Raw genomic sequence first — 116001 nt, 5'->3', positions numbered from 1 at the left:
GCAGGCCAACTCCCGGCGGACGTCCTCGCGCAAACTGCAGCGATAGTGGTCGATCAGGGCCTTTTCGCTCCATCCCGCGCAAGCGGCCAGGGTCCGAAAGTCCAATTCGAAAATGAAAAGTGGATCGACTAGAATCAGTGACGCCGACCACCGAACAAGGAGAGTAAACGACTTCGGTGGAAGCCGTGACAGGCCAGGTCGCAGTTGTAAATGAGAACTTGTCCTTAACTGGCCTACCTGGTTAAATAAATATAAAATAGTTGTTCTACTTGTGCTCTTTCCACAGATAGCGCTGTCTTGCTGATAACACCTGATCTGATGCGACCCCATATATGACTTGACTCCTGTATTACTGATTGTATTCAATAAAACGTTGTTAGGGTTGCGTAAATTCAAATCTGGTATCAGAACAAGTATGACACTGAGTCACCGATTGTATACTATGTACTTTTTATTAGCTAAGCAATAAGTGGTAAATGCAATTTTCTTATATACTGGTTCGCTGTAATACCACGCAGGGCAGAACAGAGAACTGACTTGTTCCTGACAAAGTTATTATAATATACTCTGACAGAAGTAGTTCCCGCTTCTGTGCTGGCCTGTCAGAGTAGAGACTGGGCGTGGTTTAAACTCACTCAGCCTATCGTTGATTGTTAGCGCACGAGCTGGTCCCAGCCCCTAGGCGCTTCAGCGGTCAGGAGTTGTTGCTGTGTAGAATATCTATGCGCTCATACTCTCGATACAGTTATCACACACCTGGCTCCTGTTATCTAACAAAAGACCGTTTGTTTTCTACACTACGTTCTGTATGTGTCCCCCCGCAACTCATTGCACAGTTCCTGTTTTTATGTTATTCTGTATTTTTCCACCACGAGAAAGGCCCATGGCCCTGAAACTGTTGACACCCTAGATTAGCTGCAATTCACACTATGCTACACAATGTCTCAAGTCAGCTGTTGCAAAACACATACACCCACACAAGCCAACAGCAGATAATATTCAATCACATATGATATGGTAACGGGCTATAGTGCATAACACAGAACCTCACAACGTCCAATGTCAAATATAAATAATTTGGGATTCTATACTTGATAGATGGTAGTTCCCAATCAGACAATTACTATAAAAAAAATGTTTTCCTCAGTGCAATGTTTGGTGAATGCAAGGTGTTTTTGGTCCTCAGTCCTCTTATGTGTACTATTTCAGCTTTAAATGACCATAATCGAGTCCATCCTCACCTCTTCCATCACTACAACGGATTGTCCAGTCTGCTGAGGGGGTCATTGACTGCCACCTGCCCTCCATCGAGGTCCTGTATGACTCCAGGGCAAAGAACCATGCAAGAAAGATCATCGACGACCCCTTCCACACTCTCTTCTAAAGATTCCCCTCTAGCAAACGGTTCAGGTTAATCACAACCAAAATCTCACACCTCCTGAACACTTTCTTCCCACATGACATGGCCCTCACCAACCGTCCACCTGGTCCTCTTATCCATGGACTTTGCACTCTACATTATTCATTTACAGACTATGCACCCTGCACTATCATCCCAAAACTGCACATTGCTCTTTGCACATCTCTTATATCCATAATTTAGCTTATTTGTTTACACTTGTCATTTAGCAGACGCTCTTACCCTAATGGCTCCTATAAGTCGCTCTGGATAAAGTGCCTTGCTCAAGTGCTCAACAGATTTTTCACATTTGGCTCGGTTACTGGTAGGGTTGCCAACTTTCTCACTACCAAATAAGGGACAAAAGGTTGCGTGCCAGTGCACGGTGCCACGGGGGTATGGTGTTGTGTGAAAGAATATACAATGTATATTCTTATTCAATTGGAAAAGCAAGACATTTGCATATTCCATTTAGCCTATAGCTTTACTAAAACTGTATCGCTATGTAAACGTATGTGAATAAACCTCTAAATAAATGATCAATAAATGAAGTCATTACATGACAAGTCACAGTTCCCAGATATTTGAAGTTCATTTTCGGTTTCTTGAGTCTGACCATTTAATGGTCATCAGGCATTTGAGTCTGGCACACTGAGGACAAATGAGACAATCCTGAACATGTTGATCAAGTTGGCTTTCCCTAGGTTTTGGAAAACTGCCACCTACTTCTCACTGGTGGATTTTGTGGTATCCTGTCTGGCTCTCTGTATTTCCTCCTGGCACAAAACTCTTTATATAGAGTTGGTCCATACTGACTGTCTCTGTCATTTTGAGGGCAACCAGCACCTGCTCCAGGTCAGTGAAGGAGAGCTCCTCATAGAGGCCGATCAGTTTCACCTTGACATTTTCTGGTGAGAAATCAAACCACTTGTCAATGTATGTAATGACAGTGTCATAGAACTTCAAAGTCCTGTTGCTAGTTGGACCTTTGTGCTGACAATTGTTTGCCCATCAGCTGCTGGGTCTGGTATCAGAAAAAAAACTGTCCTGTTTCAGCCGAAGCATCTTTAATGTTGAACTTTTGGACTTCCTCGTAAACATCTGTGATGCAGAGCGTTGTTTCCTCCAGCTTTTTTACCAGTTGGTCAAAAACACACCCACTTTGTGGAAAAAGCACAAACCTCAGCAGCTTCTGTTTTTTCTTCATACGGTTCAAAAATACTAGAGCTGACTGTCTGCTTTTCATTATTCTGGCTAACAAGTATTAAGCTAGAAAAGTAAATTCCACTCAACGCAAGGTATATATTAAGCTGCTGGGTTTCCTAAGTCGTTCGGCCCTTACTCTTCAACCCGGCTGGCTAACTAAACAAACGACTCCGCAGTGTATTGCAAACAGAAAGCTCATAATAGCCAATCACAACACTGTTTACAGGCCAATGGCAGGAATTTGTTAGTTCGTCCATCTCTACAATAAAAGTGACCAATCTTAGGTTTCTAGACACGCAACCGCTATCTGACTGAAATCCAAACCCAAAGGTTCTAAGACTTTGAGAGAGCAATTTAAGAAATTGAGATCGAAAACTTGACAAGTGACTATCGCTGGTGGACAATTGAATGTGTTAAAATGTTGTTTTTACACGTTTGAATCACATTTCTTTGCTTACAGTTCTATATGTACTATATAAGACATGTTTGATCTGTGACAATTACGTTCTGCTTGCTCAAAGTCACACATTTAATGTGCGCTCTTGACCGGCCTGTGCAATTGCGGGACTGGTCCTCTGCTCGCTCAACAACTTCCTCTCTCTTTCGACTCAGTGTTTGCTCACGCAATGAAGTTTCATCTTGCTCCCGCGTGCCATCTAGAGCTTGTTTGACTTTTGGATCGGATTTGAGACCCTATAAGCGAGCAGCAAGAAGAATTGCCCCTCCCTACCTTCAGGCAATGCTATAACCCAACCTGGGCAATCGGTTCTGCCACCTGTGGTCTCTTGGCCCTAATAAAACATTAAATATAAATCATTTTTATTTTATTATTTTATGAACGAACACTCGCACTTGACTTTTTTCCGCCTTATTAGCTCAGACTTTTCTGATAGTAAGTACATTTTTCCTCAATAAAGTAGCTATGACTGTGATATGTGGTTGTTTCACCCAGCTATCTTAAGATGAATGCATTAACTGTCGCTAAATGACCAAAATGTAAATAAGTGGACGCACTTGGCATTCTGCAACTTTGAGAAAAACAACTTAATTGTGCCTATTGTTCACACACATATCTGCCCTCTCATTGGCTAGAATGGTCCCACCTGATCGTGTCTCCTCCGGCCTGCCTTGAGGACATGCACAGTATTTTCATTGTTCGAGCGTCAATATAGTAGATCATCTTTGCTATCACTAGCTAACAACAGGGAAGAAATCCGAGGCAGAGAGAGAAAGCGAGATGGCCACAAAACATTTTTTGATCGGGGTAGGCCCACTCTGGTTTGCTTATTGCCCCCGCCCGAGGAGGGGGTGCCCCAGAGCAGGCCAGAAAACAAACTAAAACTAAACTTAATTTCAAACAAAAATCTAAAAACAAAAATAAATAAAAACGAATATAAAATTACAAAACTGTAACAACCTTGGTAGTATATTGTAGTATTTACTGTAGTGTTTTTGCAAACTTTACTGCAGGTATTTACTGTAATATACTATAGTGTTCGTTTCTGCGGACATGACTATTATACTTTAGTATTCACTGTAGGGTTTTTGCGGTATTTACTGTATTATACTATATTATTGAATGGCACAACCTGTTCTGGTTGAGATGTTCCCACTCATCTAACAGTAACTGGCATAGTCGGGTAGTTGTGTCATTTTAGCTAACCCTAGTCTGCAGGTGTAAAATATACAACAGTCATGGCCTCAAAAACACTACAGTAAATACTACAGTATACTAGTCATGTCCGTAAAAACACTACAGTAAATACTACAGTAAAGTCTGAAAAAACACAAGTGAATAATATAGTATACTACAATCTGCAAGAACACTTGAATCAAAGTGAATCCTACAGTGAATACCATAGTATATAAATATAGCAATACTACAGTATTTAAACCATAGTATACTATAGTATTTTTATCCCGTGTGGGTTAGCTGTAAATGAGTAACATGTTTAAACTAGGACCACAATGGAAATAAATAATTATTCTCAACAAATATTCTAAATGCATTATCCACGTGGATGTATTATTTTCAAATGGTCAAATAAAATCAATCAATCAAGGGATACTACAGTGTGATGTTAAGTATAGTATACTACAAAATTCTATAGTAAGCACTACACGATCGAGGGGGAACCTCTGAGGAAATCCCCAACATGAGCTCTCCAAGGACATTAAAATCAAAACAGCACTGACAAAGCTAGCAGTAAATCTAAAATTTCTAAAGTAAGCACTATGTGATCAAGGGATACTACAGTGTGTAGAATAGTATTCTCCAGTATACAACAAATTTCTAAAGTAAGCACTACATGATCGAGGGATACTATAGTGTATAGTATTCTACAGTATTCTGTAAAATTATAAAGCAAGTAGTACACATTTGAGGGATACTACAGTGTAGAGTATAGGATTTTAAAGTATTCTACAGTTCACTACAGAATTCTATAGTAAACTGTAGTGGTTTGTATGTGGGCTTTCTCGCATGGCCATGAAGTTCACTACTGTAATGGACAGAGTCTCTCCACAGCAGCGGTGACCTCACTATTATTGTTAAACACACACACACAAAATGTACTTAGGGTCAGGGGCTCTGAGAGTCACAGCATGATACCTCAGCCATGGGGAAGACCGTAGTCTCTTGGGAGTGTATGTTTTTGAGCCCCCAGCAGCCCCATCACGCAAGGGTGGGATTCTGCTCTTCTGATTTAGGAGTAACAATTGAGGCAAGACAGTCTAAAACAACCTTTTTACCATCACTGACTTGGTGCCAGACGGTTGTGGTATTTGTTCCAATACACCCCACAGAAACAAAAATCTTTTTATAATTCAAATGAAATTATGTAAAAAAAAAAAAACATTCATCTAATATTTAAGAATGCAAAAAAATGTCAACATCAAAATGTGTTTGAAAATATACTACACGACCAAAAGTATGTGGTCACCTGCTCGTCGAACATCTCATTCCAAATCATGGGCGTTAATATGGAGTTGGTCCCCGTTTTGCTGCTATAACAGCCTCCACTCTTCTGGGAAGGCTTTCCACTAGATGTTGGAACATTGCTGCAGGGACTGATGTTGGGCGATTAGGCCTGGCTCGGTGTCTGCATTCTAATTCATCCAAAAGATGTTTGATGGGGTTCAGGTCTGGGCTCTGTGCAGGCCAGTCAAGTTCTTCCACACCGATCTCGACAAACGATTTCTGTATGGAGAATCATCTAGAATGTCATTGAATGTCATTGCATGCTGCACCGTTAAGATTTACCTTCACTGAAATTAAGGGAACTAGCCCGAACCAGGAAAAACAGCCCCAGAACATTATTCCTCCTCCACCAAACTGTACAGTTGGCACTATACGTTGAGGCAGGTAGCTTTCTCAGATTCGTCTATCGGACTGCCAGATGGTGAAGTGTGATTCACCACTCCAGAAAACGCGTTTCCACTGCTCCAGAGTCCAATGGCGGCGAGCTTTACACCACTTGGCATTGCACATGGTGATCTTAGGCTCGTGTGCGGCTGCTCGGCCATGGAAACCAATTTCATGAAGCTCCAGACGAACAGTTCTTGTGCTGACATTGCTTCCAAAGGCAGTTTGGAACTTAGTAGTGAGTGTTGCAACCAAGGACAGATGATTTTTTACACGCTATGCGCTTCAGCACTCGGCGGTCCTGTCCTGTGAACTTACTCCTAGACGTTTCCACTTCACAATAACAGCACTTACAGTTAACCGGGGCATAGACATTTTACGAACTAACTTGTTGTAAAAGTCACTGAGCTCTTCAGTAAGGCCATTCTACTGCCAATGTTTGTCTATGGAGATTGCACGGCTGTGCTTTTCAACAACGGGTGTGCCTGAAATAGCCAAATCCACTCATTTGAAGGTGTGTCCACATACTTCTGTGTATATATAGTGTAGCTCAAGCACATTTTCCTATCATTGTAAAATTACATTCGATACAGTTGACCTCCTCCCTCTGGTCAAGCTATGTGGTTCCTTCTTGACTGTCGCTCCATCTGTTGAAGGCTTGAAACACATAGAACCTTCAACTCTTCAACTTAATCCAGAACAACTCTTATTGGCATTTCCATGATTACAGAGTGACACTGAGACTCCGATTTTTCACTTATATATATATATATATATATATATATATATATATATATCTCAAACAAAACAAATGATTATCAAGTTAAACAATCCATTATACTCTATGCACAAGGACTACTTTTCACAATTTCCACTGAAAATATTGCAAAACATGTTTACTTGAAAAACAGTGCAGATGCAAAGATTGGTAACAGAATGATGGTTTCTGCTGTTTGTGACGTTTTTCTGTTTCCAAACTTGGCATCTGCACAATTTTCAGTGGACATTTGTTAAAGGTATTCCTTGTGTGTAGAGTTGCATGGTTTGTTAAATTTTGCAGTCATTCTTTTTATTTTTACATAAATTTTTTACATACATCCTGAAGACAAACAATGTATATGAAATGCTTCAGTCTGGTTTTAGACCCCATCATAGCACTGACACTGCACTTGTGAAGGTGGTAAATGACCTTTTAATGGCATCAGACCAAGGCTCTGCATCTGTCCTCGTGCTCCTAGACCTTAGTGCTGCTTTTGATACCATCGATCACCACATTCTTTTGGAGAGATTGGAAACCAAAATTGGTCTACACGGACAAGTTCTGGCCTGGTTTAGATCTTATCTGTCCGAAATATATCAGTTTGTCTCTGTGAATGGTTTGTCCTCTGACAAATCATCTGTACATTTCAGTGTTCCTCAAGGTTCCGTTTTAGGACCACTATTGTTTTCACTATATATTTTACCTCTTGGGGATGTCATTCGAAAACATAATGTCAACTTGCACTGCTATGCGGAGGACACACGGCTGTACATTTCAATGAAACATAGTGAAGCCTCAAAATTGCCCTCGCTAGAAGCCTGTGTTTCAGACATAAGGAAGTGGATGGCTGTAAACGTAATACTTTTAAACTCGGACAAAACAGAGATGCTTGTTCTAGGTCCCGAGAAACAAAGAGATCTTCTGTTGAATCTGACAGTTAATCTTAATGGTTGTACAGTCGTCTCAAATAAAACTGAAGGACCTCGGCGTTACTCTGGACCCTGATCTCTCTTTTGACGAACATATCAAGAATGTTTCAAGGACAGCTTTTTTCCATCTACGTAACATTGCAAAAATCTGAAACTTTCTGTCCAAAAATGATGCAGAAACTTTCTGTCACAAAATTATGCTGAAAAATTAATCCATGCTTTTGTCACTTCTAGGTTAGACTACTGCAATGCTCTACTTTCCGGCTACCTGGATAAAGCACTAAATAAACTTCCGTTAGTGCTAAATACGGCTGCTAGAATCCTGACTAGAACCAAAAAATGTGATCATATTACTCCAGTGCTAGCCTCCCTACACTGGCTTCCTGTCAAGGCAAGGGCTGATTTCAAGGTTTTACTGCTAACCTACAAAGCATTACATGGGCTTGCTCCTACCTATCTCTCTGATTTGGTCCTGCCGTACATACCTACACGTACGCTACGGTCACAAGATGCAGGCCTCCTAATTGTCCCTAGAATTTCTAAGCAAACAGCTCGAGGCAGGGCTTTCTCCTATAGAGCTCAATTTTTATGGAATGGTCTGCCTACCCATGTCAGAGACGCAGACTTGGTCTCAACCTTTAAGTCTTTACTGAAGACTCATCTCTTCAGTGGGTCATATTATTGAGTGTAGTCTGGCCCAGGAGTGTGAAGGTGAACGTAAAGGCTCTGGAGCAACAAACCGCCCTTGCTGTCTCTGCCTGGCCGGTTCCCCTCTTTCCACTGGGATTCTCTGCCCCTCACCCTATTACAGGGGCTGAGTCACTGGCTTACTGGTGCTCTTTCATGCAGTCCCTAGGAGGGGTGCGTCACATGAGTGGGTTGAGTCACTGATGTGATCTTCCTGTCTGGGTTGGCGCCCCCCCTTGGGTTGTGCCGTGGCGGAGGTCTTTGTGGGCTATACTCAGCCTTGTCTCAGGATGGTTAGTTGGTGGTTGAAGATATCCCTCTAGTGGTGTGGGGGCTGTGCTTTTGCAAAGTGGGTGGGGTTATATCCTTCCTGTTTGGCCCTGTCTGGGGGTATCATCGGATGGGGCCACAGTGTCTCCTGACCCCTCCTGTCTCAGCCTCCAGTATTTATGCTGCAGTAGTTTATGTGTCGGGGGGCTAGGGTCAGTTTATTATATCTGGAGTACTTCTCCTGTCTTATCCGGTGTCCTGTGTGAATTTAAGTATGCTCTCTCTAATTCTCTCTTTCTTTCTCTCTCTCGGAGGACCGGAGCCCTAGGACCATGCCTCAGGACTACCTGGCATGGTGACTCCTTGCTGTCCCCAGTCCACCAGGCCGTGCTGCTCCAGTTTCAACTGTTCTGCCTGTGATTATTATTATTTGACCATGCTGGTCATTTATAAACATCTTGGCCATGTTCTGTTATAATCTCCACCCGGCACAGCCAGAAGAGGACTGGCCACCCCTCATAGCTTGGTTCCTCTCTAGGTTTCTTCCTAGGTTTTGGCCTTTCTAGGGAGTTTTTCCTAGCCACCGTGCTTCTACACCTGCATTGCTTGCCGTTTGGGGTTTTAGGCTGGGCTTCTGTACAGCACTTTGAGATATCAGCTGATGTACGAAGGGCTATATAAATACATTTGATTTGATTTAGAGAACAATGTGAGTCTGTCACTGTTATCATGGAGTTTTATTTGATTCTTGTTTGCTTTGCTTTTTCAAGTGCTTTTGAGATTATATTTGTAATGGAAAATGCAATAGAAGTTGAATAAATTATTAGTGTTATTATTTGGGTAAAAAAACTGCCTAATACTTTAGTGACTTTTGACTCTGGCCTTCTGTGTCTAAGGCAGTGAACCAGGCAAGCAGTAAGACACTGCCCTCTGCTGGACAGTTTAGGGATGAGCAACTGATGGGGGTGGGGGCCACAAAAAAAATCTGAATTTATGAGTGTCTCGCAGTTCTGCATGCCCAAAAGAGAGAGAAATAGTAATAGTGTCTTTTTTGTAGGCACTAACTCCACCATAGTTAGTTTTACAAAGCCTATGGGGAAATTAATGGAGTTGTAGGGTTTTTGGATAAATGCCAAAAATAAGGTCTGTGGTAAATACAGGCTTAGGAGATCTTATACGTTTTGTCTTCTGAGATAATGTTCATTAGCTAACATCACTTTGTGAATTTTGAAGCATTTGTGTCATTTAAAAAAAAGCACCTATCATTTAAATTCATAAAGGTGATGTTAACTGACTTGATATCATCTCACAGATCTCCTAAACCTGTGTCAACCTCAGACCTTATTTTTGGTGTTTATCCCAAAACCCTATTCTTTCCTCATTAATTTTCCCCATAGGAATAGCTGAACGAACCAGAGGTAGCGCATGTCCGGTTTTTAGGAATACAAGCTGGCGAGCTCTATAACCACACATATGCAGTCAGAGCCTGCCCTAGGCTTTTGGTGGACCTACGTGTTTCAGGGCTTTTTTCAGAATAAAAAAAATGAAGTTTTAGAGTTCATTTCATGCAATTCTATACATTTTGGCATGGGGCATAGAGAAAATGTTGCAGAGCTATGGAAATCCTGTTTGACTCTGTTCCATTAATTCCATTCCAGCCATTACAATGAGTCTGTCCTTCTATAGCTCCATCCACCAGCCTCCTCTGCTATACAGCCTTAACTATGGATTGTGTGCAATATGAGTGTCAATCAGTGTTGCCATGTTCGTAGTTTTTCCGCCAAATTGGGCTACTTTGAAAACGATGTTGCGTTTGAAAATGTATTGGTCACATTTCTCTTTAAAAAATGTTTTAATATATATGTTCACAGCTCTATCGCAAATTCTACACATTTAATGTCAGTTTCATTGTGGACTTTTCCCTGAAATTTGTTGTTGGCATGTTGGCCTATCAGGGTCTATGGGCTACCTGTATCTAGCTCAGCAAACCATGGCAAAGTGAAATTGCAATTTAAACCCAGATTTTAGTCAAGGAGCCTATGCCTACTGAAATAACAAGTCAATCTCGAAAATAGGCCATTTATAATGGTTTGTAGTCTTAACATCTGGCACATAATGGCACCATTGCCTGAAAATAGCTTAACGTTCATGTTTTGAAGTTCGTCCGTGTTTTTTGCACAGAGATTTCGAGATCCTCTGTCCAACTTTCATCACTCAAACTCTCCTGTCAGATGCATCTATAGTTATGCACATGCGCAAACGGGATTGATTTACAATTATAAACTGGGTGATTTGAGCCCTGAATGCTGATTGGTTGAAAGCAATGGTATATCAGACCTGTACCATGGGAGTGACAAAAAACATACTTTTTACTGTTCTAATTACTTTGGTAACCAGTTTATAATAGCAATAAGGCACCTCAGGTGTTTGTGGTATATGGCCAATATACCACAGCTAAGGGCTATGTCCTAAGAACAGCCCTTAGCCATGGTATATTGGCCACAGTGGCGACCCGTCATTCAGGGCACTGATCATGTCAATGTCATACTTTCAAAATCTTGACTAGCAGTCATTATCATGAATCAAGTCGACAATCTACTGCTAAATCCTTTTTAATCCTTGTCATATGAAATGAAAGATAGAAATGATAGATAAAACGTATTGGTGGTCATCGGCCATAAACATTTTAGAACAAGTTGGAAACCACAAATTCAACAATAAGTGGTTTGGGAGGAATTAGTGACGGTGGCTAACTACAAGCATTGCAAAAACAATCACTAGCCTGATATTCAGTGGAGTGGCTGTGTGGTCCCAAATCTGGGATTAAGTGTCTCTTTTCAAGTTTAAAATTCTAAAAACATTCAACATTGGCCATGCTGTCAATGAAGCATGATTTGTGCCGTGCTCAAAACAACTGTTAAAACTTGATTTCAGTGAGTTCAAGACAACTGGGAATTCTGGGGAAAAAAACTAGCTCCGACTAGGAAATACGTTTTGAACAGTCATCCAACTCGTAATTGTAAACCGGGAACTCGGGCCTCTTTCTAGAGCTACGACCAATGACGTCATCATGATTTGACCTTGCTTTTTTCAGAGTTCCCAGTAGTCTTGAAAGCACCATAAATCCAGAGAATGCCAGACTGATGACAAAATTTGCACACGGACTGCCGTGCCACCTTCCTGTTTGAGCACAGCACAACAAGGTGAGAGTCCAAAAATGTCTTGTATGCTGCTGCATAAATTATGTAATATGCTAGGGAGATATGTATACTGTAGCTAAGAAAGTAATACTAAGTATATGTTGTGTAGTAAGCTGTTAGTAGTCCATGTGCCTCACCCTAATCAGTTGGTTTATTTACCCCTCTTAATTTCGCCTACTGTTCTGACTTGGTGGTGCACATGTAGCCTATAACCTGTTTTAGAGAAATGTTTTATCTCAAAAAGGATAACCTTTTCAATGTCTTACCATTTATATTTTTATGAAATTCACTGAGGATGGTCCTCCCCTTCCTCCACTGATTTACTAGGCCCGTCCTAGCTCGCTCATTAATGTCTTAATCGAAATTACGGATTGCCTCTTATCCGCTCGTTGTCCCCTTATGCCATAGTTTGCACATATCAATTGTCAGTAGAAAACACATTATTTTAACTAAGTCAGCCATATCAGCAATGTTTTTTAAAAGGAAGGAAATGTGGCCGAATGAACTGTTTCACTGCCAGACAAGGCTTGGCTGATCAAATCAAATGTTGTTTGTCACATGCGCCGAATACAGCCTTATAGGGAAATGCTTACTTACAAGCCATTAAAAATAAGAGAGATAAGAATAATATAGAATTAAAGAGCAGCAGTAAATAACAACAGCGGGGCTATATACAGGAGGTACCGGTACAGAGTCAATGTGCGGGGGCCTGGAGTCATGGTAATTGAGGTACTATGTACATGTAGGTAGAGTTATAAAAGTGACTATGCATAGATAATAACAGAGTATCAGCAGCGTGCGGAGGTGGGGGGGGGAATGCAAATCATCTGTGTCGCGATTTGATTAGATGTTCAGGAGTCTTATGGCTTGGGGGTAGAAGCTGTAAAGAAGCTTCTTGGACCTAGACTTGGCTCTCCGGTACCGCTTGCCGTGCGGTAGCAGAGAGAACAGTCTGCGACATTGGGTGGCTAGAGTCTTTGACAATTTTGTAAGGCCTTCCTCTGACACCGCCTGGTATAGAGGTCTGTAGTGCCTTGCGGTCGGAGGGCGAGCAGTTGCCATACCAGGCAGTGATGCAACCCGTCAGGATGCTCTCGATGGTACAGCTGTAAAACCTTTTGAGGGTGTGAGGACCCATGCCAAATCTTTTCAGTCTCCTGAGGGGGAATAGGTCTTGTCATGTCCTCATCACGACTGTTTAGATGTGCTTGGACCATGTTGGTTTGTTGGGGATGTGGACGCCATGGAACTTGAAGCTCTCAACCTGCTCCATTACAGCCCCATCGATGAGAATGGGGGCGTGCTCAGTTCTCCTTTTCCTGTAGTCCACAATCATCTCCTTTGTCTTGATCATGTTGAGTGAGGTTGTTGTCCTTGCACCACACAGTCAGGTCTCTGACCTCCTCCTTATAGGCTGTCTCATCGTTGTCGATGATCAGGCCTACCACTGTTGTGTCGTCAGCAAACTTAATGATGGTGTTGGAGTTGTGCCTGGCCATGCAGTCATGAGTGAACAGGGAGTACAGGAGGGGACTGAGCAATCACCCCTGAGGGGCCCCCGTGTTGAGGATCAGCGTGGCGGATGGGTTTGTTACCAACCCTTACAACCTGGGGGCGGCCCGTCAAGAAGTCTAGGATCCAGTTGCAGAGGGAGGTGTTTAAGTCCCAGGGTCCTAAGCTTAGTGATCAGCTTTGAGGGCATTATGGTGTTGAACGCTGAGCTGTAGTCAATTAATAGCATTCTCACATAGGTGTTCCTTTTGTCCAGGTGTGAAAGGGCAGTGTGGAGTGCAATAGAGATTGCATCATCTGTGGATCTGTTGGGGCAGTATGGAAATTGGAGTGGGTCTAGGATTTCTGGGATAATGGTGTTGATGTGAGCCACGGGCGTTTCAAAGCATTTCATGAACACAGACGTGAGTGCTACGGGTCAGTAGTCATTTAGGGAGGTTACCTTAGTGTTCTTGTGCACAGGGACTATGGTGGTCTGCTTGAAACATGTTGGTATTACAAACTCGGACAGGGAGAGGTTGAAAATGTCAGTGAAGACACTTGCCAGTTGGTCAGCGCATACTCGGAGTACACGTCTTGGTAATCCGTCTGGCACTGCGGCCTTGTGAATGTTGACCTGTTTAAAGGTCTTACATCGGCTGCGGAGAGCGTGATCACACAGCTGGCATGTTTCAGTGTTATTTGCCTCGAAGCGAGCATAAAAGTTATTTAGCTCGTCTGGTAGGCTTGTGTCACTGGGCAGCTCTCGGCTTTGCTTCCCTTTTTAGTCTGTAATAGTTTGCAAGCCCTGACATATCCGACGAGCGTTGGAGCCGGTGTAGTACGATTCAATATTAGTCCTGTATTGACGTTTTGCCTGTTTGATGGTTCATCGGACGGCATAGTAGGATTTCTTATAAGCTTCCAGGTTAGAGTCTCACTCCTTGAAAGCGGCAGCTCTACCCTTTAGCTCAGTGCGAATGTTGCCTGTAATGCATGGCTTCTGGTTGAGGTATGTACGTACAGTCACTGTGTGGACAATGTCCTCGATGCACTTATTGATAAAGCCAATGACTAATGTGATGTACTCCTCAATGCCATCGGAAGAATCCCAGAACATATTCCAGTCTGTGCTAGCGAAAGAGTTCTATAGTTTAGCATCTGCTTCATCTGACCACTTTTACATAGAACATGTCACTGGTGCTTCCTGCTTTCATTTTTGCTTGTAAGCAGGAATCAGAAGGATAGAATTATGGTCAGATTTGCCAAATGGTGGGCGAGGGAGAGCTTTGAATGCATCTCTGCGTGTGAAGTAAAGGTGGTCTATAATTTTTTTCCCTCTGGTTGCACATTTAACATGGTGATAGAAATGAGGTAAAACTGATTTAAGTTTTGTTGCATTAAAGTCCCCAGCCACTAGGAGGGCCTCCTCTGGATGAGCATTTTCCTGTTTGCTTATGGCGGTATGTAGCTCATTGAGTGCGGTTTTAGTGCCAGCATCGGTCTGTGGTGGTATGTGAGACAGCTACGAAAAATACAGATCGAAACGCTCTAGGTGGATAGTGTGGTCTACAGCTTGTCATGAGATACTCTACCTCAGGCAAACAAAAACCGTGAGACTTCCTTAGATATCGTGCGTCAGCTGTTGTTTACATATATGCATAGGCCCCCACCCCATGTCTTACCAGAGGCTGGATATACAGTTGAAGTCGGAAGTTTACATACACCTAAGCTAAATACATTTAAACTCAGTTTTTCACAATTCCTGAAATGTATCAACACTTTATTTTAAGAATGTGAAATGTCAGAATAATAGTAGAGTGATTTATTTAATATTTTATTTATTTCATCACATTCCCAGTGGGTCAGAAGTTTACATACACTAATTAGTATACCGGGAGGTCTGAGGGGCGACGCACAATTGGCCTAGCGTTGTCCGGGTTAGGGAGGGTTTGGTCGGTAGGGAAATCTTTGTCTCATCGCGCACCAGCGACTCCTGTGGTGGGCCGGGCGCAGTGCGTGCTAACCAAGGTTGCCAGGTGCACGGTGTTTCCTCCGACACATTGGTGCGGCTGGCTTCCGGGTTGGATGCGCGCTGTGTTAAGAAGCAGTGCGGCTTGGTTGGGTTGTGTATCGGAGGACGCATGACTTTCAACCTTTGTCTCTCCCGAGCCCGTACAGGAGTTGTAGCGATGAGACAAGATAGTAGCTACTAACAATTGGATACCATGAAATTGGGGAGTAAAAAGGGGTAAAATTTAAATATATATTTTTAAAAACATATTTAAAAAGTACAATCTTTGTCCCCATGTGCAGTTACAAACTGTAGTCTGGCTTTTTTATGGCGGTTTTGGAGCAGTGACTTCTTCCTTATTGAGCGGCCTTTCAGGTTATGTCGATATAGGACTTGTTTTTACTGTGGATATAAATAATTTTGTACCTGTTTCCTCCAGCATCTTCACAAGGTCCTTTGCTGTTGTTCTGGGATTGATTTGTGCATATCCTTCCTGAGACGTATGACTGCTGTGTAGTCCCATGGTGTTTATACTTGCATACTGTTGTTTGTACAGATGAACGTGGTACCTTCAGGTGTTTGGAAATTTCTCCCAAGGATGAATCAGACTTGTGGAGGTCTACAAGGTTTTTTTCTGAGGTCTTGGCTGATTTCTTTTGATTTTCCCATGATGTTTCCAAAGACGCACTGAGTTTGAAGGTAGGCCTTGAAATAAATTCACAGGTTCACCTCAAATGATGTCAATTAGCCTATCAGAAGCTTCTAAAGCCATTACATCATTTTCTGGAATTGTCCAAGCTGTTTAAAGGCACAGTCAACTGAGTGTATGTAAACGTCCGACACCCTGGAATTGTGATAGTGAATTATAAGTGAAATATGTCTGTAAACAATTGTTGGAAAAATTACTTGTGTCATGCACAAAGTAGATGTCCTAAATGACTCGCCAAAACTATAGTTTGTTAACAAGAAATGTGTGGAGTGGTTGAAAAACGAGTTTTAATGACACCAACCTAAGTGTATGTAAACTTCCGACTTCAACTGTACGTGCTTACAGTTCGTCCCATTTATTTTCCAGCGATTGAACGCTAGCTAGCAGGACTGAAGGCAAAGGCAGATTTGCCACTCGTCGCCTGATCCTCACAAGGCACCCTGATCTTTTTCAGCGAAATCTCTGTTTCCTTCTCCAGCGAATGAAGGAGATCTGGCCTGGTCAGGTGTCTGTAGTATCTCGCCCCGTCTGACTCATTGAAGAAAAACTCTTCCTCTCATCTGAGGTGAGTAATCTCAGTTCTGATGTCTAGCTCTTTTCAGTCATAAGAAACGGTAGCGGCAACATTATGTGCAAAACAAGTTACAAACAACGCAAAAAAACTAACGAAATAGCATGATTGGTTAAGAGCCGATAAGTACCCAGGTGTAATAGTGGTAAGGATTCTACGAAAAAAAAAAAAAAAAAATTGATTGTAGCAGTAGCTTGTTAATATGGCCAAAAAAATATGAAAAAAACGAATTTGAAAAATGTCAGACAGCGGTCATTATTTAAAGTATATAATTGTAACTTGGTTTCAAAGAAGAGCTTTTATTTTGAAGGCACAAACCGGAAGTTATTTTTTTATTACTACCAGCAGCAGCAGGAGGAAGTAAACGTTTAGAAAAATTATAATTATTTAATCAAGAACAGTAGAGGGGCAAAGTCAACTCGCTGATCGCTGAGCTAGTAATTAGCTCTATGTTCATATCGAGACGGTAAGACATATTTATTATGTTGTGTTTTCTACATGTTTTAACAGTTTTAGAAGAGCAGTAACGTTAAGACAGGTCGTGCTATATTAAGAATATAGTCACAGGAAAATGGTGTCGGGCATCCATTTACCTGTGACTATATTCATCATATTACACGGTCGTATGTGTACTACTATGTAACGTTTACAAACTAGCTTAAAAATTACAATTGAAATTAACGAATATTATTTTTTGTATCTTTATTAATCTGCCCACCGGAGAGCGCGTTTGTTAGACCTAGACCTGTTAAAAAAAATATGTTGTTGCTATGCTACAGAAGTATGGGGTGTTTTCACTAGGAACCAAACGGGAGGGGCCTACCTGAATTCGTCCAATAGAAACTCTAGGTTTAGTTGCAAAACGTTTCCCGTTGCAAATTGTTTTGCTTCAGTTATGACTGCTGAATACACCCCCATGTTGCTGGCTGCTAGCAGTCTTTGCTTAATTTTCGTTTGTTTGAACCTTTTTCAATTGACATTTATTAGCATATCCTATCCTAGGACCTATGTGATGTGTAACTTCGCTTGGTTCAGTTGGACGTCAGTGCTCTGCCCAGCTACAAAATAGCTTGCAAATTCGCTAGTTTGTAGTTTTATTTGCTAGCTAGCTAGTTAGCTAACGTTTCCCTGTACTGAAGTTAGAACCCCCTGCCCAGTAAATGTGTCGCCTTTTACAGTATTTACCTGTCTTGTTAGCTAGATAGCTAGCCATCTAGCTAATTGTGGTAGTTGGCATAACTAAACTGCTTGTCATTTCTCTCATCAGATTTTAAAAGGGATGAAATGCCAGGCTCACTGTGTATACAGTGTCAGACACAAACCACTGTGTTTAGTAAGACCTGCAACAGTTGTTTCTTTAACCATCCAAAAGAGAAGATGTTACAAGCGTTGAAGAAGTATGATTACGAATGGGAACACAATGATTGCACCCATTATAATAATAGCTCTCAGATATTGACTTCCACTAAAGTATTGGTAAGTGTTCCCCCTCCTCATATAACAATGTTAAACATAACAATACTATTTTTCAAATTATAGGCTAGCTACTATTTTAAATCTGAATGTCTGATTCTGTATTTCAGCTCTACAAATTACATACTCTGGGATTTGTTCCCCTTCTCCTGCTTGGAAAAAGGAGAAATGGAACAAAACATATCGATATGGATTCCTTTTGCCCTCACCCACAAGTCATAAAAGAAACGGGCTCTATTGAAACACTGAGAAATATTTATTTAGGTCTTCTGAATGGTAAGTTTTTTTATTTTAGAAGGGTTTTCTTTTACAATGTTGTACTCAAACTCAGCTGCTAGACATAAAGTGGAATATTGCATCAAGGAAAGATTCACTCATTTTGAAAGTTATATCGTATTTGTCCATCTTTGAGCGATATTTTATCAATCCCCGGGGTCATTTCATGTATATCTGAGCTATTCGCCATTCCAGCATACAGCCAGTATGACACATTTTGCATTATATGATGCAATGTGACGATATAACGTTAGAAATCGGTGAATCTTTCCTTTAAGTGACATCAATATTACAGCTACAACAGCATTCGGTGGTCACAATCAGTCTCTATCCAGAAATGGGCCCTAAATCATAATTTGATTTATTAGGATCCTCCATTAGCCGATGCCAATGGCAACAGCTATCCTTACTGGGAGCCGACACAAAACGAAAAAGACATTACAGACAAAAGACTTAACTATTTACTTTTATTCTGTTGGAGGAATTAGCCTGTAAAAACTAATATTTTCCATGTTTATGGTGTTAATCATTTTTGATAGCTATCTGCGGAAGTAAGGGGGTCGGGTGGGGGACTTGCATTCTGTTAATCATTTTTGGGGGACAGCCACCATACCAAACATCAGAGCCTGTTGTTCCTCATAGGATGATTTTAAAACAGTCTCTGAGCCACTGAGCAAAGCAAGTTCTGGGTCAGATTCAATGGCCCTCTCATATACCTTTTTGAATAGCATAAAAAAATGTTCACACAAAAGTCATGAAACCTCTAAGGCTTAATATCTGTCACACCGTGGGGAGACCTGGGGGTAAATTCTATGTAGTTTGGTTTTGGAGTAATGAAGCCTATACATTACTTTGTATCGATTGATATCTGTCATTGGTGGAACATGAGTGAATTCTAGACAGGGTTTCTCCCCAGATATCATCTGAGATCTAAATATTTAACTCTTTAGCTACCCTAGGTCTCCTTGGGGTGACTAGTAGAGGCCTCCGTATAGTTGGAGAAAAAGGAGACAGACTGTGAGACAAGGTGTGTTGAGTTGGGAGGGCACTGTAGCGGGTAATAAAATATGTTGTACTGGGAGGATTTCAACATTTTGGATCTACCCTTTGACATAGTGTCTTACATGTAAATAGCATAACAAAAATGGGAATCGGAGCGTTCAAATGTGTTATTTTAACTGGTTGAATGATGCAAAGGAACCTGGGAAGAGAAACCATTTTTATGGCATTAATGTACCCATCACGGATAGTCACTATTCTCCAGCTCTCTGTTTTGTTTTAAGATTTGTAACCAGTTCACTGTAGTTAAGCTTGAAGATGAGCTTTGGGTTTCTAGGTAGTGTACCGCATGTTTCTTTATTTGACATCCACATTAAAGCTTCTGATGCTCATTGTAGAGATATTTGAATAACTATCATTCTTTATAATGCAGTCACACTCGGCACCGAGTCCCAATGCCAGTGCTCCCCAGTGTCTTCAGAGCCAGACGGGACCCCTGCACCAGCCGAGGTAGAGGGAGCCCCTACAACAATCGATCCCGTGGGAACCCCTGCACCAACAGAGCTACACAGAATACCCATATCCATCCGACTGAACATAATACCCACACCAACAGAGACGTGCAAACACAACACACTAATCAATCCAGCGGGAACCCTGGCACCAACCAAGCGAGACGGAATCCCCATATCTTTACGACGGAACCTAATCCCCACACCAACAGAGCCAGGCAAACCATCCACACCAACCAATCCAGTGGGAATCCCTACACCAACCAATCTAGTTGGAACTCCTACAGCAATTGATCCATCAGGAACCCCTGCACCAACTATGCTAGACAGAATCCCCACATCCATCAGCCTGAACAAAATCACCACACTAACAGAGCCAGGCAAACACTCCACATCAACCAATCCTGTGGGAACCCCTTCACCAATGAATTCAGTGGGGACCCCTGCACCAGCCGAGCTAGACGGACTCCCCACACCAACAGACCCAGGAAAACCCTCCACATCAACCAAGCTAGACGGAATCCCCACATACATCTGCCTGAATGGAATCCCCACATCCATCTGCATGAACGGAACCCCCACCCCAATACAGTCCAAAATCCCCAGACCAATACAACCCAAAATCCCCAGACCTATACAGCCAAAATTCCCCACACCAATACAGCCAGGCAAACACTCCACGCAAAATAATCCAGTGGGAACCCCTATACCAATTGATGAAACATCTGACTCTTCTGAGCACCAGGACCAAGAAATGCAAAGGTCAAAAAGAAAAATGTGGATAGGTAAGCATTAGGAGCCGGTTTCCCTGACACAGAGTAGTCTGGGCCTTTAAAAAAAAAAAAAAAAATATGAAATGTTGAAAAATAGAATAATCTGTGTCGCAACGTATTGTATATTGCAGTTTATTTGCAGTTCTCACGTGTTTGCCATTTTATCACACAGATGGAGATCTAATCGTTGCTGAAGACGGTGCAACCATTCAAGCACAAAAGAAAATCAAAACAACAGGTATAACTGATATTTCAATTCACTTATTTAGGCTTAAGGTTCTGTACAATCAATCTACATTTTTGTATTGTGCCACATTGTCACAATAATGCAAAATGCATCATATGTTGCAAACCACATCATGAGGATGTGGCACAATACACTTTGCATCTTGAAGTGCTATATCTTGAAAACTTGATTGCTGACATGTAAAACAATTTGGAACTGGATCAACAGTGCACTAATGAAGAAGAAAACAACAAAACATTTTTGAGTGGATTATTCCATTAATACTATAAATGGAGCTGAAAAACATGAAATAAGGATTGTATCAATAATTTGCTATCATATAGCATTGAGACAAAAATATTAAATCGTTTTACGATCCTGTGTTTTTAAGCTTTCAAATTATATTAAAGACAAACTTATTATCTTTATTAGTTGCAGGGCTATGGGTATTTCATTATAGTGGGGGGTCCAAAATGAGCCAGCTGAGCACCTCTATCCCCTGAATGGTTGGTCATTCAGGTCCCAAGATTCACATGCTCATCATTTCTACCATCGGCATGTATAGAAAGTTTGCATATTAAATGAGTCATCTTTTTTATTTAAATCAATAACCTCACGGCTACTTAATCACTTTCACTCTCAAAACTATCACCACAGACAAAATATACCAGATACATCATTGGTGATATAAATCTGAAGCATCCGTTTAGAAATTCCACTCACCAGCAAATATAGTGAGAATAATATGCAGTATGTTTAGCGCAGACCATTTTTTGCTCACACTACAGACTGCTATATCGATCTGCTAATACATGACTAGTAAAGGGCCAGTGCACACATTTTTTTAACCTTTTTATTTATTTTTTATTCCGATTTTTCAGGGGGTGCTGTATGACAGACTCCATGAAATTATGACCTCTTCCTAAATATTTGGTAAAATATAAAACATTTTGGTATGGTTTTCTAGAAGCAAGGGTGGCTCATACAATCCATTTGGCTCAACTTACCCCACTCTCCCCGCCACCAAATGTTGTAGACTTGACGCTTTGCCAAAGTTAAAAAAAAAAATGTGTTGTTTAGGAGTCCAAGGGTGAATTGAGTTCTTGCACACACAGACTATTTGCTCTGTTCGTAGAAGAGTGGCTGAACATGGATACGGATAGGCCCACGGTGTCAAGACATGCAGAGGTAGACAGTGAAGTATTAGATCAACTAGAAAAACACAAAGGTAATTGATTTAATAAGGAATTGCCTCATGGCTACCTCATAACTTTCACTATTAAAAGGTGATCATTGTGAATTATTTACATTCTGCAACTTTGTGAAGGCGTCCACATGCTTCCCAGCCAAAACAGTTCGGAAGAGTTCGTGCATGGTAACATTTTGTGACGTTTTGGACTTCGGTGAGGGTTTTTTCGGCTGTTCGGGTACACCATTTTTTTTCTTAAGGCAAGCTGAAGTTCGGAACTAAAGTCTACGCCCCTTCGGTGATTAGGATCCTTCAATAAAGTATATTATTTTTTTATTATTTTATTATTTTTTTTGTCATTCAACGAGAGATGACTCGTTTTGATGCAAATCTTTTCATTAAGAAATACTGCACCAAACATCTTAGTCTCGCAATTTTACATCTAACTAAGATCTCATCTACAAAAACGTCTAAATTAATAACAGATTTCTTGAGTTATTTAGATCCATTCTGACTGTTTTGAGGAAGCGTATACTGGCTACGGCGTATCAAAATGGACCAACAGTACTATTGCCATGTTCTCGTTTTCATTTGAAGGGAGTAGGCGAGCACATTCGTTCGGGTTCGCCTAGCCGCCAGCCGAACTGAAGCATGCTGACGCCTTAACAAAACATTGTCACAGTTATCCCAAGGATGAATTTGCAAACATAACATTTGATTCATTTGATCTGTTTGTAGAAGAGTCGCTGAACATGGATACGGATAGGCCCATGGTGTCAAGACATGCAGAGGTAGACACTGAAGTATTAGATCAATTAGAAAAGAGCAGCATTGTACAAGCAACCAACAAGCAAACTTTGTGGGCTATAAACTGCTTTAAGGACTGGCTGGCAGAGAAACAGATGATAGTGGATTTTTCAACCATTGAGAAATCTGAAATGAATGTCCTCTTGCGAGATTTTTACTGTTCTGTTCGAAGGGGTAAAGGTGGGGAGTATTGCATCCCAAGCTATATCGGAATCCGGGCTGGCGTGAACAGATTCATTAACCTCCCTCCCCTTAGCAGATCCTGGTGCTTGATGAAGGACAGTGAGTTTACCTCCTCTAATAATGTATTTCTTGGGGTACTAAAGAAACTCAGACGAGAGGGCAGGGACAAAACTACCCATCCTAAGGTGATTACAGCACAAGACCTTGAGATTCTTCAAAACTCTACTGTGCTAAGCCCCTACACACCCAGAGGACTAGTGAACAAAGTGTGGTTTGATATCCAGTTACACTTTGGCCCCAGAGGAAAAGAGGGCAATAGACGGCTAACGCCACAGTCGTTTGTAATAAGGTACGATGAAAACGGAGCAAAATATGCAACGCTGACTTCCAAAGAAGAAAGACCGAACCACAAAGATGCAGAAGAGCAGAACTGGCAGAATCGCTGTGGAATCATGTTTCAGAACCCTGATAGTCCACTCTGTCCAGTCGCCTCCTTGGAGAAGTATCTGAGCAAGATCCCGCCAGATGCCACCGCCCTCTACCTCCATCCTAAGAAGATGGTCATCACCAGTGACAGCATGTGGTATAGCCAGGAGCCAATGGGGTTCAACTACCTTTCATCAATGCTGCCCCGACTGTGCCAGGTTTGCTTTTTTTCAAGCAAATTTTGTAACATTTTAATATTCGCTAAATAGCTAAGTTGTACTCATAACTCAACCTGTTGTTGCTTCTTGGCTCACTCACTCTCTTTTTCTCTCTCTAGGAGGCTGGTACATTGGAAAAGTACACAAACAATTGTTTCCGAACTTTGCGCGAGGTCATGTCTGTCAGCAGACTGATAGTTCCTTGAAGAGTGTTGTAGCTGAATCAGAATTAGTTAGGTAACATAGATAAAAAATATGTTTTAATTATTTTATACTTGTCATTAGAATGTCTTCTTTTGGACTATACTGTTGGCAGTTGCATTTTCCTCTCTTCTCTAGGGAAAAGTAACTTGGGGCCCAGAGAGGTGAGAGGTCAGGCTTGTCTTTTACATGTTTGGTAATAGGCAGAATATCAGAAAGGGTAAAGTCAGGTTTAAACATTGTCTTTATAATGAATATATCTGTTAAACCATGTGAAGGGCCCCACCATGTCTGTACTCCAGTCACTCACTCCTTTTTCCATTGGGGGGAGGAGTATGGTAATGTCTAGAACCATTGTATGTCCCCTCTGATGTTGCCCTTATCTTGATTTAGTATATGAGTTTGTACAGGAGGGGTGTATTTGAGATGGGAGTATCTAGAATTGACAATTGATATATGCCATTGGATGAGGTAATGTTTTAGTAATATGAAGTACCAAGAACGAGATTAGAACCTCGTCTTAGAGAGCAAACTGAACAATAATTTATAGCTAATGCTATCTGGCTATGGGATACTCCTCTCTCTCAAGTAAAAGGCCTTTGTGCTGTTTTCCTATTATCTGTGGTTCGTCATGTAAGTGAGAGGGGTGGATCTTTGCTATAAAAGATCTGTTGCCATTACGTTGACACTCAGAATTCATTTATAGACACTGAATTGATCTGAGAGTCACAGGGCTATGGTGAAGCTCATATTATTAAAATATTAAGTTTAAAGTATAACTCTGACTTGTGTGTGTGGTTTGTAAACTCTCCTTTCACTTAGTAATACAGGAAATTACCACGACAAGAGTTATTGAAAACCATCAATGGACAACAGAAAGAGATGTCAAATAGGCACAATGTGAGTCAAGGCAGTGACATGCTTCAGTTTTACTTCCTACCAGCAACATTCTCTCGGTCTTATACACAAATAGAGAGCTTGACAAGATGCATACAGTCCTCACCATATGTATTTGAACACTGAAGCTAAGGTTGACAGTCCAGAATGCAACCTTTTAAATTAAGGTTATATATTAGGTCTAGGTTTTGCTTTGCGCTGTGACTTTACTATTCAGAATTGTAAGCCTTTTAAGCTTTCTTTTCACCAACAAGTTGTACACTACTGGAAACTGTTTAACCATAATCATCCATTTAGAAAATGTAAAGTTTAGGGGAAAAAAATCTCAGCACTACGAAGAATGGATGGATGGATAAGAGGATATAGTTGCTTCTGATGGATAATTGGGGGAATTCATTTTTGTATGAGAATTTCTCATGGAAATTGCTGGAAGCAATTTGAGGTTAAACTTCCTAGATCTGTTTTTAAACTGGTAAAAATAACATGTCTACACCACTTTGTATACCATCTCTTGTGGCAAATGGTCATACTTACAGCTGTTTAACAAATTAATTGTACCCTTCACATAGAAATGATATTTTCCTAATTTACAAGATCTATTGTTTAAAGGTTATGTACCAACTATCTAAAATTACCTGTACTCCCTTTAAATTCAAGATTTTGAACTATACATCTCTTTCTCAGAAAGAAATAGAACTAACAAAACAATTGTGCAAGCTATAAGAGTGCTTGGGAGTTAAGGTGGTTACAAGAAGCATGGAAAACCAGATGAGCCAAACATATGTTGCGGGAAGGAACAAAAGGCCCAAGAGAAGTTGTAAACCATCGGGAACCAGGAATAACAACGCATCGAGAGAACATATGGAGTGAAACAACCTCGTCTGAGGGCATTTGATGAAGAATATGAGTAACAACAAGTACATGTATTCTAAAGTGTGTAGGCATAGGGCACTTGATTACATTATAATTTTGGTCTACATGCATAATTGTAGCCTACTTTTCCTTCCCGGCACTAGGGCTGCTGAATCAAGTGCACCTACGCTTAACAGTGCGAAACAAATGTAAAAAAATAAATAAATAGGAAAGCAAGGCTTTATTAGTTTATAAATCATGTCTTTGGGTTTATTGTTTTTTACGGAAATGCTTGGAGATCACGATAGACCTGTTGGTAACCGCTGTTGTGGCCTTTTACTTACGAAGCACATCGGAGCATAAATTGAAATAACTTTCCCCACTACAGATTAACCGTTTATTAGTAAGGAAGGGCAAAGGCCTGCAAATGACTAAACCTGATATTTGCCCAAAGGTATACTGGTGAGAAGAATCTGTAGTAAAACTCAGACTCGAGAATAAACTGTCTAACAAAATGAATAATTAGACATTCGAAACCACCTGGAACCATTTACAAACGTATTGGAATGACCACACAAACTGAAATTGTCATTCATGGGCTGCGGGCAACCGTAATTTGAAAACCACAAATCAGAATGTATATATTGCAGTCGATGACCACCCTGCCACTTGCTACTGGGAGGAGAATATAACCATTATACAATATGGAACTGTGACTGCAATGATTGACCTAACATGTCAAAGTTGTTTGTAGAAAAGCGTTTTGTTTATGAGAATGAATGAAATACCTAGTGATGAGTTAGGCAGTCATAGGTATACTGAGCCCATAAAGCATGGATGAAAACTTTCATCACAGAAGAATAATTTGATAAAATGGCAGTATATTGCAAAGTAGACTACGATTATGCGTATAGGCCAACATTATAATGTAAAATCTGAATGGCTATGTCTATAGACTTTAGGATACTTGTTTTACTGATTACTATACAATACTGGTCCGTGCTTGCCAGCAATGGAGTGTCAGGAAATGTAGAAACTGAAATTCCAAATTCAAGTGTTGTAGTTATCCATCTGACTAGCTTTTAGCTTTTGCACTCAACATGGAAATATAATTGTTGTATTGAAGAATACAAGGCTTATCAAGAGACTACGCATGATTATTCATGTAACACACCGACTGTGTTATATTGCGATGAGCTATATTATAATCACTAGGCCTATGCATTGCATGCAGAATGTTAAAGAATGTGATGATGAGTTACTATGAATGTCATCAGATCGATATAAGCATTAATTAATTACATAAAGGATATATCTCTGTTCACTTCCTGCAAGAGAAAGTTTGACACTAGACAACATATTTTGTTTTATTTTGTATTATTATATAATTTACAAAAATAAACATTTGAATATTAAAACTTATCTCCTTGCAGAGAAACAGCTCAACATTTACATTACTTTCAGTCATGTAACAGACTCCCATCCATTGCGACCCACAGAAGCAACCAGCTTCAACATCCTGCTCAAGAGCATGTCGACAGCTCTCCCACAAGGTCAAAAACGGGGATCCGAACCAGCGACCTATCAGCCACCGCCCCAAGCTCCCAACTGCCAGGCCACCAGCCCTCCAAGATCCACAGTTCCCCAAGAGCTGCCCCTCAACCATCCAAGACCCTGCCCTCCCATATTTAAATGTGTGTGTGTATGTGCACGTGTGTGAGTTTGAATGCAAGTGTGTGTATATGCATGTGTACACATGTACAAAACGTGCGCGGCATCAGCCTCAGGCAAACGGCATTCGATGTAACAACGTTGCCCCTCAGTGTTATTCAAACTTAAACGTTTCTTAAAAAGTTTAGAAAAAAATGTATCTTTGACGATCATGCTGTCCCCCGCCCAGCAACTTTACTCCCATTTGTCTCCAATTCCACATTACAACCCTCAGCCTATCCCACCCATCTCTGCTGGCCACCCTCTTCTGATTTCTACGTGCCATATATCTTTCAAATATGCGGTGATGTTTAACATACCATTCGAATCTATCTCCTTTAATAGAATCCACAGATTGCGTGTTGAAGATGAATTCTTTACTAAGATTATTAGTAATTGACTGACCGGGTCTCTCCAGGTCTCCCAACTCCCAACAACATCTATTTCTATTAGAGGTTGACCGATTATGATTTTTCAACGCCGATACCGCTTATTGGAGGACCAAAAAAAGCCGATACCGATTAATCTGACCATTTTTTTTTAATTAAAAAAAAAAATGTATTTATTTATTTGTAATAATGACAATTACAACAATACTGAATGAACACTTATTTTAACTTAATATTATACATCAATAAAATCAATTTAGCCTCAAATAAATAATGAAACATGTTCAATTTGGTTTAAATAATGCAAAAACAAAAGTGTTGGAGAAGAAAGTAAAAGTGCAATATGTGCCATGTAAGAAAGCTAACGTTTAAGGTCCTTGCTGAGAACATGAGAACAGATGAAAGCTGGTGGTTCCTTTTAACATGATTCTTCAATATTCCCAGGTAAGAAGTTTTAGGTTGTAGTTATTATTGGAATTATAGGACTATTTCTCTCTATACCATTTGTATTTCATATACCTTTGACTATTGGATGTTCTTATAGGCACTTTAGTATTGCCAGTTTAACAGTATAGCTTCCATCCCTCTCCTCGCCGCTACCTGGGCTCGAACCAGGAACACATCGACAACAGCCACACTCGAAGCATCGTTACCCATCGCTCCACAAAAGCCGCGGCCCTTGCAGAGCAAGGGGAACAACTACTCCAAGTCTCAGAGCGAGTGACGTTTGAAACACTATTAGCGTGCACCCCGCTAACTAGCCAGCCATTTCACATCGGTTACACCAGCCTAATCTCGGGAGTTGATACGCTTGAAGTCATAAACAGCTCAATGCTTTAAGCACATCAAAGAGCTGCTGGCAAAACGCATGAAAGTGCTGTTTGAATGAATGCTTACGAGCCTGCTGGTGCTTACCGTCGCTCAGTCAGACTGCTCTATCAAATCATAGACCTAGTTATAACATAATAACACCGAAATACGAGCCTTAGGTCATTCATATGGTTGAATCCGGAAACTACCATTTTGAAAACAAAACGTTTATTCTTTTTGTGAAATAAGGAAACGTTCCGTATTTTATCTAATGGGTGGCATCCCTAAGTCTAAATATTGCTGTTACATTGTACAACCTTCAATGTTATGTCATAATTACGTAAAAATTCTGCCAAATTAGTTCGCAACGAGCCAGGCGGCCCAAACTGTTGCATATGCCCTGACTCTGTGTGCAATGAACACAAGTGAAGTGACACAATTTCACCTGGTTAATATTGCCTGCTAACCTGGATTTCTTTTAGCTAAATATGCAGGTTTAAAAATATATACTTCTGTGTATTGATTTTAAGAAAGGCATTGAGGTTTGTGGTTAGGTACACGTACCGCATCGATTATATGCAACGCAGGACACGCTAGGTAAACTAGTAATATCTTTAACCATGTGTAGTTATAACTAGTGATTATGATTGATTGATTGTGTTTAATAAGATAAGTTTAATGATAGCTAGCAACTTACCTTGGCTTCTTACTGCATTCGCGTAACAGGCAGGCTCCTCGTGAGGCAGGTGGTTAGAGTGTTGGACTAGTTAACCGTAAGGTTGCAAGATTGAATCCCTGAGCTGACAAGGTAAAAAATCTGTCGTTCTGCCCCTGAACAGGGCCGTCATTGAAAATAAGGATTTGTTCTTAACTGACTTGCCTAGTTAAATAAAGGTTAATAAATAAATTAATAAATAAATGTCTGTCTCTCTGTGCTTGCGTGTGTTTGTTGATTTGCGTGTGTGTGATCAGATTTGTCTGCTTCCACAGAAGTTTATTTTTGTGGCATTTACAGGTAGACTCTGCAAAATAACATCATAACCACAGCACTGATGTTGGGTGATTAGGCCTGGTTCACAGTCGGCATTCCAATTCCCAAAGGTGTTCGATGAGGTTGAGGTCATGGCTCTGGGCAGGCCAGTCAAGTTCTTCCACACCGATCTCGACAAACCATTTCTGTATGGTCCTCGCATTGAGCATGGGGGCATTGCCATGCTGAAACAGGAAATGGCCTTCCCCAAACTGTTGCTACAAAGTTGGTAGCACAGAATTGTCTAGATTGTCATTGTATGCTGTAGCATTAAGATTTCCCTTCACTGGAACTAAGGGGCCTAGTCCGAAACATGAAAAAGAGCCCCAGACCATTATTCTTCCTCCAACAGACTTTACAGTTGGCACTATGCATTCAGGCAGGTATTGTTCTCCTGGCATCTGCCAAACCAAGATTCATTGGTCGGACCGCCAGATGTTGAAGCGTGATTCATCACTCCAGAGAACGCGTTTCCACTGCTCCAGATACCAGTGGTGGCAAGCTTTACACCACTCCAGCCGACACTTGGCATTGCGCATGGTAATCTTAAGCTTGTGTGCAGCTGCTCGGCAATGGAAACCAATTTCATGAAGCTTCCAACGAACAGTTATTGTGCTGACGTTGCTTCCAGAGGCAGTTTGTAACTCGGTAGTGTGTTGCAACCAAGGACAGACGATTTTTATATATGGCTGTGTGCTCAATTCTATGCACCTGTCAGCAATTTTATGCACCTGTCAGTTGCCTAAATAGCCGAATCCACTAATTTGAAGGGGTGTCCACATACTTTTGTGTGTATATATAGTGTATACCCCCAGAACAAAACTGCTGGCTCTGAAGTTTTCTTTTTACACGGTCCTTTTCAGCACGGTTCCAGCAACTATGGTGGATATGTAACCAGGCAAACTTAGTAGAGATTGGTTTGGCTCGGCTTAGTTGGGCTCAGTAGTAGGAAAATCGCTATACACACATAAAGCTGACTCTAGCTCTTTCTCCCTTCTCCCCCCGATTTAAGCTGAGGAATAAGCTGAACCAGGACCAGAGTGCCAAGCTGCAACAGCAGCGTGAGAGCCTGAGCAAGCGCAACCTGGAGGTGGCCACCATGGACAAGCGAGTGGCCGAACTCCGCGAACGCCTGTGGAAGAAGAAGGCAGCGCTACAGCAGAAGGCGAACTTGCCCGTGAGTCAAGTCGATGTTCAAAAGCTTTATTGTTCCCTTAGGGCAGTGGACCACATCAGCCCCACATTTTTTGAAACGAAGCTTAGGAATGGGGCCAGGGAAATGTATCACCACTCCAATTCATAGACGGAGCTATGGATGCAAGACCTCACTGTCCATGAGATAAATGTGATGTGTGCAGGAGTAATATTTTACTACTGCATCCCTACATCAGGGATGGGCAACTTTGATGGGGGTGGGGGCCACAGAAAATCGGAACTAATCACGAGGGTCCACAGAGGCTCAAGGGTCTGAATACCCACATCCATACTTTGGGGGGCACGAAGTGACATTTTGTTGCAAGTAAAACATTTTAGCAGCCCCCTCTTGACAGCAGATAGTTGAGACCCCCATTGAGTTCCTAAAAACATTTATAATTCTATTTATTATAATTTTTTAATGGAAAGTGATCCGCGGGCCGCCAGTTGCCCATCCCTGGCCTACATAGGGTGACATAACATATAAGGCTCATAATAAGATTTTATAAAGGCTCATACATGCTAATAACAACTAATAAAGTGTCATACCTGCTAACTTTAGATAACGTGTTACCCAAACATTCTCTCCAGGTCCCCACAAAGAGCCAGGCCCTGCTGCCATGTGGCCCTTCCAGGGTGGCGGCCGTGGGTCCTTACATCCTGTCCTCCACTGCGGCCCCAGGGCCTCCGGTGCCCAGCCAACAGGAGCTGCTGATCAAGCCTGCCTACCCCGACGTCACCATCACCTTACCCATGCCAGACTCCTCCATGAAGGCCCCTCCTAGACCGCTTAAACCCTACCCAGGTAAGAATGTTGTTTTTCGTTATGGATGATTTTACTTTGTGTGTGTTCAATTGTGATTGTGCGCTTGTGGCTGTGTTAGTGTGCATGTGTGTAACTGTGTAGTAGTAGTAGATTGTGTATATCTGCCTTTGCAATTCAAGTGCTCTTTCCATGTGTTAACACTTCTCCCAGCTCCGACAGGTTTTCAGTCCAGCGGCAGTCATCATGGCATGTCCTCAACTCTGCCTCGCATGTCCAGCCTCTCCTCACAGGGCTCAGGTAACCATCTTCCCTCGACTTGGCTCGGAAACAAGGTTGGGGTCAGTTCCACTGCATGATGAACAAATACTAATAGAAATTTGTGCAATTTTGAATTAATGAAGGGAATTCTTGCTAAAGCCATATTTCATTAATTTAGAAATGAATGTCAGGTGTAGTATAGTGTTTTATTAAACTGATGCTGGGAATATATTCAAAATAAAGACTGCCTCCAGGTTACAGTGATTGTGACGTGTATATGGTGCTGACCATCTTGATTATGTTTGGTGGACGTTCTTATGTGGACGTCATATGGTTTGGATAATGTTATGTCATTTGGTTTTAATAATGTAAATGTCATATGGTTCAGATAATGTTCTGATGTGATTTCCTCTGTGGTTGCAGGAGACGCCGAGACCCTCAAGGACCAAAAGGGGCGTCACATTTCTATGTTTGACGCCCCGGCTCCCGTCCACTCACAGAACAATCCGAGCAGCGAGGACCTCTTGAGGGATACCCAGGTACTGCACTGATTTTCAGAAGCATTTTTAGGAACGTTCATACAGTATACTTAAAAGATGCTCCCTTGCTATGTTCCTCCCTACCCGACTTCCATCCTTCCTAGAAATGATCACAGACCCACAGAGAATGTGGTCAGAGATATAGATTATTCTGCTTTCCATTTGTATTTTTAGCTTTTCCATAAATGCCCGATTAGCCAATGAAGCAGCTTCAACGTATTTTTGATATACAGGGTTGTTTTTTGGTTGGAGCTTTGTACTTGCAACACCATTTGTAGGTTTGATTCCCTCATGGCCCACATACTGGATTTGTGTTTGAACAGTTGCATTGGATAAAACCATCTGTTAACTGACATTGTTGCAGTTATATTATTATGCATTTAATTTTCATCATACTATGTATGTTACGGTCTTCTTGACTTGATAGGCGGGTGGTAAGGCTCTCGGCAAGGTGCCACCTCCTATCCCTACCAAGCCCCGACCTTCGGCAAACCGCCCTTCAGCACGGGCACCTTCCCGGGCAAGGCAAAACCGTCCGCCTCCCTCCATCTGTGTGCACCTCCGCCCATCCACAGCCACACCCTGCCTCTGCCACCCAAGCAGGAGGCTCCTCCGTCGGCTACGGTGCGCCCCTTCACCCCGGATCCTCCAGAGTCCACAGCGGCAGTGCCTGTCCTCCAGAAGCTACAGACGGTGGCTGCCTCCTCCATCTACTCCATGTACACCCAACAGCCCAGGACAGGCGGGGGCACTCTGACACGCACGCAGCCCAGAGGTGAGAGAAGGAGCCATGGGCTACTGTCGTGTCTTGGCTACTCCTGTGACTCCTGGATCTTTACCATGTTACTAAACTGAGTAATTTGTTAAAATCATTCTGCATTTTCTGTTATTGTTTTGGAAAATACTCTTTTAAAATATGTTATTGTGTTAGCATGCTAGATTGACCATTCACTCTCTCTCTGATAATGTATGGAAAACCACTCATCTCAGGCAGTGGGGGGCAGCAGTCGCTCCTCCAGGACTCCACCTATTTGGGGGCCGGAGATTTCGAGGTGGACCAGGGGGGTCCCGGCCTGGCGTCTCTGGCACCTGAGAGCCAGTGGGGCCAGGAGACGGAGCGGGCCCCTCGTCCCTTCAGCCCCACCAAGCTCCTCCCCTTCATCTCGCACCCTCACCGGCACCCCAGCGACGCCGACCTGGAAGCCCTGCGCCGTCGGCTGCACCATGCCCCGCGACCCCTCAAGAAGCGCAGCTCCATCACAGAGCCTGAGGGCCCCGCGGGGCCCAACATCCAGAAGCTTCTCTACCAGAAGACCACACTGGCCGCCATGGAGACTGGTGTGGCGTCTCCCTACGAGGGTGAAGGTGGAGGAACATGGAAGGAGGGGGCCAGTGCCGGTGGAGCCCCAGACTGCACTGGTACGTCCCAAGTTTTCACCGCTGCAGCGTCCCTCGCTGAGACCGAGGAAGATGCACAGGTGCCCCCCCGCTCGCCCATCCCAGAGCCCTCTTCCTCCTCCAGCCACACCATGTTGCTGGAGGAAGAGGAGCCAGATCCCTGCCACCCGCCCCCCCCCATCAGCCAGAAGCCTACTTGGAGGAGTACCCACCCCCCTCCATACCCCAGCGCAGGGGAGCAGGACCTGGGGGAGGACACCCTCAACATGAAGGCTCCGGAGGTCACGGGACAGGTGACTCTGCCTCCGGTATGTAAGCCACACCAAATACCCCATACTAGCATACTATATAGTATGAGGTCATGTTTTAGCCAAACATACTAAAAGTTGTGCTGGTATGGATATTGGGGTACATGGATGGTGAGATATTTATTATTGGGAAACCATTTAGATTAATGTATTGTTTGTGTGACATACAGTCAGAAGTTTACATACACCTTAGCCAAATACATTTATACATTCAGTTTTTCACAATTCCTGACATTTAATCCTAGTAAAAATTCCCTGTCTTAGGTCAGTTAGGATCACCACTTTATTTTAAGAATGTGAAATGTCAGAATAATAGTAGAGTGATTTATTTCAGCTTTATTTCTTTCATCACATTCCCAGTGGTCAGAAGTTTACATACACTCAATTAGTATTTGGCAGCATTGCCTTTAAATTGTTTAACTTGGGTCAAATGTTTCGGGTAGCCTTCTACAAGCTTCCCACAATAAGTTGGATGACTTTTGGCCCATCCCTCCTGACAGAGCTGGTGTAACGGAGTCAGGTTTGTAGGCCTACTTGCTCACACATGCTTTTTCAGTTCTGCCCACACATTGTCTATTAGGATTGAGCTCAGGGCTTTGTGATGGCCACTCCAATACCTTGACTTTGTTGTCCTTCAGCCATTTTGTCACAACTTTGCTTGGGGTCATTGTCCATTTGGAAGACCCATTTGTGACCAAGCTTTAACTTCCTGACTGATGTCTTGAGATGTTGCTTCAATATAGCCACATAATTGTCTTTCCTCATGATGCCATCTATTTTGTGAAGTGCACCAGTCCCTCCTGCAGCAAAGCACTCCCACAACATGATGCTGCAACCCCTGTGCTTCACAATTGGGATGGTGTTCTTCGGCTTGCAAGCCTTTCCCTTTTTCCTCATAACATAACGATGGCCATTATGGCCAAACAGTTCTATTTTTGTTTCATCAGACCAGAGGACATTTCTCCAAAAAGTACGATCTTTGTCCCCATGTGCGGTTGCAAAATTGCTTTTTTATGGTGGTTTTGGAGCAGTGGCATCTTCCTTGCTGAGCGGCCTTTCAAGTTATGTCGATATAGGACTAGTTTTACTGTGGATATTGATACTTTTGTACCTGTTTCCTCCATTATCTTCACAAGATCCTTTGCTGTTGTTCTGGGATTGATTTGCACTTTTCACGCCAAAGTACGTTCATCTCTAGGAGACAGAACGCGTCTCCTTCCTGAGCGATATGACGGCTGCATGGTCCCATGGTGTTAATACTTGCGTACTATTGTTTGTACCGGATGAACGTGGTACCTTCAAGCATTTGGAAATTGCTCCCAAGTATGAACCAGACTTGTGGAGGTCTACAATTTTTTTCTGAGGTCTTGGCTGATTTCTTTAGATTGTCCCATGATGTCAAGCAAAGAGGCACTGAGTTTGAAGGCCTTGAAATACATCCACAGGTACACCTCCAATTTACTCAAATGATGTCAATTAGCCTATCAGAAGCTTGTAAATCGACTACATCATTTTCTGGAATTGTCCAAGCTGTTTAAAGGCACATTCAACTTAGTGTATGTACACTTCTGACCCACTGGAATTGTAATGCAGTAAATTATAAGTGAAATAATCTGTCTGTAAACAATTGTTGAAAAAATGACTTGTGTCATACACAAAGTAGATGTCCTAACCGACTTGCTGTAACGGCTTTCTTCTATCTCTTCCTCGGACGAGGAGGTGTAGCAAGGATCGGACCAAAATGCAGCGTGTAGATTTCGATCCATGTTTAATAACACAACGTAAACACGAATTAATACAAAAACTACAAAACAATAAACGTAACGAAAACCGAAACAGCCTAATTCTCGTGCTCAAAAACACGGAACACGGACATAAGGACACTAAGGACAATCACCCACAAAACACCCAAAGAATATGGCTGCCTAAATATGGTTCCCAATCAGAGACGACGATAAACACCTGCCTCTGATTGAGAACCACTTCAGACAGCCATAGACTTAACTAGATAACCCTACTAAGCCACAAACCCAATACCTAACAAAACCCCAGGACAAAACACACCACATACAAAAACCCATGCCACACCCTGGCCTGACCAAATAAATGAAGATAAACACAAAATACCTCGACCAGGGCGTGACAGAACCTCCCCCCTAAGGTGCGGACTCCCGGACGCACATCAAAACAATAGGGAGGGTCCGGGTGGGCATCTGTCCATGGTGGCGGCTCCGGCGCGGGACGTGGACCCCACTCTATCAATGTCTTAGTCCCTCCTCCTCGCGTCCCTGGATAGTCCACCCTCGCCGCCGACCATGGCCTAGTAGTCCTCACCCAGAACCCCACTGGACTGAGGGGCAGCTCGGGACTGAGGGGCAGCTCGGGACTGAGGGGTAGCTCGGGACTGAGAAGAAGCTCGGGACTGAGAAGAAGCTCAGCACTGAGAGGAAGCTCAGGCAGGTAGTTGGATCCGGCAGATCCTGGCTGGCTGGTGGTTCTGGCAGATCCTGGCTGACTGGCGGATCTGGAAGAGTCTGGTTGACTGGCAGATCTGGAAGAGTCTGGTTGACTGGCAGATCTGGAAGAGTCTGGTTGACTGGCAGATCTGGAAGAGTCTGGCTGACTGGCAGATCTGGAAGAGTCTGGCTGACTGGCAGATCTGGAAGAGTCTGGCTGACTGGCAGATCTGGAAGAGTCTGGCTGACTGGCAGATCTGGAAGAGTCTGGCAGATCTGGAAGAGTCTGGCAGATCTGGAAGAGTCTGGCTGACTGGCAGATCTGGAAGAGTCTGGCTGACTGGCAGATCTGGAAGAGTCTGGATGACTGGCAGATCTGGAAGAGTCTGGATGACTGGCAGATCTGGCTGCTCCATGCTGACTGGCTGCTCTGGCTGCTCCATGCTGACTGGCTGCTCCATGCTGACTGGCAGCTCTGGCTGCTCCATGCGGACTGGCTGCTCTGGCTGCTCCATGCGGACTGGCTGCTCTGGCTGCTCCATGCGGACTGGCTGCTCTGGCTGCTCCATGCGGACTGGCTGCTCTGGCTGCTCCATGCGGACTGGCTGCTCTGGATGCTCCATGCGGACTGGCTGCTCTGGATGCTCCATGCTGACTGGCTGCTCCATGCTGACTGGCGACACTGGCTGCTCCATGCTGACTGGCGGCTCTGGCTGCTCCATGCTGACTGGCGGCCCTGGCTGTTCCATGCTGACTGGCGGCCCTGGCGGCTCCTTGCAGACTGGCAGCTCTGGCGGCTCCTTGCAGACTGGCAGCTCTATGCAGACTGGCAGCTCCATGCAGACTGGCAGCTCCTTGCAGACTGGCAGCTCCATGCAGACTGGCAGCTCCTTGCAGACTGGCAGCTCCTTGCAGACTGGCAGCTCCTTGCAGACTGGCAGTTCTGAACAGGCGGGAGACTCCGGCAGCGCTGTAGAGGAGGAAGGCTCTGACAGCGCTAGATAGGCGGGAGACTCCGGCAGCGCTGAAGAGGAGGAAGGCTCTGGCAGCGCTGGACAGGCTACGCGCACTGTAGGCCTGATGCGTGGTGCTGGCACTGGTGGTACTGGGCTGAGGACACGCACAGGAAGCCTGGTGCGGGGAGCTGCTACCGGAGGGCTGGGGTGTGGAGGTGGTACTGGGTAGACCGGACCGTGCAGGCGCACTGGAGCTCTTGAGCACCGAGCCTGCCCAACCTTACCTGGTTGAATCCTCACGGTCGCCCTGCCAGTGCGGCGAGGTAGAATAGCCCGCACTGGGCTATGCAGGCGAACCGGAGACACCGAGCGCAAGGCTGGTGCCATGTAAGCCGGCCCAAGGAGACGCACTGGGGACCAGATGCGTAGAGCCGGCTTCATGGCACTTGGCTCGATGCTCACTCTAGCCCGGCCGATACGCGGAGCTGGAATGTACCGCACCGGGCTATGCACCCGCACTGGAGACACCGTGCGCACCACAGCATAACACGGTGCCTGCCCGGTCTCTCTAGCCCCCCGGTAAGCACAGGGAGTTTGCGCAGGTCTCCTACCTGGCGTAGCCATACTCCCTGTTAGCCCCCCCCCCCCCCCAAGACATTTTTGGGGCTGACTCTCGGGCTTCCGTCCGCGCCGCCGTGCTTGCTTTGCCAACTCCATTCTCCGATAACCTTCCGCGCACTGCTCCATCGAATCCCAGGCAGGCTCCGGCACTCTCCCTGGGTCGACCGCCCACCTGTCTATCTCCTCCCAAGAAGTATAGTCCATACTGTCCTCCTCTTTGGGCTGCTCCTGTTGCCTCTTCTCCTGCTGCACCTTTGGGCGGCTACACTCCCCTGGTTTAGCCCAGGGTCCTCTCCCGTCGAGGATTTCCTCCCATGTCCAGAAATCCTTATTGCGCATCTCCTCTTTGGGCTGCTCCTGCCTGTTGACACACTGCTTGGTCCTTTTGTGGTGGGTGATTCTGTAACGGCTTTGTTCTATCTCTTCCTCGGACGAGGAGGTGTAGCAAGGATCGGACCAAAATGCAGCGTGTAGATTTCGATCCATGTTTAATAACACAACGTAAACACGAATTAATACAAAAACTACAAAACAATAAACGTAACGAAAACCGAAACAGCCTAATTCTCGTGCTCAAAAACACGGACATAAGGACACTAAGGACAATCACCCACAAAACACCCAAAGAATATGGCTGCCTAAATATGGTTCCCAATCAGAGACAACGATAAACACCTGCCTCTGATTGAGAACCACTTCAGACAGCCATAGACTTAACTAGATAACCCTACTAAGCCACAAACCCAATACCTAACAAAACCCCAGGACAAAACACACCACATACAAAAACCCATGCCACACCCTGGCCTGACCAAATAAATGAAGATAAACACAAAATACCTCGACCAGGGCGTGACACTTGCCAAAACTATAGTTTGTTAATAATAAATTTGTGGAGTGGTTGAGAAACGAGTTTTAATGACTCCAACCTAAGTGTATGTACATTTCCGACTTCAACTGTATACAACATATACGCCCACCAGAGGATCTGTCTTTTTCAGTCATCTGTGTTTGAAGGGTGTAAAATCCACTTGCCAGTATGTATGGCTGTTGCGGTGACCATATAACCTCCACACCGGCAGTCATGAGTCATGACCGCAGTAAAATTCCATGTAACCGTTGAGTCAAGGTAATCTCCTTTTATGCACTCTGGACATGCGTTGGTTGTACCCAACTCGCCTGGTACTCAGCGCTCTATTGTCCCTCTAGTCTAACCACTCGGACATAAATGCAATTGAAAATCACATCAAACATTTATCAGAACAGTATCATGTTTTTCAAACTCACTGCACTGTGATTGATCAATTTGAAGAAAGAAGTTCAACAACAGCTTGAAACTCACTGGAAAACATGGTCATTGTGGATGTTGTTTCAAAGCCTAACGCAACAAAATGGACAGCGCTTTTTCTGAGGTGATGATTTTTTCAAAACCCCAATATGCAAATTAGAGCTTATGTGGGCCTGTATATGAAATGCGTGTTCTTATAAGCCCAGACTTTTCTATATGTAATCCAGTGTGAAAGCAGGGTTTTGATGGTTGCCACTGAAGAGGATACTGCTACTATATTTATTTTCAGCTGCTCATATTAAGCACATGCTCCACTATAAATCTGGAGTAGCCTACCAGTCCGCCATGGCAGGAAAGCGGCCTCCATTCACTATTCGAGAGCAGATGTTTTTTGCCCCTGTTCCTGGCCATTTGATAAGGGGCAAATCATTCTAAATCGATACTAATTTTACATAAAGTAAAATATATTTTGATTTGTTTAACACTTTTTTGGTTACTACATGATTCCATATGTGTTATTTGATAGTTTTGATGACTTTATTATTCTACAATGTAGAAAATAGTACAAATAAAGAAAAACCCTGGAATGAGTAGGTGTGTCCAAACGTTTGACTGGTACTGTATTAGTCAAGACTAAATTGATGGGTGAAAATATGATCGCTTGATGCGAGGACAGCATGTGCAGTCTGAGGCAAGGAACAGAGCGCAAGCTTTTATTTGCGACTTTAATCATCAATAGCCTACAGTCGCATCATGCACCCCATCATCACAACTAAAGTTATCAAATAACTCTAAATCTAGTGTATAGGACCTGTTTCAAATTGTCACTTTTACACTCAACAAAGCCACTCGCTCCGGAATAGGAAAAATATCCTTTGTTTTATTCAGCAACAGTGCATTCGGAACTATTCTGACCCCTTGACTTTTTCCACATTTTGTTACTTTACAGCCTTATTCTAAGATGGACTACATTTGTTTCCCCTTTCTCATCAATCTACATGCAATACCCCATAATGACATTGAAAAAATATTTACATAAGTATTCAGACACTTTACACTGTATTTTGTTAAAGCACCTTTGGCAGCGATTACAGCCTCGAGTCTTCTTGGGTATAAAAGCATGGCACACCTGTATTTGGGGATTTTCTCCTATTCATCTTTGCAGATCCTCTCAAGCTCTGTTAGGTTGAATGGTGAGCGTTGCTGCACAGCTATTTTTCAGATCTCTCCAGACATGTTCGATTGGGTTCAAGTCCGGGCTCTGGCTGGCTGGGCCACTCAAAGACATTCAGAGACTTGTCCAGAAGCCACTCCTGTGTTGTCTTGGCTGTGTGCTTAGGGTCGTTGACCTGTTGAAAGGTGAACCTTCGCCCCGGTCTGAGGTCCTGAGTGCACTGGAGCAGGTTTTCAACAAGGATCTCTCTGTATTTTGCTCCATTCATCTTTCCCTCGATCCTGGCTAGTCTCCTATTCCCTGGTCTGAATACTTATGTAAATGTGTTCATTTTTTTTCAAATAAATTGGCAACAATTTCTAAAAACACTTTTCGCTTTGTCATTATTGCATGTAGATTGCTGAGGGGAAAAATAATATTTTATCAATTTTAGAATAAGGCTGTAACATAAAAAAATTTGGAAATAGTCAAGGGGTCTGAATACTTTCCAAAGGCGCACTAAGTTAAATTCTATTCTTATTACTATAAAACCATGTAATACTGTATAAAATAATAGCACAGGAATTATAAACATATCTTGTTTGCTAAATGAACTAGCCTATGGCGTATAGCCAAATAATGTACCTAGGTCAAATCATTCTGTTCTTCTGAAATACATTTTCTTCATAATCATAATGTTTTAGACCTGCCTAAAATAAATAATGGATTTATTGTGATAGTGTATATTAAATAGATTTCTTAGACTTAACAAAAAGAAATGTAGATGTTCCAAAGGCGCACATCAGCGGGTTGTATGCTTGGAGGCCTGGAGATGCTCAACATGTTTGTTAAATTAACTGTCAGTTACCGTGAAACCGGTAGTCTTTTGAATGACAACTGGCTCACAACATTTCATGACCGCCACAGCCCTACTTGTCACTTAAATCTAGTTGGATTGATGGTTTTCATTTTACTCCTGCGTCTCTTTCATACTCTTGCTTGTGCCTGTAATTTTTTCCCGATAACATTACGACTGCGGAAATATTTGTATTGACCTGTCAAACATACCCCGGTATGGCTGAAATGGGCTCAATGGTCATCATTGGCTTTCTGTTGACTATAAGAACGCTAAAGCTTCGTCTGGGATTTAACAGTCTCGTCACTTACATCACAAGAAAGCGAATAAATATAACTTTATTTTGATGGGTGTTAATTTTTTTGTGGAATTGAAAAGTAATAATTTAATCCAGTTGAGGAAAAAAGATAACAAAATGTTAGCGAATTAGATTTCCCTGAAATAAAGCAACTTCCCGAAAACGAACACTCGGATTATAGTGATATTATGTCCGATTTCGCAATGTAAAGTATGTTTATATAGGTGTATTCTAAAGCGAAGCGTGTTTATTTTTTTATCCGAGGGTATCCTGCTATTGACACACTTGTTGAATTATGCAAGAGAATGTGACAACAGTAATTAATGAAGCAGTCCTGTTCCACCCCTTTATGTTAATGTGTCATATATGCAAGTACATCCAGTGTATTTCTGCATATGATGCACATATTTTTAACACACACCAAAAAAAATACCTGACACAATATTAAAATGTTTATATTGGACAAATTGAATACCTGCATTTCCACCAAAGTCCCTGAACTGCAGTCATTATTTGTCTGAGCCAGTAACATATTTTATGTGCTATAATGTAGTCGATATCTGATGGATAATACAATTTCTAAGTTTGGAGGATCTTTATCCATTGTCCAACTGTTGCACTTATTATAATTCATTTTAAAACCTTTTAACAATTTCGATGACCATAGCTAGCAGATGTCACTGCATTTATATTGTAATTGTGAAGCATCTACACCCCTCACGCCACTCCTGCAGGGCAAGAGGACCAACCTACGGAAGGTCGGCTCGGAGCGCATCGACCACGGCATGCGGGTCAAGTTTAGCCCCCTGGCCCTGCTGCTGGACTCATCTCTGGAGGGCGAGTATGATCTGGTGCAGAGGGTCATCTATGACGTGAGTAGTCCCACTCCTTTTAATTGAAGAGATAGTATAGCGTTGGGAAGAAAATGGGGGTGAGGAGTCAAAGGGCTGTTGGTCAGATTCTCAGTGATGTGAGTTTTACATCATTAGCCCTGCTAATTTCATCTGTTTCAATGTTAATACCACAGACTGGATAACCTCAGGCGGCTCTTCCACGCAGACATCCCATAAGCAAAGGCTTTGCAATGCCGCTGCAAGTAATGCTTAGGTAGTACTCTTAAGCAACAAGAAATGCTGGTCAATGGCCGTCAAAATGCTTAGCTTAGAAGTTGCCCTTAGGCACAGTTATAGGACCTGCTAAAACCTACCCAAATCCTAACCTCAACCATGTTGCCCTTAGGGGACAGATCTAAGACCAGCTAATCCCTCCCCAAATCCTAACATCCACCGTAAGGGGTAAAGATCGATAACTGACCTTTTCTAGGGAATGTCTTGAAGCCTATTAACTTTCCGCCTTATAGGTGGATGACCCCAGCCTGCCCAATGACGAGGGCATCACAGCCCTGCACAACGCCGTCTGCGCCGGCCACACCGAGATCGTCAAGTTCCTGGTGCAGTTTGGCGTTAACGCCAACGCTGCCGACAGCGATGGCTGGTGAGCCATTGTCACTTTACAGTGCCCATTGTCACTTTAGTTGCCGTTGTCCCTTTACAGTAACTTTATAGTGGTTGTTGTCAATTTACAGTAGCTTTATAAAAGCTGTTGTCACCCCCATCAACCAGTAGCACGTCACATCCAATGTTTTCATGTGGATGATGTTATCCAGTCGCCCACTATTATTAGTTAGTTTTTTTTTTATCTCTTCCCTCCTTCTCTCCCTCACCCCTCCTCTTGCTCTTATCTCCTCCAACTCTCCCACCTTGTTCCCTCTCTTATCTCCTTCTCCCTCTGCCCTCCTCTCTACCTCCTTCCCTTTCGTTCTTCCATTTCTACCTCACTCTACCTCTCCGTGTCTCTCTCTCTCTCCCAGGACTCCACTGCACTGTGCGGCCTCCTGTAACAATGTGCAGGTGTGTAAGTTCCTGGTGGAGTCCGGGGCTGCTGTGTTCGCCACCACCTACAGTGACATGCAGACAAGTGCGAGGAGATGGAGGAGGGCTATGCACAGTGCTCCCAGTTCCTCTACGGTGAGACCGCTAGTGTAATCTGACTGGAGACCAAGCACAAACATTATTTGCTCAAAACAATCCGTGTGTCTACTCTTTTTCCGTTTTGCACTCGACCCCTCCACTGGTTTCCAAAATGTAGCTACCCTCATCTACTCTAATGGCATGCTGTGCTATGAAGTGCTAATAATGTTGAATGCACAAGCTTCAACGGCATTGCTCAACATCACCTCCTCATTCCAAACCTTCATATCTTAAAGAGATGCTCAACGTTGTTCGTGGAAAGGTATCGTCCTGTAGGTTTTTGCGCCAACCATAATCTAGCCCATCCTATTTATAACAATTAGGTGGTTGATAAGCTGAATTGGGTCAGTTTACAACTGCGGTTGGAGCGAAAAACCTACAAGAGGGTAGCTCTCCAGGAACAGGGTTGGGCAGCCCTGCACATGGACCAGACAGAATATGACCAGCATTTTTTGGTTATACATAACTTTCATGATTAAGCCATTATAAATGCGTTTTAATCCTTTATAAATGATTTGAAATACCTCATTTCAATGTAAATGATGAAATAGTCATATGAATAGTATGTAGACCCTTAACTATTTATACATGTTTAGCCTATTCATGAAAGCCATTATAAAAGTGTAAACACATTTTATTAATGGCATTGAGTAATTAAAACCAGTGACATTTCAAAAACTTTGCTAAACTGCAAAATTCACATTAAGTGTTCTGTGAACAATCGGTGTTGACCATCAAGCCAAATAAGTTCAGCTTTTAAAAAGTCAAAAATATGCAAAAATATTTGTCTTTTGATGTTTCTATGGATGTCATGATAAAACATGTTTAATATTTACACAACCTTGATGCAATACATACACATACTGCAAACTTGCCACTTGTCTCAACCGAATAGAAGCTAATAATACCTGTAATATTTAATATATAATCTAAAAGAAAAGTGCTCTGCATGCTTTCTGTACTAAATTTGTATATTTCCTATGACAGTAAACATTTTAAGATACTGTAAAGATCAGCTGATACTTGAATAAACAGCATACATCTGTGGTCACCAAGACCTCAATATGCATCAACACCACGATAAATTGAATCCCGTGTTTCACTACTGCACACCTTAAAGCTCTCCCGGACTAGATTCGGTAACATCTGGCATGCACACAAACATGCAGAAGCTATTTCAAAAAAATACAAAGTGCAAAATCGACAACTCCCACTACAATTTTAGTGCTTCAATATGGTATTTAGAAGTTCAGGTACAGTACATTCAATGCTTTAGTTATAATTGCACACAACCCCGTGAAGGATAAGGGATAAAGTCAAGAGTTCAATAAATATTTGTAATTTAGGAGTCCATTTTGTCTGACAAGATTTTCACAAGTCCCTATTAAGCATGCAGACTCCACATGGGTATCTAGCTGCACAAAGCTCCCCTGTACACAGATGAGCCTGAAGCTATGACACAGTATAAATAGTTTAAACCTGTTTAGGTTACCCATTGCTAACTTGTAGCATTGGGTTCAATGGGTTAACATTATAACAGGGTTTCAAAAGCCGTGTCGCTACCATGAAAAAAAAGCTGTGTCGCTACATCACATCACTTAAAATACTTGCCCCTGCATTTCTTTCAGAACGGGTTTGCAATCCAACAGTCTCTTGACTACGCCAAGAGTCTTGACTCTGCTCATTGTCAACCCTCACACATTACTGCTGCCCTACAGACTTAGTTGAATTTGACATTTGGAAAATTAGCATGGCAGCATTTACGGTTGGTGCTAGTGCCACTTGCGCCACCAAAATGGGCGGCACGTAGTCTACTTTTCATTAATACTAACCAAGACGAATGAAGTGCAGAGTAAACCACATAATAAGGAAACTTTAATTCAAAAGCATGGTAAAAGAGCTCTTTCATTTGCAGACAGGACCACCACTGGTCAACTCCCCTGCTTTGCTCATGCTTTTGAAAGCAATGCTAACTGATACAACCTGTTTACACTAGCATTGCTACATGCTAGCCATTCTGGATGTTGGTAAATAACAAGCTAACAAACTTAAAAACGACAACGCCTTAGGTCAGGGTTTCCCAAACTCGGTCCTGGGGCCGCCCCTGGGCACACGCTTTGTTTTTTGCCCTAACACTACACAGCTGATTCAAATGATCAAAGCTTGAAGGTGAGTTGGTTAATTGTATTGCTAGGGCAAAAACCAAAACTTGCACCAAGGGGAGTGGGGCCCAGGACCGAGTTTGGGAAATCCTGCCTTAGGTAAGTCGACAATGACCTAATACTTTTAAAAAGCCAACTATACCTTTAAACCTCCAACGGATGGGTATGCTGAGTACGTTCCACATTGTCCAGTATAGTAAAACAGGGAGAGCAGGCATCTGACCTATTGTATCTGTTATGAAATGACCAAGAGAGGGACGGGAATGGTTCCTTCAAGCAATCCACAGCAGATTAGATGAAAGCTTAGCCTGCCTTCGACGAGGTCACCAGACTTTGATTTAAGACACCGACCTTTGCCTCTACCCACACTCATCAAAGCATTCGTTCCAGAATCCACCACTGAGAAATATCAAGTGTTTCAATAGGGCTTCACATCTCTACATGGCACGAAGGGCAGATGTGGAAAGTACAGTACAGACACACACAAATGGGGATTAAAATACCAGTGTGTGGTTCAATAACAATCTACTGGGATGACGTCCGGCGCCGGCAGTTCACACAAACTTACTCTGAGAGGGGGATACATGTTCAGGAGAGCTTATCATTTCCTCTCCTTCCCTCCTTTCTCCTCCTCTCTATTTCTCTATCTCCCTCTGGTTCTGGTCATGGATCTGGTTCTGGTCATGTGAGTCAGGCAGGAGGCTGGTGACGTGGCCGATGCCCTTGGTCACGCCCTCCCTGAAGAGCAGCTTGGCGCCCATGCGGAGGTACTCGGGGTGTTTAATGAAGCGAAAGCAGACCACAGCCCTCTCTCCTGTGCGCAGCTCCTCCTGGTGGTGAAAACAGGGAAGGGGACACAAAACGGTTTGTGTTGACGCATAAATCAGCAGGGCCACAATCAGTAGGCAGACGTTGTGGAACGTTGCAGATAGAAATGTCATGGATAGAGCTGACCTGATTCCTCTTTCTCTACATGACAGAGAGGCATGTTTGTTCTATATAATAACATTTCTATCTGATCATTGCACAAAGTTGTGTCCTACTGAACGCGGCCCATATTGAGGCAGTGTATACTTAAGCAATAAGGCCCTTGGGGGTGTGGTATATGGCCAGTAAATCATGGCTAAGGGCTGTTCTTGGGCACGACGCAACACAGTATCTCCTGACCCCTCCTGTCTCAGCATTTATGCTGCAGTAGTTTATGTGTCGGGGGTCTAGGGTCAGTTTGTTATATCTGGAGTACTTCTCCTGTCCTATCCGGTGTCCTGTGTGAATTTAAGTATGCTCTCTCTAATTCTCTCTTTCTTTCTCTCTCTCGGAGGACCTGAGCCCTAGGACCATGCCTCAGGACTACCTGGCATGATGACTCCTTGCTGTCCCCAGTCCACCTGGCCGTGCTGTTGCTCCAGTTTCAACTGTTCTGCCTGTGATTATTATTATTTGACCATGCTGGTCATTTATGAACATTTGAACATCTTGGCCATGTTCTGTTATAATCTCCACCCGGCACAGCCAGAAGAGGACTGGCCACCCCACATAGCCTGGTTCCTCTCTAGGTTTCTTCCTAGGTTTTGGCCTTTCTAGGGAGTTTTTCCTAGCCACCGTGCTTCTACACCTGCATTGCTTGCTGTTTGGGGTTTATGCTGGGTTTCTGTATCAGCTGATGTACGAAGGGCTATATAAATAAATGTGATTTGATTTGATACAGCCCTTAGCTTTGGTATATTGGCCATATACCACAAACCCCTGAGGTGCCTTACTGTTATTATGAATAGGTTACCGAGGTAATTAGAACAGTAAACAAGTAGTTTGGTCTGATATACCAGGGCTTTCAGTCAATCAGCATTCAGGACTCTAACTACCCAGTTTATAATTATTATTACTAACTTTTCCATGCAGGCACTCCACGGTAGCCGTCTGTCTTACGTTCCCCACGTGCACAGTCACTTGGAAGCCCCGACGGAATGTTTTGGCGTGGAAGAGAAGGACGATGGCCGCCTCAAACTGCCAGCAGATGGTGGGGTTCATCTTTGGGCTGACCATCACCATACCCTATTCAACACGCACGCAACAATAAGTACTTTGGGAGATGGGAAAGGAACAACCATTGTGGGACTGGTTTTATAACAACAGTAGAATACATTTTGACTGCATATGATTTGTGAGTTGTTTGTGCATGTACAGTTGAAGTCTGAAGTTTACATACACTTAATTTGGAGTCATTAATATTTGTTTTTTAACCACTCCACAAATTCTTGTTTACAAACTATAGTTTTGGCAAGTCGGTTAGGACATCTACTTTGTGCATGACACAAGTAATTTTTTCAACAATTGTTTACAGACAGATTATTTCACTTCTAATTCACTGTATCACAATTCCAGTGGGTCAGAAGTTTACATACAAGTTTACAAATCGACTGTGCCTTAAAACAGCTTGGAAAATTCCAGAAAATGATGTCATGGCTTTAGAAGCTTCTGATAGGCTAATTGACATCATTTGAGTCAATTGGAGGTGTACCTGTGGATGTATTTCAAGGCCTACCTACAAACTCAGTGCCTCTTTGCTTGACATCATGGGAAAATCTAAAGAAATCATCCAAAACCTCAAATTGGAGACCTCCACAAGTCTAGTTCATCCTTGGGAGCAATTTCCAAATGCCCGAAGGTACCACGTTCATCTGTACAAACAACAGTATGCAAGTATAAACACCATGGGACCACGCAGCTGTCATACCGCTCAGGAAGAAGATGCGTTCTGTCTCATAGAGATGAACGTACTTTGGTGCAAAAAGTGCAAATCTATCCCAGAACAGCAGCAAAGGACCTTGTGAAGATAATGGAGGAAACAGATACAAAAGTATCAATATCCACAGTAAAACGAGTCCTATATCAACATAACCTGAAAGGCCGCTCAGCAAGGAATAAGTTACTGCTTCAAAACCGTCATAAAAAAGCCACACTACGGTTTGCAACTGCACATGGGGACAAAGATCGTACTTTTTGGAGAAATTTTCTCTGGTCTGATGAAACAAAAATAGAACTGTTTGGCCAAAATTACCATCGTTATATTGGGAGGAAAATGGGTGAGGCTTGCAAGCCGGAGAACACCATCCCAACAGTGAAGCACAGGGGTGGCAGCATCATGTTGTGGGGGTGCTTTGCTGCAGGAGGGACTGGTTCACTTACATCATGAGTCGGGAAAATTATGTGAATATATTGAAGCAACATCTCAAGGCATCAGTCAGGAAGTTAAAGCTTGGTCTCAAATGGGTCTTCCAAATGGACAATGACCCCAAGCATACTTCCAAAGTTGTGGCAAAATAGCTTAAGGACAACAAAATCAAGGTATTAGAGTGGCCATCACAAAGCCCTGACCTCAATCCCATACAAAATTTGTGGGCAGAACTGAAAAAGCATGTGCGAGCAAAAGAGGCCTACAAACCTGAATCAGTTACACCAGCTCTGTCAGGAGGAATGGGCCAAAATTCACCCAACCTTATTGTGGGAAGCTTGTGGAAGGCTACCTGAAATGTTTGACCCAAGTTAAACCATTTAAAGGCAATGCTACCAAAAACGAATTGAGTGTATGTAAACTTCTGACCCACTGGGAATGTGATGAAAGAAACAAAAGCTGAAATAAATAATTCTCTCTACTATAATTCTGGCATTTCACATTCTTAAAATGAAGTGGTGATCCTAACTGACCTAAGACAGGGAATTTTTACTAGGATTAAATTGTGAAAAACTGAGTTTAAATGTATTATATTGTGTTATGAGTGTGCATGGACATTGTGTCAGATTGTTCAAGGACAAAAATAGGTTTATCACTGATAGCTATCAATTTTAGAATTACTTTATTTATAGAAGAGATTTATATTTCCCATGAGGGAACTTCTTGTCTGGAGTGCTTCAAAAAGAAACAAACAAAAACATAGTTGGCTACACAGACCTCCTACCTATACTTGAGGTTTCACATGTAACACACAAAACATAGGACAGATGACAGTATCATAACCATGAGCAGTTTGTGCAGTCATCCTGTTTCCAATTGTGACCCTGCAATGTTCAGTCATATTAAGGGATGTGATTGGCAGAACATAGAAAATGGGGAGGAAAGTACAGTATCTTATAGATAAATATCCTGAAAATTCACATGCAGTGCGGTTGTGTTGTGGCTGAACCCTCTGACCTTGCGGAGCAGCGAGCGGTCAAAGTTGCCGAGGGCCAGTGTGGCGGCTTGGCCGGCTCTCAGCACCCTGCATGCCGAGCGGTTCCTATGGATGCTGCCCACCTTCAGCCTCAGGAAACGGCCCTCGTCCGTAGGGCCAACCACCAGCCTCTCCCCCTCGCGACACACCCCACTGTCCGCGGGTCAACGGGAGGAAAAACATTATGATATGTCAAAGTGGGAACTCTCCAGGGCAAATAATTTTTAGCAGCAATTCAGGGTTACACAGTTTGCAGTACATTGACTTCTATTGTTTTTTGATTTGCTAAAAGCTTAACTGAGCAAATCCTCTGATATGATCTTAAAAAAAAGCTCAACAAAGTCACCTATAGATGTGAACATGATGCCCGAAAAATTATAATATCGGTAACATGACTTAAATGGGATTTGTGCCACAAATGCTAAAACATTAGCACTTGAAAACAGTGCCAGGGAAACTAAACTAAAGCAGGATTGCTGTCAGACCTTGTCCATATAGACAGCTTACAGGGTAAGGAGACCAATATGTCATTTTGTAATTTGGGTGAACAATCAGTGCTAAATAAATCCATTATCATTCCATTCATGAGTATCAACATGACATATGGCCAACTGACCTGTAGAGAGTTCCTCCCACCACTGTCCCCACATCTGGCACGGTATAGATCTCATCTACCTATATTCACAAGCAGAGGAATGAGGAGGTATATTTTGCTAGCATTGATACAGAATATTGGGCGTGAATCTGAATGTGTGAAAGTGCATGTTCACATCTCGTATGTGTGCAATGCATGTGTGGGTGTATGTTTTGTTATGCGTGTGCATGAATGCATGCATGCGTTTGGATGGGTGTGGTGTGTTTGTAAAGAGTGTGTGTATGTGTGTAATATATTCGTTGTTTCTGCACAAACGTGTGTATGTGTATTATTGTGCTAGTTGTGAGTGTGCATGGACACACACAGTGTCCATGCACACACATAATTCACACAATAATTGTATACGTTAATGTGTCTGGGTGTGTGTGTGTGCATAAGCAGGTGTAGTACCTGGAACTCAGTGAGTTGCTGCATGAGCTCCTCCTGCTCCTTGCTGTTGCTGAGAGGAGGCAGGATGTTGAAGAAGACCTTAAGCAGGGCCAGACTCTCTCCAGACACGCTGGACAGGGTGAAGATGGGTGTGATGCTACGCACAAAGAGACAACGTGAGGGACACACCAGGGTTGAACACTCAAGCACAGACTGTACACGTAGCGAAAGTGGGCATGAGGTGACTTTTACGACCAGAATATAACCTATGTATAACGTCAAAAAAGTTGTCCGAATTGTGTAATTTTGTGTAAAGAAATTGGCTTGGGTGATCGTAAAGGCATTCTCTGGATGTCAACTGGTTTTCTTGTTGAGGAGACATCCGATACATCAAGTCATAAAGCTGTCATATTTTGGATGTTATCTGGTCAGATAACCAAATAACAACCAGATAGACCTATTTTTATGGTTGCTCAAAAGTCTAAAAAAACTTCTCACCTGGTTATCTGACTTCCATAAAATTAGTTACACCTGGGAAATTGCGTCCCATGCCAAATTCTGCCCACTAACTTAGTTTGTCCCTTGATATTTAAATTAGACTTAGGTCAAATAACTAGGGCTGGGAATTGACAGGGACCTCACGATACAATACTATCATGATACTTTGGCGCTGATACGATATGTTTTGCAATTCTCACAATTCTATATGTATTGCGATTCGATACAGCAATTTTTATTGTGACTCGATGTTCCAAACATATTGCTCACCATATATCTGCTGCAGAGGGACAAGCGAGAGCCATGAGAAAACATGTTTTGATCAGTCATGGAAATAAAAGTGTAGAAAACAAATTGGCTCCCTATTTAAAAAGATGGAGAACAAGCTATGAAGGAAACATACTGGAGTTTTGGTGCAGCTATCGCAAAAATAATATTGCGATATTGTCAAAACGATACAATATATCGTCAAAAATATGTAACTGTATTGATTTTTTCCCCCCACCAATACAAACAATGTTGCCGCTTGCTAAGTCAATTCCTTTCTAGTCACCCTGGACTAAAGGCCTATGTGGTGTATATTGGGTTGTGAATCTCAATTCCAGTTTCCTTCTAGGTCTTTTCTCCTTTTCAGCAGATACCTGGAGGACTGAGCGAACTGCTGGGCGGCTGTGACGGCGTCGTCTGGGCTGGCCACCACCATCGGCACTTTGTTACAGCCGGGCAGCTTGAGGACATGCTCCAGCTGGCGTACTGTGCGCTCCACTGTTCCTTTGGCACACAAGTCCACCTTGCTGACCACAATAAAGATGGGCACCTTTAGTGCCATGGCCAGGCCCAGGTGCTCGCGGGTGGTGCCAGCTAAGAGGGAGAAAATATTATCTGGTTGGGTTAGTGGTAGGGTCATAAAACTCCCAGTAATTTACCAAAGTAACCAGACTTCAGAAATGTTGGTAATTTACTGATTATTTTGGAAATCTAAGGAAACTTTGGTAATTTATACTTGAGCAAAAATGGTGTCCATGAATTTCTTGTAAATAGACCATGTGGTTCAGGAGGAGATTAATGGAAAAACATCTAATCAACAATGACCTCATTTGCAATTAACGCCCACTTTGTAACCCTAGTCAGTGGTCACATAAGTAGTTAAACGCACATCACTTTTCATAGCTTGCTGGACCAAACAAATCTTGTAGAAGTTAACAAGGCCCGCACAGACTACACTGTTATTATAGCTATATGATCGGGCTTACCTATGCCTGTGTTGGCGCTGACCACCAGCATGGCGAAGTCTGGGCAGTAGCTGGTGAGGCCAAAAATTGTGGTTTTCAGGTACTTGTGGTGGCCGGCCAAGTCAATGAAAGTGATCATCTTAGAAGAGCTCTCGCAAATCTCCTCGGCTGTACGGGAGTCACTGTAGTTCACCACCTTCAAAAGCCACATGAGAGGAAGTTCAATTAATTTGTGTGTTGTTACACTGTTTTTATGGGTTAGGCCAGGCAAAGTTGAATTACTCTGCCTCACTTTTCTCCACACCAAAAAAATAAATAAATTCAGATGTGTTATTCTTTGTCCAATATATGCAGCTATTTGTTTATAATGCACTGTCCACTCTCCCTTGAGGCTTTCCTAAGTTGATGCCCAACAGACCAAACAGCCTCAAATCACGCACTCGGGTCATGTTCGAGCTTCGGATTGGACAGTGAAACACACAGGCTCGCACCTGCAGGCGACGTGCAGATGTTTCATTTCTGGCCAGAGATCAGGGCATTCATCAGCAAAGACGCAGTGCAAGCCAATAGTATTTTGGACAACCAAATTTAAGTCAAAAATGATTGATGAAATCAAAGTTTGTCAGCTGTATGGTGATTTGAAATTCATAACTACTGGTATTACCAGTAGCAGTAGGCCAACCGATAACACCACAACGGAATGCGTTTGAAGTGATGACCCGCCGCCGAGAACAACTAGCATGTCCAGCAAAGTACATCGCCAGTGGCACGCACACACTTCGTGCAGATCAGCAGGTGGGGGCTTTTTGTGGCAGCCAGATGAGACAATCGAAGGAGGATGCGGTGAGCAAAGTTACTGGGCTCGAATTTAGTCACGCTTGCTCTATATAGATTGATGCTTCTAATTGTGCATGTTATAAACCAATTTTTTCTTTTTTGATGATTAAAGTTGGATGGCTGAATTTATGTATTTTTTTCCCAATGCTACATTAATTTGGCAGACCTAACTTGATTGACCCTCTTTCTACAAGGCCTCCTCTATGAGAGGCCTAATCAGATTTGTATGAATATTCTGTTAATGTCAAGGCTATAGAGATGCATTCAGGTAATGAACTCATTATTATGCATCAACATTTTAATTTGATTACAATGATTTATTGTCAATCATTCTTGAATTCCTGATGACTCCAAGATCGCATAGCAGTTCAGACGTCTTTTGTCCTCGTCTTGTCGTGTCCTGTATATATATATATTTACAACTTTTTTCACATACATTTTATTTTTATTTTCCATCAACTCATCTTCTAAACACTCTCCTGCAACCAGCCTCACCAATTTATATTTATAAAAAAGTATTATTTACCTCAGATCTGTAATCCTCCAAGAAGCTAGCCAGAAACTCCAAGAAGCTAGCCAGAAACTAGCCAGAAGCTAGCCAGGAGCTAGCCCAGAAGCTAATCCAGAAGCTAATCAGAAGCTAGTTAGCTTCTTTACTGGCAAATCGTTAGTATTCAGCTAACCACGGTTTGTGGTCATCAGCTATCCTTTAGCTCGAAAATCTATCGAAAATCTATCGCCAGTTTTGTACGGCGCAGCGCGGCTCGGAACGGAACATACCGGACCAATTTTTCTCTCCATGTCCCTGGATTTCAACTGCTCTCTGGACATTCATACCCGGATCTCACAGCTAGCTAGCTGCTATCCGTGTGACAGTCGGCTTTCGTCGATTCCGGAGCAAACATTGATTGTTCCGGTGCTAGCCAGCTCCGTCAATCACTCCTGAGTTCCATCATTCACTCCTGGGCTGCAGTCACCTATCTGGACCCGTTTCACTGCCTACGCGGAGCCCCACCGGGCCTTCACAACTGGACTGCCGACGTTATCTACCTGAATGAGATCCGGCTGGCTCCTCTGTCGCGACGTTACCTGAACGCCCATCTGTGGCCCGCTAACCGTTAGCTGTCTTACCGGCTGCTATCTGAATAGACAATCGGACAATTTATTTATTTTTATTATTATTATGTTTTCTTCTCGGGCCTCTATAACTATATCTATTGTTCTTATTTTTGTTGTTGTTGTGTGATTTGGATTAATCCCCTCTACCACACGGAACCCCACTAATCTACTGACCGAACGCAAGAGGTGGCTAACAACAGACTCCATCCTATGCTAGCTTGCTACCGGTTGGCCTGGCTAGCTGTCTAAATCGCCGTGACCCTCAACCAACCTCTCCACTCACTGGACCCTTTTGATCACTCGACTAAGCATGCCTCTCCTTAATGTCAATATGTCTTGTTCATTGCTGTTCTGGTTAGTGTTTATTGGCTTATTTCACTGTAGAGCCTCTAGTCCTGCTCACTATACCTTATCCAACCTATTAGTTCCACCACCCACACATGCAATGACATCTCCTGGTTTCAATGATGTTTCTAGAGACAATATCTCTCTCTTCATCACTCAATACCTAGGTTTACCTCCACTGTATTCACATCCTACCTTACCTTTGTCTGTACATTATACCTTGATGCTATTTTATCGCCCCCAGAAACCTCCTTTTACTCTCTGTTCCAGACGTTCTAGACGACCAATTCTTATTGCTTTTAGCCGCACCCTTATTCTACTCCTCCTATGTTCCTCTGGCGATGTAGAGGTGAATCCAGGCCCTGCAGTGCCTAGCTCCACTCCTATTCCCCAGGCGCTCTCTTTTGACGACTTCTGTAACCGTAATAGCCTTGGTTTCATGCATGTTAACATTAGAAGCCTCCTCCCTAAGTTTGTTCTATTCACTGCTTTAGCACACTCTGCCAACCCGGATGTTCTAGCTGTGTCTGAATCCTGGCTTAGGAAGACCACCAAAAATTCTGACATTTTAATTCCAAACTACAACATTTTCAGACAAGATAGAACTGCCAAAGGGGGCGGTGTTGCAATCTACTGCAAAGATAGCCTGCAGAGTTCTGTCCTACTATCCAGGTCTGTACCCAAACAATTTGAACTTCTACTTTTAAAAATCCACCTCTCTAAAAACAAGTCTCTCACCGTTGCCGCCTGCTATAGACCACCCTCTGCCCCCAGCTGTGCTCTGGACACCATATGTGAACTGATTGCCCCCCATCTATCTTCAGAGCTCGTGCTGCTAGGCGACCTAAACTGGAACATGCTTAACACCCCAGCCATCCTACAATCTAAACTTGATGCCCTCAATCTCACACAAATTATCAATGAACCTACCAGGTACCTCCCCAAAGCCTTAAACACGGGCACCCTCATAGATATCATCCTAACCAACTTCCCCTCTAAATACACCTCTGCTGTCTTCAACCAAGATCTCAGCGATCACTGCCTCATTGCCTGCATCCGTAATGGGTCAGCGGTCAAACGACCTCCTCTCATCACTGTAAAACGCTCCCTGAAACACTTCAGCGAGCAGGCCTTTCTAATCGACCTGGCCGGGGTATCCTGGAAGGATATTGACCTCATCCCGTCAGTAGAGGATGCCTGGATATTTTTTAAAAATGCCTTCCTAACCATCTTAAATAAACATGCCCCATTCAAGAAATTTAGAACCAGGAACAGATATAGCCCTTGGTTCTCCCCAGACCTGACTGCCCTTAACCAACACAAAAACATCCTATGGCGTTCTGCATTAGCATCGAACAGCCCCCGTGATATGCAGCTGTTCAGGGAAGCTAGAAACCATTATACACAGGCAGTTAGAAAAGCCAAGGCTAGCTTTTTCAAGCAGAAATTTGCTTCTTGCAACACTAACTCAAAAAAGTTCTGGGACACTGTAAAGTCCATGGAGAATAAGAACACCTCCTCCCAGCTGCCCACTGCACTGAAGATAGGAAACACTGTCACCACTGATAAATCCACCATAATTGAAAATTTCAATAAGCATTTTTCTACTGCTGGCCATGCTTTCCACCTGGCTACTCCTACCCCTGTCAACAGCACTGCACCCCCAACAGCAACTCGCCCAAGCCTTCCCCATTTCTCCTTCTCCCAAATCCATTCAGCTGATGTTCTGAAAGAGCTGCAAAATCTGGACCCCTACAAATCAGCCGGGCTAGACAATCTGGACCCTTTCTTTCTAAAATTATCTGCCGAAATTGTTGCCACCCCTATTACTAGCCTGTTCAACCTCTCTTTCGTGTCGTCTGAGATTCCCATAGATTGGAAAGCAGCTGCGGTCATCCCCCTCTTCAAAGGGGGGGACACTCTTGACCCAAACTGCTACAGACCTATATCTATCCTACCATGCCTTTCTAAGGTCTTCGAAAGCCAAGTCAACAAACAGATTACCGACCATTTTGAATCTCACCATACCTTCTCTGCTATGCAATCTGGTTTCAGAGCTGGTCATGGGTGCACCTCAGCCACGCTCAAGGTCCTAAACGATATCTTAACCGCCATCGATAAGAAACATTACTGTGCAGCCGTATTCATTGATCTGGCCAAGGCTTTCGACTCTGTCAATCACCACATCCTCATCGGCAGACTCAACAGCCTTGGTTTCTCAAATGATTCCCTCGCCTGGTTCACCAACTACTTCTCTGATAGAGTTCAGTGTGTCAAATCGGAGGGTCTGTTGTCCGGACCTCTGGCAGTCTCTATGGGGGTGCCACAGGGTTCAATTCTTGGACCGACTCTCTTCTCTGTATACATCAATGAGGTCGCTCTTGCTGCTGGTGAGTCTCTGATCCACCTCTACGCAGACGACACCATTCTGTATACTTCCGGCCCTTCTTTGGACACTGTGTTAACAACCCTCCAGGCAAGCTTCAATGCCATACAACTCTCCTTCCGTGGCCTCCAATTGCTCTTAAATGCAAGTAAAACTAAATGCATGCTCTTCAACCGATCGTTGCCTGCACCTACCCGCCTGTCCAACATCACTACTCTGGACGGCTCTGACTTAGAATACGTGGACAACTACAAATACTTAGGTGTCTGGTTAGACTGTAAACTCTCCTTCCAGACCCATATCAAACATCTCCAATCCAAAGTTAAATCTAGAATTGGCTTCCTATTTCGCAACAAAGCATCCTTCACTCATGCTGCCAAACATACCCTTGTAAAACTGACCATCCTACCAATCCTCGACTTTGGCGATGTAATTTACAAAATAGCCTCCAATACCCTACTCAACAAATTGGATGCAGTCTATCACAGTGCAATCCGTTTTGTCACCAAAGCCCCATATACTACCCACCATTGCGACCTGTACGCTCTCGTTGGCTGGCCCTCGCTTCATACTCGTCGCCAAACCCACTGGCTCCATGTTATCTACAAGACCCTGCTAGGTAAAGTTCCCCCTTATCTCAGCTCGCTGGTCACCATAGCATCTCCCACCTGTAGCACACGCTCCAGCAGGTATATCTCTCTAGTCACCCCCAAAACCAATTCTTTCTTTGGCCGCCTCTCTTTCCAGTTCTCTGCTGCCAATGACTGGAACGAACTACAAAAATCTCTGAAACTGGAAACACTTATCTCCCTCACTAGCTTTAAGCACCAACTGTCAGAGCAGCTCACAGATTACTGCACCTGTACATAGCCCACCTATAATTTAGCCCTATCAACTACCTCTTTCCCAACTGTATTTAATTTATTTATTTATTTTGCTCCTTTGCACCCCATTATTTTTATTTTTTCCCCATTATTTTTATTTCTACTTTGCACATTCTTCCATTGCAAAACTACCATTCCAGTGTTTTACTTGCTATATTGTATTTACCTTGCCACCAAGGCCTTTTTTGCCTTTACCTCCCTTCTCACCTCATTTGCTCACATTGTATATAGACTTGTTTATACTTTATTATTGACTGTATGTTTGTTTTACTCCATGTGTAACTCTGTGTTGTTGTATCTGTCGAACTGCTTTGCTTTATCTTGGCCAGGTCGCAATTGTAAATGAGAACTTGTTCTCAACTTGCCTACCTGGTTAAATAAAGGTAAAATAAAAAATAAATAAAAAATTTGTTAGGCTATACAATTAAGTAGATAAAAACATTCATACATTATTTTTTAAATATAATTTTTGAATATGATAGAATATTGCATTCCATTATACATCCTATGTGAATAATGTTCATTAATGTTAATATGTGTTTATTAATAATAATAATCTGAAAATCAGTGTCACGACTCCCGCCGAAGTTGGCTCCCCCGCCTGTTTGGGCGGCGCTCGGCGGTCGTCGTCACCGGCCTACTAGCCGCCACCGATCCCTTTTCCCTTTTCTGTTAGTTTTGTCTTATGAGTTGCACCTGTTTCCGATTTGTGTTTCTTGATTTGTTTCCCCATTTAAGATTGTGGAACCCACCCTTTGTTGTGCGGGATTATTTTTGTGTCATAAGTGTTGTTGTGCTCCGGACCGTGTTTACCCTGTGTTTGGGTTGGTCAGCGTTTGCGCCCTGTGTTTTGGGTATTACCATTTTCGGTGCCGGAATAAAGTGCACTTTTCCCCTGGAACTCTCTGCTCTCTGCACCTGATTCCTACCTACACACCTAGTCAGCCGTGACAATTAGTCTGAAATTGAATATTTTGCCTGTTGTCCATGTCCATATAGCCTAGGACAATGTGGTAAAGTACTGTTATTCCTTATCCACCTAATGATAATTATTTTTTTTTTATAAAAAAATGTATCTCGCTCACCTCACTTTTCTGGGGGGAAAATCCGTTTAACAGTGAATCAATTTTGTCTGGCCTTAGTAACAAATGGAAGATGTTCAAAACATTTGTGTGCTGTTACACAGGTTATTGTGTTATTACTTTTTTGTCTGTGTTTTTGAGGAATACATTTTGTAGTTTTTGAGGAATACATTTTTTTATGTCTTTGCTCAAAGGAGGGGAAACTCATGCATGTTTATCCTTCCTTCTGTATCTTGTCACCTATAAGACGCAGTTACCCACCTCCCCTTTGCTATTGAAGCCCAAAATCTCAAAGCTGATGCTTGATGTCCTGCCCGTTTGGATCTCATGAAGGTGTCTGAAGAGGTTGAGGCGTGCCCGGCCTCGCCCGTTGTCCAGCTCGCCTTGAGTCAGCACGCCCAACAGCGTGGACTTCCCTGAGTCCACGTTTCCCAGTACCGCCACACGCAGGTCCAAGAACTGCTCTCATACACACACAAGAGACACAGCAGTGAAATTACAGCAGATCGGCGCGGCAGAAATCCTTCATTGTATGTATTGACCATTTATATAATTGAGTGCAAAACAAGTCACTCTTCTTTTGCATATTAATGCTTAATTGATAGACAGAAAATAAAGAATGGGAGATAGGTGAGAAGGAGACAGTGAGAAGTGATTTGAACCACAGACTCCGAGGAGCGTCGCATATGTGCAAGGAGCCAGGAGAGTTAGAACTGTCCCTTAAATAAGACAAGGTGCTGTTTATCCCACCTGTTGGTCGTCTGGAACTTTTCGGACAAGAACCTCTGAGATTTTCCGGCAGTTTCTGTCTGAGTCGTAATCTACCTCTCTTTCCCGTAGAAGTGTGATGTCAGCACCAACCCTGATGAGGCAGAGATATCACATTTATCACCTGTTAAATACAGTAACAATGGCAAACTGTCAAATTAGACATTTATAAACTAGTTTCTTCAAGAATCAATGAATAATTGAAATGACCATTAAGCAGAAGAAAATACCCCAGATTGTGTCTTTGGTGACATTTGCATATGAGGTAGTGACATACTTCTCTGCCATCCTCCGTAGGGTCTTCAGCGAGGCTCTCATGTCTCCCTCTGACAGTCCGACAAGCAGACCATTGTCTTCCACCCCAATCTGATACACTGCCTCGCCCCGTCCCTCTTGAAGACGCCATTTTAGCTGGGTGGCCAGGTGTTCAAATCGGTATTGTGTGGGGTTCACCAACTTCAGCTGCAGTGAAGTTAGAGCACGGGACAGCACTTCACCACCAAGAAGTGTCCAACAAGTGAACCACGTGTTTGAGAGTGTGCATGCATATACATGGATGTGTTTTGACTTTTGATTACTAGCTACAGGTGAAAGGGAAGATGGCATGCAAAAATAAAGAAATGTATACTAGTACCTTATATTCAATGTTTCCTTCTTCAGCCTGAGAGAAACAGAGGGAAGGACATGTTTTGAAAAGGTGTGTCTATACTGTATTTTGACAGACAAGCACACACCCCTGTTGACTAATGTACTTCTGAATAAAAACTACCCACACCACAGCAAGCTATCACGACACAACATAGTCGACACAACATTGTAATGTGAGAACGCCAGCTGTTGTTGTTGTCAACAAACAAACAAATGCCCATTCCCTGCTTATAACAACGTCATGTATGGCCAAAAAGTTTTCTTACCATGGAAAAAGCTCAGACGACAGCATCTGCCAGAAGCTAGTTAAAATAATGTCCGAATTTGTAAAAAGCTAGGCTCTGGCTAGCCTAGCATTGGATAATATCGCTAGCTAGCCAACTAACATGAACTTGATAGCAAGCTGCAGCTAGCTACAGTAGCTAATGTTAGTCAAGTTACCTCCGGTGGTAAATATGGTGGTGTTTTGTTGGTCTTCGTCTTTTTACTCCTCCGTCTCTTTCTTCTTTTCCCCTTTTTTGAACGCGTTTTTTTGGACGTCATCCTTCTCCCGTTACCTGAACTGAGTCCTTGCAAATTTGATCTAACGCTAGGCAAATTTGATCTAACGTTAGCGGTTGTACCAACACCGGTCCCGCCTGATATTTGCGCATCCATCACGAGAATGAACGAGCTAACGCTAACCCACGCTGTAAGAATATAACGGACTTAAAGTTGTACGCCTGAAAATGAATAAATACACATACGTATGGGCTCAGTATGGGTAGCTAACGCAATCGGTCCAACTGAGGCTGGCCTTCTCTCCATCACTTGCCTTCTGCTAGCTAGCCCATACTCAGGGCTCCCCAACTGGCGGCCCGCGTCCCGACTTATATTATATTATTTATATTTAAAAAAATTATATTAACGAATTTAAATGTTTTTCATTGTTGGACATACAATACTAAAAACACCAGTAAATCAGCTCCAATTGATTTAATTTTCCAGCAGCATACCACCCTGCATCCCACTGCTGGCTTGCTTCTGAAGCTAAGCAGGGTTGGTCCTGGTCAGTGATTGGGGACACTGCCCTGTGTAGGGTGCCGTCTTTCAGATGGAACGTTAAACTGGTGTCCTGACTCAGGTCATTAAAGATGCCTTGGCACTTATTGTAAGAGTAGGGGTGTTAACCCCGGTTTCCTGGCTAAATTCCCAAGCTGTCCCTCATACCATCACGGTCACCTAATCATCCCCAATTTACAATTGGCTCATTCCTCTCCCCTGTAACTATTCCCCAGGTCGTTGTTGTAAATGAGAACGTGTTCTCAGTCAATTTACCTGGTAAAAAAAAAAATAATAATAATTCTGATCCCAAATTACCACACATAATAGAGAGCCTTGATCACAAGCAAGGTTTGAAATGATTATATTTTTTTGTCAAATATTATATATGCTGGGGCTTCTTGCGGTCAATTTGCAGTCTACAAATTATTTTTAATTATGTTTTGGCCACCAAACATCAACAAAAAAACGTCCCGCGGCTGAGTCTCGCTGATGATCCCTGCGGACCGTAAAAAGAGGATGACGCTCCTGTCTGGAGCGAGCCTCCACCACCAGCATCCGTGTGGAGGGGGGCTCAGGATGGCGGCATGAGAAGGGGTGACATTTCTAGCGGAGGAACAATTTTAGGGTTTTCTCACAGTTTATAGTTTTAGGCTGCAGGTGCAATTCGTTTTTTTATATATTTTATATCTAACCATACAATGTAGCTATTTTGAATAATGTTGTAATTAATCATACCATTGAATATATATGTTTGACGATTTCCAACGAACAAGCTAGCTATCGAAAAGTTTCAGCGTGTTTAGTTAAGTTAGCCTGCTAACGTCTTCATAGCTAGTAGCATGTAATCAGGATATGACCAAACTGTTGCTGAGATAATGGATGTTGAAACTTCCAAGGAGAAAAGAGGCGTTGTTGAAACTTGTAAAAAAGGGGGTGAATGTGATTCATACATGAATACCCCAACCAAGGAGCAACTTCCAAAGAAGCTGAGAAGTGAACCATCACTGAGCCAGCTGCAGGACAACATCGTCCGCATCCTCACGGCTAACATCAAAGGGAGCGCAGATGACATCATGATGTAAAAGAACACTACCAGCATCGTTAACCAGAAGAAATCGATTGATTTCAATGCTGAGGAAGTAAAAACTCTGAAGCAGCAGAACGCAACATTGAACATTCAGGTTGCAAAGCAGGAGAAGAAACTCACTGAAATGGAGCCAAAAGTAAACGAGAATGACCGGTATGGTCGGAGATGGAATCTTCGAATTTATGGAATAGCAGAAAAATCTGACGAGAACATCAAAGCAAGAGTGAAGGACATTTGCAGGGCAATAGTCCCGGAGGAGGAGCGAAATGTTGTTGCAGGTTCTCTGGATGTAGTGCACCGCCTGGGTAGGCTGAGAGATTGGGAAAACAACCAGACACCACGACCAGTGATCATGAGATTCATCTCCAGGACAGCGAGGGACATGACATGGAAAAGTGCAAAGAAAAATGACTATTTAAAGAAAAACAACCACCTGAGGTTCAAGGAGGATCTGACAGAATTTGACAAAGAAGCTCGGAATCGTCTGTGGCCGATGATTGAGAGAGCAAGGAAGGAAGGGAAAAGTGCATACTTTGCGGGAGCCAAGGCTTTTGTTAATGGAAGGGAAATTCACGCTGACGCCTAGTTTGTTGACTGCTGGATTTATCAAGTGAGTTGTGCAGGACTGAGTTCTATTTATATTTCTTGAGGAAAGAGCATTTTTTGTGTGAGCCAAGCTTTTTATATATATATATTTTATGGCAGGGAAATTCCCACTGACACTCAATGTTAGATTGATGGCTATTCGTTTTACCAATCTATGGCACAATGTTATTTGCAATTGTATATATATATATATATATATATATATATATATATATATTTAGGTCAACTACTTGCAAAGGACTGTTTTTATTTGCAACTAGTAAGAACTTTTTTTGTATTGTAAGGGTAAGAGTGCCGACTTTTATTTCATTCAAGAAACTCATGCCAGTTCCACAGATACTGCGTTTTGGGGGAATGATATTTTGTTTTCGTTTGGTACTAATAGGTCAGCAGGTGTCGCTATTTTAAAAGGCTACTTGAAGGGTCATATATTGATTGAGTCATGAAGCAGGTAATACAGGGAGATGGATTATACTATTGGTAGAATTCAACCACATTCAATTCATTGTTGTAAATACGTATGCTTCCAATAATAAGTCAAGTAACTGATTTTATTTAGATACGTTGAGAGGAAAATAAGTAAAATTATGTCTAAATTTCCATTGGCCAAAGTAATATGGGGTGTAGATTTTAATACAGTATTACAAGATAATCTAGATATATGGCCTCCTAAGGATATCAATTCTGTTTGTGAGATAAGGAATATATGTCTAAGGTTAGGTTGTTCTAGATATTTGGAGACATAAGAACCCAGATAAGATTATGTTTACATGGAGTACCAAAGATTTATCTATACAATCCCGTATTGATTTCTGGCTGATATCTGAAGATATGACTGACAAGGTTGATACAGTCTCGATTGAACCATCAATTTGAACAGACTACAAAGGGATCTCAATAAAGATAAATATGCATGGTTTGTCAACAAAAAAGAACAAGACTTTACTAGAGAATAAAGTATTTAAGAAGGAAGTAGCAGGATTTATTGATAAATACTGGAATTGTGCCTGTGTTATGAATACGTTTGGAAGTTACTGGGAGCTAATGAAATTTGATATAAGGCTTTTGGCTATTTAAATGGGGAAAGAAATTGCTCATGCCAAGAGAGAGAAAGAATATGACATCATAAAGGGAATAATGGATTATACTAAAAAAAAACAAATCAGGAGTTACTGGAGCTATCATCATTGCAAATGCAGTTAGACTGTATCTACGAGGAAAAGGCCCAGGGAGCGTTTGTAAGATCGAGATGAAAATGGATGGAAGGGGGAGAGAAAAATACAACATATTTTTTTAATTTCGAAAAAGGGCAGACGAAAAGACTTCCATATGTAAATGAATGATTAATAATACTTCCAATGAAAATCCAAAAGAAATCTCAGCATGTTGCCCAGTTTCATCAGAATCTGTATACAGTGCCTTGCGAAAGTATTCGGCCCCCTTGAACTTTGCGACCTTTTGCCACATTTCAGGCTTCAAACATAAAGATATAAAACTGTATTTTTTTTGTGAAGAATCAACAACAAGTGGGACACAATCATGAAGTGGAACGACATTTATTGGATATTTCAAACTTTTTTAACAAATCAAAAACTGAAAAATTGGGCGTGCAAAATTATTCAGCCCCTTTACTTTCAGTGCAGCAAACTGTCTCCAGAAGTTCACCAAACATGTGGAAGAAGGTGCTCTGGTCAGATGAAACCAAAATTGAACTTTTTGGCAACAATGCAAAACGTTATGTTTGGCGTAAAAGCAACACAGCTGAACACACCATCCCCACTGTCAAACATGATGGTGGCAGCATCATGGTTTGGGCCTGCTTTTCTTCAGCAGGGACAGGGAAGATGGTTAAAATTGATGGGAAGATGGATGGAGCCAAATACAGGACCATTCTGGAAGAAAACCTGATGGAGTCTGCAAAAGACCTGAGACTGTGACGGAGATTTGTCTTCCAACAAGACAATGATCCAAAACATAAAGCAAAATCTACAATGGAATGGTTCAAAAATAAACATATCTAGGTGTTAGAATGGCCAAGTCAAAGTCCAGACCTGAATCCAATCGAGAATCTGTGGAAAGAACTGAAAACTGCTGTTCACAAATGCTCTCCATCCAACCTCACTGAGCTCGAGCTGTTTTGCAAGGAGGAATGGGAAAAAATGTCAGTCTCTCGATGTGCAAAACTGATAGAGACATACCCCAAGCGACTTACAGCTGTAATCGCAGCAAAAGGTGGCGCTACAAAGTATTAACTTAAGGGGGCTGAATAATTTTGCACGCCCAATTTTTCAATTTTTGATTTGTTAAAAAAGTTTGAAATATCCAATAAATGTCGTTCCACTTCATGATTGTGTCCCACTTGTTGTTGATTCTTCACAAAAAAATACAGTTTTATATCTTTATGTTTGAAGCCTGAAATGTGGCAAAAGGTCGCAAAGTTCAAGGGGGCCAAATACTTTCGCAAGGCACTGTACACCAGTCAACTTCCAATATGGATCTTTTTTTAGACAATGTAGCAAACATTGCTAAGAAGAATGATAATGATTTCAAGGATTTTTGTGATGATGAGTTATCTGAAATTGAGATTAAAAACTGTATTAAAAGCCTTAAGGACAATAGGTCCACTGGAAATTATGGTTTAATAGGCATGTTTTATAAAGCATTCAATGATAAATTGATTCCTTTCATTATTGCTATGCTCCAAGAATCAATAGAAAAAGGGGAGTTACCAGCTTCCTTAAAGCAAGGTGCAATTACTTTGATTCCCAAACCTAATAAGGATAGTCTTTATATAGACAACTGGAGACCCATTAGCCTGTTGAATAATGATGTGAAATGATTAGCCCTTGTATTGAAACAAGGCTTGCAGCATATAATTGATGAAGAACAATCTGGTTTTATGCATAGTCGACACATTAGTAATAACATCAGGTTGATCTTAGATATGATTGACTATAATGACCTCATCCTTGATGATAGCTTTCTTATGTTTGTTGATTTTTATAAAGCTTTTGACACAGTAGAACATGAGTTTATGTTCAAAGCAATATGTTTTTTGGGGTTTGGTGAATTTTTTGGAAAGCAGTCCAAACTTTGTATAGTGGCTGTAAAATTAGCTCACGGGACATCCCAAAGATTTGATATTGGCTGTGGCATTAGGCAGGGCTGCCCAATTAGTCCATTTTTATTGTTATTGGTTACTCAAATGATGGCTTTTCATATCAAGAAAGGGAATTTTCAAGGTGTTTCAGCACTTGGCAATGAATTTAAACTATGTCAACTGGCTGATGATACCACCATATTTTTGAGAGACAGGAATGAGGTTTCTAAAGCAGTTTCCTGTATTGAATACCTTTTCTTTGTTTCGGGTTTGAAAACTAATATCAGTAAGTCAGTCTTATTTCCACTCAAGTATTGTGTTTTACAGGACGTTTAGGGTATCCTAATTAAAGATAAGATTACTTATCTTGGAATTGTTATATGCAAGGATGAAAAACAAAGGAGTGAATTAAACTTTAACCCCATTATTGAGAAAGCAAAGAAGAAATTGAACCTCTGGTTGCTGAGAGATATTTTGTTATACGGTCAGGTGTTATTGTCCCAAAGCTGAAGGGTTATCCAGATTGGTTTATGTCTTGTTATCACTTGAATTATCCCTTAAAATTGTAAAGGACTTAGATAAGGTTCTTCATAATTTTATTTGGAGGAACAAGCCTCACTATCTACGGAAAGATATTCTCACTAATACCCAGGAACAAGGAGGTCTTGAGGTTTTAGATTTCAATACTCTAAATAATAATTGTAAAATAAATTGGATTCTGAAGTAGAACCAGAAGAGTATTTGGAATGTCTTCCCTAAGTATTTATTTGACTCTGTTGGTGGTTTAGAATTTTTTGCTTCGATATACTTTTGATGTTGATAAAATCCCAGTAAAATTGTCCAAATTCCATAAGCAGGCAATTTTAGCTTGGATGTTAGCTTGTAAACACATTTTTTCCCCTCACAGATACTTTCTATGAAATAACAAAGATATACGATTTTATTTTTTTCATAACTGGTTTGAGAATAAAATTATTTGGGTGGGTCAGTTACTGAATGAGGATGGATATCTACTCTCATATGGGGAATTTCTGGATAAGTTTAAAATTCCAATAACCCCGAACGAATATGCAATTGTTTTTGATGCGATTCCAAGGTGGGTTATATCTCTTTTAAATTCATCTGTGGTTGATGTAAGTAACATAGATTTACATGAAAATATATTAATTGGCAATATTAACATCAAAGATAAATGTAGTCATAAATAGATTAAGAATATTGTTTATGATACTACAATTCCCTCTAGCAAGATTCTTTTGGTCAAATATCAATGGTGAAATACAATGGGGGACAGCACAGAAAATTGCTAACAAATATTGTATCAGTAACAAGGTAAAGGAAGTTTAATTTAAAATGTTACATATAATTTATTGACTACAAATGGGATTTCTTTGGAATGGAGGAGACCATTTTGCATTTGTTTTTTGCCTGTATTTATAGGAAATTTTTGGGATTGACAAACAGAATTTTGTTACAAAAAAAATAGGACCGGTTGTACTATTTAATGGTTTTAAAATAAGGATTTATTTCAGAAATTCTGACATTGATAAAGATGTAGTATTTTTAATTAAACTGCTAATAATAGGTACATTTCATATTCACAAATGTAAATGGTCTACTTCAAAACCTAACTTTTTTCACTTTATAAATGAATTTAAACAATATGGCACTACTTTAACTAAAATGCCAGAGAGCATATTTATACACATTTTACCATTAGAGATGGTCCATTTGGCATTTTTTAAGATACCATAAAAGCCAACTAAGCGCATTAGAGGTGTCAGGACTAGCTACCCTGCAGGTTTTGAAACAGCACGTATTAAACCATAGAGCAGGTTTAGAACAGGGATATCTTCAGTGTATGAATAGCGTCTGAGTTCAGCATATTTTATGATAAAACGACATTGTAAAAATGTGTGCAGTACATTGAGCACTATAATCACATAAAATACCCAGCTCAGATATCCCTGAATTATGAGACACATTTTCATTTATTTTACTAGGCAAGTCAGTTAAGAACAAATTCTTATTTTTCAATGACGGCCTAGGAACAGTGAGTGCCTTGTTCAGGGGCAGAATGACAGATTTTGACCTTGTCAACTCGGGGATTCAATCTTGCAACCTTCCGGTTACTAGTCCAACGCTCTAACCACTAGGCTACCTTCCGCCCCAACACATGATTGCAGAAGGTAAGTTTGTTGTGTATAAGGCCAGTCAAAACCAGACCTAGGCATTCTACAAACAAGCCGGCATATTATACAGTATGTCCTTTATTTGATTCTTAATGTCATTGCTTGGTTTTACAGCTCTAATTGCTGTTGATAGATATACTATTCTTAACAATACAGCCTACAATGACATTCTAGACGATTCTGTGCTTCCAACTTTGTGGCAACAGTTTGGGGAAGGCCATTTCCTGTTTCAGCATGACAATGCCCCCATGCACAAAGCCAGGTCCATACAGAAATGGTTTGTTGAGATTTGTGTGGAAGAACTTGACTGGCCTGCACAGAGCCCTGGCCTCAACCCCATCAAACACCTTTGTGCCCGCATCAATGTTCCAACACTTAGTGGAAAGCCTTCCCAGAAGAGTGGAGGCGGCTATATCAGCAAATGGGGGACCAACTCCAAATCAATGTCCATGATTTTGGAATGAGATGTTCGAAGAGCAGGTGTCCACCTACTTTTGGTCATGTAGTGTACTATGGGGGAGTTGCACTCTCGCGACTTCAGTTGAAGGATATACATACAATCATGCTGGCAGTCCCGTCTTCCACAGATGATGTGTGAGGCTCGGATTCATTCCGCTATTCACCTCGGTGTGAAAAGGAACAATACACGCTACTAAAACAAATAATTCGAAAACGAGACTGTTTTACATTGCACCAACCTAAACTGTCCTGTAGTGGTAGAGTGTGCTCACCCAATGGACGTTGTGTGCTGAAGTTTGTACTTTTCTCATAATCCTTCTAATCATGAACAACTAGTTATTCTTCAATTTCCTGGTGCAATGAGTAGGATGGCTAAGAAAACGAACAAGACGACGATGGCTAACCCGAGTTCGGGGTCGAGATCATGCGGTTATAGCATTTCTCTGAAAGATACTCACTATCTATGTGTAGTTTGTCTCGGCATGGAGCACGCTCAGGCGGCTCGAACCAGTCTGTGTGTGCATTGCCACGTACTGCGTACAAACTCCCTGGAAAGACGTGTAAGCATTCTTAAGGAAGCTTGGAATTACTGATGGCGACTTTCCTTTCCCGGATCCCGGTACCTCGGCTGGGCCGAGGAGCAGGAAGCCGAGATAGATATGGTGGTGGGAGCAAATGTCTTATCTGCCTGGGCATGGGGTATGCGGTGGCTGCCTGCGCCCAACCCTGCTCTTATGAGCTCTGTCACCGATTATGGTAGGCTACAGGGAAGAGTGAGGGTGCCCAGGTTCAGTGGGTACCCCCCGCCAACTGTGTCTGCCTCAGTCAAGCACAACTTGACTCTCTTCCCAGACTTGTCGATGAAGAATCCGACCTCGGTGATCAAGTCCTATGTGTACGTTTGAAACCGGACTAGCTAAACAAGCTCCGTGTAGAGTGCTAGCCATGTTGGCTACTCAACGAGGCGAGTTAGCTATTACTAGCTATTTCTCCCCACAGTGTAGTTGCTGGGGTAGCTCTCTTGCTTAGTATACGTAGCGTTAAGTCGCTTGTATATTCTAAACGGACCGTGCTGTGGTCAAAAAGGCTAGCTAACCTAGTGTAGACTAAAAAGTATCCTGGCTAGCATGCTTAACTTTCAGTAAGTGAAACTTACGAGCTTTCCCCCGGCGTTATGGGTACTACATCAGCAATTTCCCCCTGTGCCTGTAAAGGGGCCGGGCTTCGTACAGGCTATGCTGCTCCCTCTGTTACCCCGTGTTCCACAGTATTCACCGTTTAAGGTGTAACGTTATATCAATCTCCCCAGGGTGAGAGTAATAAATTGGGTGTCTGTCCTTGAGGTGGCGCCCCTCCCCCATAGATGGCTCATTCCTGGGATTCAAGGCGCTTTGTCGCCAGTACCTGTGACTGGTTGGTAGCGTGACCACGATAAAACATTTTCCCCTGGGACTATTTTTAATGATTCAGAGCCTCACGCTTATCTGTGGAAGGTGGGACTTCCAGCAAGGCGCGGATTTCATTGGCCTTGTCAGGCATGATTGTATATCTTTCAACCGAGGTTGCGAGAGTGTGACTCCCCCATAGTATGTTGTACCTCGTTTCCCTCCTTCATGGAACAGTAGTTCATAACGTTACGTTATTGTGTACCATATAGGCCTACATTTGTTTACATTTTGTATGTTGTAGGACCAATACCAAGTGTAGCCTATCATTCATTTGCATTCCACACAGACATTGTGTGATAGGCTACTGTAAAAGTGATATGAAAACGACACAGACAACTTTTTTTGCCTCCTCCCTGTTCTCTTTTTTATTTTACCTTTATTTAACTAGGCAAGTCAGTTAAGAACAAATTCTTATTTTCAATGACGGCCTAGGAACAGTGGGTTAACTGCCTGTTCAGGGGCAGAACGACAGATTTGTACCTTGTCAGCTCGGGGATTTGAACTCGCAACCTTCCGGTTACTAGTCAACACTCTCTCTGTTTAAGTTGCTTTCCAGAGTAAAACTCATCCCACAGTCAGAGCAGTAGTATGGCTTCTCTCCTGTGTGTACTCATTGGTGCAATTTAAAATGTTCCAACCTAATGAAACAATTCCCACATTCAAAGCAATGGAAAGGCCTCTCTCCAGTGTGGGTTTGCTTGTGTTTAATCAGAGATCCTGAATTAACAAAACAAAACTCTTCCCACATTCATCACAGCCATAAGGCTTCTCTCCTGTATGTATTCTCTGATGTGCTGCCAGGTGGCTTGAGTTAGTAAAGCTCATCCCACAGTCTGAGCAGTGATAAAGCTTTCCCCTGTGTGTATTCTCTTGTGTAGAGCCTGATGTGCTGACTGAGTGAATGTCTTCCCACATTGATCACAGCTAAAAGGTTTCTCTGTTATTCCCTGGTGTACCATCAGTCCATCTAATTTAGCAAAACTCTTCCCAGTCAGAGCAGCTGTAAGGTTTCTCTCCTGTGTGTGTGTGTTCGCTGGTGAATTGTTTTTATTCCCTAGAAGTAGTAAAACTCATTCCACAATTTGAGCAGTGATGAAGCTTCTGTCCTGAGTCTCTCCGCTGGTGTGATTTCAGGTTGCTTTGTTGATTAAAACTCTTCCAACAGACAGAGCAGTGGTAAGGCTTCTCTCCAGTGTGTATTTGCTGATGGTTTATCAGGGAGTTGAAGGTAGTAAAACTCTTCCCACATTGATCACAGCTGTAATACTTCTTTCCCGTGTGTGCCAATTGGTCTCTTTTCAAATTACCTGGCAGCACAAACTTCATCCCACAGTCAGAGCAGTGGTAAGGTTTTGCACCTGTGTATACTCTCTGGTACAATTGTAATGACTGATGTTGAAAATCTCTTTTCACACAGAGCAGTGGTAAAGGTTTTCTCCTGTGTGTATACGCTTATACCTTTTCAGATCCACTAACCAAGTAAAACTATTTCCGCAGTGGGAGCATTGATGTGGTCTGGCTGGTTTGGGCTTCTCTAGGTCTGGTTCCTCTGAAGGACTCTTCCCACTCTCAGAGCGAGAGTCTGGTCTCTCTCCTGCCAAAAACAGAGTATTCAGTTAAACAGAGAGACCTAAATGAAACCTCCACATGATAAATCCAACATCCTATTAGGTTCAATCCAAATCAGATCCCTTAATAACCTGTCTTTTCAGAACATTTAGTCTCATCTTCTTTTTTTTTTGTTTTTACTTGGTGGCCATCAACACAATTGAGAATGAAAAAACAAATGATGTAGAGCTTCAAATCTAATTGTTCTCTCATGAAATGTCATGTATTTAGGCTGAGCAGAAATGGATATTGAGAACTACAATTAGGGATGCACGATATATCGGTGAACATATCGGAATCGGAAGATATTAGCTAAAAATGCCAACATCGGCCCGATGTCTAGTTTAAAACCGATGTCAAAGCTGATGTGCATACCTACAGTGCCTTGCGAAAGTATTCGGCCCCCTTGAACTTTGCGACCTTTTGCCACATTTCAGGCTTCAAACATAAAGATATAAAACTGTATTTTTTTGTGAAGAATCAACAACAAATCATGAAGTGGAACGACATTTATTGGATATTTCAAACTTTTTTAACAAATTAAAAACTGAAAAATTGGGCGTGCAAAATTATTCAGCCCCCTTAAGTTAATGCTTTGTAGCGCCACCTTTTGCTGCGATTACAGCTGTAAGTCGCTTGGGGTATGTCTCTATCAGTTTTGCACATCGAGAGACTGAATTTTTTTCCCATTCCTCCTTGAAAAACAGCTCGAGCTCAGTGAGGTTGGATGGAGAGCATTTGTGAACAGCAGTTTTCAGTTTTTTCCACAGATTCTCGATTGGATTCAGGTCTGGACTTTGACTTGGCCATTCTAACACCTGGATATGTTTATTTTTGAACCATTCCATTGTAGATTTTGCTTTATGTTTTGGATCATTGTCTTGTTGGAAGACAAATCTCCGTCCCAGTCTCAGGTCTTTTGCAGACTCCATCAGGTTTTCTTCCAGAATGGTCCTGTATTTGGCTCCATCCATATTCCCATCAATTTTAACCGTCTTCCCTGTCCCTGCTGAAGAAAAGCAGGCCCAAACCATGATGCTGCCACCACCATGTTTGACAGTGGGGATGGTGTGTTCAGCTGTGTTGCTTTTACGCCAAACATAACGTCTTGCATTGTTGCCAAATTTGGTTACATCTGACCAGAGCACCTTCTTCCACATGTTTGGTGTGTCTCCCAGGTGGCTTGTGGCAAACTTTAAACAACACTTTTTATGGATATCTTTAAGAAATGGCTTTCTTCTTGCCACTCTTCCATAAAGGCCAGATTTGTGCAATATACGACTGATTGTTGTCCAATGGACAGAGTCTCCCACCTCAGCTGTAGATCTCTGCAGTTCATCCAGAGTGATCATGGGCCTGCCTCTTGGCTGCATCTCTGATCAGTCTTCTCCTTGTATGAGCTGAAAGTTTAGAGGGACGGCCAGGTCTTGGTAGATTTGCAGTGGTCTGATACTCCTTCCATTTCAATATTATCGCTCCTTGGGATGTTTAAAGCTTGGGAAATCTTTTTGTATCCAAATCCGGCTTTAAACTTCTTCACAACAGTATCTCGGACCTGCCTGGTGTGTTGCTTGTTCTTCATGATGCTCTCTGCGCTTTTAACGGACCTCTGAGACTATCACAGTGCAGGTGCATTTATACGGAGACTTGATTACACACAGGTGGATTGTATTTATCATCATTAGTCATTTAGGTCAACATTGGATCATTCAGAGATCCTCACTGAACTTCTGGAGAGAGTTTGCTGCACTGAAAGTAAAGGGGCTGAATAATTTTGCACGCCCAATTTTTCAGTTTTTGATTTGTTAAAAAAGTTTGAAATATCCAATAAATGTCGTTCCACTTCATGATTGTGTCCCACTTGTTGTTGATTCACAAAAAAATACAGTTTTATATCTTTATGTTTGAAGCCTGAAATGTGGCAAAAGGTCGCAAAGTTCAAGGGGGCCGAATACTTTCGCAAGGCACTGTATATAACCTAGGTACATGACGTAATGACACCACATAAAAATGTGCGCTACACGTGCAACACAGCATTGCTAACCTAGCCCCCTATGTCTGCTGTGTGGATCGAGCAGTCAACATGTCGAGCAGTCACTTGAAAGAGTAAGAACATTTCCGCGAGACAACTCAAAGGTGAAATCCATTAATGACAATTTTTTATTTTACCTTTATTTAACCAGGTAGGCCAGTTGAGAACAAGTTCTCATTTACAACTGCGACTTGGCCAAGATAGAGCAAAGCAGTGCGACACAAACAACACAGAGTTACACATGGGATAAACAAATGTACAGTCAATAACTCAATAGAAAAGTCTATATACAGTGTCTGCAAATGTAGTAAGATTAGGGAAGTAAGACAATAAATAGGACATAGTGGCAAAATAATTACAATTTAACAATTAAACACTGGAGTGATAGATGTGCAGAAAATGAATGTGCAAGTAGAGATACTGGGGTGCAAAGGAGAAAAAAAATCAAATAAATTGGGGATGAGGTAGGTGGGTGGGCTATTAACAGATGGGCTATGTACAGGTGCAATGATCGGTAAGCTGCTCTGACAGCTGATGCTTAAAGTTAGTGAGGAAGATATTAGCCTCCAGCTTCAGTGACTTTCGCAATTCGTTCCAGTCATTGGCAGAAAGAAAGGCGGCCAAAGGAGGAGTTGGCTTTGGGGGTGACCAGTGAAAGATACCTTCTGGATCGCGTGCTACGGGTGGATGCTGCTATGGTGACCAGTGAGCTGAGATAAGGTGGGGCTTTACGTAGCAAAGACTTATAGATGACCTGGAGCCAGTGGGTTTGGCGACGAATATGAAGTGAGGGCCAGCCAACGAGAGCGTACAGGTCGCAGTGGTGGGTAGTATATGGGGCTTTGGTGACAAAACGGATGGCACTGTGATAGAGTGCACCCAATTTGTTGAGTAGAGTGTTGGAGGCTATTTTGTAAAGGACATCGCCAAAGTCAAGGATCGGTAGGATAGTCCGTTTTACGAGGGTTTGGCAGCATGAGTGAAGGATGCTTTGTTGCAAAATAGGAAGCCGATTCTAGATTTAATTTTGGATTGGAGATGCTTAATGTGAGTCTGGAAGGAGAGTTTACAGTCTAACCAGACACCTAGGTATTTGTAGTTCACATATTCTAAGTCAGAACCGTCCAGAGTAGTGATGCTAGACGGGCGGGCGGGTGTGGGCAGCGATCAGTTGAAGAGCATGCATTTAATTTTACTTGCATTTAAGAGCAGTTGGAGGCCACGGAAGGAGTGTTGTATGGTGTTGAAGCTCGTCTGGAGGTTTTAACACAGTGTCCAAAGAAGGGGCAGAAGTATACAGAATGGTGTCTTCTGCGTAGAGGTGGATCAAAGAATCATCATCAGCAAGAGCGACATCATTGATGTATACCAAGAAGAGAGTCAGCCCGAGAATTGAACCCTGTGGCACCCCCATAGAGACTGCCAGAGGTCCAGACAACAGGCCCTCCGATTTGACACACTGAACTCTATTTGAGAAGTAGTTGGTGAACCAGGTGAGGCAGTCAGGCCGGATGTGATAAGGCCTGGATTCGAACCAGGGACTGTAGTGACCCTGCACTGAGATGCAGATGCAGTGCCTTAGACCGCTGCGTCCATGTGTGTGTGTTAACTATTTAACTGTACTAAAATGCTTAAAAGGCCGCTAAAATTGTAAATATTGGTTACTGGTATCGTTGTTTTTTTGGCAAAGAAAATATCGGACATCGGTATCGTCCAAAAATGTCATATCTAAATACAATATTGCATCACTAACTACAATATTTACATCAAAGGCATAGGATGCATTTGATCCATTGTTCATATTTTGTTGGTAGCCCTCTTTGATGGTATAGTCTAAACATCTTAGAGTGTAGATTTAACAATTCCTACAGTACAGAACAACATATTCAAGTGTAGAACTTCAGTGGGATGCCACTTTAAAATCACACCTCAGTTTAAGTCTCTGCCCGTTTTAATACTGTACTCACTGGTGTTAAGATCTCCAGTCCGCTCTTCTTTCAATGAGAAAGTCATCTCACCCTCCTCCTCTTTCACGCCAACCACTGCAATCCTCCTCATTCTCTTCCTCCTCTTTCACTCTGAAATAATCAAATTCACACGTGTATAAAATACACACCAAATAATGTATTATTATATTCAGGTGACAGATTACCACAAATGCCTATATTCCTCACATATCACATTATAAACTAGCCTAGATTCCTCAGATATCACATCATAAGCTAGCTCTATACAGAGCCCTGCATTTTGGATGAGTGGATATCCTCCATATAGGGTTCTAATTGACAAGTGCAATGCATGGAAGAGATACGGGTCTCTGATTGTTCTGGCAATTATCCCATAGAAACTTCATTCGGAGGAAGAATGTTTGATACGCTTTTTACATTTGTATGACATATGATGGAAGAGTATGATGGACTATGTCTAGATTTGGAAATAAAACATTTCACATGAATTTATTAAACATTAAAAATATGAATGTGAATATCTCAAAAATACCCTTTTTTTGATTTTGTACATTTTTAGACAATTTTTTAAACAATATACTCTACAAGTACATCACATTTTCAGTGGGTGCTCTGCTACTTTTGAAGTTATGGCACATTGAATGGGGAAAATGGATTCAAAGGGAAATTCCTCTGTCAATTTCTATGGGTCATATCTTCAAAAGTAGCAAAGCACCCACTCTGGAAATGTGACTGGTTTGAAGAATATATTGTTCCAAACAATGTCTAACAATAAGCTATATCAAAAAGGGTACTTTTGAGATATTCATATTTTCAATGTTGAATAAATGTATGTGAAAAATGTCATTTCAAAATGTGGACATACTCCATGTTTTAGAGCACACTGAGGAGTATAATGGCTGTATCATGTGCGGATCACAGATCATAGGGTCTTACAAGAAGTATAGGTCTAAAAAAAGGGCCTAAAAATGCCACTTTCATCATGCTTTTCTCAGAAATGGTTTGTGATACAAATGTAAAAATCCTATCAAACATCCCTCCTCCCAAAGAAGTTTCTATTATGAGAATTGCCATAATCTGAAATACCAATTTATATCCTGGCGTGGAATCGCACATTTTCAACCTTTACTTACTCATACTTCATTAGGTATTAATAGTTAACTTGCTGTCCTGTATATTCTGTATATGACCTGCCTGTTGAGAAACATGCCTGACCCAGGTTTGTAGAATGAAGTTCAGGATTTAAATCCATTCATTTTGGGCCTCCAATTTCATTACTGTCAGGTGCTAGTACTGTATTTTATATTTTTCTAGTGACAGCCAGAGAGAGCTGTCATTCATGCAGGAGGAGCTCGAATGTGACGAGGAGACTGTCATCATTGGCCACAGCTCTGGGGCAGTTGCAGCAATGAGGTAGGATAGAGATTACAAAGACTGAGTATATTGCTCATGCAAAATTCTCTTCCTTTTTGTTTGAAGCAACTATACCGAACTTTGGGGTACCGTGCAGGTATGCAGAAACGCACAAAGTGTTTGGCCTCATTCTGGTGGGTGCCTATACTTCCGACCTGGGAGATGAGAGAGAGAGTGGTGAGTTTACAGATTTCTTACCAGTGTCACTTCCAATTAACTGCAACAGCCACTTTTCTAATTGGATTCCAGCATTCAGATTGGATTAAATCTTAGAATTGGGTATTTCAAAACTGAAAAATGTGATTCTGATCATTTGGTGTGTAGTGATGGAAAATCTGGATAATTTTGATCCCACTGGAAGGGTGGATTTATAAAGGTATTTATAATAGAGACATTTCAGAGAAATTAAAAAAAGGTTAGGGTTAAATATTTCCATTATGTTAAATTAACTGCAGTACAGGCATGTGGTCAGTTCTTGTATTGAGAAGGGTCAAATAAAAGCATGTACTTACAAGTGATAAGAGAAGCAAGCTCCATTTATATTAATATCTTTATACATCTAGTTTAGTAATCTGTAGTAACATTACCCGTCCAGTACATGGCAAGGTGTAGGCCTTTTCAAAGCACTGAAAATACAGATTTTGTGATGTTGAGATTTTACCCTTATCCAACCATTTTCTTGCTCAAAATCACCCAGGTTGATCTGATCCTGGATTTCAAAATAGGGGGTTACAGAATCCAGATCATTCTGAAAAACTGGACCCAGGTGTTTAGACTAGCCTAGTGTTCATTTCTGAATTGGGATACAAGAGCGCCACAGAAAAGCTGCAGTCAATAGTGTTCCTAAATCCAGTTTAATGTAACTCACCACTCACCGGTCGTTTATCCATCCCCCACCTCGAGTCACTGAAACGGTGGACGCATCCCAGGCTGCCTATATTGCAGTCAGGTTGTGCAGATTATCATATCGTAAATCATATTGAAGTAATTGGTTTAATGTACAACTCCATTTCCTCATTTGTAGAGATCTGAGACCAATCAGATCTGTATCCGATCCCTGCAAATGTGGAAGTATAATTTAATGATCTCATGATCTGCAATGTAAGCAGTTTGGAACACATCCGTTAGGTCTCCCTGTGTATCTCTTCACTCTGGATATTTTAGCCAGCCATGGGGAGTGGGAGCAAATTAGAAGAAACGTTGGGCACATTGTTCAGTTTGGCTCCAAGGATGACCCCTTCCTGCCTTGGGAGGAGCAGAAAGTTGTGGCCGAGGGCTTGGGCGCTGAGCTGCACAAGCACATAGAACAAGGACACTTCCAGAACACAATTCCCTGAGCTCATTGACACAGTGAGAAAGCTGAGGGCAGCTGCTTAAAAAGCAGCAGAGTTGTCCGCCATTGGAATATGACACACAATGAGGACAATAGCCCAATTACGATTCTCTGTTCAGTTGCTCCCTTCACTCTGTGTCCCTCTGGGGAATCCTCACGTGGACCCTTATGATTACGGTTTGGATATTCCAATTTATCAAGTGTAGTTCAATGTCATCAACGTGCTTATCTTTTGCTCCATTACTTTGAGGGCTCTATGGAAGACTCGGCAGTTTTGATTCACCTGTGTTTCCATCTGTTTGAAAGAGTTTCAAGCAAATATTTTAAGATTCACCCATATGCACATTTTACGGACAGCCGTGAGTTTCCATCAAACTGGCTTCTTGCGAATAAAATGCTGTATAATGATGTTTTTATAACTAATGAAAACAGAAGTTCTATGTATTTCCATCCCTTAACTATGTTGATGGTTTTAGCACAAAAAGTCTGCGACAAACAGCATGTGTGCCCACTTTGGCCTTGGCGCTTGCGCTCTAACAGAACATACAGACAAATCATTAGGGTAATCACTTGCACATGCTAACATCAAACTCATGTATAAAAACACATGCTATTGGGAGCCTTCAATCCAACACGGCCAAACAGGAATAAAACTGATTACAGTGATCTAGTGTACCCAAATTATCTACATCATACCACTCCTTTTCTTCAAATCAGATTGAGATCCACATAAGGCCTTCAGAGTCATGAAGGAACATACCACAGTCAGCCTAACCAGATCCCTGTGGATCTGAGCAAAAAGCCCTCTGAGATACTTCCTATTCCCAACAATCTTCCAAGATTACAAGCATGGGGTTGTCTGAAGCACTACCCTTCAATCTGTAAACAAGGGTTTTGTAGCATCGTCATAACGCTCAGTCTATAAGAGTTGCCTCTAGTGATCTGTTCTTGCAGACACACATTTGGATTGCAAACACGTTACACTAACAGCTTTAGTTTGAGATATTACCCTCTTCAGTGTTTTTGGTGAGACTTTGCTAGTGTCTTTTCTCTTACATCACTCCCCAGAACCTAATTGAGCATCTGACAAAATGATGCACGATTTTAGTTCTGGGCTAGATTTTGCAGATATTGCAGGTAAAACCTTGAATTTGTGATTTAGTTTTACTTAAATGCCCTATAGTTGCTATAGATAACGGTGTCTACTAAAATGACTGACTTGACCTTTGAAGCTAAGAAGGTTCATTTTGAAACGCTGTCTGACAAAACGATTTAGGCTATTGCAATGCTGTGACATATCATGTGTGCTGAAGAAGTAAAACAATCTGTTTATTTCCAGCACAAAAGGATTTGCTTTTGCAAAACCTGTCCATCTTCAACACTTTCATATGTGCTAGATGAAAATGTAGCGGCAGGATACAATTGAGAGTAGACATTCTCAATCGGTCTTAAAATATTTATTAAGCCCTGTATAAATAAAAAATATATTCAGATGCATCAAAGGTTGCTAGAAAAAAAACTATACATGAAATTTTCTCCACAGAGAAACTATACAAGCCAAGTCACTGGTCAAAAGTTCAGCCACTCTGCCATATACACACAGTTAGAGGGGGATATCTCACCTCCTTCGTGACAGTCATCAAACACCTAAGAGAAGAGACATAAATAAGTGTACACTCCTGGAAGAATCCTGCACTATCAAACCTACATAATACTTACTTTCCCTTTTTCTAGCACTTCCTGCTGGCTATCTGGCTACAGGTGAAGTACTTTGAATAGAATTGGTAAAACACTTAGGATCAGAAATCTGCAGGTCTCCTTTCTTTCATTCTGCCCAGCCCTAGGTCAAAAACATGCCTTTCTAGTATTTGACGAGTGACTGGGCTCTCCAATGTCCACACTAGCATACCACTTACGGCCAAACTATACAGGGCATGTGTGTTTATGTGTTTTCTACACGTGTCTCTGAAGCTTTCTCAACTGATAAAGTGGCTGGTGCTTTTAATTCGTGCCTCTGTTTGCTGCAAACTATAAACAACGCTAATGAAGGAAACCGCAACACTAGTGATGTAGTTTTGGGTGTTATACACAGTGTACAAAATATTAGGAACACCTTCCTAATATTGTTGCACCCACCTTTTGCCCTCAGAACAGCCTGAATTAATCTGGTCATTGACTCTACAAGGTGTCAAAAGCATTCCACAGAGAGCCATGTTGATTCCAATGCTTTCCCAGTTGTCAAGATGTCCTTTGGGTGGTGGACCATTCTTTACACACAGGAAACTGTTGAGCATGAAAAACCTATGGCACACATACACAATCCATGTCTCAATTGTCTCAAGGCTTGGAAATCCTTCTTTTACCTGTCTCCTCCCTTTCATTGACACTGATTGAAGTGAATTTAACAAGTCACATCAATAAGGGATCATAGCGTTTACCTGGTCAGTCGGTCATGGAAAACGGTGTTCCTAATGTTTTGTACCCTCTGTGTATATCCCGATTGCAATGTTTAATACCAAGTGATACGCTGGTATGGATATTGAAACGGAGCCACTTGGCTGCTATTGCCTGTGAAGGGGGGCTCACCGGACAGAGGCCACAGGGCGTCTTGACCAGGCCTGTGGAATGGATGATAGGGTTGACCCCTCTGTACAGCTTCATCTGGCCGTCCACACTGCCCACAGTGCCCTCCTTGGCCGCGATGATGGTCATCTCCACCTTGCCGTCGTAGATGAGCGTGTTCAGAATAGTCTCAATGTCCTCCATAGACAGGTCGACCTGCACAAAGTGCAATATTCAGACTTACAACCTCCATAGGAAATACAGTTGAACTTGTAAGTTTACATACACTTAGGTTGGAGTCATAAACTCGTTTTTCAACCACCACAAATGTCTTGTTAACAAACTATAGTTTTGGCAAGTCGGTTAGAACATCTACATTGTGCATGACAAGTAATTTTTCCAACAATTGTTTACAGACAGATCATTTCACTTATAATTCACTGTATCACAATTCCAGTGGGTCAGAAGTTTACATACACTAAGTTGACTGTGCCTTTAAACAGTTTGGAAAATTCCAGATAATTATGTCATGGCTTTAGAAGCTTCTGATAGGCTAATTGACATAATTTGAGTCAATTGGAGGTGTACCTGTGGCTGTATTTCAAGGCCTACCTTCAAACTCAGTGCCTCTTTGATTGACATCATGGGAAAATCAAATAAAATCAGCCAAGACCTTAGAAGAAAAAAAATTGTAGACCTCCACAAGTCTGGTTCATCCTTGGGAGCAATTTACAAATGCCTGAAGGTACCACGTTCATTTGTACAAACAATAGTACGCAAGTATGAACACCATGGGACCACGCAGCCGTCATACCGCTCAGGAAGGAGATGTGTTCTGTCTCCTAGAGATGAACGTACTTTGGTGCGAAACGTGCAAATCATTCCCAGCACAACAGCAAAGGACCTTGTGAAGATGCTGGAGGAAACAGGTACAACAGTATCTATATCCACAGTAAAACGAGAGCTATATCAGCATAACCTGAAAGGCCGCTCAGCAAGAAAGAAGCCACTGCTCCAAAACCGCCATAAAAAAGCCAGACTACAGTTTGCAACTGCACATAGGGACAAAGATTGTACTTTTTGGAGAAATGTCCTCTGGTCTGATGAAACAAAAATGGAACTGTTTGGCCATAATGACCACCCTTATGTTTGGAGGAAAAATGGGGAGGCTTGCAAGCCGGAGAACACCAACCCAACCGTGAAGCACGGGGGTGGCAGCATCATGTTGTGGGGGTGCTTTACTGCAGGAGGGACTGGTGCACTTCACAAAATAGATGGCATCATGAGGAAGCAAAATTATGTGGTCGCAAATGGGTCTTCCAAATAGAAAATGACCCCAAGCATACATCCAAAGTTGTGGCAAAATGGCTTAAGGACAACAAGGTCAAGGTATTGGAGTGACCATCACAAAGCCCTGACCTCAAACCTACAGAAAAGTTGTGGGCAGAACTGAAAAAGCGTGTGCGAGCAATGAGGCCTACAAACCTGACTCAGTTACACCAGCTCTGTCAGGAGGAATGGGCCAAAATTCACCCAACTTGTTGTGGGAAGCTTGTGGAAGGCTACCCAGAATGTTTGACCCAAGTTAAACAATTGAAAGGCAATGCTACCAAATACTAATTGAGTGTATGTAAACTTCTGACCCACTGGGAATGTGATGAAAGAAATAAAAGCTGAAATAAATCACTCTACAATTATTCTGACATTTCACATTCTTAAAATTAAGTGGTGATCCTAACTGACCTAAGACAAGGAATTTTTACTAGAATTAAATGTCAGGAATTGTGAAAAACTGAGTTTAAATGCATTTGGCTAAGGTGTATGTAAACCTCCGACTTCAACTGTACATAGCAACTGTATGCTGACAGTTGTTACATTTGACCCCTCACATTGTACCCTTTTCACCTTATTTGTACAAAGTACCAACCATACTGTAATGAAACAGCAGGGAGCAAGTCTCGAACCCTCAACCTTCTAGTCCAAAGTCCAGCGCGCTATCGACTGTGCCGCAAAAGCATGCTCGAGCGGCAGAGTCGATATCCACGCTTATAAACCCAGGGTCGTTACAATACTTTGTTTGCTCTGATATTTTCTTTTTGCATGGACCTTTCCAGCCCATTACCTGCAACTATGGCAGATTCATAACCAGGCCAGTGGAGACAGTACAGCTATGTTTGGTCAATAGTGTGAAAATAGTAATGTGGACAATTATGCCCCAGTCCTCACCAACCAGTGGAGGATTCCACCCTGGTCTTGACAACTTTGGCCGTTATCGGCAAAAACTGTGACAAAATTGCGGTCAAAACCGAACAAAATGTTGCCAGCAGGAATCTCACCTTGCTGATTCCGAGTTCACAAATATACTTCCACACTTCGTGAGAGGTGGCGAAGGAGCTGTTTCTTTGCACCATGGGGTTCTGCTTGCTGTCCCTCGCCACCTCGGCCTAGAGGGTCACAAACAAACCAACATGACCATAGAAATGATGTCCTAATAAACTCTTGGTTACCAGATAGCCTATAACTAGGAGCCAGAGTTGTTTCTGGCTATGTCAACCAGCCCTGCATTTAGAATTGGAAGAATTTTAGGGTGCATTCCAAAACAAATGCTAGTGCCCCAGAAGCCGTATGGATTTTCTTTATGGCATAATCTATTAGATTGAAGCATGCTTCACACTGTTCCCAACATTGACGTGCTCATATCAGTTCATTAGTAACTTATTTCCAAACAGTTACACTACAGAACACACCCTTTTAATTTCTGTGACTTGTCCATTGTAAGACATTTGTCCCACTCCCATTCAGTGGACCCTTCACCTTACTCTGAAGGAATTTGAAACACTGCTGATTGAGAACCTCCACAAACTCAGACTCAAAGTCCTGGTCACTGTACCAGGCTCCCCCAGTCACCGAGCGGTCTGGCTGCAGGTTGTATAGCATGTAAACCTTCTTCTTTGACGCCTGGACAAACAACAATAACTCATTATAGGTGAGACTAAACACTTAGAGTTTGTATAGCATGACTGCTGATGCATTCATATTATTAAGTGGTACTTTTCTTGATTCAACCATATTTGTGGTTTTTAAAACATGTATTTTAGAATATTTTAGTGTTTGGAACTTGACTCACAGCCACTGATTTCACAGCCTTGATCAGCTTCTTGCTCTCTAGGTTCTTGAGGATCTTGTTGATCTCTGTCAGAGGAAGGTTGCTCTTATATCTAATGTCCCTACTCCAGATCCCTGTGTGAAAGCAAGAGGACAGTTCATGAATATACAAATGGAAAGAACATTTCACAAAGAAATACAATAACGGAAAATAATGTTGTGGTGGTGGGTACTGTGAAGTGTCAAGTGTGAACTGGGTGAGCTGGCCAGGTTTGAATGGACTTGATGGCCCCATCCAAAGACAACACCCATCTCTTACCCCCTATCACTTGAGTAGATCTGAGAGGATTGAAAAGATGTAAACAATATGCGGAAAATGTCACCTAGCCTATCAGAGGGAAAGGTGAAGCATTTGCTTATACCTACCCAATTCCGTCTGCTCTACCCATGTAGGCTACCTAAGGGTGTAGGGGCTAAGGGGTTGTCTGGACAGGACACCTCTGAAATTCCTACCTTTGTTTCCTGCATCCTCAATGACCTGATAGACCAGCTTCTCTTGATTGTCGGAGCCTTTCATTTTGCTTTGGGACATAATAAACACAGTAAAAGTTCCCAATCATCCAGAAATAAAAGTCCTTCCTAAAGGCTTCCTTAAAAAAAAAACATTGTTAAATGTTTAACGACCATGCTGAGATTTACCTTGCTGTCTGAGCATCCTTCATGCGGTATAGAAGTCCTGAGCTGTTTCGTAGAAGGTCCAACTGACCCTGTGTGCACAAAATTCAACTTGGTTACAACATTCCCATCGAACTATTGAGCCAATGTTTGGACAATTTGATCATTAATGAACACATGGATCTATCATGCATCATGTTCTTTACCCTTATGTTTTTGTTACTGACCAACATGAACATGAGGTCATGACAACATTATCATTCAATGCATATTATGACAGTATCATTTATTGAGGATAATTGACAGTTATCATCATTGGTAACAACATTGTGATGTGACAGACAATAGCCTAATCTATTTCAACTTGATTGGCAGTAAAGTGCAGTCAGGAAGCCCTCAGCAGGAAAGCGCATTGGTGGACATTCTGAGTAAACTGCCTATATTCCTATTTGCTAATGCACACTCCTTAACTAACCCGTGTCTACCCATTTAAAAAAATATATATATTTTTCCCATCAATAGGAATACAACTTTAGGCTATAGGCGTACATACACTTTCAGTTTTATGCATTCTGGCTTTCATGCAATGGAACAGTGAATTAATCTAACGGAGTTCCCTTTCAGAAAGTTGTTTGAATTGCTTCAAAACATAATGTAGGGGATTCATCATTTGAAAGACAAACAACAGTGGTCTATCGAAAAACTGTTTTGAAAAATCCCTATGGATTTTTAAAGACAGTTTTTCTATAGACCACTGTTGTTTGTGCCTACAGTTGAGCAACGCTTACTAAGAAATAAGTTAACCATGCCAGGCCAGCTTAATCGCTCCATGCGAATTGGCCCAACAGTATATCCTCCTACCAGGCCGATCGCAAAAGCTTTAAGACCAGTTAGTTTTAAACGGTGTATAGCCTAAGAAATTGTCCTAAAAAGTTGCCACTTTCAAAAATACACAAATTTAAGTTGTAGGCATTTTCTAAGTACATAATCACGATGGAACAAAGGCTGATATTGCCCAACCCTAATGTACAAATCTACTCAACATACCCATGACAGTGAGATCACAAACTCCTGTTTGTGATCTTGTCAACGCCTTTCTCATTGTCAAGCCAAACATGTTTGCCATGACAATTACATAAGGAGTCGTTAAGAGAGCAGAAACAGACTGGCACCCAGGCTGCACCTGTACCACTTACCAATGACAGTAGTCTGTTGATGGCCATGGCTCTCTGTTGAGCCTCCAAATTAGGCATGTCATTCTGGATCACCTGGTCTGTTATTCCATGAGGGAACTGTTGACAGAGCGCCTTTATCCTTTGAAAACGTCAGAGTATAATATAACATTACATTAACGTTAGTTAGCAACCTAGCTAGTCAGGACATCAGATTTACTATAAATTAATCTATAAATGTCTTACTGCTTACTCATAAATTATGATTGGTGTAGCTAGGTAGCTTGTCTAACTAGTAGATGAAGCTCATTACAGTAGCTAGTTCAGGTATTACACAGTCGTGGCCAAAAGTTTTGAGAATGACACAAATATAAATGTTCAAAGTCTGCTGCCTCAGTTTGTATGATGGCAATTTGCATACTCCAGAATGTTATGAAGAGTGATCAGATGAATTGCAATTAATTGCAAAGTCCCTCTTTGCCATGCAAATGAACTGAATCCCCAAAAAAACATTTCCACTGCATTTCAGCCCTGCCACAAAAGGACCAGCTGACATCATGTCAGTGACAAAACATGACATCCGGTTGCATTGTGGTGCCTCTCATACCGATTCGAATCCCCCTCCTGGTAAAGCCAAGCATGAGATAGACACCACAACTCCCGTTGAGATCAAATCATGCGTGTATCCATAATGTGTGGAGGATGCTAGTGCATACATTAATATATTGTATGTACCGCATTTATGTTTGAATATTGTTTTAACATTGTTTCATAGTTTTTTTGTATGATATCCACAATGCACTGATTACATCTGCTCTAGATTCAAAGGTTTTTGACAAACAACATATATTGCTGCCTAGATATCTCAGATGTCACTATCTACCACACTCTGGATGGTACAAAACCAGGGTTTGGAGAGAACAGCACTTTGAAGTATAGCAGACCAATATGCTTACCCGAGGACAAAGTGTCAGTCAAAGCTCTGGCTATTACCAGGTTGAATTGTGAAAGGATTCTACAAAAACATATCACACAAAAACATTTATTGTTTCATTGCCATTCAGTCCTGGGTCAAATAAGATTTTGTTTTCCCTGTACCATGGAATTAACATAATAGTCCAAGCAGGGATACCCTAAATACTTGACTTAATTGATCCATGTCTGGTGCTGTTATATTATTAGAATTGCTATTATGGATAATTGATGACTGAAACTGACCTTATGTTTATAAGGTGGTCGAGAGAGTGCCATTGTCAACAAGCTATTTCTGGTGGAGTATGTGCCCTCAAACGAGCCACCTTCCATTGAGGACAATGAAGAGAAGGTTCTGCAGGAGTATGAGCGAGACCTCCCTAGGCAGGTATAGTCAGGCATATTTGCATAATAACACTTCATTTCACATGTAATGACAACTTATGATAAGATATGTCACATTGCCGGTTTGCATTACAGTGGCTACAAAGCTAAAGAACTTTACTAAAATGTCATGCTTCTTCACAGGTTTTCTGGGGAAGCCTAGCAATGACGTGACATAACTGGCACAACAGTTATTACATGTTAGGCTACATCAGGCATTCTCATGAAAACTATACATTACAATGATGGAGCATTCAAACAAATGTGCCACCATCTGCATCAATATGTGTTCTGAACAAGCTGAGGTGAAGCTGAGTAATACTGTTACTGTGGATCTATTGTATTGCTCACAGGAGATTGGGGCAGACAACGGTTCTGGAGATGCCTCACTGAAGCTTCAAGGTATGTCTAATTTAATAACTTTTACTAATGAGCAATTTACACTGCCTAAACAACATGACAAAGATAGCCCTTTAGGGAAATTAGTATTGAGCTATTTCCCAATGCCCTATAAAGGTATGTGTCACAAAAATATGTGTGTATACTTGACCATAATGCAGTCATGCTGTAATGTAAGTACTAAAAATCCTATTCATATGCAATGCACAACACTGTTAGAAACTCAATATCAGCATTTATAAATGCTTGCCTCAATAAGTGGAAGCTGCTATGTCAGTGCATACCATTGAATTAAGAATTAGAATAGGATCTCTGGTGCAAACACTGTCAAACGGACATTTACTATATATATATATATATATATATATATATAGATATGGAGATTCATATAATACTTATAAACTTTATAACATTCATAAGCTATCAATAATACCCTTTATAATATGAAGGGGATTATTGATCGTTTATTAATGTTATGCAGTGTAACAGCGTGTACGTTCTGGTAATCGTTGTGTGTGTCTTCTTTAGTCCCAAAGACCTGCAGGCCGCCTTAAGGTCCATGGTTCCTCAGCAGCCGTCTAGGGCTTGTGTCCCTTTCTCCGGAGCCCATGTCTTCACATCGTTCTCAGACACTGGTACATTCACAAAAAATATATTGTGAATATTATTTAAGCAATAAGGCCCGAGGGGGTGTGGTATATGGCCTAAGAAAGCTCTACAGGAAGACAGGACGGACAGCTGATCATCCTCGCAGTGGCAGACTACGTGTAACAACACCTGCACAGAATTGGTACATCCAAACATCACACCTGCGGGACAGGTACAGGATGGCAACAACAACTGCCTGAGTTACACCAGGAACGCACAATCCCTCCATCAGTGCTCAGACTGTCCGCAATAGGCTGAGAGAGGCTGGACTGAGGGCTTGTAAGGCAGATCCTCACCGGACATCACTGGCAACAACGTCACCTATGGGCACAAGCCCACTGTCGCTGGACCAGACAGGACTGGCAAAAAGTGCTCTTCACTGACAAGTTGCGGTTTTGTCTCACCACGGGTGATGGTCAGATTCGCGTTTATCGTCGAAGGAATGAGCGTTACACCGAGGCCCGTACTCTGGAGCGGGATCGATTTGGAGGTGGAGGGTCCGTCATGGTCTGGGATGGTGTGTCACAGCATCATCGGATTGAGTTTGTTGTCATTGCAGGCAATCTCAACGCTGTGCGTTACAGGGAAGACATCCTCCTCTCTCATGTAGTACCTTCCTGCAGGCTCATCATGACATGACCCTCCATGACCCCTGCTGATTTCCTGCAAGACAGGAATGTCAGTGTTCTGCCATGGCCAGCGAAGAGCCCGGATCTCAACCCCATTGAGCACGTCTGGGACCTGTTGGATCGGAGGGTGAGGGCTAGGGCCATTCCGGGAACTTGCAGGTGCCTTGGTGGAAGAGTGGGGTAACATCTCACAGCAAGAACTGGCAAATCTGGTGTAGTCCATGAGGAGGAAATGCACTGCAGTACTTGATGCAGCTGGTGGCCACATCCGATACTGACTGTTACTTTTGATTTTGACCCCCCCCCCCCCCCCCCCCCCCTTTGTTCAGGGACACATTATTCCATTTCTGTTAGTCACGTCTGTGGAACTTGTTCAGTTTCTGTCTCAGTTGTTGAATCTTATGTTCATACAAATATTTACACATTAAGTTTGCTGAAAATAAACGCAGTTGACAGTGAGAGGACGTTTATTTTTTTGCTGAGTTTATATGTAACCAAGTTCAATTGGGTAAACGCACTTCTCAATTCGGTCACGTTAGTTTGTGAGAGATAAGATTTGTATGATAGCCTAGCGGTTAGAGCATTGGGCCAGTAATCAAAAGGTTGCTGCCTGGTTTGAATATCCAAGCCGACAAGATGAAAAATCTGCTGATGTGCCCTTGAGCAAGGTACTTAATCCTAATTTACTCCAGGGGCGCCATAGTACTATGGCTGACCCTATAAAACAACACATTTCACTGCACCTATCCGGTTTATGAAACAATAAAACATATATACTGTATATATACTGTATACTTTAGTTATTGTATACTATAATACAGACAGCCAGCTTAATGTAACTACACTCAAAATATTTTATAGTTGAATATCACACTTACCTTCTGAGAAGTATCTCTCTCAGCATAGAGCGTGAACTACCATGCAGAGTTTATACAACCAGGTTTCTCCCATTCCGCTCCTACTATTACTACTATTCCTAGTACATAGCCACTGGGTCTGCAGGCTTTTGTTCCATCCCATCACTAACACACCTGTTTCAAATAATTATCTAGTCATGGTTTCAGTTTGGCCTACTTGAATCAGTGGTGTTAGTGAGGGGCTCAGAACGAAAGCCTGCACATCCAGTAGCTCTCCAGCACCCACCCTGTGATAGACATAGTGAGTCTTGTGCATGATCAGATGTAGGCCTACATGTTGTGATTGTACACATTATAGGCTGACTACACAGCTCGCGTTGCAAAATCAATTTAGAAATCTATGATTCAATTATTGCACCCACACTGCTCGCGAACGAGCGTCTGCTTTGCCATGGGCTAAAATAGAAGTCAGTTCTATTTCTGACGCAGAGAGCGTTGCAAGTCCTGCCTCTCCCACCTCCTCATTGGTTTATATAAGCAGGTACCCACGTGCCATCTCCTCATTGGTTATACCCACGTGGGTGACTGAAAGACGAACAAGGTTGGTGGCGGTTAATGCACCTAATTTATGAAAGTTGCCAATCGCTATATAAAGTCATGAGAAGAAAAAGCCTAGAAAAAGAGATTACTAGAAATGATTCGGATGACCGTTTTATGTGTGGATTAATTGTCAGAGTAGAGTACCTTGTGCATTTCAGGTAAAATAACAACTCAATATTTATATCCCAGGACAAATTAGCTAGCAACAGCAAGCTAGCTAAATAGGACAAATTAGCTAGCTAGCTAAATTGCCATAAAGGTTTAATGCTTTTCAACCTGTCCCCAAATTAATGTAATTGGTTCAGAGTTTGTTTTGGTATTTTAACTTGTGTGTAGTGATCGCGTTTGGTGTGGGGGGACAAAATACATTTATGCACGATGGCGCACCCGGTTTGGATTCCGTGTAAGATTTCATTTTTTGAGAAGTCAAGGTGCTACCATAGGGTTTTTTTCTCTCTAGGCTGTTTTGCGTGGTCAGAGTGCCATGCCAATTCCATCTGGAGAAGGCAAGATGTTCTAAGTGCAGTATTGGTTGTAGCCAAACTGACACTCAAAAAAATGGCTGACCAATGGAGAACCATCATCCACCCCTCCCACTAAAGCCCACCCACAGCTGTGGGATCAAAAGTGCAAACGAAGAACTAGTGTTTCAATCAACAAAAAGTTTTAAAAAATCAAATAAAAAAAAAAGATATACTGCTAGCAAAATGGAGGGTGGTTGATAGCGAAATGAAATTGGAGTTTTGTTTTCAAATACATTTTTTGTTCTCAATATTTTTGGGGGAATAAAATGCATAACGTTTTGCGCTCTATTGCAAATTGTATTTTTATTTTTTTACTTTAGAAGCCTCGTTTTTGCTTTCAGAATAATTATTTTTGATTGAAAATAAAAAAAAACGTTTTGCTCTAGACAAAAATACACAAATGTACCTCCATCGTTTTGGCTCTGTACTCCAGAACTTTGAAATTAAACAATAACTATGAGGTTAAAGTTCAGTCAGCTTTAATTTTAGGGTATTCTCATCCATAGAAATTACAGCACTTTTTGTACATAGTCCCCTCCAGTTTAGGGAACCAAAAGTATTTGGACAAATTCACATAATCAGAAAGTATTCATACCCCTTGACTTATTCCAAATGTTGTTGTCTTACACCTTGAATTTAAAATGGATTTACATAATTGTTCTCTCTTACCCACCTAAAAACAATACCTCAATGACAAAGTGAAAACATGTTTTTAGAATCAGAAGTATCTAATTTACATAAGTATTCACACCCCTGAGTCAATACATGTTAGAATCACCTTTGGCAGCAATTACTGCTTGGAATCTTTCTGGGTAAGTCTCTAAGAACTTTGCACTCCTGCATTGTACAATATTTTCCCATGATTCTTTATAGAAGTCTTCAAGCTCTGTTAAATTGGTTGTTGGTCATTGCAAGACAACCATTCAAGGCTTGCCATAGATTTTCAAGCATATCTAAGTCAAAACTGTAACTCGTCATTCAGGAACAGTCACTCTCTTCTTGGTAAGCAATCTCCCAGTGTCGGGTGGAAAGCAGACTGAACCAAGTTTTTCCTCTAGGATTTTACCTTTAGCTTCAGTCCATTTTTTTTTCTTCCTTGAAACTCCCTAGTCTGTAATGATAACAAGCATACCCATAACATGATGCAGCCACCACTATGCTTAAAAATATGGAGAGTGCTACTCAGTCATGTTTTGTATTGGATTTGCCCCAATCATAATACTTTGTATTCAGGACAAAAAATGTATTGCTTTGCAGTATACTTTTATATTCTGTACAGGCATCCTTTTCACTGTCAATTGCGTTAGTATTATGGAGTAAAATTTGTACTGTAATTTCTACACGGTTCACCCAATATGGATGACAATACCCTCAAATTAAAGCTGACAGTCTACACTTTAACCTCAGTCATTGTATCATTTCAAATCCAAAGTGCTGGAGTACAGAACCAAAACAACAAAGAATTTGTCACTGTCCAAATACTTTTGGATCTCACTGTACATTATATTCCAGCAAGCAAATGAAGACAGAATTTGCAATGTGAGTGATTTTTTTCTTTATATCATTGCCATTTGGACTGCAGAATTATTCAGAAATGCAAGTGTACAAAATTACAAAATTCCGTCCTTCAGTCTCTTTTGTGGATCAACAAAAATACACCTACCTCATAGGTTCTCACAAATATAATGACCACAAAGAAACGGTGTAACATAAAATGGATACACTGAATAGCACAGGCATTTCCAGATGTATTTTTTCCTCCTTCTGACTGGTTGCCTGTATAGAAATATAAACACTACAACAGACAAAGCTCCACAGACAACGACAATTTGACTAGTACACTCAATATGGATACCAGTTCACCAATGGAACGTTAACTTACATGGGCATGTCCATTCTAGTAATTATATTTCTATGGCCTGAATACTGGCCTGTCCCGTTTCCTGTCTCACCGCCGTAGCCGCAGGAAGAAGGCGTGTCGGCACTCCTTGCTGTCCAGCGGGTAGTATTTGTCGTAAAAGTCCAATATGTACTCCTCAGTCTTGAAGCCAAACTTCTGGTATAGGAGCATGGCGGGGTTACTGGCCGAGACGTGTAGAGTGACGTCTTTTCCCATGCAGGTCTGTGGGGGAAAGAGAACCTTGCTTTCAACCACTTAACCTGTGCTGTTGTAGATCGATCCAAACAATTTAAGTGACTTTCATGGTTATTTATTTATAGTTATTTCTAGCTGACTCGACTAATTCTAATGTAGCCGTAGGGTCAAGTTAGTCCCTGGTCTAAAAAGCACTAACCACCAGTACAGTGACTTTACACAGTGTACAAAACACCTTCCTAATATTGAGTTGCACCCCCTTTTGCCCTCAGAACAACCTCAATTTGTCAGGGCATGGACTCTTCGAGGTGTTGAAAGTGTTCCACAGGGATGCTGGCCCATGTCGACTTCAATGGTTCAATTTTGTGTCAAGTTGCCTGTATGTCCTTCGGGTGGTGGACCATCCTTGACACACACATGGGAAACTGCTGAGTGTGAAAACCCCAGCAGCATTGCAGTTCTTGACAGACTCAAATCGGTGCGCCTGGCACCTACTACCATACCCCGTTCAAAGGCACTTACATTTTATGTCTTGCCCATTCACCCTCTGAATGGCACACATACACAATCAATGTCGTAATTGTCTCAAGGCTTAAAAATTCTTCCTTAACCTGTCTCCTCCTCTTCATCTACACTGATTGAAGTAGATTTAACAGGTGACATCCTTAAGGGATCATAGCTTTCAACTGGTCAGTCTGTCATAGAAAGTGCAGGTGTTCCTAATGTTTTGTACACTCAGTGTCTTACAATGACGTGTATATGATGGCAATATGGCTCTATACAATGTGGCTTAGAGACTATTAAAGCTGCACTTAACCACTTTATGCAGACGCTAGTATAGTGCCCCTTTCATTGCTGCTTGAAACTGTAGTATTGTTGTTTTTATAATCATTATTATGATTTTGTTACCATACCTGAATGAGATGGTAGATCATGAATGTAGCGATCCCAGCCCTCCTCCACTCGGGATGCACCAGCAGGAAGGAGATGTAGGCCTCGTTGTACTTCACGTCCGGCACCATGAACCCAAAGCCGATCACCACCTTCTTATAAAGGACCACTACGCTGAAGTCTGGGTACTGGAGACACTCAGAGAGATCCACACCTGATAGGAGAGCCAGAGAGAAAAATCAGCCATCAATCTAAAACTGAGGGAAATATGCCTCAACCCCAAATGAATGGAGCACTGACTAAAATCAGGAAATTAGATGGTGCTCGTCTTTTCCATTCATTTGGAATTGAGGCATATAGCTGGATCTACACAACGGATGGCCTGGAATATAACTCGACACTAGCATACTTTTGAGGTCTGGAACATCTTAAATGTCCCTTTTACGTTCCCAGTCTTACATGTAAAAATGATCAAGAAAAATTCAAATGTGATAGTATGGCCCTGTTCAGTCTCCTATCATCTAGAATGCGAGGTCAGTACAGGTGCATCAAAGCAGGGACCGAGAGACTGAAAAACAGCTTCTATTTCAAGGCCATCAGACTGTTAAACAGCCACCACTAACACTGAGTGGTTTCTGCCAACACACTGACTCAACTCCAGCCACTTTAATAATGGGAATTGATGTAAAATATATCACTAGCCACTTTAAACAATGCTACTTAATATAATGTTTACATACCCTACATTACTCATCTCATATGTATATACTGTACTCTATATCATCTACTGCATCTTTATGTAATACATGTATCACTAGCCACTTTAAACTATGCAACTTTGTTTACATACCCTACATTACTCATCTCATATGTATATACTGTACTCGATACCATCTACTGCATCTTGCCTATGCTGTTCTGTACCATCACTCATTCATATATCTTTATGTACATATTCTTTATCCCTTTACACTTGTGTGTCTAAGGTAGTAGTTTTGGAATTGTTAGGTTAGATTACTCGTTGGTTATTACTGCATTGTCGGAACTAGAAGCACAAGCATTTCACTACACTCACATTAACATCTGCTAACCATGTGTATGTGACAAATAAATTTGATTTGACCTGGCCAGAAGATGTCGTGGCACATGGAGTTAACAGAGGGGATGTGGTTGGGCCTGACGTAACAGTAGTCGATGGGGGCCTCTGGCTTGGTGACCCAGCAGGGGTCCTTCCTGTGGGGGTAGGCACGGATCTCCGCCAACAGCTTCAGCTTCATAGGCTTGTTCTCATAGTCCCTCCTGGTGATGGATTCATTAGTGCACACCATAGCAAAATGTTTTGCAACCAAAACGAGAGTTTCTTATTGGAGAAGTTCAAATAGTCACTCTCTGTTTCAGTCCATTTTTTTCGATTTGGTGTCTAGTGAATATAACCAAGGAGATGGGAGAGAAAATAAATGCCATGAAAAGAACCAACATGATTTCTTAATTTATGTGTCAGAGAGGAATGACTATTCTTCACAATTTATTTCAATCTGAATGTAACAAAGATATTGGCCACGTTCAGGAGGGCTACATACTGCACGTTACAGATAAAAATGGCATGAATTGAGCCACAATAATATTGATTCCTTCCATGCTGTGATTGTTAAACCTCACCTTGAGTTTCAGAGTTTAATTACAGGTTAATGTCATAGGTCAGTTGGTCACAAATGTCTCTTACCATATTAGGGGTATAAAGGCTGCATGTGGTGTGCCTCATGAAGGAGGTAAGGGCGTGTGGCATACCTTATGAAGGGTTTGAGGGTGCGGGAGGTGTACGGGCTCTTGATGCCTTGGTCTACGCTGGCGTCGGAGCCCATGAGGCGGTGCCAGAAGGACACTGTGGGCTGGTGGTACCCTCTTCTGCTGGACACCGTTGTCTAAAGGGATCAAATGCATTCCATAGACGTGTGATTTAAGCAAAAGACGTATCACGCATGTAATGTAATGTGTTTGGAAATATTCAAACCATTCCTCCCGTTCGTGACCACTCATAACAAATCGGAATTTAATCATAAATGTCACATAGCAGAGTTTTTATCCAAAGCGACCAACAGTACAGAGTGCATACATTTGTGTGTGTGATCTGTGCACAAATTTGACATCTGTGCTTGTGGTAGTGAAGGTGTACCTGGAAGCGGTCGAGGATTCGGAGGTCCTGGCTGGTGGTGCGGTACTTCCCCGCGCCGGAGCCCTCGTAGCGGCCCTGTCCCCCCTCCTGGGACCCGTACAACCCTCCCACCAGACTGAGGGTGGCGCTGACCACCTGGTCGATGTCCAGCAGGGGGAGCCCTCTCTGGCGCTTGGCCTTCCTCACCAGTAGCTTCCTGTGCAGCCGCTTGGCCTGCGCAGTCACCGCCAGCGCTTGCGGACAAGCCTCCAGGCGCCGCAGCAGCACACGCTCCTCATACAGGCTGAGGGGGGCAAACTGGGGCTCTGAAGGGGGGGAACCCTTCCCCTTCTCTGTTAAGGCCCCCCTCCTCCTCTCCGCACCACCCCGCGCCCCCCTGACCACATTGGATTGGCCTTCGCCGCGCCCCCGCCTCTCGTCGTCTTCTTCATCCCGGCCGCGGCCCTCCTCGTCGTCACTCTCTGCTTCCTGCTTGATGTGCGCCCCTGCAACCCCAGGCCGCAGCTTTTTGCGAACGACAAGGGCGCCAGTGCCCAGGGACATACTGGGTGAGGGGATGTACTCGATGCCGGGATCGATGACGCCTTCGCCGTCCAGCTCCTCGTCATCTTTAGTTTCAAATACGATACATTCTGTGAGATTTCCAGCCATTCACTGATCATTTCAACTAATTAAATACCACTGTTGAGTCATTCATTCCTATAGCACTACAGACAGATACTGTATATCATAGAAATCAATTGATAGTGGCATGGAATGCACCTTGGAATATTGCTTCATTGTTGATGTTTTTGTTGACGTTCATTGTGGCATTAAATGCTATCAGACACCATTTCTCATCTTGCCTTTTCTATCGAGACTAAAAACTCCAAGATCAAGGGGACCCCGACTTCTTACCGTGAAAGAGCGCCATCGGTGGCATGACGTCAGGGATGAGGTCAGCCTCCGACAGCAGGCTGGGCGTGGCTGAGTGGGAGGCGGGGGTGCCGGGTGCAGAGAAGTCCGGAGAGGGCGACGGCGAGGGGCTGGTGAGTGGTGTTCGGTCCGATGAGCTCATTGAGGAGAAGTCCACCACCTCGCCTTTCTCCAGGACCAAGTCGGGTCTCCGCCCGCCACCACGGCCGCTGAACTTGACAGCCGTGGAGGAGGCGCTGTGATCCATGTACCCCGCCGCCTCCTTCTGCGCCCGCCGGATGTCCTTAGCCTCGTGGGTGCGTGAGCGCTTTTCTTTCAGCTGCATGGCGCTTTCCACCGGATTCCGGCCCACGCGCTTCCGTAAGCCTTCCACCGTGATGATGGGGTCCAGGGTTGGCTTGGAGGCAGCTGAGAAAGTAACAAACGCCAGCTAAGCAAATTGTTAAACAAAAAGGGCTCTAAATGCTCAATCAAAAACACATGCATGTACAGTCGCCTGGAGGGGTGAATTAATTTTATACAACAGTAGCTGGTTATCCCTCAAAAACATATAATTGATTCACACAACAGACTTTGCACAATTCTGCAAACTGTTTAGGGTTAACTACCTCTAACAATAGAAGTGTGAATTTATCCCTGTCATTTTTAAAGTCATATCCTCCCTTGACTTTTCCTAAATAAGTCTATTTAACGTTTATATAATTTCTTTATCACAAAATAATCCTTTGGTTGTGTCTGAAAATGTGAAAACTTAAGGTTATTTCTGAGTGTTCTGCAGTTCACCTTTAGATTTTAGGGAGGCCACCGAGGACTTGTCTCCATCTGGGCGCAGGGTGGGTGGACGGTTCTGCACCAGCTTCCACCAGCCCGGCTCGCCAAACTCCTGGGCCCCTGAGCGGAAGAACGTGGGGCTCCCCACCGACAAACAGCCCGCCACCGTGCTCCACCATGTGGAAGTCTTCTTTCTGCAGGTGAAGGTGAGAAGTCAAAAACACTAACCGTTTACAAAATAATAGACTTAAAAAGAATAATGAAAACACAGCTCTTCTTTGCACAAAGGTTGGGTCAAGTTCCAAATCTGTCCGCTCTTGATATTCTGATAATTGACTGAACGATAATCAGGTTTTCTGTTTAAATTTTTAGGGTTGTATGCAAACTTATCAAAACCTTACCAACTGACAACCAAATGAATGTTGTTCTCTTTCTAACCTGGTGCCCAGTAGGAAGGTCCAGTGTCTCCCAATAAAGGCACAGATGTCCTCTTTCCATCTAAAGTAGCCTTGACGCCCCGTGCCCTCCAAAGAAAGATTGTACATGGCCAACATAACCACCTGAAATAAAAACAGAAAACACACCGAACTGCAATGAAACCAGGAAAATTAAATATGACATTCGTTCAGTACTCATTTCAGAGTGCTGTTGCCCAGAACAAATATAATCACTGAAATAAAGTCTACAGCAATATACCATACTTTGCAATTTTATATTTGTTCATACTGTAGATAAGGATCTTGCCCCATGTTTTTATTAAGGCGTTCCTCTTTTGACCCTGTTCATGTTCTTATTATCTTATGTAAGCTGCACTACAAATCAGTTCTTTATTGTAAACATTGTGGCACATATACCTGTTGCCAGGTGAGTCTCATCCTCTCAAAGGTCTCCTTAAAATCTTCTGTACAGTCATAGCAGGTGAACTTAAAGAAGTTGTCTCCTTTCAGGTAGCTGGGTTGCTCTCCGTGTAGCTGAGCTGAATGGTGGGGATGAGAATAAAAAAGACAGCTAAGAGACAAGGCATTCTGTTCATTTCATTCTCATTCTTTATTTTAAAAGCATGTACGGTGCAACAGGACACGACATCCAAATATTGACTTGTGCGAATTTATAGAAAAAAGCAGCAGCCCATTTTAAAATCTATGGATGGACAGATAAGGCCAACCCCACTGAAATTACTGAGGCAATAACTGCGCAAATATACTCTGTCCAAATCGTTGTGATTTGCTATTGTTATGTGATATTGAGAAAGAACAACGCCCCGTCACAGGGAGAGGTCGCTCTCCCTCCCTGCTTTCGGTGCACCCCCAGGGGCTGCCTGGCCTTCCTCTCACCGATGGGGATCCACTTGTGGCACTTGTCGCAGTAGAAAGCCATGTCCTCGTTCCAGCCACCCTCGGCGTCCTCCCCCAGATCGCTGTTGAGCGAGTCACCGCTCTGGTCGTGCGAGAGATCCACCGAGGCTTGGTCTTCCGACTCCACGATGAGCAGCGTCTCACCCTCCACCTCACCCTCCTCCAGCCCCTCCGAGGCAGAGGTGCACATGGCCTCATCTTCCACTTGGCCCCTCTGCTCACCACCACTTTCCATCATCACCAGGTGGAGTCAGACACTCTAATCCTGTGCAGAGAGTCAAGAGTCATCATTGTGTAAGGACATAACATTACCTACTACCTAACTAAACACTATGTATAGCCTACCTTTAGGGAACTAACGGCATGCTACGCATAGACCTACATGTATTTCAAAACCAGTGACAATCAATAGCTATCCAGAAGGGTGGCAATGACTTCTGCAGTGTCAGCTAGTTTACTTTTCCTCCAAACCTGTAATTGATAAATCATTGGCCAAAGAATCTACAAATATGTCTATTGTAAAAGGCATGGGTGCTCATTTGCACAAAGACAGCCCAGCCCAGTTTGAAAGAAAACTATGGTGTACTACATCGCTTTATCAATATTCTAGCACGAACATTAGCCATAGCTACACTACATGTCGCTACATAACAATTGTGAAGGCTGTTGTCACAAAGTAGTTGTTGTTATGCCTGTGGTTGGTCGGAGCCCTACTGCCCTGCTTCTCTCCTGTCGTGCTCTGCCTTGAGCTCCTTGGTCAGAATTCGTTTCTCGAGCACTCGAAGATTCTCTTTCTACTCTGTCTAAAATTATGTCTAGATGTGTTGTGGCTAGCTAGCTACCGTTAGCTGTCTGCTAGCAGAAAAGCATGCAGAGGCTAAGCAAAAGGTCATGTTTCTTCCGACAACTTTCTCAATGTAGCTAGCTAAGTTGCAACGGACTTTTGCATGGGAAACACTGTACCCTACTAAGACACATGGCTAGATAGCTAACGTTATCTGGGAATTGAAGCATACAGTCATTGAGCTGGTCCGCAGGCGAGCTAATTGTTTACCTCTTGGTCCCAGTTTTGCTTGAGATGCACTCCTGCAACGGTGCTCACCGTAAGTATCTCAGAAACGCCTAGTACAACTTTAGTGGTTGTATACATAGCTAGCTATCTGGTATTGCATGTAGTTTGGAGACACAGAAAATTGCTAAACTAGGAGTTGGATAACGTTAGCACAGCACAGGACATCTCAAAAATGTGTCGATTAGTTTAGGCTGTGGAGTAGAGTACCGAGCAGGGTACCGACTCTGGAGACAGTAGAACTAATCGATGTAAACAATTATGCAATTCATAGTAGTAATAATAATTTGCAAATATTCTGGACATAAAACACGAAGTAAAACTAAATAAATTAGATGCAAACAAAGCTCTCCCTCGCCCTCCATTTGGCAAATCTGACTATAATTCCATCCTGATTCCTGCTTACAAGCAAAAACTAAAGCAGGAAGCACCGGTGACTAGATCAATAAAAAAGTGGTCAGATGAAGCAGATGCTAAGCTACAGGACTGTTTTGCTAGCACAGACTCTAATATGCTCCGGGTTTCTTGCAATGGCATTGAGGAGTACACCACATCTGTCATTGGCTTCATCAATAAGCACATCATCGATGACGTCGTCCCCTCAGTGACCATACGTACATACCCCAAACCGAAGCCATGGATTACAGGAAGCATCCGCACTGAGCTAAAGACTAGAGCTGCCGCTTTCAAAGAGTGGGACTCTAACCCGGAAGCTTATAAGAAATCCCACTATGCGCTCCTATGAACCATCAAACAGGCAAAGCGTCATTACAAGACTAAGATCGAGTCGTATTACACCGGCTCTGACGCTCGTCGAATGTGGCAAGGCCTGCAAACCATTACAGAGTACAAAGGGAAGCACAGCTGAGAGCTGCCCAGTGACACGAGCCTACCGGACGAGCTAAACTACTTCTATGCTCACTTCGAGGCAAATAACGCTGAAACATGCATGAGAGCACCAGCTGTACCAGAAGACTGTGTGATCACGCTCTCCGCAGCCGATGTGAGTAAGACCTTTAGACAGGTCAACATTCACAAGGCAGCAGGGCCAGTTAAATTACCAGGACGTGTACTGCGAGCATGCACTGACCAACTAGCAAGTGTCTTCGCTGACATTTTCAACCTCTCCCTGTCCGAGTCTGTAATACTAACATGTTTTAAGCAGACAACCATAGTGCCTGTGCCCAAGAACACTAAGGTAACCTGCCTAAATGACTACCGACCCGTAGCACTCACGTCTGTAGCCATGAAGTGCTTTGAAAGGCTGGTCATGGCTCACATCAACACCATCATCCCAGAAACCCTAGACCCACTCCAATTTGCATACCGCCCCAACCGATCCACAGATGATGCAGTCTCTATTGCACTCCACTTCCCTTTCCCACCTGGACAAATGGAACACCTATGTCAGAATGCTATTAATTGACTACAGCTCAGCGTTCAACACCATAGTGCCCTCAAAGCTCATCACTAAGCTAAGGATCCTGGGACTAAACATCTCCCTCTGCAACTGGTCTTCCTGACGGGCCGCCCCCAGGTGGTGAGCGTAGGTAGCAACACATCTGCCACGCTGATCCTCAACACTGGAGCTCGCCAGGGGTGCGTGGTTAGTCCCCTCCTGTACTCGCTGTTCACCCATGACTGCATGGCCAGGCACGACTCCAACACCATCATTACATTTGCCGATGACACAACAGTGGTAGGTCTGATCACCGACAACAACGAGATAGCCTATCGGGAGGAGGTCAGAGATCTGGCCATGTGGTGCCAGGATAACAACCTCTCCCTCAACGTGATCAGGACAAATGAGATGATTGTGGACTACAGGAAAAAGAGGACCGAGCACGCCCCCATTCTCATCGATGGGGCTGCAGTGGGGCAGGTTGAGAGCTTCAAGTTCCTTGGTGTCCACATCACCAACAAACTAACATGGTCCAAGCACACCATGACAGTCATGAAGCGGGCACGACAAATCCCTATTTCCCCTCAGGAGACTGAAAAGATTTGGCATGGGTCCTCAGATCCTCAAAAGGTTCTACAGCTGCACCATCAAGAGCATCCTGACTGGTTGCATCACTGCCTGGTATGGCAACTGCTTAGCCTCCGACCACAAGGCACTACAGAGGGTAGTGCGAATGGCCCAGTATATCACTGGGGCCAAGCTTCCTACCATCCAGGACCTCTATACCAGGCGGTGTCAGAGGAAGGCCCTAAAAATTTGTCAAAGACTCCAGCCACCCTTGTCATAGAACACGGCAAACGGTATTGGAGCGCCAAGTCCAGGTCCAAGAGGCTTCTAAACAGTTTCTACCCCCAAGCCATAAGACTCCTGAACATCTAGTCAAATGGCTAGACCCGACTGTTCACATTGCCCCACCTCCTCCCCTCTCCACACCACTGCCACTCTCTGTTATCATCTATACATAGTCACTTTAATTAACTCTACCTACATGTACATGTCTGTATTTTTTAAAACTGCACTGTCGGTTAGAGGCTCGTAGGTAAGCATTTCACTGTAACGTCTACACCTGTTGTATTCGGCGCATGTGACAAATAAACATTTGATTTGATTTGATCTTAAACTGTGACATGTGCAAAAACACACCTGACAAAGGCCACCATCAATGAGGTCACCCAATGACTGGGGAGTTTTGACAATGGGGGTGTCAGGGTCAAAGTCAATCATTGCCTTTTCTTCTTTACCATGAATATTCAATCAGGTATAAATTGCAGTGGTTTAATCACTGGAAGGTAATCTGCTCCGTTTGTATCTTTGCTGATAGAAAATGTACAGTGCATGCAAAAGTATTCATCTCCTTTTCTTATTTTGTTGCATGACAACCTGTAATTTAAATGGATTTTTATTTGGATTTCATGTAATGGACATAAACAAAATACTCCAAATTGGTGAAGTGAAATGAAAAAATTACTTAGTTCAAAAATAAATGTTAAAATAAAAAATGGAAAAGAGGTGCGTGCATATGTATTCACACCCTTTGCTATGAAGCTCCTAAATAAGATCTGGGGCAACTAATTACCTTCAGAAGTAACATAATTTGTTAAATAAAGTCCACCTGTGTGCAATCTAAGTGTCACATGATCTGTCACATGTTCTCAGTATATATACACCTGTTCTGAAAGGCCCCAGAGTCTGCAACACCACTAAGCAAGGGGCACCACCAAGCAAACAGGTCAGGGACAAAGTTGTGGAGAAGTACAGATCAGGGTTGGGTTATAAAAAATATCAGAAACTTTGAAAATCTGACGGAGCAAAAAATTTCAAGAATATAGCACCGCAACAAACCTGCCAAGAGAGGGCTGCCCACCAAAACTCATGGACCAGGCAAGGAGGGCATTAATCAGAGAGGCAACAAAGAGACCAAAGATGGCCCTGAAGGAGCTGCAAAGTTCCACAGCGGAGATTGGAGTATCTGTCCATTGGACCACTTTAAGCCGTACACTCCACAGAGCTGGGCTTTACGGAAGAGTGGCCAGAAAAAAAGCCATTGATTAAAGAAAAAACGAAGAAAACATGTTCAGTGTTCGCCAAAAGGCATGTGGGAGACTCCCAAACATATGGAAGAAGGTACTCTGGTCAGATGAGACAAAAATTGAGCTTTTTGGCCATCAAGGAAAACGCTATGTCTGGCACAAATCCAACACATCTCATCACCCCGAGAACACTCCTCTTCTGTAGTCTCGCACCATCACTTCCTGTCCTGTTTGGAGATGGCGCTCTCGGCCACCGGAGAGCATCTTGGCTTGTTTGTTCAGCACTTCATTACGCCTGTTTGGCTTCATGATGTCCAGCTGTGTGCGGAGAGGCCTCCCGAACATCAGTGCGGCTGGGCTTTCATTTGTCGTGGCATGTGGGGTGTTTCGGTAGGAGGCCAGGAACTTGGCCAGTTTTGTTTGCAAAGTCCCTTCGTCTCGTTTTGCTGCACGGAGTCCTTGCTTTAGGGTTTGCACAAAGCGTTCTGCCAACCCATTGGTGGCAGGGTGGTACGGAGCTGAGGTTGAGTGTTTAATTCCATTTACTGACATGAATCTTGTAATCTCGTCACTTACAAAAGCTTGTCACTTACCAGCTGCAGCGGCAAACCGAAGTGTGCAAACGTTGTTCTGAGACACTATCGTCTGAGCTGAGGTGGAGTCAGTGCAAAACACCTCTGGCCATTTGGAATGGGCATCAACTATAACCAGAAACATGTGCTTTTCAAAGGGACCAGCATAGTTCACATGAATTCTCTGCCATGGCTCTGCGGGCCATTCCCATGGGTGGACTGGGACAGGAGCAGGCATGTGAAGGGTTTCCAAACATCCGCTACAGTTCTTTGCCATATTTTCTATCTGTTGGTCCAGACCTGGCCACTAGAAGTGGCTCCTTGCGAGCAGCTTAATTTTGACAATTCCAACATGACCTTCATGTAGTTGCTGCAAGACTAGATGTTGGCATTTCTGGGGTATCATGACTCTCATTCCCCACATCAAACATCCTTGGTACGTTGTAATTTAGTTTCTCCGCTGGAAATACAGAGTCAGCTCCTTTCTGCCAGTAGCTGGCCATCCTGACATGGTGTAGGTGTACACTTTTGACAAGGTCACATCTTTCCTTGTCTCCTGTTTGATAACTGTGCTTGTGACCGGTAGTGCCTCGAGCTGAGCGGTATGGAACATGTCCACTGCATCCACCCTCCTTTGTCTTTCTCTTGTACACGGCAGTCTGGATAATCCATCTGCATTTGTATGGAGGGATGATGGCTTAAACTCAATGTCATACATATGACTGGCAAGGAACAGGGCATATCGCTGTAACCTGGCTGCTGTCATTGCCGGAATGCCTTTCATTGGACTGAAAATGGAAAGCAACGGCTGGTGATCTGTAACCAGTGTGAAACGCTTGCCATATAGGTATGCGTGGAATTTCTTGACGCCCCACACTAGTGCCAGTGCTTCTTTGTCGATTTGTGAGTAGTTTTTCTCTGCATCATTCAATGTTCGTGACGCGACTGCAACTGGCCTTTCTGACCCATCTTTCAGTGTGTGTGAAAGGACGGCCCCTAATCCATAAGGGGACGCATCACAAGCCAACTTCACTGGCATTTCAGGGTCGTAATGCATCAGGACCTGTTCAGATGTTATGAGCCGTTTTGCCTCCAGAAATGCATTTTCACACTGCTCTGTCCACCGCCATGTCCTATTCTTTTCCAGGAGCTGATTTAGAGGCTGGAGTACTGCTGAAAGGTTTGGGAGGAATCTTCTGTAGTAATTGATCAGTCCCGTGAAAGATCTCACTTCTGTGATATTTTGTGGTCGTGGTGCCTGTACCACTGCCTTGATTTTGTCCTGTGTTTTGTGCAATCCATTGCAGTCAATCTCATGTCCACAGAAGACAATCTTGTCTTTGAAGAACTCACACTTCTTTCCGTTTGCCTGTAGACAATACTCTTTCAGTCTTTTCAGGACCTCTTCCAGGTTAGCCAGGTGCTCTTTGTCGGTGCGTCCTGTTATGATCATGTCATCCAGGATACACTGGGTTCCTGGGATTCCTTGCAAAATCTGGTCAATAGTTCGTTGCCAAATGGCTGGGGCTGATGCAATGCCAAAAACCAGGCGGTTATACCTGTATAGACCTTTGTGTGTGTTTATTGGCAGGTACTGTTTGGAACTTTCTTCAACCGGTAGCTGCAGGTAAGCCTGTTTCAGATTGATTTTACTGAAGTGTTTCCCACCAGCTAGTGCAGCAAAGATGTCATCCAGACATGGTAGGGGGTATTGGTCCACATGCAACATTGAATTCACAGTTACCTTGAAGTCCCCACACATTCTAACAGACCCGTCTTTCTTCACAATAGGAACTATGGGTGTGGCCCATTCGCTTCTGTCCACTTTCGTCAGGATCCCTGTATCCTGCAAGCGATCGATTTCCGCTTCCACCTTTGGTCACAGGGAGTATGGAACAGATCTGGCTTTGCAGAATTTTGGGGTTGCGTCATCTCTTATCCCAGCAAGCATTTCAACAGTGTATTGACCATAGAGATAAGTATTAAGTATTAAACTTTCAAATAGCTCTTTGCTGACTTGCTGGGTGCTGTCGTTCTCCATCAGCACCGGCCTGTACCCTACCTGCCCTAAACTCTCTCCTGGCCCCTTAGTCTCAATTTGTCCTGCTAGGTGACCTAAACTGGGACATGTTTTAACCATCTGACCAAGTCATAAAGCAATGGGACACCCTAAATCTTTCTCAAATTATGACCATTATGACAAGGTATGACTCCAAACACCCAGAAAAGGCTATTCTCCTCGATGTTATCCTCACAAATAATCCTGATAGGTATCAGTCTGGTGTTTTCTGTAAGGACCTTAGTGGCCACTGTTTTACAGCCTGTGTTCGTAATGGTTGCTCAGTGAAACAACCTGTCCTGATTTGTCATAGATGCTTGCTACAAAACTTTACTACAGAACTGGCCCCTGTAAAATGGTATAGAATTAGCTTGATCCCCTCTGTCAAAGACGTTTGGACCTTCTTTTTTTATATTTTCAGTGGGATTGTTACAAACACGCCCCCATAAAGAAAATGAGAATTAAAACAGGTTCAGCCCCTGGTTCAACCGTGATCTTGCAGAGTTGCTCCACCTCGAATTGCATTTGGCCAAAGGCTCGGCACATACATACTCATGCTGACTGGCTCTCGTTCAGGCAAATGAGAAATAAGTGCACTCAGGCTATCCGGAAGGCCAAAGTTAATTACTTTAAGGAGCAGTTCTCTCTCTCTGGGTCTAACCCCAAGAAGTTCTGGAAAACGGTTAAAGGCTTGGAGAATAAACCCTCTTCCTCACAGCTGCCCATGTCCCTTCATGTTGATGATGTGGTTGTCACTGACAAGAAGCACATGGCTGAGCTCTTTAATCACCACGTCATTAAGTCAGGATTCCTATTTGCCTCAGCCATGCATCCTTGCCTGTCCAACATTTCCTCATCTCCCACTTCTTCTAATGCGACTATCCCCGATGCATCTTCCTCTTTTTCCCCTGCCCCGCTACAAAGTTTCTCCTTGCAGGCAGTCACTGAGTCCGAGGTGCTAAAGGAGCTCTTGAAACTTCACCCCCAAAACAACATCTGGGTCAGATGGTTTAGACCCTTTCTTCTTTAACCTTTTCATATGTGAGTTCCAAATATCTCTAATGGTTGCCCCAGGGTGAGTTATTTTTTTTAATGCATGTTATGTTAGAATGTTCTTTTCATTCCAGAATGTGATTGTTATGCAACAGTATATTTAATCCACGCTGCCCTCAAACCAAGGCAAGCAGCCTTTTTTTATTTATAGGCTGTTTTCAACTTGTCAATTTCAACGGTTTTTATTTTCTAAGAACAGTTTGAATTGAGGTGTTCCTCCTCATTCATTCACATATAAGTAGTCCTTTTTACTTTTTGCGGACAACATATATATTTTTTACATTTCTAACCCGGACAAAATTCCCAAAGCACTTCCCAAATGTTTGTGCAGTTCAAGTCTGCAGACATTTGCGCATCTCCCGTCAGAACAGGTCCTTCACACACGTGTTCACATTTTCTGTCTGTTGCAGTCATTGTTGTTTTCATTACCGATAATAACTTTGGAAATGTGTGCGTTTCTATCAAAGTGCCTTATTACGTTATTATAGTTTCTGCATGTCGTGTTATGTTATTTCTACTGTAGCTCACTGTATGTATGGAGCATTATATATTTGTGTATATTCCTTATAACCGTGGACATGCGAGGTACCGTTACTCATTTCATAACCTTTTATGGTGTTATATTCAATTGTGCTTATGTAGCTAGCTACATTCTTCTATTAGCTCTGTAAAACGATGCTGATTGCGTCAGAGAAGTATTAGCTTTTGTTGTATTTTGAAGCTACCCTGGCCTTATGACTCCAAAGTGGCGCAGCTGTCTGAGGCACTGCGTCTCAGTGCTAGAGGAGTCACTACAGAACCCTGGTTCAAATCTAAGCTGCGTTTCTATCAAAGTAAGTGCCTTATTATGTTATAATAGTTTCTGTATGTGAACTGTATGTTCAATTACAACAAATACCTTGTTCAGTAATCATCTAACCTGTTAGTTGGCGGTGAACTATGTGGCCATTGAGGGGCAGCAGTGTCAATCAGATGGAAAAATATCTTATACCACTTGGTCGTTTCCGAGTGCATTCCACAAAGCTGTTTATCATGCTGCCTTATCCACTGCCCCCATTATAGTCAAACACTAGTTTGATTTTTCTCTCTCCCTTCAGGTGGTCCACCTTCCCTGTGGCCGACATGGTTGATGTATGTACAGTGGAGAGGACATGGACGTCTCGTTTGTCATGCCACTTTATTGCCAACTGTTGACCGTTCTCCTTGTACTCCACCTCCCCTCTCTGCATCTGAATGCCGGCATCCCCTTCCTGTTCGACCTGACTGTGCCACAGGCCCCTGTGCTGTTGGAGAGCAGATGCTGGAAGAGTTTGGGACTGCTGTAACAATTGTCCACATACAAAGTGTGTCCCTTGCTGAGATGAGAAGCCAGTATGGTCATTACCACGGACCCAGACACCCCAAGCCCCTCATAATGTTGGATGTCAGTGGTGGACCCTGTGTAAACTATAATGGCCTGGACAAATCCTGTCTTCGCGTCACACATGATAAAGAACTTGACCCCAAACCTGTGCCTTTTGGAGGGAATATTGACGGAACGCCAGCCTACCTTTCCATAACATCAGGAATCATCAATGCATAGGTCCTTGTACGGCACAAAGACCGACCAAATGCTGATGTCAGGCTGGTAACAACATTTCTTATTTTGCATAATGGGTCATTTAGGATGGCAGTAACATTGTTGACGAAATGCAGGCATCGCAGCAGAACTAGGAAGCAGTCTTGGGAAAAGAGGGTGGCAAAGAATGGAGTTGCAAACATCGGATCTGTGCTCCAGTATTCTCTTAGTATTCTCTCTTCTTTACTATCCCCATGAGAAGGACTGTCACCAGAAACGTATACATTTAACACATTTTAGTTGTCACCCATTTAGCGAGTTTCCCCCTCACTCCTGGCCCTCTCTTCTCCTGGAGCTCCAAGGCATAGCGATTGGTCTCCTCTACTCTGTCTCCCACCAGCTCCTCTGTCAGAAACAACTTGAAGCACTCTGCCTCCGATGGAAATGGCAAGGGGTGTTGCCCTCCAGAAGGGGACTCATCAAAGCAAACAGCAGGGCCAGGAGGGGTGAAATAGCTGGCGGCCTTCCAGCTACCACAGAACTCCTGTACTTCATCCACTGTTGGTCTGCCTCCATCACCACCAGCATCTTCAAAGGGACCTGGGACTTCGTCCGTGGACAAGGAGTCCTCACATTCAGGGTTCTTAATGGCAGCTCCTCACTGTCAGAATCTGATTCCTGACTTTCATACTCAGACTCATTGTCAAATTTAACATCTCCAGAATTTCCACATTTGTGAGATGTCTCCTTTTGAAGGACATTGCTAATGCTACAGCTTATCTCACTAGCTACATATTTGAACATACAAAAACACTGAATGGCTGAGTTGGAGTGAGGTTACGAGATTGAAAGTGTTTTGTGTGGTAGTTAATTATATATTTACTGTTTTATTCACGTTTTCAAGTACTATTGACAAATCATGCATTTCGATTCTTGCATAGATTGTAATGGGCACAAATGTGTGTAAAAGGTTGTACTGATTGTGATGAGCTAAGCTAATTCCAGCTATGTGTGGAGCCATGTTTGTTGACATACAATGCGTTCATACTTTAGAAACCAAGATGAGTTTGGTCTGTTTGTGAGAGAGAAAATGTCGGCGCACAGACACTACCCATCGTCGGATTACTTTCTAGATAGGGTTTTACTCAATTATTTAAATCAGTGGTGAGCTCACCCATGATGTGATTAATTATAATAGTAATTGCTATTAGCTAATTCATATTGTAGTTTATGTCAGCCGAGAGTTATAAAAATATGACCGCTTGTGTTACTTCAATCTTTCCTCAGTTATGTAGCCTACATTTTTTTGGTTTGGATGATTGTGTTAGGCTGTAGATACTTCTGTGAATGTCTGAATATTGCATACAAAAATAAACTGCTCACATTCTGGACATAACTTTGTAAGGACTGTGTTTGTTCAAAATGTTTCTGAAAAAAAAGTGTGGCCAGCTGAAACGCTGATTGTTGCGTCATTCGAAATTGGCCGTTCTAAATAGGCGTTCTAAATAAGCATTCTAATCACACCGGTTTGATCATACGCTACAGGGACCACTGTAGAATAATCACACCCGTGTGTTGGTACCTGTGAAAAGGTTAAGGTTGCTGCCCCTATCATCGCCAAGCCTATCTCTGACCTTTTTAACCTCTCTCCTTTCTGGGTAGGTTCCCATTGCTTGGAAGGCAGCCATGGTCCGTCCTTTATTTAAAGGGGAGATCAAGTTGATCCTAACTGTTATAGGCCTATTTCTATTTTTCCCTGTTTATCAAAAGTGTTGGAAAAACTTGTCAATAATCAACTTGACTGACTTTCTTGATATCTATAGTATTCTCTCTGGTATGCAATCTAGTTTCCGCTCAGGTTATAGATGTGTCACTGCAACCTTAACCTCTCTGGGATATTCGGGACGGTAACGTCCCACCTCAACTACAGCCAGTGAAAGTGCAGGGCGCCAAATTCAAAACAACAGAAATCCCATAATTAAAATTCAGCAAACATACAAGTATTTCACACCATTTTAAAGATAAACTTGTTGTAAATCCAGCCACAGTGTCCGATTTCAAAAAGGCTTTACGACGAAAGCACACCAAACGATTATGTTAGGTCAGTGCCTAGTCAGAGAAAAACACAGCCATTTTTCCAGTCAAAGAGAGGAGTCACAAAAAGCAGAAATAGAGATAAAATTAATCACTAACCTTTGATGATCTTCAGCAGATGACACTCATAGGACTTCATGTTACAGAATACATGTATGTTTTCGATAAAGTTCATATTTATATCCAAAAATCTCAGTTTACATTGGCACGTTACGTTCAGTAGTTCCAAAACCTCCGGTGATTTTGCAGAGAGCCACAACAATTTACAGAAATACTCATAATAAACATTGCTAAAAGATACAAGTGTTATGCATGGCATTTTAGATCCACTTCTCCTTAATGCAACCACTGTGTCAGATTTAAAAAAATCTTTACCGAAGAAGCACACCATGCAATAATCTGAGTACAACGCTAAGACAACAAATCCAGCCATACAGATATCCGCCATGTTGTGGAGTCAACAAAGTCAGAAATAGCATTATAAATATTCACTTACCTTTGATCTTCATCAGAATGCACTCCCAGGAATCCCAGTTCCACAACAAATGTTTGATTTGTTCGATAAAGTCCATCATTTATGTCCAAATACCTCCTTTTGTTAGCGCGTTTAGCCCAGTAATCCAAATTCGAGGCGCGAGCAGACAAAGTCGAAAAGTTCTGTTTCAGTCCATAGAAACATGTCAAACGGTGTATAGAATCAATCTTTAGGGTACTTTTATCATAAATATTCAATAATGTTCCAACTGGAGAATTCCTTTGTCTTCAGAAATGCAATGGAACGCAAGCTAACTCTCGCGTGAACGCGAACGCGCGTTGTCAGCTCATGGCACTCTGGCAGACCTCTGACTCATTCAGCTCCCATTCCCCATTCCTCACAGTAGAAGCATAAAACAAGGTTCTAAAGACTGTTGAAATCTAGTAGAAGCCTTAGGAAGTGCAATTTCACCCCATAGACACTGTATATTCAATAGGCAATGAGTTGAAAAACTACAAACCTCAGATTTCCCACTTCCTGGTTGGATTTTTTCTCAGGTTTTTTCCTGCCATATGAGTTCTGTTATACTCACAGACATCATTCAAACAGTTTTAGAAACTTCAGTCTTTTCTATCCAAATCTACTAATTATATGCATATTCTAGCTTTTAGGACTGAGTAGCAGGCAGTTTACTCTGGGCACCTTGTTATCCAAGCTACTCAATACTGCCCCCCTGTCCCAAAGAAGTTAAAGGATCTCAATGATGTCACCATTGCCCTTGATTCTAAGCAATGTTGTGCTGCTATTTTTATTGACTTGGCCAAAGCTTTTAATATACAGTAGACCATTCCATTCTTGTGGGCCGGGGTCTTTGGACTGGTTTGCTAACTACCTCTCTAAAATATAGCAGATTTTCTGACTTTATACACTGCAGTCTCAGCCACTGCCTGTCACCAAGGGAGTACCCCAAGGCTCAATCCTAGGCCCCAAGCTCATCTCAATTTACATCAACAACATAGCTCAGGCAATAGGAAGCTCTCTCATCCATTTATATGCCGATGATAGTCTTATACTCAGTTGGGCCCCTTCCCAGATGTTATGTTAAATTCTCTAAAACAAAGCTTTCTTAGTGTCCAACAAGCTTTCTCAACCCTTAACCTTGTTCTGAACACCTCCAAAACAAAGCCCCTCTCTCCACAGGTGTGATTACTACCTCTGAGGGTTTAGAGCTTAAGGTAGTCACCTCATACTAAGTACTTGGGAGTATGGCTAGATGGTACACTGTCCTTCTCTCAGCACATATCAAAACTGCAGGCTAAAGTTAAATCTAGACTTGGTTTCCTCTATCGTAATCACTCCTCTATCACCCCAGCTGCCAAACTAACCCTGATTAAGATGACCATCCTACCCATGCTAGATTACAGAGACATAATTTATAAATCGGCAGATAAGGTTGCTCTCGAGCGGCTAGATGTTCTTCAGCATTCTGCCATCAGATTTGCCATCGATGCTCCTTATAGGACACATCACTGCACTCTATACACCTCTGTAAACTGGCCATCTCTGTATACCAATCGCAAGACCCACTGGTTGATGCTTATTTATAAAACCCTCTTAGGCCTCACTCCCCCCTATCTGAGATATCTACTGCAGCCCTCATCCTCCACATACAACACCCATTCTGCCAGTCACATTCTGTTAAAACCTCTCTGGGATAGGTGAGACGCAATCGTCCAACCTGGCCAATAGCCAGGGAAAATGCAGAGCGCCAAATTCAAATAAAATATTATAAAAATCTAACTCATTAAATCACACATGTAAGATACCAAATTAAAGCTACACTCGTTGTGAATTCAGCCAACATGTCAGATTTCAAAAAGGCTTTTCGGCGAAAGCATAAGATGCTATTATCTGATGATAGCACAACTGTAAACAATGAGAGAGTAGCATATTTCAACCCTGCAGGCGCGACACAAAACATCATGCCTTACCTTTGACGAGCATCTTTTGTTGGCACTACAACATAAACATCACAAATGGTCCTTTTGTTCAATTAATTCCGTCCATATATATCCAAAATGTCCATTTATTTGGCGCGTTTGATCCAGAAAAACACTGGTTCCAACTTGACCAACGTCACTACAAAATATCTCAAAAGTTACCTGTAAACTTTGCCAAAACATTTTAAACTACTTTTGTAATACAACATTAGGTATTTTTAAACGTAAATAATCGATAAAATTGAAGACGGGATGATCTGTGTTCAATACAGGAAGACAACAAACTCAAGCATGCTTTCTGGTCTTGCGCCTCTATCAGACAGTACACATGATGTGACACTTGTTCAAGATGGCCGTACTTCATTACACAAAGGAATAACCTCAACCAATTTCTAAAGACTGGTGACATCCAGTGGAAGCAGTAGGAACTGCAAAGAAGTCTCTTAGAAATCTGGTTTCCCATTGAATAGACGGTGACCTCCAAAAAAAAAGAATCTGAATGGTTTGTCCTCTGGGTTTTGCCTGCTACATAAGTTCTGTTATACTCACAGACATGATTCAAAAAAATTTAGAAACGTTAGTGTTTTTTATCCAAATCTACTAATAATATGCACATCTTAGCAGGCAGTTGAATTTGGGCACGCGATATATCCAAAAGTGAAAATGCTGCCCCCTATCCCGAAGAAGTTTTAATTAAAGGTCCCCAAGGCACACACATCCCTGGGACGCTCCTCTTTTCAGTTTGCTGCAGCTAGTGACTGGAACGAGCTGCAGAAAACACTCAAACTGTACAGTTTTATCTCAATTTCTTCATTCAAAGACTCAAGGACACTCTTACTCACAGTTGTGGCTGCTTTGTGTGATGTATTGTTGTCTCTACCTTCTTGCTTTTGTGCTGTTGTCTGTGCCCAATAATGTTTGTGCCATGTTTTGTGCTGCTATCATTACCATGTTGTCATGTTGTGTTGCTGCCTTGCTATGTTGTTGTCTTAGGACTCTCTTTATGTAGTGTTGTGTTGTCTCGCCGTGATGTGTGTTTTGTCCTATATTTATATTTGATTTTTAATCCCAGCCCCCGTCCCCGCAGGAGCCCTTTTGCCTTTTGGTAGGCCGTCATTGTAAATAAGAATTTGTTCTTAACTGACTTGCCTAGTTAAATTAAAATAAATAAATAATCCCTATAACCCACACATACACACTCATGTATCAATCTGATTGATGGATTGTGTTGTGCAGTAAGCAGGCTCGTGTGTGTAACTGCGGCTCCTTCCACCTTCAAAGAATAGGCAAGAGGGCCAACCATGGACAATAGTAAAACACTTCATTATTTCTATAACTGTGCTATATTTTTTTTGTCCTCGTGTGTCTGTGCATGTTTTACCAGCATAAATCACTCTCCACCCACTTAGTGTGGACACCAGGTGAGGCCACACACACAGATTCCTGTTAAACACTGTCTCTTTAACTACCTTATTTTCTCAATAAGTCTCTCTCCTTCACTTCATCCCTCTCTCCCCTTCTCCCTGTCCTATAGGTTATATCAGCTGTGTCGGTGAACCCCTACCGCATCTGAACTGGATACATAGAGAGCACAGCATGATCAGAAGTGAGAGGTCACTTGGTCAGGTCAACAGGAAATATTATTCAAGATATGCTTTACATTGAAATCCAGATAGATGTAGTTGTCCCAGAGTTAATGATTCAAGGTCAGTCTTGCATTTCACCTCC

General features: G+C 42.5%; 5 protein-coding genes across 6 annotated transcripts; 2 read left to right on the top strand and 3 right to left on the bottom strand.

Moving 5' to 3' along the window:
* Positions 1-16924: 16924 nt before the first annotated feature.
* Positions 16925-24662, top strand: LOC139424731 (uncharacterized protein KIAA1958-like). The gene is made up of 8 exons (XM_071176838.1): positions 16925-17066; positions 17868-18076; positions 18184-18349; positions 19782-20645; positions 20806-20871; positions 21995-22087; positions 22787-23682; positions 23802-24662. The coding sequence occupies exons 2-8, from the start codon at positions 17885-17887 to the stop codon at positions 23886-23888; spliced, it is 2364 nt and encodes a 787-aa protein (XP_071032939.1). The 5' UTR covers positions 16925-17066; positions 17868-17884; the 3' UTR covers positions 23889-24662.
* A 3492-nt stretch (positions 24663-28154) lies between these two features.
* Positions 28155-43707, top strand: LOC139423527 (apoptosis-stimulating of p53 protein 2-like). The gene is made up of 12 exons (XM_071175128.1): positions 28155-28175; positions 30584-30748; positions 30911-30931; positions 31375-31570; positions 31751-31828; positions 32213-32328; positions 32756-32881; positions 32932-33103; positions 33319-34034; positions 42397-42534; positions 43023-43156; positions 43533-43707. Exons 1-12 carry the CDS (start codon positions 28155-28157, stop codon positions 43705-43707), a joined length of 2058 nt encoding a protein of 685 aa, XP_071031229.1.
* Positions 43708-44481: 774 nt separating this feature from the next.
* Positions 44482-61761, bottom strand: LOC139424730 (GTP-binding protein 2-like). 2 transcript variants are annotated; one of them, XM_071176836.1, is made up of 12 exons: positions 61327-61761; positions 60872-60898; positions 60515-60699; positions 60220-60331; positions 59731-59928; positions 52838-53012; positions 52226-52445; positions 51108-51243; positions 50679-50737; positions 50044-50215; positions 47742-47906; positions 44482-46684 (listed from the first exon to the last, which is right to left on the bottom strand). In XM_071176836.1, the coding sequence occupies exons 1-12, from the start codon at positions 61540-61542 to the stop codon at positions 46490-46492; spliced, it is 1860 nt and encodes a 619-aa protein (XP_071032937.1). In that variant the 5' UTR covers positions 61543-61761; the 3' UTR covers positions 44482-46489. The 2 variants fall into 2 exon arrangements, with proteins under 2 accessions (XP_071032937.1, XP_071032938.1); XM_071176837.1 differs by having other exon boundaries at positions 61152-61421.
* An 18911-nt stretch (positions 61762-80672) lies between these two features.
* On the bottom strand, positions 80673-86784 carry LOC139424729 (DNA-directed RNA polymerase III subunit RPC6). The gene is made up of 8 exons (XM_071176835.1): positions 86713-86784; positions 85541-85608; positions 85355-85422; positions 84864-84976; positions 84551-84694; positions 84073-84180; positions 81761-81952; positions 80673-80821 (listed from the first exon to the last, which is right to left on the bottom strand). Exons 1-8 carry the CDS (start codon positions 86767-86769, stop codon positions 80744-80746), a joined length of 828 nt encoding a protein of 275 aa, XP_071032936.1. The 5' UTR covers positions 86770-86784; the 3' UTR covers positions 80673-80743.
* Positions 86785-92961: 6177 nt separating this feature from the next.
* Positions 92962-101515, bottom strand: LOC139424727 (cysteine-rich protein 2-binding protein-like). The gene is made up of 11 exons (XM_071176832.1): positions 100956-101515; positions 99881-100166; positions 99401-99522; positions 98985-99106; positions 98559-98740; positions 97758-98183; positions 96861-97468; positions 96476-96609; positions 95811-95986; positions 94711-94901; positions 92962-93823 (listed from the first exon to the last, which is right to left on the bottom strand). Exons 2-11 carry the CDS (start codon positions 100137-100139, stop codon positions 93650-93652), a joined length of 2394 nt encoding a protein of 797 aa, XP_071032933.1. The 5' UTR covers positions 100140-100166; positions 100956-101515; the 3' UTR covers positions 92962-93649.
* Positions 101516-116001: the final 14486 nt, after the last annotated feature.

This window comes from Oncorhynchus clarkii, chromosome 13 (genome assembly GCF_045791955.1).
Source record: "Oncorhynchus clarkii lewisi isolate Uvic-CL-2024 chromosome 13, UVic_Ocla_1.0, whole genome shotgun sequence".
Taxonomy (NCBI): domain Eukaryota; kingdom Metazoa; phylum Chordata; class Actinopteri; order Salmoniformes; family Salmonidae; genus Oncorhynchus; species Oncorhynchus clarkii.
This window is presented reverse-complemented; position numbering and strand designations above follow the sequence as displayed.

Excerpts from the sequence above, each read along its gene's own strand:
- LOC139424731 (XM_071176838.1), top strand. The coding sequence starts at position 17,885 with ATGCCAGGCTCACTGTGTATACAGTGTCAGACACAAACCACTGTGTTT. Across the intron at positions 18,077-18,183 it reads TGACTTCCACTAAAGTATTG|CTCTACAAATTACATACTCT; the intron begins GTAAGTGTTCCC and ends TCTGTATTTCAG. Across the intron at positions 22,088-22,786 it reads TCAACTAGAAAAACACAAAG|AAGAGTCGCTGAACATGGAT; the intron begins GTAATTGATTTA and ends ATCTGTTTGTAG.
- LOC139423527 (XM_071175128.1), top strand. The coding sequence starts at position 28,155 with ATGATTCTTCAATATTCCCAG. Across the intron at positions 30,932-31,374 it reads TAAATGTGATGTGTGCAGGA|GCCCTGCTGCCATGTGGCCC; the intron begins GTAATATTTTAC and ends ACAAAGAGCCAG. Across the intron at positions 32,882-32,931 it reads GTCCGCCTCCCTCCATCTGT|GAGGCTCCTCCGTCGGCTAC; the intron begins GTGCACCTCCGC and ends CCACCCAAGCAG.
- LOC139424730 (XM_071176836.1), bottom strand. The coding sequence starts at position 61,542 with ATGGATGCGCAAATATCAGGCGGGACCGGTGTTGGTACAACCGCTAAC. Across the intron at positions 60,700-60,871 it reads AAGGAAACATTGAATATAAG|CTGAAGTTGGTGAACCCCAC; the intron begins GTACTAGTATAC and ends ACTTCACTGCAG. Across the intron at positions 50,216-50,678 it reads GTGGGAGGAACTCTCTACAG|TGGGGTGTGTCGCGAGGGGG; the intron begins GTCAGTTGGCCA and ends ACCCGCGGACAG.
- LOC139424729 (XM_071176835.1), bottom strand. The coding sequence starts at position 86,769 with ATGCCTAATTTGGAGGCTCAACAGAGAGCCATGGCCATCAACAGACTA. Across the intron at positions 84,695-84,863 it reads AGGCTGTGAAATCAGTGGCT|GCGTCAAAGAAGAAGGTTTA; the intron begins GTGAGTCAAGTT and ends TTGTTTGTCCAG. Across the intron at positions 81,953-84,072 it reads GTGAACTCGGAATCAGCAAG|GTCGACCTGTCTATGGAGGA; the intron begins GTGAGATTCCTG and ends CACTTTGTGCAG.
- LOC139424727 (XM_071176832.1), bottom strand. The coding sequence starts at position 100,139 with ATGATGGAAAGTGGTGGTGAGCAGAGGGGCCAAGTGGAAGATGAGGCC. Across the intron at positions 96,610-96,860 it reads GAATCCTCGACCGCTTCCAG|ACAACGGTGTCCAGCAGAAG; the intron begins GTACACCTTCAC and ends TGATCCCTTTAG. Across the intron at positions 93,824-94,710 it reads TGATCTACCATCTCATTCAG|ACCTGCATGGGAAAAGACGT; the intron begins GTATGGTAACAA and ends TTTCCCCCACAG.